The sequence below is a fragment of the Amblyomma mixtum genome, chromosome 1 (genome assembly GCF_055824585.1).
Source record: "Amblyomma mixtum isolate Tamu chromosome 1, ASM5582458v1, whole genome shotgun sequence".
Taxonomy (NCBI): domain Eukaryota; kingdom Metazoa; phylum Arthropoda; class Arachnida; order Ixodida; family Ixodidae; genus Amblyomma; species Amblyomma mixtum.
Window position 1 is genome coordinate 150,773,532 of NC_143012.1, and position 144,179 is coordinate 150,917,710.

Consider the following 144,179-nt stretch of genomic DNA (forward strand, 5'->3'; position numbering starts at 1 on the left):
ACCTATGCGGTGAACTCCCCCCCCCCCCCCCAACCACAACCCCACCAGAGGGGACTGGGAGGCGGCCCTGCTCGGCTGTCAGGACCTAAAGACCCAAAAGGCCTTGGTTCACCGGACGCGGGCGGCGTTGCTTGCCAATGGGGCCCCGGAATAGGGGCTCCACCTAGTATTGTTAGGGGAAAGGGCCAATAGGGCCTACCCCAACCACCTCTCTGTAAATATTTATCGCACTATAAATGTTTTTGACCACCACCATCGAGCTCCCGGTATCGCACACCACGCGCGGCCGTTCTCACGGCGGCGCAGCGGAACTGCGAATGAGGACACAACATCCAAACACACAATGAGGACACAACAGAAAACGTTTATTGGGTTCTCCTAAAATCGCTGGCTGCTGGATGCTTGATCTTCGACCCCTGCCGTCTGGCTTGGTCGTGCAGCTGACGGGACAAGATGACGAGAACAAAGAGGGAAAAATGGGAAGTATTCACCTGACGTACTCTCGCTGTCGCGGCTCGCTGTTGTCTCTCTCCGGCCGCAGGCGGTCACCGCTGATCTCGACGCATTTGCCCGTTGCCACTTTCGGCCAATCAGCGACCGCTTCGGCAGCGCCTGGCAGTGGGCGCTTGCGACCAGTTTGGAAAAGAGGGAAGTTCAGCGCTCTAGAGCGGACCATCTGGTTGCTGACCCGTGAGGACCTGGGAAAGCGTCCGTTTTCGCCCGTTTTCACGGCGCGCCTCGCCAGCCAGAGAACGATACGGCATTCCGAAATTCCCAAGAGCTTCTAAATCAAGGGCACATAACTGTCCCCCGGGACAGTGGACACCTCGGTCGCGCTTTAAGCTAGGTGGAAATAGTGAGAGGTGTGCCGTGTATGCATTGGCATTGACAACGCTCTGTCAGAACGCGGCACTGAGGCCGCCCTACCCCTATCCTTTCTTCTATCGCTTCCCCCCCCCCCCCCCTTTTTCTCGTCTCCCTGTCTTCTCCGTGTCCCTTTATCCCGCTAGCCGCAGCTCAGGTGCTTCAGGTTTCGATGGCAGATGCCGCGGCTAGTAACATCTTTTCCTTTAAGTTTTATTTTTTTATTACCAAAAGATAGCCGCTAACAACAAGTTATTGTCCGTCGGCGTTCGTTGTGTTCGTTGATGTTGACAATGTTTTGGACCAATGATTTTGAGGAAAGGAAGATATATCTGACTCCCTGCGTCAGTGGACGCCTCAATCGCTCCTTGATGTACTTGTCTTTGGGGAGAGATTTGGGCTGCATGCCTTGTGGCAGACACGCTGTGGCAGACATGTCGTGGCATGCAGCAAAAGGCCGTAGCGTGACTTCGCGCTGGTTACGCAAGCGTAACTTTCGCTTGCATAACCAGGCTTAGCTCAACTAGGCTGCAGCCATTTTTTAATGAAGTTCACTCTGCCTACATATTCTGTGATATTGATAATAATATTTGGTCCACACTTGTCGGCACTTCCATGCATTTGTTTCCCGCCTGTCAGCTAGCACCATTTTTTGTGCAATGCGCGTTTGCATCTACCCTAGCTTTCATGTTCACTCCTCCATGAGCTAAACTAGCTGCACGATGGCGCAGCAAGGCGTGCAGACCCATACAACAGTCTTTTTGCGCCGAAACTGCCATCGAATAACACTAAATTAAAGCAACAAAAGTTCTGACATGCGATAGGCTTCCTACACAAGTTTAAAAGAGGTGACGCCCTCTCTCAAACGCGCAAAGGAGCTCGCGCAATCACCGATTGGCTGCTGCCTGTCCTCGTATTCCCTCATTGTTTCCCTATACCCATGGCGAGGTCAAAATGACGTTGAAGCAGATTGCTGAGGCTCCCGGGGCCATACTCCGTTATCCGTTTTCTTTTTTACAATCCATTTCAGGGCGAATGTTTTGACAGGACGTCGTGTACAGTTAAAAAAGAAAAAGAGGCAAAGCTTGGCTCCCTATATTCTCTCGTACGGCGTGGAGTTAAAGAAATGCGTCATCCAGAAGCAGAATTGGTGGCGCGCGCTCTATTGCAACGCGCCATTTGCGCGGCCTCAATTAACTCCTTCGTCGGTTTCACACCGCTGCCCAAAGTGCGTTGCTGTTACAGCTCTGCCTTCAACAACGTGAGAATAGGCTTGAAGGGCACTTGGCGGTAGGCCTAATGCAGTTGCTTCACGGCCCCAGTTTTCACTGTGTGCACAGAGGCGTATCGGAAGACGAGATAAAATCGGCGAGACAATAACTGAAGCGGCGGAAGCAGTGCATTATGGAAGCGTGTCCGTGAACGTACCCTAGATTTCGCTTTCGTGGATTCGATTACAATGGCTACGTGCTGTACGCGCGAGTTCAATCAGGATACCAATGCATCTGCCGTTTCAATTAATGTAGTTTGTATTTCCATTCTTAACAGCAGTTCTGGTCAGGTTCTTTTTCTACATTTTTGTTTTTTGAAGACCGGTATTCTCTGGAGTTTTTTGTCATCAGCAAGCACCGTCCTTCGTCGTTCCAGGTGGCATTGAAGGTCTTCCAATTGCCATTGATATAAGAAAAAAACAGTCCCAATTAATTTAACCTTCCTTCCTTCAACGGTAACTGACATCTACTTCGTCTTTTTTTTTTTCAGCCATGAAAGGTATTTTTGAAAAACCGATGCCAGGCATTAAACTGGGCGAGTTGATACAGTCGAACCTTGTTATAACGAAACGATATAAGACGGAAGGATGAATATAAAGAAGGAATGATGATTCCCCTTGGAAGCTCGGACAACACGGGGTACAACGAAGCTACGGCTATAATGAAATAATATTCGGGTCCCTTCAATTTCGTAGTAACGAGGTTAAACTGTATTTGTTCAAGGGGAGCAAAGACAAATTTCGAACTCTAACAAAAGATATTATTTGTTGCACGGCCTTAAAGAGATGCCTTCTAGCAAGTTTCAGTTGCAGGTGTTGAGTGGAACAAAAAATAACTACGTTATGCAAGGAGCCGCTCGATATTTCCAACCGCATCTAGTGACGGTGTCACCGAACCCGGTGGCTGCTCTCAGGAAAAACGAGTGCTTGCCTGTGATGCCGACGTCATCAGGAATGTGGCAGTCTAGGTTAGGCGGTCGACCGTGACGTCATGCTGCACTCCAGCGTTGGCGCCTACCGAGACTGAAACTGCAGGCGGAGAGTCATTCGAAATTAATATTGAACGCTCAAGAATTTTACGCTCATTTTCATGATTACCTAGGCCTTAGGCCGCTTTGAAGGCAAGAAACCCAAAACTCATAATCTTTGCGGCTGTATCCTTTAAATGACTATAGACGCCTACTTTTATTGCATTTTCTCCTTTAAAACGGTGCGTAGACAGGTCACCGCGTGGTATTCGCCTACGGCCATCTAAATAATTTAAAATTGAATTTCTTCTCTTGTGCTGTTTCGGCTTCGGTTTCACCGATCGAACACTGGCTGTGACATTTAGTTGAACTTTAGGCAGCGTGAGGCACAGAAAAAAGATAGTTTTCAGGATTACTAGGTCATAGGCCTTTTCGAAGGCAAAAAAAAAAAAAAAACGAATCATCCGCCTCGGTGGCTCAGTGGTTAGCCCCAGTACGCAAAAACACAGAACGCGCACCTGTGCTGTGCGATGTCAGTGCACGTTAAAGATCCCCGGGTGGTCGAAATTATTCTAGATCTCTCCGCCACGGCACCTCTTTCTCTCTTTCTTCTTTCACTCCCACCTTCCTCCCTTCTCTTACGCGCGGTTCTGGTATCCACCGAGATTTGTGAGACATATACCGCGCCATTTTCTTTCCTCAAAAAAAACAAAAACCAATTTAAACCAATTTACACCTAAAATGGTTTAGTTTGGTTTGGTTTATGGGGTTTAACGCCCCAAAGCGACTAAGGCTATGAGAGACGCCGTAGAGGAGGGCTCCGGAAATTTCGACCACCTGCGGTTCTTTAACGTGCACTGACATCGCACAGTACACGGGCCTCTAGAATTTCTCCTCCAAAGAAATTCTAGCCGCCGCGGCCGGGATCGAACCCGCGTCTTTTGGGTCAGCAGCCGAGCACCATAACCGCTGAGCCACCGCGGCGGCTACACCTAAAATGTTTGTCTCTGTATCCCTTAAGCATATCGACGCAAGCGTTAAAGAGACCACTAGAAAAAACAACGAAGCTATGGCGTTGCGTATCGTGCTTTCTCAAGTCGTGGCCTCACTGACATTGTTTTTAAATGAAATCTTTGTTACCTTAATTCTCACATCATAGCGACCGAAGCAGGCGCATACAAACACCAGATGTTCTGACGTACCTCCCTTTATCGACTTCTGTTGTTCAAATCAATCAATTAGCATTTATATTTTTAGAGCGTTTCGCGCCGTCGTCGCCGTCCACGGCCCGCCACCTATCTCTGTTGGCAGGTAGCGAATTGGAGGGAGATCCCCCCGTCCCCTCTTAGGGGGATGAGGGAGAGGAGAGAGAGAGAGAGAGAGGGCATGAGAGGCCACTGGCAGCCTATCTGTCTGTCTCTGAAAAACTTTAATATTCTTATATAATAGGGATGAAGTTTGACGTATCCCTGAAAGGGCCGCCTCTCACAAACCACTCGGTGCGCTCCTCAGTACAGGAGCCCATTGGCGTCCACTGCGGGTAGGGCGCGCTCAACCAGGGCCTTCTGGCTCACCAGGTCGGAGCAGCCTACCAGGGCTGCCTCGCAGTCCTCCCGGGTGGGGTTGGGTTTTGGGGCGAAGTTCGGGGTTGAATGACGTGCCCACACCATGTGGAAGATGTCCGAAGACTTCTCCGCACAGTACGGACACTTTCCTGCACGTGCAGGATCAAAATGCTTTAAAAATGCTGGGCACAGCAGTGTTTTAGTGTAAAGACGGAGGAGTTGATTTATTTATTTATTTACCCTCAGGGCCGTTAGACGTTACAGAGAGGAGTGCGAATAACATGCAAGTACAAAACACAAAACAGCTGCCAGAAAAATTTAATATATTTACAGCACACACTTGTATAAAATCAATAACAGAATTAACAAAAGGCAGCATTGCAGAAAACAAAACACAAAAGAAAACAGTAGCTAATAAATTAACAAAGTAATAGACACATACTTATATAAAATTAATAACAGTGTTACGAAATGCAGCAGTATCAGTAATTACAGCAATATTGCGGGGAAGGTGATTCCAGCTGACACAAGTTCTGGGTATGAATGAATCGTGAAAACATCTTGTATGACAAGAAGGGATCCAAACTTTGTGGCGGTGATCAATACGTGCTGAAATATAGGGTGTTCTTTTTAATAACTTCTCTGAAATAAGGATTATGATAAATTTTGTGAAAAGTACATAATGAAGCTATTGACCTGCGATGGGAAAGAAGCTGTAGGGAAAGGTTAGCTTTCATGGCAATTACACTACTAGTACGATGATAGTTGGAAAGTATGAAGCGACAACCGCAGTTTTGAATTGATTCTAAGTCAGAAATGAGAGATTCGACCCCAGGGTTCCACACCGATGAAGCATATTCGAATTTAGAGCGGACCACTGTTTTGTAAAGTAATAGTTTTAATGAACTCGGTTCACATGAAAGATTTCTGCGAAGCTATCCAAGCACGCGGTTGGCGTTATTTGTAATGTAGTCAACATGAGTTTTCTAAGACAGGTTAGAAGAGACGTGAACACCCAGATATTTATATGACGACACAGTTTCAAGAGTGATGCCATTAATGCAGTAGGTAGAGGGTGCATTAGATAGACGAGAAATGGGCAAATGCTTGCATTTAGTAATGTTTAGCTTCATATTCCACAGGTTACACCAATCCAGTACCTTGTTAATATCTGACTGAAGAACACATACATCATTATCATCATTAATTTCGCGGTAAATAACACAGTGATCGGCAAAAAGACAAATGGAAGACGATATATATTAGTTGGTAAGTCGTTTATATAAATGAGAAAGAGGAGGGGCCTAAGAACGGACCCCTGAGGAACGCCAGAGCAAACAGGAGAGGAATCAGAATTGACGTTATTTGCTGTTACGAACTGACTTCGGTTTGAAAGAAAACAATGCACCCATGCAAGCAGTGTGGAATCCATGTTAAGGCTGGTTAGTTTAAGAAAAACAAGCTCATGTGAAACCTTGTCAAATGCTTTAGAAACATCCATAAATATAGAATCAGCATGGGACTCGCTATCTAGAATGCAATGCAAGTCATTTGTGAAACATATGAGTTGCGTTTCGCATGAAAACGATTTACGGAAGCCGTGTTGTGCATTAGTGAAAAAGCAATTGGATTCTAAACAGTTAGCAAGATGAGAGTAGATGACATGTTCCGTGATTTGACATGGAATGCTGGTGAGCGACACAGTGCGAAAGTTATCAGGGCAATGTTTATCGCCAGACTTGTGCAGCGCAATCACCCTCCCAAACTTCAAGTCATTGGGAATACAGCCTGTTTTCAGAGACTGGTCAAACAGTTTGGTGAGGATCACTGAACTGTACATCTTTGTGTTAACCAGAAATTTCGAATTAATGTTATCGACGCCACAGGAGGAAGAAATCTTGAGGTTTTCAATTATTCTCAGGTTGCCAGTTGTGTCAAAAAGAATTGGATTCATGGGAAAAGCATCCAAGACCGGACACTCCTGATTGGTAAGGGAAACATTGCCAGAAAAAGCAGCAACAAAAACACTGTTAAGAACACTAGCGCATTCATTAGGTGAAAATGCAACGCCGTCAGAAGATGTAAGTAGTATATACGAACTATCTTTCTTGTTCACTGTGTTCCAAAACTGTCTAGTGTTATTAATCAGCAGAGCAGGCAAAGTACTGTTAAAGAAGGAGTCCTTAGCATTTTTCAGAGCTAATTTGTACTCAGCGGCCGCAGAAAGGTAACCGTCCCATCGTTGTTGCGAATTCGATGATTTCGCCGAGCGAAACAAACGCTTTTTCTTATTGGATAGCCTTTTTAAAACGTTATTAAACCACGGTGATTGGCTATTACACCGCAAAATTCTTAGTGGCACAAATGTATTAGTGAGACGGTCAACAATGTCCCTAAACATTTCCCAGTTAATGTGGACAGAACGCTGCGGAAAATCTGGTAAATAATTGTTTAAGAAAAGAGGTAATTCACGATTAATGACATCATAGTCCGCCCGTTTGTAATCTCTAATAGACTTGAAGATGCTCCGGCGATTAGGAATATTAATTTTTATATCGAAATGAAGCAAGGTGTGATCACTAAGACCAGGTAAGTACGAGATTGAAGGGATAAGCTCCGGCGCGTTGGTTAGCAGAAGGTCTAATACATTGGAAGATGATGGCGTGACTCGAGTTGGCTTAGTAACTGGCTGCGAAAGGTTGAAGTCCAAACAGGTTCGGAAAAAATTATTGCATTCGGTAGAAAAGAGGCGAGGATACGCCGATGTATTAGCCTACACGATACTGGGATAATGGAAGTCACCAGCAAGAAGGATTGCCGCACCCGGATAACGTACTGAGATCATGTTAAGAGCATCATGCATCAGTGTGAGTTCCTTCGTCTCTGTAAAGCCCTTAAAGAGCTTAGAATAATTTGCGTGGCCGGATTGGTATAATTCAGTAATTTGTCCAAAAGTGAGGGCCGTATTATTTTTATGATTCGTTTCGCAAGGGTCTGAAGGCGTTGCCTGGAGAGTGAGCACGCGGGCGGTGGCATCTGACGTTCCTTTGCCTTTGAGGCTCATGTGAGCAGGAGCCCATACGAGACGCGGGGGCACCGAGGTAGTCGCTACTTTGAGGGATGCGATGCGCAAAGAGAGGAATTTATCCCTGTTGAATGCTTTTGCAGGCCCCTCTCGAGTCGGTAATGATGACTCGCGAGTCCTGGTCTGCGGCGGCTAGGGCAATGGCGACCTCCTCCGCGTGTGTTATGTCTTGAGCTCGGAAAGTTAGGCCGTTCACCACGACGTTTTGGTGGACGACTGCGGCCGTATACTACCCACCATGACGAGGGCCGGAGGCGTCCACGTAGAAGATTCCATGTTTGTTTCCATACTGGCGGGTCAGTGCCTCCGTCCGCGCAAGGCGCCTGCCGCTGTGGTCGTCAGGTGTCATGTTGGCCGGAAGAGGACACGTCCAGGGCTTATCTCCAGACTTCGGAGATGCGTACGCGTTATTCCGTCAGCTTCGGGTGGTGGATGTGTAGGCGCGCTAATAGGCGGCTTCCCGACGGCGTCTTTGAAAGCCTTGGGTATTGATTGGTCAAGTGTGCCTCCCGGAGTTCCGCGAAAGGGTTTACCATCCCCAGGCCCATGAGGAGCTGGTTGGACGTGTTCACCGGGAGATTGAGGGCACGCTTGTACATCTTTATGAGAATCACCTCGATGGCGTTCTCGTCAAACTTGCGCAGGTGAAGGTAAGGAGTCGAGTAGAGTACTTGACTGGTCACGACAGCATGCGCCAGCCGCAAGGAGTCTTTGCACTGTAACCCCTCGCGTTTGTTGGAAACCCGGTGTTTGGTGTCCGGCTTATCGCCGCCGTGGCTAATGCGCAGGCGCGCCAAAACGAATAAAAGGCGCGCGCCACAACCTACGCGCGGGCTTATCTCGGCCAGCCACGCACCGACGAACATGCGGAAACAAGGGCGTCCGCAGAATTTTTTGCAGGGGGGGGCCACGTTGGTGCCCCGGGGGGGGGGGGGGGGGGTATGTTCGTAGCAAAAAGGCGCTATTTGCGGAGTAAATTTATTTATTTATATATAAATAAAAATTAAACAAAATGCACACATGAAAGAAAAATTACAAACAGCAAATTAAAGCGCGGCTAGGAGAGGTACATTGGAGTTTATCAACGAAGAAACAACTAAAATTAATAAAAAATGCAAAAAGATGCTATATCACTTCGTGGAGAAGAGTGCTCAGTCTTCCTGCATACGGGTTCTCGACTCACCCGGATTGATGACCAGCACACAGCACAATATGTTCGCAAACACGCAACTACAGTCACTCAGTCAGTCTTCCTTGAACAGCAACTGTAGGCGCCTCGGATTTTTCTGGGCGAATTGCGTAATTACACGTGTGATAAATTCACTTCTGTGCTTCATTACACGCTCTCGGTGCACACTCATCATACACATTGATTGGAAAAACTGTTGAACGCGTACGTTGAAAACAAAAGATGACTATATATACAACGAAAACTTATTTACAAGATAAATGCACGCTCGCAGCTTCATACACCTCGCTCCATCTTGCTTGCGCATCCGCACAGTCGAGCAACCCCACACACACTGCTCGCCGCTCGTCGTTTTCTCGTCCGCTGTCTTGGTTGTTCTCAGCTTCGCTGACAACCGGCCACTAAAAACACCCAAGCACAAACACAGAGGCGCGCACACGTGCGAGGGCTTACTTGCCGCAGTATCCCCGAATGCGCACTTTGGGGGTGAAAGGAACGCCGCGCAACTTCCGAGGGGAAGGGACACTCGCCACTCCGGTCGGAAAATTTGTTTTTGTGTTTTTATGGGGTTCAGAGCCCCAAAACGACTCAGGCTATGAGGGATGGAGTAGTACAGAGTTCCGGGTAATGTCGACCACCTGGGTCTCTTTACCATGCACTGACACGCACAGTACATGGGCGCTGTTGTGATTTGAGGCCCAGCCAGAGGTGACAGGCGAGCCAGGCAGGCGCCATCGGGCTGCGTTGACCAAAGGCGCTGGTTTTCACAGAAGACGCAAAGAACGCTGGTGTGGGGGCGCCTCGGGAGACTGCGTCGCCGTGAACAAAAGCAGCTAATCCCCTTTGCCGGAGATTCTGAAAGCGGCGCTTCTACCGAACTGCGCTACACGTGGATCGGAGGAGACAGCGAGCGGCGGCGGCGCCAACTCATCGCCCGCTTGCCCCTGCGCAGCCCGACAAAGCGGGGGTGGACACGGCTGATTTGTCCTTCCCTCCTTAAGAATTCATCGGTGACCGGCGTAACGACATAGGCGAAAACAAGATGCCCCGTGCACTGTCTGCCTCCGTGTCGCTATCTCTCTAGAGATCAAAGAAACAGACACCCATCTCAAGGCGGCTCGAAACACATGCTCGCCGGTGCCGCTGTATGTCTGGAACAGGTCGCCCTTCAGTAGAGCTAACGATGGCGTGGTTTGAAAACGGCGGAACGACGCACGCCCGGACGCGGCATTTCGCAGATGTGACCATGCGGGGCTGCTTTTACCCTTTTGACTGAGCGCACCACCGCCCCTGGTGTGCGGCCATCACTCACGGTTCGAGTGAGTGATTTTCCAGGGGGGTGCAACCCTTGCCCCCCCTCCGGACGCCCATGTGCGGAAATAATCGCCGCTTCGCCCCCCTGGAAACTTGTCTGCTCCTTCGCATGAACCACGCAAGACAACAACTGGCAACGAGGATGGGATAAAGACGGCGTTCTTCAGATTTGGAAGGCAAGTGTTTCCAAAATTCACTCGGTGAAGAAGGCTATCGTTTTGCAGTGTGCGGAGCCGGTGACTGTCGTCATGACTGGGGGCGAGGCAGCAGTGACGCACTTCGCTGGGCGACTGGGCCAGCTGGAACCTTTCGAGGAGTCCGCCAGCGATTGGGCTTCGTACGAAGAGCGGCTTACGCCGTTCCTGATTGCCAACGGAGTACCCGACGGCGACAAGGTACACGCCTTCTTGAGCATTATCGGTCCGAAGACCTACGGGTTGTTGGAGTCATTAACTGCTCCAGACCTTCCTTCTACGAAGAGTTTCGATGACCTCAAGAAAGTTTTGAGCGACCACCTGTCCCCGAAGCCGTCCGTCATTGGAGAACGGGCCAAGTTTCACCGGAGGTGTCAATGAGAAGGCGAGTCCATATCTAGTTATGTTGCCGAGCTTCGTAAATTATCGCAAACGTGCGAGTTTGGAAGCGCCCTTGACAAGTCCCTTCGGGACCGCTTCGTGGGTGGCCTGCTATGAGAAGACATTCAGCGAGTGTTTTTCACGAAAGAGAGCTAGCTTACGTTCCAGATAGCGGTGGAGAGGGCTCTTGCAATGGAAGCGGCTAAGAAGAGTGCTCCTGAAGCACGCGGCACCGACGCCGCAGTCAGCGATGTGCACAAGGTGCAGGCTGAAGCGCAGAAAACACGCAAAAGCTGTTTTCGCGGTGGTTCGCCAAAACACGAGTGAAGCATGCCCTCACCTGGACGCCACCTGTTTCAGTTGCAACAAAAAGGGGCATATCAAGAGAGCCTGCAGAAGCAGGGGTAAGACTTTTTCTAAGAAAAAGCAAATGAAAAAGAAAGTGAACATGCTGACGGTTGTGTCGCGGAAAGCTTCGACCCTCAGTCTTAAAGGCGTGTCGGCAGCTCAGTGCGACCCTGTCACGGTACTGATGACCATCAACGGCGTCTTGGTGAACATGGAGTTGGACACGGGAGCGGCTGTTTCCGTCATGTCAAAAACGCAGTTCCGTCAGCTCTTTCCTTCGGCTGTACTGGAGCCTACTACAGTTAAACTTCGTACCGCAAAAGGAGCACTGGTACGACCCCAGGGGGTCTCTTCAGTTAACGTGCAGCACGGCAACCATTCTGCAATTCTTGAACTCTACGTCGTAGACGGGAGTGGGCCGGGAGTGGCTCCGCGCCGTCCGGCTGGAGTGGGTGAAAGTCTGGAACCTTAACAATATTACAAGGTCAGACACACCTACTCATATTAGCGTAAAAAAGAGGCTTGACGCATTGCTGGCGAAGTACCAAACCCTTTTCAATGACGACTTAGGCACGATAACGGAAGAGCGCGCCGAACTTTTTCTTAAACCTGGTATGAAGCCGAAATTCCTAAAAGCCAGCAATGTTTCGTTCGCTTTGCAAAAAGCTTTCGACGCTGAATTGGGCAAAATGGAACAACTGGGAATTATATCGCCGGTTATGACATCAGTATACGCTACGCCTACGGTACCCGTAATCAAGCAAAATGGTAGCATACGGATTTGCTGCGACTACAAGACGACCGTTAACCCGTGCCTTGATGTCGACTGCTACCCATTACCAAAGGTGGACGCCCTGTTCACAGCCTTGTCGGGGGGAAAGCATTTCTCGAAGATTGATCTCAACCGGGCCTATCAGCAAGTGGTCATGTCTGAGTCGTCAAAACAATACCTCACGTTAAATACCCAGAAAAGGTTGTTTGCTGTTTGTTAATCGACTCGCGTTTAGAATTTCGTCCGCGCCTGGGATTTTGCAAAGAGTAATTGACACCATGCTGAAGGGCTTGCACGGCGTTTGCTGCTACCTAGACGACATTCTGGTCACTGGTAAAAATGACGAAGAGCATTTCACCAATCTGGAAGCTGTGTTAAAACGACTTCTTGAAAGAGGCGTTCGTTTTTCCAACAGGACCTTCGCGACCTCGGACAGAGAATCAGCGCACAAGGCATCTCGGCAACGATTGAGAAGGTTGACGCACTTCCAGCCCCTAAAGACAGGCAACAGCTGCAGTCGTTCCTGGGAGTCGTCAGTTTCTGCGGCAAGTTCCTTCCTAACCTAGCAACGGTGGCACAACCATTTTTCAGGCTGCTATGCAAAAACTCCCCGTGCTGCTGAGATGAGCGTTGCCAGGCTCATCATCAAGATAAAGAGATTGCTAGCCTCTACGCCGATTTTGGCGTACAATGACCAGTGCAAACCGTTGCAGCTATCATGCGACGCATCGCACTATGGTTTAGGCGCGGTTCTTTCTCATGTTTCGGATGGTGGCAGCACAAAGCCAATCGCTTTCGCATCGCGTACCTAGACCGGTGCCGAGAAGAAATACAGCCAGCTTGAGAAAGAGGGCCTTGCAATAACATTTGGTGTTAAGAAGTTTAATTTCTACACTTTTCGGTCGTTCGTTCACATTAGCCCCCGACCATAAACCGCTTCATACAATCTTGGGCCCAACAACCGGCATTCCGACTATCGCAGCAGCGCGTTTGCAGTGCTGGGCTGTCACACTGTCAGCTTACCGGTATTCGCTTATCTTCAGATAATCAATAGAGAACGCTGAAGCAGATTTCTGTTCGCGCCTGCCGCTATCAGTGGTGAAAGACGAAACACAAGAAAGAGAAGAAATTTTTTATTCATTGCGGTTGCAATCAATGCCAGTTTCAAGCCAGGGCATTGCCGAGCAACAGCTCGGGACGCCTTGCTTTGTAAAGTGATAGATTTCATTAACGTCGGGTGGCCGGCGTCTGTGATTGAAAAAGATTTGAAGCCTTTTTTTGACACACGCAACGAACTCAGTTCACCAAGGCTGCTTGATGTTCTGATGCGAGTGATCGTGCCGGCAAAGTTGCGCAATTTGCTGCTGGACGAACTCCACGAAGGGCACCCAGGCATCGTGCGCAGCAAGCAACTGGCGCGCAGCTACGTGTGGTGGCCGTCCATTGAGGCGGACCTAGAGCATCGTGTCAAGGCCTGCGTAAGTTGTCAAGAACAACGTTCCGAGCCGTGCAAAGCGCCCCTGCATCCTTGGTCTTGGCCAACAGCACCATGGCAGCGTGTACATATAGATTTTGCTAGCCTCTTCTTGAACGCAATATTTCTTGTAGTCGCGGACGCGCATTCGAAGTGGCCGGAAGTGTGTGTTATGCCCTCGACTAAGTCGGACGCTACAGTTTACAAACAGAGAGCTATTTGCGTGGTTTGGTTTCCCAGAAACCATGGTCACCGATAACGGCCCGCAGTTTACTTCCTAAGAGTTCAAGCTTTTTGTGAAAAAATTTTGCTGTCGTCACGTGCTTACTGCACCGTATCATCCCAGCTCAAACGGGCTTGCAGAGCGTTTAATGAGACACTTAAAAGCGCTCTTCCTAAGTCTAGCGGAGCGGACACATTAAATCTGAGACTTCACAAGTTTTTGCTTACCTATCGCAACTCGCCCCATGCGACGACTGAGTCACCAGCAAACTTGCTACTAGGCTTTGACATTTTTCGAAGCGCTAAAACAACATGGACACAGAGAGAACAGACAGGGACGAGCGCTCGTCCCTGTCTGTTCTCTCTGCGTCCTTGTTGTTTTAGCGCTGCAAAAAATGTCAAAACTGCACTAACTAGCCCGATCCGCTACCCTTCTTGCTACTAGGACGACGGCTGCGAAATCGACTCGATGTTGTCGAGCCAGCGGTGGGAGGAAGGGTTGCATATAATCAGTTCAAGCAATCCGTGGCTCGCCTACGTCGTGATCGTGACATAGCAGCCGTTGACCAAGTGATAGCTCGCAATTTGATTTGATTTGATTTGATTATCGAGGCAGACGAAACTTGGTCCCTGGTGTTGTTGTGGGGCAGTCCGGCCATTTGTCTTTTACCGTTCGTGCTACCACGCCCAGGGGCAGTTTCACCTGGCGTCGTCACAAGGACACGCTGCTCGCGCGAACCACGGATACTGACCGCGAGGCATGTAACCAGGAGGGATACGAGTTCCTGGCGTTTCCACCAAGCGTCGACCCAATGACACCCTGCGCCCCTTACCACCAGTGGTCCTGCAGCTTCGCAAGAGTTCCAGACGGCGGGTGCAAGACGCTACCCGTCCAGAGACCGTCGACCACCGGACAGATATCAAGCTGGAGTTTAGCTTGCTAAATTAGCCAATATAAAAGGGGAGGGATGTGGTGTCCGGCTTATCGCCGCCGTCGCTAATGCGCAGGCGCGCCAAAACGAATAAAAGGCGTGCGCCGCAATCTACGCGCGGGCTTATCTCGGCCAGCGACGCACCGACGAACATGCGGTCGCTTCGTTGCTTCGCCCCCCTGGAAACTTGTCTGCTCCTTCACATGAACCACGCAACAAAACACGGTGGACCATCCGGCCAACCTGGTCCCCCACCTTGCGCAGTTTGGCTAGTGTTGTATCAACCCGTCGATGTTTGTGGATAAAGAGACCAAGTACTCTAATCTCATTGTGTTCGGGTATCGGGCCCCTAGCCAGAGAAAGTTCAATTTTGGTGATGCACTTAGGCGACGGGCAAATGTGCACAAATTTGGATTTGGACGGGGAGCATTGAAGGCCACAGCGGCGGGCGTAGGCGTCCATGATCTCCGCCGCTTTTTGCAGGTTGGCTTCAATGCCTCCAATCGATCTATGTTTGGCCCAGGTGGTTATGTCGTCAGTATACAGCGCACGCTGGGCGCCTTCGACCTGCGCCGGCTGAGCGGGGAGTTTCATCATGGTCAGATTGAAAAGTAATGGCGAGAGGACCGCGCCTTGCGGTGTTCCTCTCGGTCCCAGTTGATAAGGGGCCGTGTTCTTCATCTTGAATTGGGATGATAGATTGTCGATCCGAGAGAAATTGCTTGATTTACTAAAAGGTGTTATTGTGGTGTCTGGTTCAAACCAGACGCATGACACGGGACCACGCAAGCGCAGTATGCAAAAACACTCCCTTATTCGTCAGAGTGAAGCCACCTATACAGGAAATCATATTGAATGACGATGACGATATGTACACTGAAAGAAACGAAACTGAAACAAGAAAGAAGGATACAACATCGCCTCCCGCTTGAAAATACGACATAGTAATTTGCAACAACCAAAATAACACGAACTAAACACTTATTATTCAGGTGAAGAAAACCCAAATCTTTCTACAGGTCGGCGTACCCTAGTGCTTCGACGCAAAGGTTGCTCCACCGAATCCTCTAAAGGAGCAACCACTTCTTCATTAACTTCAGCCCTTTTTTCCGGCAATCGCAACAATTCACCCTGTTCATCGCCTGCGCCGCTTTCAGGCCCAGCGGTACCCGAGTAGTCATGAGGCAATTCCCATGCCCATTGTTCTATTGTCTGCGATTGATTGCAGGGAACCCGAACTAGTTTAGACGCGTTCCAGCAACGACCGTCGCTCATCAAAAAGCTATTTTTGCCTTTTCTGCCGACAATCTTGAAAGGTCCCATGTAATTTACCGACACTTTCCCACCGCCTGCTGGCTTGCGTACACGAACGAAGTCCCCTACTCTAAAGGCTGGTCTTTTGGCACCTCGCCTCCTGTCCATATACTGTTTTGCATACATATGCTTCGCCTTAACCCTAGCAGGAACATTTTTATTCGAACCGGCATGGACACGCTCTCTTGTCGGCAAACCCACTGTATTGAGTCTTGTCCTTGGCTGGCGCCCGTGGAGCAACTTAGCTGGCGACACACCTGTTGTCGCATGCGGCGTGGACCTATATATGCCGAGATAGTCAACCACAGCAGCCTGGAGGGGCCGTTGTTCCAATCGGGCAACCTGCATGAAATCTTTCAGCATGCGATTAAAACGTTCAATCGCGCCGTTTCCCTGTGGATAGTACAGAGGAGAACAACGATGCGCAATACCCCTCTCTCTCAAGAATGTTTCAAACATTTGCGATCTAAACTGAGGCCCATTATCTGTGACAATTTCTTCCGGATAGCCTTCTCGGCTGAACACAGCCTGCAAAAAATCGACCACACTCTGTGACGTCACTGTAGATGAAAAGGCAACCTCAGGCCACTTGGAATGAGAATCGATCAGCGATATCATGTACCTACAGTTTGAAGGGGCCCAGTCAATCGGTCCCACTATATCCATTGCTAACTTCTGCCATGGTAGGGCTGTAAACGTCACCGGCTGCAGCGGTGCAAACGACGGTTCAGCGGACTTGTCCGCGGCCTGGCAGATATGACAAAAATGAATTGCTTCTTCTACCTGTTTATTCAAACGCGGCCACCAGTAAAGATCACGTAGTCTATGCTTCGTCCTCACAATTCCTGGGTGACCTTCGTGCGCAAAACCAACCAGGAGCGAGGTTAATTCACTCGGAACAACTACCTGTTCGCCGCGCATCAAAAGGCCATCAACGAAAGAAAGCTCTTCCCGCACGTTAAAGTACGGCATTACTTCTGCTGGCAAAGCTTTTCTAGGCGCCCAACCATGTACCACGTGCACAACAACCTGTTGCAGTGTGCTGTCTGCAGCAGTGGCAACCTGCAGCCGTTCCTTTGTTAGGCACTCTGATACAACGGACACAATTTCTTCCTGCATCGTCTGCTGCGAATCACAGTCAAGAGGTAGGCGTGAAAGCGCATCGGCCACGACATTTTGCGTTCCCTTTTGGTACTCTATGTCGAAGTTATAATACTAAAGTCGAGCTGACCATCTGGATATACGCAAAGGTCGGCGTCCTGTACCGGCAGCTGAAAGTAACGTCACCAGTGCCTGGTGGTCCGTACGTATAAAAAATTTTCTACCCCATAGGTAGACGTGCCAGCGCTCGCACGCGAAGAGACAAGCAAGGGCCTTACGTTCCCCAGCGGAGTACTTCCGCTCAGCAGGACCCAAGTGAAATTGGCCGACGGCCGACCATCGGTAAGCAATTGGACAGTGCTCGGCAGCCGGTATCCTCGGCCAACCAATGGCGGCCCCTAGTCGGGCCGTGGTTGGCTGCCAATTGGGCTGGTTAATAGTTGGTCAAAAACGTTCAGCCAACTACCGGCAAATGATAGGGAATTAGTCGGCACCCAACGCTCGGGCACCACACAGGGACCATCGTAGGGCCATGGTTGGCTACCCACTGGCTTGGCCGGTGACGTATATGCCAGACGCACGAGCAGTAGGCGCGTGGAAATAGCGGACGAAACGCTCGATCGACGTACGTTTCATATTATCCCAATATTTTTTTTACGAATACACTGCGCGCATGACTGCATGCATGTTGAGCCTAACATGCATGCAGTCATTATCAATCAATATCAATCATTATTATCAATTTATCAATCGGTGAAATGTAATGTGTAAGCAGTATGCAGGTGCAATGCTGCGGCATCAATTTCGTTTTAATGCTGAGCATTTAAATAATTGTCGGACGAGTGCAGTTTCATCGAGAGATAAAAGGAGTCTCGTAATTCTGACACCAAACAAAACCGAAACTCAAAAGTTTCGGTTTCGATGTTTTATTGAAATTGGCAAGCAATTGTTTTTTTATCTAAACCTAGTGAAGCAATGTAAATTTTAACTTGTATAATTTAAGAAAAATGAATAAAACAACACATTAATTTTATTTTTTGTTCCCTGCGACCTTATTTTTGACAGCACATCTACGAAAGCGCGGCGTCAGTCACAACGACTGAATCTGCGACGCCATGCAGCCATGCTCTTCCCGCGCTTTTCACACTCATGCTCTCGTAGCGGCGTAAGCGTAGCTGCCAAAGTGCTTCGTTTGGATTTGAAGCATTGGTTGTTCCTGCAGTGCCGCGTCTTGGCCTTTCACCATGACAACACCACCTGACCTAAACGTTGGAAGGTAAGACCTCATCATAGAGCGGTTCTTGAGGGCGAAACGTCGCCGAGAGCTTTATCTGGCGAAGGCGGGCAGCGTTCGGTGTTTGCAGCAAGTCGCAGAAGACGCAGAGGCGGCAGCATGCTCTGAGACATTCCCCCATTTGCAATCCGACAATCCATCACGTTTAGCAATTGTTGGAAACGATAGATTTGCACCATTCGGGGACAGCTTAGGGCAAGCATATGCAGCAGTGAATATTTTTGAATCCTCTGTCGTGGCAGCTGAGACACAGTGTTCAAGTGCAGATCAAGCTGAGTCAGTTGGAAGTGACTTGCACGGTCAAAACACTGGTCCCGTGGAGCCTTATGAACATGACTTAGTTGATGTTCCCGACAATGCCGAGTGTCCAGAGGGGATAAGGAGCCAGTTGGGGGCTTGGGCTGTGAAGTATCATATCAGGAGAGCGGCAGTTAATTCACTGCTTGACATTCTTAGGCCGCACTTCACTGATCTTCCTAAGACAGTATGCTCTAGTGTCCACTCGACAAAGCGCACCACTTGAACAACTCGGCAGTGGTGAGTACGTTCATTTTGGCCTTCATAGAGGCTTATTGTGTGCATTGGACATGTGGCATTCGGCTCCAAGTAATGGAGCCGGAAATTCTTCAGCACAATGGTGAAGAATTGTCATGTGCTAAACATGCTGGTCATTTTATCAGCCATATATTCTTCAGTACAATACATTTGTCCCAGGTGGTGGAAATTCCTGGAGCCCTCCACTAAGGTGTCCCTCATAGTCCATCTGTTGCTTCTGGGACATGAAACCCCGCAATGTTTTCCCCGGAAAAAAAATTTTGAGTGCTTCGAGAATCTATTCTATTTAGTCTACTTTGTCATGAAAAAATTTCGTATTCATTCTTAATTTTGGCACTGCTGTGACGTGGACGTAATGAAATGCAGGTTTTAAATGATTTGCCTGTATTTAAGGGTAAATATGCATGCTGGCGGTAATGTAGCTGTTTTATTGTTGACTTAGATTGCCTCATTAAAGCAACTTGTTAAAACAATTGCTACTGTATACTACATCAGGTTTCATGCAATTGCAAAATATTGAATTTCTAATACTGCTTGCAATTGTTTAGTGCTATTTATAATGGTACACACAATGCCAAATTTTTCAGTATATCATGCCCTGATTTTAGCTAAAACATTTATAATACTGATGTGAAGACATTGAAGACTGCCGACAAATATATCATAATGGATGCTATGTACAAAGGACAGATATTCTAGTTTATTGCATTTTGCCCTCATTGCCGCATGTTATTTTGGGTTCAAAGTGAATATTGCAATGGTTATAGAATATAGTGCTGACTAGTGTTATATCCGAGTCTGGACTACAAAGCACTGGATTATTTGGTTGGAATATCACTGCTGAGCTGGTTTCAGCCTTTTTGAAGTGGTGGCATTTGTTTTTGCTCTCTTCTTTTATCGTAGCCTGCCTGAAAACACACTGCCCTGAACAAGCAACCCTGAAGAATAGCAGCGCTGTTATAAAACGCTGGCTGATTGGCGCGCAGGATCGGGAGGGTGGCCGCAGCCAGAGGCGCCAGCCGACTCGAGCAAGGGAGGCAGTGGGCACAGAAGAATAAGGGCCGAATTCTAAAACGCTCCTTACCTAAGACCATTTCCTTACCTTACCAAAGGAGGCCTTCATGCCCCCTAAACGTAAGGCGCCCTTCGAGGGCCACCCCGAATTCTGAAAGCTCCCTTCCCGCCACTTCACCCTCCCTCACGTAAGGAGCCCTAAGGGGCACCCGGACCCTTCTGTTGTCGAGAGTATATGCTATAAATATGAAGAATATGCTAACATTTGACAAAAATAACTAATTGCGTTTAAGAACCTACATTTATATTGATATATCCGGGCACAATGCAAATTCTATTGCTCACGTTCTCGCTGAAAGTTTTGAAAAATGTTGCACGCGGCGGAGAAACAGGCTCCTCTGGCAACAAGGGCAACACGTACTTGCTGTGTGCGCCGAGTGCGGTCGCAGGTCGTCGTGCCGTGCTCGGCCGAGCGTACTTCACCGAAGACGAGAAAGACCTCTATCGAGCTTGTAAGCAAATATAGAAATGCAGTGGAATGCAAGAAGACTGATGCCGTCTCGCTCAACGCGAAATCAAGAGCGCGGGAGCGCTTACGCTCGGACAACAACAGTATGCTCAACCGTGGCCGCCGCGATCTGCTCCGGCGGCGGCGCGCGGCTCAACGTTCGCCCACGAGAAGTCGGAGAGCTGAAGAAGTTGTGGGACTGTTTGAAACGAAAGCTTAAAAAGGAGAAGGCGAGGCAAAAAAAAGAAGTGACGCGACGGGTAAGTTTCCGTTTCTTCTTTAACATTCCGTTGTGCAATGTTGCGGTGGCCGGCGCCGACCTCGCTGCTTGAAGTCGAGACCAAAATACTTTGAATATTTTGGAAGCTACTTTGAAAGCAAGGAGCGTTTGGTGCAATTTTTCAGTGCTGCTATCACCGTACCACGCATTTTACTTGTAGTAGAACCTGTGTAATGAACGCAAAAGCTGAAATGATTACGAACAAGTTAACCACTGTACTACAGTCGCGATCATGATTACCTGCGACGCTCTGTCGGTCACCTTCTCCGGGTGTGCGTTCGATAGAAAATACAGAACCAGGCATGCGGGCACGCTGCTCGACAGCTATATTTAGAACTTTACAGCAGCACCCGACTCGCATCTATTCGTGACGTGAGCTCGTACCACCTGAAGCGTGTTGCGAGTGATACCGAGAGCGACAGTACATCGTATTGATGCTAAATCAAAATCGTTTTGCCGCTTTCTGTAACTTGCGGATACTCCAAATGCCTTACTGCTCTGTTGTCCTGGAATGCAGGCAGCTGTTCTGGAATGTGCATCTGCATGTGCTAGATTCCTCAGCCCATTTGTAAAGTGACAGTATTCTGAAAAAGCTCATGTGTCTGAAAAGGTAGTTGTAATGTTTTTTGTGGCTTATTTACTGTCCTGATTCTTTACATTAGATCACAGCAGCAAATATTTGCTGTGCACAATGATGTGCTGTCAGTCTTTGTGCTTAAGACGCCAAGGAAGGAGGGCTACTTTCGTTCAGTGACATTTATTTGCTTGATTTGAGCGAGAACGTATTGAAATGCTTTATCACAATTTCTTGCAGAATACACACAAGACAGCCAAGCTAATGGCAGCCAAACGGTGGATGATGTGCTCCACAGCTCGCCAGCACCTGCTGTCCGCAATGCCAGGCTGGCAGCTGAAGAAGAGGAGGCAACTCCCCGGCCTACACGCAGCGACAACACAGGAACCGAGCCAGTGGTTCACCATCGGCAAAGTGGCCGTGTTGCTGCAGTGGAGGAAGCTCTGTCGACAGTACCTGAAAGCACGGCTTCAAGCTACAGAGGATGAGTGGACACAAAGGAGCATTGAACATCAGTCAAGGCTGAAAATGATTGTAGACGAGCATGTGCTAAAAGAGCAGCAAAACACTGATGAAAGGCACAAAAGAAATGCAATTCATTAGATGAACATGCGTGTCTTGCGAGAAAAAGAAAAAATGCAGAAGCTTAAGCAAGCTGCACTTGCCAAGCAACTCGAGGCTTTCTCTGCAAAGCAGCACTGAATAAAATCATTGTACCTAGTATTGTGCCACTGTCATTCAACCCTTTATCAACTCTTTAGGTCATTTTAGCATTCCTGCAGTATTGTCAGTTCATGCTGATATTCACTTGCAATTGCAAAGCATTTAACACACAACTTTACCTCTAAGCAAAATCCGTCTCACTGCCAGCTCTACTCTGGCTGTTTGTGATGCATCGCTGAATAAGTCGTGGTCACAGCTGGGTGCCCAGAAGGTTGTCAGGGGGGCATGGTCTTGCGTCAACCTCTTCGGGCTCATCGCCATTTGGAACTGGGTCCTTCAGGGAACACGCAATGTTATCAGTGCTGCGCATGCCCTGATGATGGTAGCTGACTGCTCAGTCTTCGTTTTGAGCTTCTTTCCCAGGCACAAGAACCTCCTCTTCCACACTCCAAATGCTCGCTGTACCGAGTTCCACGTCTTAATATGGCTCCTGTTGTACCAACTGGGAGCATGAAAAATAATTAACACATGCATATCACACACTGGTGTTGCAAAATTGTTTCTCTTGCCTATTTTGTGTGCAAGTTTGCGGGTTCCTGACTGGTGTCATCAGAAAGGGCAAACATGAATATCCTTGATCTCCAAGAAGGACACCACGTACTGCCTTTTGTTGGTAGCTCACCATCACTCGGCTGTTGCAGAAGATGTGGTTACCGTGAACAGAACTGGGCCAACTTGACACAACGTCGTAAAACTGAAGTTCAGGGCCTGCGACAGCCTGTAAAGGAAACAAGGAAAGGAAGTTCAGACCACTGTGGCATGTGAGAGAGAGAAACACTTTACTTAGTGACAAATTAAGCGCTCAGCAGCTCCTCGGCCAGTCGTGCCAAGGCTAAATGGGCAGCCAGCTATGCCAACCCGAGCCCCACGCACGCTAGGTTGACGGTAAAGGGCTGTGGGAAGTAGGGGCATTGCAAGGCTTGTGGCATGTGTGGATAATGCCAGGTATGCATGAAACTGTAGTGTGCCCTTTTGCCTTGTAAACTACTCTGCAAAAGTGCGCCTACACCAGGCTCACAACATTTTTGTGTATGATGTTCTGTGCGTGCACCTGTATGCTGTGTGTGATCTCTCACGTGAAAAGGAATAGGCTGTCAAAGCCAGACAGCTAAACGCCTTTCCATAGGTTCCCATATGAATACTGCTTGGCACTTCTGCCTGCTGTGGAATGGCAAGACACGCTACCGCGCATAGCATGACATGCACATCCTTGAGGGATGTGTACCGTTGACCACTGCCGCAACCCTTCACACACCAAGAGGCACTTTTCTGGAGACACATTTCTTGCCAACGACAAAAATTGTACTAGATGTGAAATATCAGTTGATATTGGTATAAATCAATATTGGCTGAGTGTTTTCTTTAAACTAGAAACCGAAAATAACGCAAGCCATATTCGACATCTGGCAAATCTGAAAGAAAAAGAAGCGATTTACCCTTTTAGAGAGCCTAAACCTAGTTGGTGCCTATACTGCGCATAAATACTGGTAAACAGCGCCTGCAATATACACTTCCTTCACTTCTAAATGCATACAAATTTGCCAATTTCATCTTGTTTACCTGCACTCACCGTGAACTGCATTGCTTATACATAGACTGTTGCAAAATGATTTTTTTCTTTAAGGTGGCGGTCCCACTCTGACGGTGAGCGGGAACCATTTTTGGTGATATTTGTACGTCGACTGTACCTCGCTCGTTCGCTTCATAAATATGGTTCAGATATCTCCGAAAAGCTACTTTTCTCTGCTTTCAAAAGATGCATTTTGTTTAACGGTAGCTGCAAATTTGTTTCAACTGTAAAAGAAAACGCAAAGATGAAAACTGGCAGTTGAGCTCAACTTGTCTCAGGAAATGCAAAATTGTGAAAAACCTCTTGCACCTAGAGAAATATCTTTCGAGATACTTTGAGATCGAATGCTAATCAACATATTTAAGCATTTAGAAGTACGTGTATAGATTAGTTTATTAGCCACACATGTTTGAAAAGCATAGAAAACAGAACAATGTAATCTGCAATAACTTTTGGGATATGCATTGCATTGCGGCGCCTTTTTGTACACTTTGAGATCGTCTAATCGCCCTTCCATTCTGAAAATTTCATCCGTCTGCCTTGTTTAGTTTAAAAGGTATTCCTGATCAAAATTAGCGTTTTTTCGAAATAGTTAAAAACGGAATGCAAAATTGTTCAGGTAACCAGCGCGTGGCAGTTTTGAGATTTTGCGTGAAGAAACTTAATACTTCGCTCTACGCGGCTAAGCATCGCCTTTACTCTACGGCTTTTAGGGAATGCGCAATGTCTAGTTGATTTTAGCTACCTTTTTTGTTCTCCTCATGAAGGACACAAGCTCTTGAAACGTTCCGCGGCTTCTTTTTTTCTGGCAAATATACTCTTAAAATGTCGGTCTCTCATTCCTTTAATCAACTTGTAACAATTGCCAAGAACAAAGTCCACAGAATACAAACAATAATAGCAATAACGCAGCGACATGCGATAAATGTAGATAAATTTAGTAAGTAGCGCCATCTACACACATGCACGTGTACTAAATAATCACAGTTCAAAAAAATAACGAGTGTGGCGCTGCTAAACATTTACAATCAGGAGGTGTTCACGAGAGGGAACGATATCTCTACGATGTTCGCACGTTTCCCTCGATTTTGCCCTATGTAGTGTGTGTCGAACTTCCAAGCAGATTTCCGCCATATTGCTTTGCTGGATTGTTTTGTAGCGTAAAGCTAGTAAAGCCACACTACGCGGGTCAGAGCCAAGTTTTGCGCGAGTGTGCGCCGCCTGTTATGCGCAGCGCGAGAACCGCGTGACGTCACGAGAGGCGCAGGTCCGCCGGTGCGAGCTCCTCGCTGCCGGCGCCGCCGGCGTGCGCTCCTCTCCGACGCGTGACCTCGTGTTTACGACAGTTGCGCCGCGCGCTACTGCGCATGCGCGAGGAGGGTGCGCGGAGAAATGACGGTCGCGCTCAACATGTAAGCTCTGGTAAGCTAAGGAGAGTCGAGCCGCTGCCAAACGGCGCAGAAGACTGGAAAATGTAAATTCTTCTGATCCCGAGGTTGTCGCCTGGCAGTTTGCCGTCGAGCAGCCAAGGCGAAACGTGCGGCCGAAACACCGGATCACTTGACGCTACGTATATCCAGGCATAGCAGAGCTAAGCCACTGCCAATTTTTTCCACCTGACGCTACGAAACGCATTCTGGGCGTCGTATTATTTTTCGAGGACAGGCATTGCTAAAGCGACAGGAAAGGGAAGAGACAGGCTTTCGCTTCGTGCTGCCGGTTGTTCGTTGTTCCGGCTAGCGCTGTGGAGGGGAAGTTGGAGAGCGCTCGATTCGCCTGCACTCAATGCACCAGTTCGGCAAAGTTCTGCGGCAGCGGCGGTGCGGCGGGTGTGTACCGCTAGTTCCGGCACTTTGAGCGCAGTTTGGCACTGTCTGCTTCCAAAACGGATGGTCGAGTGCAGGCCTGGTCGTCGCTAGCCTTTGCGATGCCAATGAATTGGAGCCAGCTGTTTACAGCCTACATCAGCGGCAGCCAACCTCTCGTATCTCATGAAGAAATGTGCAAACCGCACATCACAATAACATGTTGCCATGAACCAGCCTCGATCCGTTTCTTTGGAGAACTCGAGCAGCGTTCTAGCTTGTCGACGAGTGAAAGTTACTTGAGTCTCCGCCGTTTATCACAACCCGCAAACCATCATCTGCTTCCATGGCGGCTGCAGCTGCACTATTTCAGCACTAACCATGGAGCAGGTGCAGTTTTCCTGAACTAGACTCGCACTTCTTTCAAACGAATGCCGTGGTTCAGAGGGCGCCATGTTCCACCGCTGAAATGAATCCATGTGGTATATAAGTCGGGTACAACTCAAGAACGAAGCAGCACATGCCCATCAAAGGAGACCACCCAGCCAAGCGCGTCGACCGAACAGTTTTCTGTTCGGTCTCCACAGGTGCGCCGCGACAGCAGTGGAGACTGAAGCTGCCACGACCGTCTGTTGCCGAATATGACCCCACCTGTAGCATTCAGCGCTTTTGCGAAAAAGACGCTCTCGCGCGGATCTATGCGAAAGGTGAGCAGCCCAGCCCTCTCCCCCCCTTCCCCCTTTAGTGGCCAGTGCAGCTGAGACAATTAACGGGGGCACCACACCTACTAGTACCTTCGCCTTTCTCCCTGTCTTTTCCCCTGCTCCTGCTCAGGTGCTCCTAGAGACGATGGCGGATGCCGGGGCAGCAAAATCTCTTCCTTTCTTTTTGCGTTATTATTCTTTTAGCCTTATCCCGAACAAAGGACATCCACCGTCGGCGACACGGGGACAAAGCGCCGACTCCTTCGTTCTCTTTCGCAGACTTGGCTGCATGCACAGCCACACAAATCGACGTGATTGGCTGGAGAGCTCTGTCTGAGTTGCGTGTGCCGCTTCGTTCTTTTGTTGTAACCGACTATAGTGCTGAGAAGTCCCCTTTTCGGGAACTGGCACAAAGGACCGCCCCCTCCCCTTGCTGCGCGCCCCTCCTGCAGGCGGGGTAGACTAGCGCCGCAGGAAAAGGAATTCTCGGAAAATGATCACAAGCACGTTATAAGCGGTGTTTACATGACGGGTTGAGTGGAGGATTTGAGCTGAAAACCGGTTACTGGGTTCATGTAAACGAGTCGAGGGAGCGAGTCCAGTCAACTCCGCTGCAGGGGGTGGGTTGACTCACTCGACCCCAACAGCAGACAGCACGTAAACCGGTCTGAGTAGGGTTAGTGGAAGGAGGGGTGATAAATGCGAACCTGTTATTCGCTTGCGCCGTAGCGCCTGCGAGGCAGCCGTGCATGCCGCAATCTTCCCGGCTGCCACTGCCCTTTCCCGCTGCGCCGTTCGACGCTTGGTGCCGCTGCTGTTGAACCGGTCGCGACTCGCTAAAATCGAGTTCATGTAAACATGCAGTCAAGTTGGGCTGACCTTGCTCAACTCGATCTCCTGGCTCGACCCGCCGAAGTCGGGTTCATGTAAACGAGGCTATAGTTTCCTGACAATAGACGGTGTGAAAATAGCAGCTGTTCCTACAGTTTCCAGGTACGCGCGCGTGGACACGCACGCATACACACACATACGCGGGCGCACTTTTTCAATCTTTGACCCAACCAAATCGAGGCAAATCGACGCAAGGTTAGAAGATATACATTTCAACACGCGATGGAAAATTCTGGAGGGAATAAACAACCCAATGATGCAAACTGGATACAAGGAAGACGTACATCTAAAATGAATAAGAGCACGCAGTTGAGGGTCCAAACGAGAGAGGGGAGGGGGTCGCCCTAAGTGCCTACAGAACTATCGCTTTGTAGCCGACCCCTTTTTTTGGCAGCATTCCTGCACACCTCGCCCCCCCCCCCCCCCCCGTTCTTCTTCGTACAATGTCTATAAAAAAGTCTCGAGTCCGCCTCGTGAATGGTATGCATCTGTATACTGCATTTTTGTGAGCCTTGGCAAAATTCCGTCGAAGTTGATCGGAATTGGTTGCAAGGTGCCGCCGCATGTACGACGAATATTTGCTTCTGAGGTAAACACATTCCGACACCCTGCGGTGCTAACCCTCTCAATAGCAATTTCACGTCTCTTGCGCAATGTCGATTCATCTCAAGGGTAAACAGAAATTGACAATTGCCGACTTCTCTCTGCCTTTTTCTTTACCAACCATAGTTTATAAGGTTGGACAGGCATACGCTGAGCGTTGACTAAATTGTATAGCTGTCTTTGTTATAGTTTTCTTATCATAGATGCAATATCATTTGATAAAAAAATATATTTTTTTTCAGCGCTATAGTTAGCAGGTTACACTCTAGACCAGGAGTGTTCCGACTACTACTAATATTACTATGCATCAACAGTGACGAAGTGATTGAACGCGCAAAAGACGAGGGCAGAAGGAAGGACACAAGAAAGGCACCGATTTCAACTATAAGGTTCATTGAAAAAAAAAACGCTAGAAATATATACATGGGACATAAACATAATTAATTTTCTTTATTTCACACCTTCCTTATTTTTGGCGTCCGCTTCCTCTTTTCGCTTACTGACTAATTTGCTCTGTGCAATTATGTCGACAGTTATCACTAACTCTCCCAAGTTTCCACTGTGTCGACGTTGTGCCTTTTGCGATGCGGGCTGGGCAGCATTATTTTTTTCTTTTTCTTTGCTCCCACTAATATATGTCACGACATTGAAAACAGGAAAGTCTGTAGTCGCGTAAAACTCAAGAACGAAACGGCACATTCCCTCAAAGGAGGCCCTCCAGATAGTAACATCGACGGTACAGCTTTCTGCGGCTATTTAGCCAAGGCTAAACAAGAGAGAGAAGGAAACGGTCCTCTGTTCCCGTGCTGGCATCCTTATCCCGAACAAGGATCACCTCACCTCTGACGCCGCCGTTTGGACAAAGACGGTACCGTCTTTGCCCCGGCTCGCCCCACTCTCTTTGGCTTTGGCAAGGGACAGGCAGAGAAAGAAGCATGCGGAACCACCCCAGCCAACACCTCCCCCCACGCACGACGAGGACTAGCAGCCGGGCTTGCCATGGTTCGTTTGTAATCCTCTGAAGGCAGGCGCAGCAACAAAAGAACCCTCACGCAGCACAGGTGCACGGGTCAAGAAAGGACCGGACACGTATCTCAACATCTCAACCAAAACCAGTCTCGGGTCGCTGGGGGCAAGACGGGTAGACACTTTCTCAGTGATGGATCAGTGTCGTAGCCTGGTGGCAGAATATGAACTACTCGCAAGATGGCGGCAGTGGAACCGCCACCTTAAACTGCACTAAGTGGTGTTTTTGCTTTCTCTAATTTGTACTGTTTTTTCATTGTGCTTGTTGTTGTACTGCTAAAAGGTACCAAACTTATGTAATGATGTTTGGATGACCACGTAAATTGCACATATGTACAAACGACAGGTAAGATTGTTCTGGGTGTTAATAATGTGTTTTACTGTGACTTGTTTTCTTTTTCGTCGTCTCTCACAGCTGCCCGGCATAAGGGGGCTGCGGCTCAGTCAAGCTGTCTATGACAGCTTTATCTGAAACTCCTCTGTCACTTTTTAGAGTCAGAAATACAAATGATTGATTGATTGATTGATTGATTGATTGATTGATTGATTGATTGATTGATTGATTGATTGAAATGTTACTTACCTGCACATTTGTCGAGAAGAAATCTTTCCTGCTCCTGTACACTTTAGCGTTGTCTCTATCGGGGCTTTTTGTGGGCATATGCGTACAGCCAATGCACACACTAACGCCGGGGAAACCTCCGATGCCGTAAAATCTTGTCATCGTCGGCTTTGCATCAGAAACACTCGGAAGGCGGACGTACTTCGGAAAGAGACGCACACAGATCATTTACGTCACTACCCAAATGCTACTGCTGACAGCAGCTGGCTGAGAAATATGCACCAAATCTCCCACCAGAGTCTGCATCGCGCCACTTCCGTAAAACCGGTGCGTGATGAGGAGCTTCAAGTGCGGTCGGTAGCGGAGATCCTCTGTTGTCTGCACTCGCATGTATCTGTAGCTCTTGAAGAATAGCCAGCACACAGCTTGTTTGGAAAAGCGATATCGGGCCAAGAATTCCTGGTCGTTGTAGAGCTCGAGAGGGTACAGCCCATCGGCCAGACGCCGTTGTCGCGAAACCGCGGCAGCTCGTACACACGGCAGCGCAAAAGTTAACGCGCGCGGCGCAATTCAAAGCTGCCGTTCTGGGTGACGAACAGAATTGCCTGAATTACACCCTGTTTCCAGCGGCACAGGGATGTAGCACCTGGACGAACTCGGGAACACCGTGTTCGGGAAAGCCGAAGAGCAACGGCCCGACGCGCACACATACGCAGCAATCAGAAAAAAAAAAAAAACACGGCGCTCATACGGCGCTCGCCCGTGCGCGGGCGAGCAGCACGGGCGAACGCCGCAAAAGAGCGTGCGCAAACGGCCGTCCCGCGTGCAGAGTTTTGCAGAGAAGCTTGCCTTCAGTTAGAGGAGCGGGGTTAGGAAGCATGAAGGTAGCATGCCGGCTACCTTAGCGTAGGGAAGCACCAAGGAGCCCTTAACTTAGGGCCCCTTAGTAAGGGACGTTTTAGAATTGACATAAGGTCGCCTTACGGTGTTTGAGGCGCCCTTAGTAAGGTAAGGAGCGTTTTAGAATTCGGGCCTAAGACTTCACTTCACTTTACAGACCCCCTTCAGGGAGTATTACATAAGGGGTGGCTTAATATATTCAACAATCATAAACAATCATATTCAGCAATCTTTGAAGTATGATACAAATGATTACAGCGGATAAGAATGAAGGTGGGCACATGATGGCAGCAACATCGGCGGGGAGGGCATTCTAGTCAACAATGGTGCGGGGAAAAAAGAACTGAAAAAGTAGCAGTACGCGATAGAGGCCGGGCGATCTGAAATGGGTGTGCGGTGCGGTGAGATATGCGGGTCGGATGAGAAATGTAAGGTGTTTGATTCTGAGTGCTATGGAAAAACTTGTGGAGCAAACACATGCAGGCGACGGACGGCGAGCTTCAAGGCTTTCGAGACCGGAAGTATTCTTTAGAGATGAAACGCTGATCGCATATGAATATGCAGAATAAACGTAGCGAATGGCGCGGTTTTGAACTGATTCCAGTGCATTTGTTAGGTATATTTGGTGTGGATTCCAGATGGGACTGGCGTACTCGAGTTCAGGTCTAATAAGGGTTTTGTAAGCTAGAAGTTTCACTTGCTGCGGTGCATGACGAAGATAATGGTTTAGGAATCCTAGAGATCTATTGGCAGATGATATGATTGTGGTATGTGTATTCGCCAAGAAAAATCGGTACAGAGTGTTACACCGAGGTACTTCAATGATTGGACGCTTTCTATAGATGAGTTGGCAACTGTATAGGAAAAAACAAGGGGGTTGCGTTGACGCTGAAATGAGACGAGTTTGCATTTTTTAGCGTTTAGTGTCATTAGCCAGAGGTCACACCATTCATGGATGCGGTTGAGCTCATTTTGAAGAGCCACTTGTTCAGAAATGTTAGTAACGGTACAATAAAGTACATAGTCATCGGCGAATATGCAAATTTTACACGATGCTTGTGGCACCAGATCGTTAATATATATTAATCACACGAATCCCACCTTCATCGCGGTACACTTTAGATTTGTTGTTCGTTAGTCCTGCTATTTCCTGTACTCATGTTGATGTTATGAGTGGTGTGTCTGACCATGAACTAGTATCGGCAACTTTTCATCTCCAAAGTAGGTCTGAAAGCAATAATTCACCTGTTATTTTTAAAGACTTTAATAGAGCAGATGATGTGAGTATTCTTGACTACTTAGAGACACATTACCAGGGCTTTGAGACCCACGAGGACGTGAATATGTTATGGTCCAGGTTTAAAACAATATGCTTCGAATGTCTGGAACGGTTTGTTCCGAACAAGCTCAAAAAGAAAAGGCACAATCCATGGATTACAAGAGATATTATACATATGAAGCGGAAGCTAAAACGACTCAGGCGAATGCCTTCTCGGCCCCTAGCTGTCATTAGAAGCTTACGAAATGAGCTCAGGAATAGGATAAAGCAAGCTAAAGACAACTTCTTTTCCGTTACCCTCGGAAACTTTCTCCAACAGGCACCGGCAAAATTTTGGAGATTTATAAATGACAACAGGTCAAATGAAATTTCTTTATGTGTTAATGGCATACACGTTACAGATTCTACATATGTAGCCAATAAATTTAACAAGTATTTCCACTCAGTGTTCGCGCCTAAAGACCAGAGCATTGGTTTTGCGCCCGAGGAGTTCCACTCGACAATGCGCGACGTAGTTGTGACTCGAGAAGGTATTTTTAATTTACTCCTAAATTTGGACGTGAAAAAAGCAGTGGGGCCAGATAATATTCTTACAGCATTTCTGCACCGTTACGCAGAGTGGATATCGCACTACTTGCACGCAATCTTTACTGCTTCGTTGTCAAGCTCAGCACTGCCTGCCGACTGGAAAAACGCGCGTGTTGTCCCTAATTTCAAATCCAGTGATCGTACAACGGTATCCAATTACCGCCCCATTTCCTCAACCTCAGTTAGTTCGAAGCTATTGGAACACATAATTTGCAGAGAACTAGTTCAATATTTAGAAGAAAACCGCTTATTGTCAGATGCCCAGCATGGGTTTCGCCGCGGGCTCTCCACCATCACACAGTTAATTACTACCTGCCATGACTTTTTTCTTGCAATTAATGACAGAGGCCAAATCGATGCAGTGTTCCTGGACTTTGCCAAGGCGTTTGATAAGGTGCCACACAATAAACTGATACAAAAGCTTTATAACATTGGAATAAACAGAATACTTATTGGCTTTATAAAAGCCTATCTTGACAACCGTGCACATTATGTTAACGTAAATAATAGTTCTTCAGATAGCCTTCCAGTGACATCAGGTGTACCCCAGGGGTCTGTCCTGGGCCCGGTTTTGTTCCTTATTTATATCAATGATATTGTTACCGAGATAGACCCTGGAATAGTAGTTAAACTTTTTGCGGACGATTGTGTTGTGTACACAACGGTCAGGTCACCACACGATCAAGAACTCCTGAACGCGAATCTTGGCAATATTTACACCTGGCGCGAAAAGTGGGAAATGGCTCTGAACATAAAAAAATGCTCTGTTCTTCATGTCTCAAACAAGAAGCAAACATTAGCTCACACATACAATATTGGCGGGGATGTAATTAACGAAGTATCAGCTGTAAAATATCTAGGAGTCACAATAACATCAACTTTAACCTAGAACAAACATATTCACAACATATGTTGTAGCGCACGTAAGGCCTTATGGGGGATTCGAAGAAAATTGGCGACAGCCCCAACACAGGTGAAGCTCACTGCATACAAATCCCTGGTTAGACCGATTTTGGAGTATGCGTCATGCATATGCATGAGACCCCTACACCAAAACAAATATAGACAAGTTGGAAAAGGTACAGAGAATGGCCGTCCGTTTTATTTGCAACCGCTACAGACAAACAGATAGCGTAAAACAGATGATTAATCTCTTGGATCTTCAGACCCTCAAATCCAGACGCACAGAATACAGGCTTAAGTTCTTGTACCTCGTGTACAATAATAAGACAAAAATAAACAAGACTCTCTACCTTACCCCTGCACCTCGAGCTAACACACGGTTTAACCACGGGAAAATCTTAAAAGAATACCAGGCTTGCATCAATTCATTTAAATATTCCTATTTTCCTACGACTGTGTCCGACTGGAATAAGCTGCCGCAGAATGTTGTCGATTCTCCTGACGAAGTGGAATTCATTGCTGCTTTGAAAAGTTTGAATGTATGACTTTTTTCTTTGACTTCATTTTGTATTTTTGGTATTATTCATGTGTTTTTCTGGTATTATTCATGTATTTTTGGTATTATTCATGTGTTTCCCACTCCTGCTTGGACTCCAGAAGGAGTCTGCAGTATTCGTAAATAAAAATAAAAAAAGCGGGCCGAGCATAGATCATTTCGGAACACCGGATGTTATGGGGAAAGTGCCTGAGTTGTGATTGTTAATAGAAACAAACTGAGAACGGTTATCTAGGAATTCTTTAATTCAGTCTAGAATATTAGGGTGCAAATTTAAAAAGGCTAGTTTCAGTAATAGGCATTGGTGTGGTACCTTGTCAAAAGCCTTCGCGAAATCTAAAAATAATGCATCGGTCTGTATGTTACGCGGTCGAGGTTTACAAGCAGGTCGAAAGTGAAGATTGCCAACTGGGTATCGCAGGAAACTCCCCTACGAAACCCGTGCTGAGCCGGATGAAGAAAGTTGTTAGAATCTAGGAGGTTTACGACATGGGAAGGGATGTATGACATGCTCCATGATTTTGCAAGGCACACTGGTTAAGGAGATGGGGCGATAATTCAATGGAGTGTCCTTTACACCTTATTTGTGGACCGGAATGACCCTCCCCACCTTCCAGTCATCCGGTAGCATTCCTGTTGAAAGTGATTGTGAATAGAATATTAATAAAAGATATATGGCTGAAATGTGTTTGGTGTTTTTCAGTATTTTGTAAGATTGCACAGTACGCGTGCGTTTACAGCAAGTGGAACTGCTTGTATACTGATGTCTGCATAAAGGAACCCATTAATATGTGCTGCAAGTTCGTCTTCATTGTTTGTGTCTCCTCAAGATGCCTGTGCATACAGGTCGGCATCCTCATGACCAAAATTTACTTTTCAAACGTCATATATAGGTAAGGTAACCACGATTTGTCATTGATTCACAATCTAGCAGGGCGCTGGCTGGTGACGGCAAGGTCGGCATACGGCCTCTGCCCTATGTTGGCAGCCAAAGGTCGGCCGGTGTGAGGCTAATCACCAATCCTGACCTCGGCCCAACCTAGTTTGCCAAGCTAGGGCCAAGGTCGGCCAGGCCGGCTACGACTTTGGCCCAACATAGGGCTGAGGTCGTTTTTTCAGTTGGGGAGTCAGGGCACGTGATGCGAAGGCCACCGTGCGTGCGCTGTCACCATCGCGTTGCTGAAGAACGGCTCCCAGACCCTTATCAGAAGCATCTGTCGTAACAATTACATCAAGGTCTGGGTTAAACATTTGTATGACTGGGCTTGAAGACAAAGCTGTCTTAACAAGCTGGAAGCTACGCTCAGCCTCATCATCCCACGTGAACTGTTGACCAGACGGCAGGAGCCTTCTAAGCGGCTCGACAAGATCAGCAAATCGCGGCACAAACCGAGCATAGTAACCAGCGAGACCCAAAAATGACCTCAAAGTGCCAAAATCGTGAGGAGCAGGCACTTTGACAATAGCGTAAACCTTAGACTGCAATGGTGTGAGCCCTTTTGAGCTCACCGTATGCCCTAAAAATGATAGTTCTGAAACAGCAAATGTGCATTTCTGGTTGAGCTCCAAACCTGAATCACCAATGCGTTTAGCACCTGGTGTAGATTCTTGTGGTGCACCTCACGTGTCTTGCCCCACACAATCACATCATCAATGTAACAAAGTACGCCTTTACAATCTTTCAAAATATGCTGCATCATTCTCTGAAAGGCTGAAGGGGCAGATGCAAGGCCAAAACACTCTCTTAAAACGAAACAATCCTTCGTGTGTGATAAAGGTGGTTAGTCCCCGACTTTCCGGAGTCAGTTCTAGCTGGCGGTATGCCGACGCTAAGTCGAGCTTTGAGAAGCACGTTCCTCCAGCTAGCTCATGAAGTAATTCCTCAGTATGCGGAAGAGGAAAAGCATCGGCAATTACTGCCTTGTTCACTTCACGTAGGTCCACACACAACCTAATTGAACCGTCCTTCTTCCTCACGACGACGATCGGTGAAATCCACTCCGATGCGTCGACAGGTTCAATTATATCTTCGGCCAGCAGGCGTTGTATCTCTACCGATACCTGTTGCCGTAGCGTGAGCGGCAGGCATCGGAGTTTCGCAACGACTGGTTTCACAGATGAACGGCAGTTAACATGCTGAACAAAGCCTTTCACATGCCCTAACTGTTCCGTGAACAAGTGCGCAAACTGGTGCGTAAATTTTGAAGGCAGTGAATGTCACCTGGCAGCAATTCAAGGTTGAGCCGTTGATAGTGATTCCCAGGCTCCGAACGGCATCAAGACCCAGCAGCGAAGTGCCCTTGGTTGTGACATGAAAAAGCACACTGGCTCTGTTTCCCTTGTAAGATACGTCAGCAAGAAAGCAACCGCTTAACTTGATTTGTTCTCCGGAAGAGTTACACAAATTGGCAGTCGGCGGTCGTAATGAGTACGTGTCGGCTAGATATTTGTGGTAGTGCTCTTCACTGAGCAAAGAAACCGTAGCGCCTGTGTCGACAATCAACGACAATCTTATCTTCCCGATAGAAATGTTGGCTCGAATATCTTTCGCCGACGCATTACGGTCACCGATTTGAAGTACCGTGACGGCGTTGGCCTTCTCAGGCTTTCGAACGGCATATTTCTTTTTCTTCGATTTGCACATGCTTGAAAAGTGACCAATTTTTCCACAAGAGTGGCAACGGTTGTTCCTCGCCGGACATGCAGTCGAGTTAGCCATATGCGATGACGAGCCGCACCTGTAGCAACTTCCTTGCTCACAGTCTGACATTTTCGCACATCTTGAATCTTGTTCACAGTGCTATGCGCGAATTCCCCGAGCTCTTGTTGTATTTGCTCAATTTGCTTCCCGATGTCAACAGCACGCTGCAATGTAAGCGAAGACCCTTCATAAAGCATGCGTTCACGTGTTGTTCGTGACGAAGTGCCTTCCAGTAATTGGTCTCGAATCATGCTATCGGTAGCACTGCCAAAATTGCAAGTAGACGCAAGATCCCGAAGACTGTTTGTAAATGCTTGAAATGTCTCACCAGGCAGTTGTCGTCTTCATTTCATTTCATTTCATTTATTTTACCCTCAGGTCTTTCGCATTACAGAGGGGGTCTTTGGCGAAACCGGCGCCGCTCCACCAAATCATTCGTAGCGCTCGCGAAATGCGTATCCAGTGCAGCAAGCGCGCCCTTGCACTGGTCCACCTCTTCCTCCTTGTCCACCTTGTCCTCGGCCTTGGCGTCCGCAGTCACGTCTGTTCCTTGTGCAAGGATGCTGTAGAATATTCGCTGGCCTTCAACCCCGAGCGAGTTTAGCAGAATTGCCTTGCAACGCTTCGGCTTCAGTTCATCGCCGCCAATGGCCTCCAGGAAATTCAGGAATACGCGTTTCCACTGCTGCCAAGGCACAGCCGGGTCACCGGGTGCAGGCAAGAAAGGGGGCGGTGCTGGGAAATACCCGAGTGACATGGCTCCGATACTGATCCTCGTCGCCAATATGTGGTGTCTGGTTCAGACCAGACGCATGACACGGGACCACGCAAGCGCAGTATGCAAAAACACTCCCTTATTCGTCACAGTGAAGCCACTTATATAGGAAATCATATTGAATGACGATGACGATATGTACACTGAAAGAAACGAAACTGAAACAAGAAAGAAGGATACAACAGTTATGTCCACAGTTTGTCTGGGAGAGTTGTTGCAGGATAATTTTGTGTGTGACGTTGTCGAAAGGCCCCTTCAAGTCTAGGGCGAGTACTGCCTTATCGTTGAAGGGGTATTCGACAGGGTTCAGTATTTCTTGATCGAGTTGAAGCAGAACATCCTGCGCAGACCGGCGCGGGCGGAAACCGAGCATGGTGTCTGCGAATGCACAGTGGTTTTCCAGAAACCCAGACAACCTGTCCCGCCCCATGGTCTCCATCAGCTTTCCAGCACAAGACGTGAGGGAGATGGGGCGGATGCTGTCTGTGTTTATGGCTTTACCTGCTTTAGAAATGAAAGTTAGCAGGACGGCCTTCCATTCTATTATGAGGGGTGCCTCACGAAGACAGATTGAGTTGATGAAAGCGAGGATGGTTTCGTAGACGGGGTCGGGAAGATTGGCAAGCTGTTTCACAGATATATTGTCCCGCCCCGGTGCCGTTCCTCGCTTCATTTTAGCCACGGCTGACTTCAGGTCGTGCAGCTGGAACGGCTGGTCCAGCTCCGCGTTCTCTGGACCTGCATACGAGTACGCGTTCGCTCGGGGGTCCTGTCGAGTGCAGATACTGGTCGCGAAGTTTGCATGCTTTTGCTAATTTTGAGGTATTTCCATCGAAGCTACGCGACGTGTCTCGGCGCGAGTTTGAGTCGGGTCAATAGTCCGTATTCAAAACTGCTTGGTCATCTGCCAACATTGGGCACCGGAAGTCCGGTCTCCATCTTGGTTGCGGCGAGTGTTGAGCTGCCAGCCTGTACGCCGTATTGAGAGTTGTTTGCATTTGAGCGAAAGTTTTTACGATGGCAAGTCCTCTCGTCACATACCAGCCGCTATGCATTCCGAGTCGGAGCAGCTCAGGTTGGACGACGGATTTGACCGTCGTTCCGCATATTTCGGAGCGCACATTAGGATGGCTGTGCGACCAGAAAAGCCCCTCTGCTCGACAACGCAAGAAAGCGTACAGCTTTGCCATCGAGGCCTACTGTTCGCCGTCATTGCTTCGCACGAACGCGTGACATGGGGTAAGCAACTTTTTGCTGTACTGTTGCTGTAGCGCTCTAGGCTTACTCTGCGAACGGCGTCTGACGGCAGCCTTGCCCCGGCGCTCTGTACTCTTCCAATACACGCACACCCACATTCGTACCTCGCCCAGTCAAAACGCACTACAGGAATTTACGACAGAAAACTTCTGTAGTCTGTCGTATTTTGGGCATGTAGTATTTATGTAGTCTGTCTTCTGTAGTGTCGTATTTCTGTAGTCTGTCTTCTGTAGTGTAGTATTTCTGTAGTCTGTCTTCTGTAGTGTAGTATTTGTGTAGTCTTTCTGTAGTGTAGTATTTCTGTAGTCTGTCTTCTGTAGTGTCGTATCTCTGTAGTCTGCCTTCTGTAGTGCATTTGTGTAGTGTGTTGTATTCCTGTAGTCATTACCAAGTACGCTTTATTTGTCAATTAATATGCGGCTACAGAGCAGCAGTCTGACTCTGAACATTTGATGCATTCCTGCAGTACAGCCAGGCATAAAAACACCTCACTTGAAGCAAATCGACTATTTATTTACATATATACAGAATTTTTCTTCAGCAGGTCTCTCTTGTTCAGACTGTCCTAGGTGAAGAAAAAGAACAGTGATGTATATAGTATGCATACACAACAAATGCATGCAAATGTTACAAAAGTCATACAGTGGAATCTTGATCATGTATTCCCCTTTCATGCAACGATCCACATTTAACATCAAATTGGCACGGGCCCGACGTAAACCCATAGGAATAATGCATTAAAGCCTCAATTATACAACTGAAGAATATGCACACGCCGCTTCATACGATGGCTGGTGGGAACCGTCCGGAATGGGAGAGACATTGGCATGCAGAGCACTTTATTGACAGAAGTGACGTCAACCAAGCTGTTTCCAGATAGAAATCAAGATGCAGACGTGCATGCAACGTGTGACCAAGTGCATCATGGCCTGTAATGACGGTTCTGCCAACGGCTCAGAATGAGTCCGTGCATGCAACCCGCATCTATCTGTGCGAGGCGGTCCGCTTGGCCCGTTTTTCCGCGCGCTTCACTTACGAAGACGTTGCGGAATAAACTGCACGTTCATACCGACATAAAGTTATTGTAGAGGCGGTAAAAAGAGTAGACATTTCTGTGATTGCTGGTGGCTAGTTCAAAAGTGCTTCTCGCTACACCTTGAGTAAAGCACAGGTTAGGCCTACAACACCAAGCAAGCGGCGTATTGTCAGCCGGCAGAACGCACATCACTGCAGAAATCGTGCCAAAGGTGGACATTGCGCTTTCTTTTTTCCTTTAAGATACGAATTCTTAGTACAGATACTGCTACCTGCTTCTGCGTAGTGACAGCGGTTTTAGAGAAAGTTTGAACAGAAAGACATGTCGCTGGCATGGCCGTATACTGTGCGCTGCACATCTCAGAAGGGTTGGAGTAGTCATATTCCTGGTGCGTCGTTCATATTTTTTCGAGATTCATCCGACATCTACTTAACGTGCAGGAACAGAGCGCTCGCCTGCCTTGTCTAAAGCCGCCTCTTCCACGCTGAAAAGCCTGGCTGCGTGCGGTCTCAGAACAGTCGCTAATGTGGTCCATAAGTGCTGTTAACAGTCTGGTTCATAAATATAATCTTCTGTGCGTCATCTGAGTAGTCGACTATCCTTCAGCAGAACTTGGGTAAAGCAGTATCTCACTATAGTAGGCAAATTCCAGTGAGATTTGCAGGTTATTCCAGTGCCTAAGTGTACCATACAGAGAGTTAGGAAATACAGTCAAGTTACGAGTTTTGTAAGCACATGAGCTTACCCAATCTATTCATGCATATAACAAGAGAATATTGGCTTGAACAGATATTTACCGCCGCAGGCCACAGCACTTCTGTGCCAGGTAGCGCGTCACCTTCTTGTGGCGCTTTTGGAGATCCTCAGCCGAGCAACCCTTCAGCTTCAAATAGTGCCAGAAGGAATCTGCACAGATGGGGTAATAAGTAATGTTAGTGTGGTTGAATATAAAAAATGAGCAGATCGAATAACGAGCATTAATACACCTAACATAGGTTGTCAGTTCGAGTCCGTGCTGCAAGAAAGGCTCTAACTTAACTATCAAGTTTATGCTGCACGACAGGCTGAATCGTATGACACCATCTGGTACATTCATGCCAAACGGTTCACCCACAAATTTTACACGAATGTCGAGACTAAGCAGCCAGACTTTAATGCCTGCCAGACAGATATACATATTGTTACGTGCTTAGCACGCACGGGGGTTTATTCACAGAGGGGATCGGTCGGAGCAGGAAGCCTACCAGCGTCCTTCAGCTCTTTCTCTTCCTTTCTCTCTGCTGGTCAGTCCTTCATCTTCTGCTTCTTCCGTCGAGGTTCTGTGGAAGCACGTGACAATATACTGATCGATACAGTTTAGTTTCGAGCTGTGGTGCTCGAGCATCACACTGCCACCTGCTATTATTTTATTCCATTATCTAACCACCTCGGCTCCCATGGCAACTACTGGGATACACTGCTGCATTGGAGGCTGCCATCTTGGGTTCTATCCGTGGAATCAGAACAACTCTGAGGCTCAAAACGCAACCAGGCTCAGAACGCAACGGAATGCTCTAAAATTACTACCTCGGGCAATAGCTCTGGGAGCAAAGCTTCACACACTGGTGCATAATATTATACTTCAGATACACCCAGCAAAGCAGTAGAGAGAAAAACCCTTTGATGAATAGCAAAATTTAGCTGGAGTTCAAAAACCCACTTGCACTCTGCATAGGTTTGGGACTTGGGGAAAAAAGAGAGGTGCAGGAAATTCCAAAGGTTTTCAAGCAATTTCAACAAAATTTCAAAAATTATACAGCCCCTGAATTTGGGATGGCATACATCAAAGTGGTGACAAATGGAGTGACAAAGTTCCTTACACAGTGTGTGCACTGATGAGGAATGAGGAGGATTTAGTGTTTATCTAGAAGATTAACAGCAAATAAAGTTTATTGCGTCTCTCTGCTGCCTATGAAAGGCTAACCGCCGAATTCAGAAGTGCGCCTCAACTCGATACTCCGTCTCCACTCTGTGGAGTGGAGAAAACAACTGCTCTTCCATTTGATGGGCAGTTAGGATTGAAGAATGCCACTCGGCATTTCTTCAGACAAGGAGCTGCTCTAGAGACCTTCTTCCAACTGCCGTCCCTCGAGGAAGCATGAACGGCAAATGAAGATGAGAATAAGGCGAAAAATTGCCTTTGGCTACAAAAAAGCATGGCATGGCTATTAAAGGGACACTGAGGAGAAATTGAAGTTGACTTGCATCGACAGAATACCAGCTCCTGATTACAAAAACGCCACTCATACAGACAACAAAGCTCTTGTAACGTAGAAAAGAGCCAGAACCAAAGTACAGGTATCGCCACCACAGGCCAAACACACAAGTACAAGCTTCATGGCGTCATAGAACAAAACAGTGTTGCTAGAACCAATAGTTCTAGCAACACTAGGACACGAGAAGCCACGAATCACTGAGGCGCAGCAAATGCATGCGCAAATCTCCTTGACGTCGCCAGATGGCGCCACGTACCCGATAGCTACGCGCGCTCCTGCAGCGCCGGGACCAATCAGCGCTTGCTCTCAGCGGTATGGGGGCTCCCGGTATTCCGCTAACGGTAACAAGGTACACGGTATGCTAAAGGCGTCTATTTGCGAGAACTTCGTTGACGACTTCGAGAACGGGATCCATTGTAACGCTGGCAAAACGCCGGTTCAAATGTAAACGTAGCGACGGCCGCAATAGCCGATAGATGCCTTCAACGTGCGGCCGGCGGTAGCTTTCTTTTCGGCTGCTGCTGGGCCGCACTGCTAGCCGCCAGAAATCACGGAGTCTGCGTTACGTCATGTGAATGTCATGTTTCACGTCACTTAGTTCTGTGTCGTCATAGCAGAATCCCAAGTTTGAATCAGAGCGGCGGGAAAAACTATTTCAACTTCGAATCCAAATTTCTTAGAAATAAATGCATCTTTCGCTGCCGGTCAAGTGGCAACAAAGCCATGAAATGCCGAACTATCGGATTTTGCTATAAAAAAATATTAATAGAGCTCTCCTCAGTGTCCCTTTAGGCGTCTGTTTTATCACGCTGCACCACCTTAAGAACACAAAGAACCTCACTGTTTATTAGCCTAGTAAAACATCTTTTGCAAGCTGCCTGACGAAAGCAACAGAGAAAAACTACCGGAAACGCTTGCACATCTGGCAACCTTTGCCACCAATGATGTAGCGTCTATGTAGGCATTTACGAATGGTGTAAAAACTGCCGTTCGTCAACTTGTGGGAGGTTTCGCTGGCCTGCAGAGGCCAGCGGCGAAGCTGAGAAGTACCAAAATGGATTTGGATTTATGGGGTTTAATGTCCCAAGTGACTCAGGCTATGAGGGATGCCATAGTGAAGGGCTCTGATAATTTCATCCACATGGGGTTCTTTCACGTGCACTGACATCGCACAGTACACAGGCTTCCAGCATTTTGTCTCCATCAGAATGCGACTGCCGCGGCCAGGATCGATCCTGTGTCTGAAGTCAACAGCTGAGCACCGCAACCCCTGAGACTGCTTCATCATCAAAATATGCATTACATAAATGACACTGCATCACAGAAAAGGACTAACAGTCATGGCCAAACTGTAGTTACAGCCAAAATTTGGCACCGTGAACCTGCTCCCCACATCCAAAAGCTTGCACTTCAGGCCAACACACAGGAATCAGATTGTCTCCCAAACCCCATGACACTGCCTGCCAAAGAAGGTGGCAGCCAATAAGTGGGCAACAAAAAAGTAAACTGTGGGTAAAAACTTGAATGTCTTGCATCACGCTACAAGGTGATGTGAAATTTCAGGAAAGGCCCCAAGAAGCACATAATTTTTTAGGTTTTCAGAGCACTATTAGCCCTTTAAATGCCAAATGTTTTCCTAAAAAACATACCAGAAATTTTAAGCAATCAATTTTTTTTGTGTACTTCATTCTTGAAGCCACTTCATTGCATACACATGGGTAGCTGCAGAGCAGTCAGCTCAATGCACCGATTGTGGTTGACAGCACTCAGACATACAGACAAGGGACACAAACAAAAAAGACGATGGCACAGGCACTGAACTTAAAACTTTTTCCAGAACTGCTGACATACTGCATAAATACCCACACCACAGGCACGAACACGCAGCGATTTATGCACTCGTGGTAACAAGAAGTGGTATGAGAAGTAGTGGAAAAACAACAAAAGCTAGAAGCAAAAACCAGAGGACACAGCACAGGATAAAACCAGAACAAGGTGAGAGAAAAATTTATAAGCAAGTCATTTTTGAAAGACTGCCAACAGTGGATAGGTTTGACCAAAAGAATATTTAAGAACTGGTCTGATAATATGGAACTAAAAAACCTTATGCACAAACACAGACCAAGCGCAGTGAAAAAAAAATGAAGGAGAAATGGCAAGAAAAACACGCCATAGAAGCAAAATGGTGATTGGGTAAGCAAACGAGAATTGAGCAACAAGCGAATGTGAAGTGTGCTAAAAATTAAAAGGATAAAAAGGGAATAAAAACGCGCATGAGCCACAAAGGTGAAGCCAACAGTTAAGATGGTTAAAAGTGGAAGATGACGTACAGTGAAGCCGAGAGATAAAATATAAAGAAGTGAAATTCAATAACCAGTATGAAGGCAAAAATCAAGGAAAAACACCAAAAGAGGGAAGTTGGCGGAAGAGGCAAGGCATGTAACACAAATGTAGAACCATGGCTAGATCAAGTACGTCCACAAAGAAAGGCAATCCTCCGAGTGAAACCAAGCGTGTTCTTTACATTCACCCCGGAACCTGAAAATATCTGCGGCTTCCACCATTGCATTGGGTCAGCTTATTACGGGGCTCTATTAACACAGTGGCTTTCTCGAACTTTGGGCAGCATGGCTTTTTTGCGTCCCATTATCAGCAGTGGACTTGCAGTTACCTAAGAGATGTATCCGATAAATCAGTGTAATGCTCTCTTAGCCTTCCATTGATGCCAATGTATACCTTGCAGCAAGAAAAAGGGATTGAGAAAGCACTTCTTGTGCATGCCACTAAGGGTTTCTGTGCAATGCGGTGCAGCCTGTTTCTTTTTTTCTTTTTCATTGACGATCCTAGAGAGGTGTTATAGGTGATTGGGGGGGGGGGGAGCAAAAAAGCATCTACTCTATCTCTCGAATTTTCTAAAGGTAAATTTCACAGAACCTTAAGAAAATCGGAGAGAAAGCAGGAGTAGACATTCCGTTTTCTGACCCCCTAGCACCTATTGCAGTTGCGGAATCCTAAATGAAAAAAAAAGACGCTGCACCACGCAGCACAGAAAACCTTTAGCGCCATGCGCGGAGGGCGTTTAATCAATCCCTTTGTCTTGCGGCAAGGTATACATTGGCATCAATGAAAGGATAAGGGAGCATAAGATTGATTTACCGGGTACATCTCTCGGTTTGGTTTGGTTTATGGGGTTTAACGTCCCAAAGCGACTAAGGCTATGAGAGACGCCGTAGTGAAGGGCTCCGGAAATTTCGACCACCTGGGGTTCTTTAACGTGCACAGACATCGCACAGTACACGGGCCTCTAGAATTTCTCCCCCAAAGAAATTCCAGCCGCCGCGGCCGGGATCGAACCCGCGTCTTTCGCGGCCAGCAGCCGAGCACCATAACCGCTGAGCCACCGCGGCGGCCATCTCTCGGGAATCTGCCAGTCGGAAAGAGCAAAAACGCAAAACTATCGCACAGAGGCAGGTGACAACACAAGGCCGTACTGACAACTGAAAATTTATTGAAGAACAGCAGTGCTTATATAGACAAGTCACGTGTGTAATCTGCAAACAATCGTAAAGGGGCAAAAAAATTCAATGGCAACCATAGAGCTGAGCAAATATGACAATCACCTGCTCAAAAACGAAACAAAACAACCGGGGGAAACACTGACAGAAACGCTAATTTTCCTGAAAAATGAACACAGTAGGCGTGCTGACACACTTATCTGGCTCCGACCTCAAGATGGCAACAGCCTCGACAATTTCTCTTTCCAACTGCTCCTTTCTTCATCCAATAATCTGTGTGCAGTTCAGTTTGGGATAGCAGTCTACAATGAGACAGTGAGTGGGACGGCAAACGCCTCCGGGTCTACTCAAGGAACACGCATACTCGTGCAAACAAATGTGTAAACATCTACCACTTTGGACGATATAAAACTGGCCACAGCTGAGGGGAATCTTGTACAACATGCCCGTTGGCGGTACTTTTTGAATGCCTCATGCCATGTGCAACGGGGGTGGTGTACACGATTCCTCTCAGCTGTGGTCGATTTTATACCGGCCAAATTGGTAGATGGTGAAACACTCCCTTGCAAGAGCATTAGCATTCCTTGGGTCGGCCCGGACGACCTTGCCTGCCTGTCCACTGTCCCAGTTGTAAAGACTGTTAACCTAAACTGAACTGCACATTATTATTGGCTGAATAAAGGCCCAGTTGGAAAGAAATTCTCAAGGCTGTTGCCATCCTGAGGTCGAAGCCAGATAGGTGGGTTAGCATGCCTTCTGTGTCCATTTTTCAGAAAGAATTAGAATTTGTTTCCCTCCCTAGGTTGTTTTTGCAACGATTGTTTGCAGATTACATGCGCAACTGATCCATATGAGCACTCATTTCTTCAATAAATGTTCAGTTGTCGTACCACCTTGTGTTTCGCCTGCCTTTGTCCCATCCTGTTTTGCGGTTTTTCTAACGATTACCAACCAACTGGCCTACAAGCACGTCCTTCTAAATCTGCAAGTCCATTGCCAAAACTGTGACCGAAAAATGCCATGCTACCCATGTTCAAAAAAGTGCCATTGTGTTAAAAAAGCACCAGAATAAGCCGAAATGACAAACTGGTGGGAGCCGCCGGGATTTTGAGGCTCGAGGATCAATGGGCAAGAACACCCTCGGAAAAAAAGATTGCCTTTCTTCAGGATCTGTTTGACCTAGCCCTGGTTTTATAAACATCTTGCATGCCTTGACTTTTCTGCCAACTCCTCTATTTTCGTGTTTTTGTTTGCTTTTATCTTTAATACTCATTGAATTTCATCTTTTGATATTTTATCTCTCTCTTGTTTTTACAGTAGCTCATCTTCCTCCTTTAGCGATGTTAATTCTTGGCTTCACCTTTGTTGCTCATGTGCATTTATTCCCCTTTTATTCTTTCAGTTTTTTAGCTCACTTCACCTTTGTAGACCAATTCTTGTTTGCTTGCCCAATCACCATTTTCTTTCCACCGCATGTTTTTTCTTGCCATTTTACTTTTATTTCACTGCCCTTGATCTGTGTTTGCATGTAGTCTTTTAGTTCCGTGTTATCAGACCAGTACTTAAAAATTTTGGTCAAACCCTTCCACTGTTTCACGTGCTGGTGGTCTTAAAAATGACTTGCTTAAGACTATTCCTTTAACCTTGTTATGGTTTCATCCTTCCCTGCTCTATAGTCTTGGTTTCTGTTTCTAGTTTGTGTTGTTTTCCCACTATTGGCCATATCACTTGTTGTTACCAAGAGTGCATAAAATTGCCACCTGTTAGCGCCTGTGTTTTGGTTATATATGCAGTGTTTCGGTGATTCTGGAATAAATCTGTAGTCAGCACCTGTGCCCTCATATTCTTTCTTTCTGACCCCAGTCTGTGTTTCTAAGCTCTGTCAAGCACAAAAGATCAGCACCAACTAGACCGACAGCTTGTCCTATTCAAGCTCAATGTGTACTTTTCAAAGAAATGCTATGGTGAAAACACTGTACTTACAGTAAAGCCTGCTTGAATGAGCGAATACCACTGGCAATTCGCAAATTCCCAGCCTGCTCCTGGTTGCTGGCTCAAGCCGCACGCAACTTTGTGGCTTGCCCGACTTCCACGCAACTCTTGGTCCCTTGAAACTGAAACATAGAGGGATGAGTGAGAGATATCAGATTTGATATTCTTGCATTGCTGCAATGACTAAGAAAAAACGATATTTTCCATAAGAACAATTATTATTTCACACTAGCTTCGCAGAGTAAACCTCGTTTATCACGACCTCGTTAACACTGACATACTGCACAGTCCCAGCCTGACTGCATCTAGTTCTATGGTGTCATATGCTTGTTAGCTATGAGCCCTTGGCCTTGCACCGGTTAATACAGACAACCTCGGAACGGGCAATCAGCTCCGAGCTTTTGAGTCATAGATACTCACAAGCTCAGTGGTCCCAGGGGTTCTAGAAATATTGGCAGGGCGACACAGTAACAAGCATTCCGCACCAGTTGCTCTCGCTTCATTGCAAAAAAACTCGCACAGCAGACCTGTCCTCCATTATGCAGTGTGAAAATAATCAAATTCAAAGCATGCACACAAAATGTGGACCTCTCTTCGAACAGAGCTTCATAAATACGGGTATAATTATTGTAATTAAACCTACCTGCAGTTTTCAATTATCCTAAAATTTTATGCAACTCAACGAGCAATAAAAAGGAATTAAAATAGCCAGCACTGTTTAAACAATATAGCTACGAAGAAATACGAGACGTATCCACTACACTCCAGTGGTTCTTTAGCTTCATGCATTATCAATCTACACTTTCTTACAGGCACATTTGCACGCGAAAATGGGTTTAACCCAATCTTGATGAATCTTTCTGGAATGCAACAATCAGAAGAAACCAGTTTTACTCAAAAACAAAGGGCCCTATACACTGCATCACAAGGCGAGCTAGGTGCACTTAAGTCTACAGCCCCTTCCAGAAGTCTCCAATTTGCCTGTCCTCTACAAGTTGCAGGATCCCTGTCCGCTGCTTGTCGAATTTTGCTATCCCGCCTTGCTAGTTCTCCCACTGCCCTTCTCAAACTCTTGGAATTCTGTTGCTCTAGCAGATCATAAGCTATTGTATTATTTTTTGTTTTAGCACTACACACTCCATGGCAACAATGCTGGATAATGTACTTTAAATAGGTTTGTAGAGCGTGCAAGTGGCTTGCAGCTTGACAAATAAGTGAGAAAAAAACGCGGAGCCTGACAAATAGGTGCGAAAAAAACGTGGGTTATTTGGAAGAAATGGGCTTGGGCAGGAGATGTAATGCAAAGGCAAGATAACCAATGGTCCTTAAGAGTGATGGAGTGGATTCCAAGAGAAGGCAAACGTAGCAGGGGGCAGCAGAAAGTTAGGCGGGCGGATGAGATTAAGAAGTTTGTGGGAATACGGTGGCCACGACTGGCAAAGGACAGTGTTAATTGGAGAGACATGGGAGAGGCCTCTGCCCTGCAGTGGGTGTTAGGCTGATGATGTGACAACCTAGTGAATTTGCCTCGCAACAACCGCTGCAGCCTGATATTTTGTAGAGCAGCACAATGGCCTTCATTTTTTGAGTGGTGAAGTATTCAGCATTTTGTTTCAACCATGAGTGTAAAGGGAAGACGTTTTATGTTGCACAAAAAGAAAGGAATTACATGCATACTGGGCTTTGGAAGAATGCCCTGTGGACATTACAAAACACTGCCATCCTTGCTTTATCTCTGCCAGGTAACAAAATTCATTATTCTCCAAATACTTTGGACAAAGACAAGCTGCCGTGCACTCATTCGAGCTCAGTGGACTTTCCCTCAAATCAATCTTCAGTAAATAATATCAGGATTAGGCAAAAGTAACTGTAGTGTATTTCAGTGAGTCAGTGCCTTTTACAGAAAGTTTTGGAAACAGAAAAGTTTATGAGCTTTGTGAGCACATGATGATTGCCCAATCTATTTGCATAGACAAATGGGAAATTTGCCTTCCTATTCAATTTATGCACATTCAAACGATATTTACCGCTGTAGGCCACATCAGTTCTGTACCAGGTAGCACATGCCAAAAAAAAGCCTCGATAGCGTAATAAGTAATGTGTGGTTTACTATAGAACTTAAAATCTAGGCCATATCTCTTGGATCTAAGCTTGACATATTTCTGCATAATACTATACTGCAGATACAAAAAGCAAAGCAATAGAGAGAGACAGAGAAAGTTTACTAATGAAATGAACAAAATACTTAGCTGGCACTTAAAATCACTGACCTGTTACTCAGCATGAGGAAGGAAATAAGAGGGAAAGACGAAGGAAAACAGGTGCAGAAAATTGTTAACGTTTAGAAAATAATAAATTTAAACAATTTTTGGAAATGATGTATCCATTACTTTACTTGGTTTTAAAGGGTTTAATGCCACAAAGCGGCGCAGGCTAAACAGGGCGCTATTGTAGAGGACTGGAAAATTCTTTAGGTGTGCTGACATCACACGGTACCTAGGCCTCTAGCATTTCGTCTCCATTGAAATGAGAATAGTACAGCTGGAATCAAAACTGGCTGGAATCGAACCTGCCTCTTCCTGGTCAGCAGCCAAGTACAATAACCACTCAGCCACCATGACGGCTCCCATTTGGGGTGACATGCATCAATGTGGTGACTGACGGGGCTGACAAAGTTCACTTCAGAGAGGGTGTGCATTGATGAGGTTATATAATTCAATTCTCCCTATGCCACATAATTAGACAGGTAAAAATTTATTATGAGCATATGCTGCCTATGGCAGGCCAAGAGATGTAAGACACAAAGCATATCTCCATAAAATGAAGGCAAGAAGAGCACAATTTCCTGCTGTGACTAACCACTCCACTATCCAAAAGGATAGCCAGCTTCTTTAAAAAATGTATGTCCTGCCTATGTCCATTTATGATTCCCGCTCAGATTTTAATTCGCATTTATTTCCAACCAACTCAGTTCTCTCCCAATCTCTTATCATTAACCCTACGATTTTCCTGAGTGGTTCAGCGCACTGTTCTCAATTTTAAGCCTTTTATAGTGTACCCCACTTTTCCCGACAGCTTAGCAAAGGCAAAGCAGTTTAAAATTTCTTTTTGAGCATACTGCAAGGTGCTGCTCGTAACTTCTGAGTGCATGCCTAAGGCAATAAACCCCTTTCTTATTCTCCCAACCATTTCTTTCAAATGCTCTATATCTGTGCATGACCTGGCCGAGGTGTATTATGTTAAGACTTCCAGTACCTTACTGCATTTCATAAAATGGCCTCTTTCCTGATTATTAAGTATTGATTTAGCTCTCATTTTCACACTGAGTACTGATGTCCTCAATCATTTGCAAGAATTCATCACTTATACTATAACTCACCACTAATACTACAATAACATGAAATCAAATATAACTGAGCGGTTCTCCATGAGTCTTCGCATTTCCTGAACCAACCCGCTGCTATGCAGAGAGGGTCACCTCATCTAGCATCATCACATCTTGTTCAGGGTATGTGGGTTGTGCAAAGTAAACAACCGTTGATTTCAGGTCACTGCAGTCAAAACTACAAAGTAGCTGGTGCAATGAAATGTTAGTTCTAAGAAGGTCTGCTCGTTTTTTTTTATGCGGGCCCAAGTGAACACAGGCTAAACTGCATGCTGTTTGATGTCAGTGCAGGATAAAGATCCCCAGGTGGCCAAAATTATTCTGCAGCCCTCTGCTACGGCACCTCTTTTCTTCTTTAACTCCCTCCTTTATCCCTTCCCTTGCATCATGGTTCAGGTGCTTATCAAGATGTGAGACAGTTACTCTGTCACTTACTTGCCTCAAAAACCAATTTTAAATTTTTCAAGGATACTTTCAAGAACGTAGAGGTACAAACTGTACAGTAAAACCACATGCTACAGCAATAAACTAGCAATACATCTGCGCTGACAGGAGCTTGCCAAGTACACTGCAAGGATGTTATGCCACGCAAGATTTGGTGTCATCATACAATGTTACTTTACTGACTGACATTTCAGTGTAAAAGCAAGAAATACCATTAAAGTATTATTGTACAGCACAACGTTTTTAAAAGATAAACGAACATTTTGGCCCTTTTAGAGGACACACATGCATAAAAGGCAACAGGTGTGGAATAGTCACTGCACCTGAAGCAGGCTCAGCTTTATAATAACAGCGCAGTGTCAAGAGCTACATGTGCGGCCATATTTCGTACAAATTTGCAGTTCATGTAATAAGCTGAGGTACTGCTGTAAAGTGCATGTAGAGTTCTGCATGCATTTTTAAACACAGCAGTGAGCCTATGTTGAAAATATTTTTCAAAACAGGCAGGTAAGGTATGCGTAACTGAAAAAGAAAATTACCATGAATGGCTTGGAGGGATGGCACAGCTGAAGGCAGGAAGCACGCATGGCCCAGCAGATGCTGGCAGCTGGCAACTGCAGATAAATACGTCCCGACCAACAGCTGTCAGTGCCAGTGACAATGTCATGAATGACAACAAAACAAACTGTCGACTGCTTCAGAAACTAAAATAAGGTATTAATATAGGAACACAAAAAGCAATGAGGTGGCCCATGACAAAATAAATAAGGAGATTGTATGTGAAACACCCATACACATTCTTTGAGTACATTTACATGACTCATAATCACAATGAAAGATGAGCTGGCTGGAATACCGCTTTATTTTTATGCATGATGAAAAGAGCCCAACTATTCGAATATAGCATGCGCAGGCTTTAGTTAATTACTATTAGGGTGCCTTGCACCAGCATCTAATGTATTCTTAAATTGAACGTAGCAACCAGTCGACCAGTTTACCTTGCATAAATGAGAAGAGAATGGAAAAGGCATGAATTCAATAGCAAGGAGCCCAATATCTCACGTCACAACTGAGCATGATACGAAAATTAGCAGTGCATTTAACAAATCTGCACACAAATAAAAACAGCAAAACATTTGTCGAGTGGCAATGGAAGCAGGGGCAAGAGAAAAAAAAGATACCGAAGAACACTGGTGAGTGTGGTGCAGGGAGGTCTGTGGGTAGGGTTCCGTGCCTGGGAACAGTTCCGAGCGCCGAGAACTGCTGCCGGCAGTCAACCAAGAATAAATAAGAGAAAGTGAAAATGAATAACAAACCATCACCAATTGCGAACGACCTGAAAGCGGGCCGCATAAGCGAGGCATACAGCAAAAAGCTTGAAATTCCAAATAAGTGTGCAGTTGCATCCCCGAGAGTTCAGTGCCCTGAAGGAGAGGAAGCATGGACGCCTACAGTTCAGGGAAGACACAAGGACGACCTAACTGACATAATATTGCCAAATTCTGTTCCAATGGGGAAGCACAGATAAAAAGTTTACAAATGACTAGTAAATCTGCGCCAGCCTTCCACATGCGATCACTGTCTTCGAAAAAATTTGCATGACGAATATTAAGAAGCACTGATCCGATTAGCACCAACACCGAGCAAAATCATCCGGCGTCTATTCGCAGTTCGCCTAGCGCGAGTGCTTCATCGCGCAGCACTGCCGCTCATAATAATCTTCTAAATAGCACAAATCCACCCGATGGGTACCAGCCGCGAGCAAAATCGCCCGTTGTCAGTTCCCTTGCCTGTTCTCAGCTGTCCAAGCAAAAGCGCTCTCGATGATGATGATGATGATGATGTCCTCGGGCTGAATGGCACATACCCGCGGCACTGATCGTCGTCTTCTACGCTGTACAAATCCATGCCAGTTGAATGTAGTAAACATTGTAGTTTTTCGCAGCGCTGCCAAGCGACCGCATAACTCTGCTGTGATCTCTGGTGGCATTTTTATTTACCACGGCACCTGAGTACTAAACGCAGACATAGACTATGAAGCAACACTTGTCACGCAGGCTATAGGCACCCTGCACCCGCCAGGCCCCGCCACCGTCGAGGCTGCGTTCAGCTCCCCCGCGCGGCCAGTTCCTCGTCCCTGTCAGGAAGGCTCGCCCCGCGACTGCGAAGGGATGGCGTCTGCTAGCGGCTGCCGCTGTTCGTAGAGGCGGGATTTTGACCTATTCATTCTTGGGGCTGAAAAATTCTTTCGAGGAGCGAACGTCAGGAAAGGAACGAAGCTTTTTGAAGCAGGCCATGTACACAATGTGAAAGAGGTGGTGTCGTGCGACGAGAGCGAAGTAGCAGCTCGGTGCATTGCGCAGACAAGCATCACTGCGCCACGGAAAACGATCAAATTAACGCTAAGAAATATTTCTATATAATGCCTGTCAGCGCTGCACTCTCACTGAGTTTTTTTTATGTAGCTATCTACCAGTAGATAGCTTGTTGCCGCGAGCTGCAGTTGCAAGGCAGGCAAATGTAAACCCGCTGCTGCCGTTGCTGTGTTTTTGGAGCGGTGTGAAACGCTCTCCAAAACGAGCCGCCCGCAAGCCTGGGGTGTTCCTGCATTTAAAAAGGCTTACCCTAAGCTTTCAAAGACGGCCAGGCGGCATAACATTGAAGGCAATTAGAAAACTCCGGTTACTGAGCGAACGACGCAAACCTGACTTCATAACATTCTCTTTTGCCGCACCTTCGGTGTGCGCACTGAAAGTCATGCGGATAACGTCAAACTGTTTGATTTGGATTCTGCAAAAAAGTAGTATCCCAGCTAATTCATGCAGGATTCTTGCCGAAAGCTTGTGCTCAAGAAGCGGAATTTCATTTCAAGCTTTGTTTAATTTGAAGTGTCCTGAATATTCGACATTTAGATATATGTTTATTGTAGAAAAGTATCACCCAGTCCTTCAGATGTGGAGCAAATATTTATCAGGAACATGTTGCCATTGCCCTTTAAAACGTGCCTTTAACTGTCGAAAAAGACGCTGGACGACAAGGCGCAGTGGAAGCGAGCAAGGATTCCGCGCATAACTGGAACTAAGGTAAACGATTCTTTACTGCGCAAAATTTGGGCTCCTTCAGGTGCGACTGCGGGCGAGTTTCGGCGTGGCTTTTTAAGCTTACATATTGTTGACAGCCAAGTCAGTGACCGGAAATCGTGGGTGCAAGAAGAGGGAAGGGTTCCCAGAGAGCCATTAGCATTCCTCCGAGTCTGCTGAATTTGCCATGACTCAAAAACCTGTCTAGGAGGTAATGCACGAGTCAAGCAAACGTATTCCGCACGGGTTTGACCGTTGTTTGACCAGAAACCGCGCGCGCGTGTTACCCGTCGCGAAGGGTGGGCCGTCTCCCAATGTCGCGCTGGAAATCCATAAAATCTTGTCCGAGGCGAATTTATATATGTATTATTGCATCCTACAACACAGCAATGTGTCCTGCTGTTGTTATGTGCCATTTTGTGCTCGAGAAGGAGGCGTACAACTGCTTCGCGACAGCGCGCGCAACACAGCGGGAGCTGTCGGACTGCTCCCGCCTTTCTGACAGGGACGCGCGCGCCGCCGCTAGTGGCGCGCGCGTCGCGCTTGAGTTAGATGCGCAGGGTGCCTATACGCCCGTTCTTTTGTGGCAACGCATTATAGCTGAGGCAACCGCACGTAGAGTTCCTCCACTGCCATCCCTACATAGCCGCACACTAATAACGCGTGTGAATACAGATCAGAATACAGAAGCGTTGACGGGACTCACCGATCATGCAGCTCATCCAGGCTTAGTAAAACAGCGCCGTCGTCTTCATTGCCTTTCCAGATGACAAGACGTCGTAGCGCTGCCTTTCTTCATGGCTTTGCCCGTCCAAACTCACCGATGTTGACTGGGCGTAATACTCGTCGTTGGCTTCCAAAACACACTTCTGTTCTTCACACATGTCCGCCGCACAAGCACTCAAACAATGCCATGAAAAGCCAAATAACACAAAACGTGGAGCAACGCACCCACTGCCATGGCGCCGGCGGAAGCGGCTTTGCCCTTGTTTTTGCGTCGTTGAAAAACTGCAACTCAAAAATGCGCTTTTTTACTACTAATATTTAAATTATGTTGAGAACAAAAATATCTTATTTTTTAATTTATTTTTTTATTAAGTGCGAACACTAAAGCGCTTTTAAATACTTTTGTTGACATGACGTTTGTGGAAGCTGCGATCCTGTGATCACATCACCCAGGGTGCCCCGGTTGTCCTAGCAGACGACGGAGCAGACGACGGCGCAGACGACGCTGTTGACGGAACGAAATTTCGTTTGCTGCCAGCTAAAATCTCTTAATTGCGGTAAAAAGGGCAAAGAAATGCACCGTATCTCAAGCTGGTGCATATCAAGGATATGTTGGACGTGAGCGGTAGGACTGAGAGCAGCTGCGATGCATTACTTTGACTGACGCGGGCATGCTCGACGGAGATTTACATGAAACTGAGAGCTTAACTGTGACCCGTACAAGCGGATTTCTTTGATATCAACTGCTTTACGAAACTACGCCGATAGTTGCTTCACACTTTAGCTGATACGCAACAGCGGCTCGCACTCGCCGCATCTTGTTCGCGTGTACTTTCACAATTGAGCAAGAGCCCACATGGAAGCCGATAGAAGCAACTGTGTTTTCGAGATCAGATTGTTCCGAGAAATACGAGCAGCTTGTTTTAGCACGCACTCGAATTGTAGTTCTCAGCCAGTGCGTCACGAGCGGTGACGATGGCGTCGATGACGAGCGTAAGAATCACCTTAAGGCGGCCGCAACGAAGCCGGTATCCCAAGCGTATGTGCGCTAAAAGTTGTTTACCTGTGCTGCAAACGTGGGCTCAGTCGCAGTCCAGCCGCTAGCTGCTCAGTTTTCCAGCCTTGCGAGCCCAAGTCGCAAGCTGCTGAGCATTGAGGGAGCCGAGCTTTCAGCAATGACACTGCCCGCGAGCGTGCCGAGCGACGAAGTTTGCGCTGCTCTCTGGATGTCGTATTCGTCGCTAAGCCTAGCAGGTTTCATATCTGTTGTGTGGCGCCCTCTTGGGTCGACACACAATTCACTTAGCTGATTTGTAAATCTGGTCTAACAACAATGACTTTGTTTGCTGTGTGAATAAAACCGTGGGGAACGGGCGCAAGCCCGCTTTTGTTCCGCTCGGAACCGAGTCGTGTCCTTCAGCGGCCCGTTGCGGGCCTTGCCGGGGTGTTCATGCAACACCACATTTTGGCGACGAGGATGGGATCACAGTAAGTGACGTTTGTACGCTTGCCCCGACTGACGTACCATTTGCTTCGACTGGCCCTGTGTTTTGCTGCCCCGCTCCACCTTCTCCTGCAACTTTAGAGACTTTGCGTCAGCATGGCGTCAGGCCTCGCTCCCGCGCCGTTTTTGTCTGCGCCCGGTTCGCCTGCAGTGCCGTGGAAGCGTTGGTTCAAACTTTTTGAGGCGTACCTCCTGTCGGCCGGTGGTAGCGACTGGGCACCGGAGCGGAAAGCGGCACTCCTTCTCACGCTGCTCGGAGCAGAGGGACAGCGCCAGCATTTCAACAATGAAGAAACTAGGCAAGCGTCCGCAGTCGCCGGCATAACGTCTGAAGCACTTCCGCAGACGCCGCTTGAGCCTGCCATGGAAGCGACGACCACAGACGAATACACACAGTTAGTCGGGAGCTTGGACCTGCTGTTTGCAGACACAACGAATTTCATCGTTGAGAGACACCGTTTTTTCCGGAGACTTCAACTGCCCGGTGAGCCATTTACCCAGTATGTAGCGGCAGTTAAACAACTTGCGTTGACGTGCGAATTTGGCTCGGCGTTCGACGAGTGCGTCCGAGATCAGATCATCGAAGGCGTCTCAAACCCAACGTTGCGCGAACGTTTTCTGAACGCTGGCCGAACGCTTACGCTGGCCAAGGCAGAAGAAATTGGCAAAGCTTTAGAAGCCGTACAGCAAGCAAATGCAGCTTATGAGGGAACGCCGGTTTATCGCGTCGACGAACCTGTAACGGAAAATCCGACGATCGAACAGGGATGCATTCGTCAAGCAACTTCAGGTTTTCGAACGCCCGCTCGTGCTCGTGAGCAAGAAGGCGGATGGCGCAGTTATACAGCGTCGGGTTTCCACCGTGGCGTCCCCGGAACCGACGAAGGAGGTAGAAGCAGCCAAGATGGAAGAAGGCGCCCGGAGTTCGAGCGAGAAAGCCAGGAAGGGGGTCGTCAACTGTATTGCTATCGTTGTGGCTCTCCGAAACATAATGCAAACGCAAGAAACTGTCCAGCCCGCAATCGTCGTTGCAACAATTGTAGGAAAATTGGACACTTCGCTCTAGTCTGTCGCTCGCAGCATCAGTCCGCGACACTTCGCGCGTCGCAGGCGCCGGCCTCTACCGTGGAGGAAGTACACATCCTGAATTCTCCGCATATTCTGGGCATAGAATTGCCACAAAATAAGAAAGAGATAATAGCTACCGTAACGTTTAAAGGAAACCCAGTTCCTCTACTTGTCGACACTGGGGCTGCCGTTTCTCTTGTCAACAATGCTGATTTTCGGAAATATTTTGCACGCTTCTACACTCTGTCGTCGTCAACCCTGGCTCTCCGGGACTACTCCGGCAAGTTGATTCCCACACTGGGCACCTTCGAAGCTGACATACAGTACAACGATACTCAAGCATCGGTAACTTTTCATGTCACTCGACAAGGATCTTCGTTGCTGGGCCTTGACGCCATTCAGAAACTGCACATCAACGTGATGGGGTCAACCCTCACTTGTCTCCAAGCCACTTGTCATTCGTGCGAGGTTCCGGAGAACACACCACCAGGATTTGAAGCCTTGTTTTCGAGTGAGCTCGGTTTTGTCAAGGACTACGTCCATCAAATCAACCGCCGACCAGATGTTCCTCCCGTCAGTGCGAAGCTGAGACGCCTTCCGCTAGCACTGCGACAACAAGTCTCCGACGAGCTCGCGCGCCTGGAGCGCGAGGACATCATCGAACGCGTCGACGCATCGGAGTGGGTGTCTCCGCTGGTCGTCGTGAAAAAGAAGGATGGCTCCCTTCGCCTGTGTGTGGACTTGCGGCAGCCCAACAAAGCTATTGTCGTCGACGGCGACCCACTTCCGCACACGGAGGAACTCTTGCAGTTGCTCGCAGGAGCTACGTGGTTCTCAAAGCTGGACTTGGCTTCAGCATACCATCAAGTGGGACTCACGGAAACAAGTCGTGAGTTGACAACGTTCATATCCCATGAAGGACTATTTAGGTTTAAAAGAGTCTGTTTTGGTTTAGCTTCTGCTCCGGCTACATTTCAAAAGCTTATGTCACACGTGTTGAAAGGCTGTACGGGCGTAGTGTGCTATTTGGATGACATTTTGGTGTGGGGACGGACCAAGGCGGAGCACGATCGCAACTTGAAGGAAGTGCTGTCTCGCATTCCCACAACAGGAATGAAATTGAATCAGAAATGTGTTTTTGCAGTAAGGGAACTCACATTCTTGGGGCACAACCTGTCGGCCCAGGGTATTTCTCCCATGGAATCGAAAATCAAAGCTATAGTTAATGCACCTTCCCCTACGAACGTCAAGTCGCTGCAATCATTCCTAGGTCTAGCTGGCTACTACGCCAAGTTCCTGCATCATTATGCAGATTTAGTGGAACCGTTGCGGAAAATGCTCCGACAAGGTCAATCATTTGAATGGACGGTGGAAGCTCAGAATAGTTTTGATCAAGTTAAGGCACGTTTGGCATGCAAACCTGTTGTGCAAATGTTCAACCCGGAATTACCTGTCGTAGTCACCACTGACGCCTCAGACGTTGGCTTAGGAGCTGTACTACAGCAGAAAGAAGGGTCGCACCTTCATACAATTGCTTTTGCGTCACGCGCTCTGTCGCCGGCTGAGAGAAAATACTCAGTTGGTGAACGTGAGGCACTAGCCTGTTTGTTTGCTTGCGAAAAGTGGCATGTATATCTGTGGGGTAGACGTTTTACACTCAGAACCGACCATCAGGCATTGGTTGCTTTGCTTTCCGCCGGCGATTCGGGTCGCCGACCACTACGCATCTCTCGTTGGACAGCTCGGTTGCTGAATTACAATTTCCAAATAGAGTACTGCAAGGGCACACAAAATTATGTGGCAGACGCCTTGTCCAGGCTGCCCGTCGCAGAAAATTCTGACAATCAGGAGGAAGAAATCGTTTCTCTGGTAACACCAGTAGTCGACAAGGCAACTGTACAAAATGCAGCAGCTTCTGACGTTACCCTGCAAAAGGTCATCAGTCAGCTCAGCAAGGGCTGGTTGCACAAGAAGGCTCTGTCAGTTGATCTTGTGCCATTCTTTCACATCCAAGAGGAATTATCCTTTGTAGATGGTCTACTAATGCGAGCAGATCGCGTGGTAATTCCTGAAGTACTTCGTCCCACTTTCCTACAGTTGGCCCATGAATCACATCCGGGCATAGTCCGCACAAAAGAACTGCTAAGAGAACGCTACTGGTGGCCACAGCTTGATAGACAGGTAGAGGAATGCATCAAACACTGTCTCATATGTCAAGCAGCTGACAAGTCAGCTAAGCCATCCTTCACACCCCTCCAGCCAGTTCCCTGGCCGGACCGCCCCTGGCAGAAGCTAGCCATGGACATTGTGGGGCCTTTGAACATTCCGCCGAGTCCAACGTATGCCATAACGTTAATGGATTATTATTCCAGATGGCCTGAAGTCTACTTCACTCCTTCAGTAACATCCCAGGATGTCATTGACTTTCTGATCTCTGTTTTTAGCAGGGAGGGTTTTCCAGACTCGATAGTTACAGATAATGGGCCACAATTTGTTTCGAGACAATTCAAAGACTTTCTAAAAGAGAGAGGCATACAACATTTGCGGTCATCAAATTACTACCCTCAAGCAAATGGTCTTATTGAAAGATTCAACAGAGTTTTGAAGGAGACCATTCAAATAGCTCAACTCCAAGGAGAACCCGTTAAACAAGCTGTCCTGCAACATCTGGGATGGTACCGGCTCACACCCCACTCAATTACGGGCGTGTCACCTGCAGTCCTACTGCACGGCCGGCAACCGCGCTCGAAACTCGACATGAGCTGTACTTCCTTTCATAATTCGCAGCAAAGCACCTGGAACTTGCCTCAAACTTCCGCTACAGCAACGTCTCCAGAACACACATCTTCGGAGCAAACACAGGTGCGACAAAGGGTTGAAAATAAGCAACAGCAAATGAAATACTACGTTGATAGACGTAGGGCGCAAAGCCAACGGCCGTGCAAATCGGTGACACAGTGAAGGTGCGGTCATTCAGAACAGGTCCATCCAAATACATTGGACCTTTCAAAGTCCAGCGACAGGTTGGTCCAAGCACTTTCTTACTGAGTGATGGTAAGGTCTGGAATGCTTCTAAACTGGTCCGGGTACTGCCGGCCCCAGAAAATATTCCAAGCCCGCCAAGCATAGATTATTCCTATGCAGGCTTAGCACACGCTGCTGATAATGCAATGGCAGCAACTCGAAACAAGCTTCTAGCTGAAACAAGTGCCGAAATGTCCGAAAATGTGTCGCCTCCTGTTGCAGATACCCTGGATAACACTTCGCGCAACGAGGGGGGGAAGGAATATAGGCCGTCAAAGTCAGCCGAAAGTGGCCGCACCACTGCGCACGAATCCACAGAGGACAGCAGTTGTAGTTTTCCGGAGCAAAGCGACCCAGGGACTTCCAGTTCGCACAGCCGCGGGCGCCCAGTGCGTCAGCGGAAACCACCTTTCTGGGCCGTAGACTACCAGATGTAGTTCTGGAGCGAAGGGTAGCACACCTGTTTTTCTTGGCCTGTAGTCGCGACTGAGCTGTCCGTGGCCAGTGGGCCAGTCATGGAGACTTTATAAAGCGGGTAATGAATGAATACTCCTGTATCGCTGTGATCTTTACTAACTTTGCTTTCTTTGCAAGTTCCTCATGTTTTCGCATTCAGCGCACAATGATGTTGTGATAGGTTGTGTATAATGATGAATCTACTTGTGTGTTCTCTGTTACGGTGGATGTACAAATCTAGTGTTGTTTCTGGGTGAGATTGATCGTATGTCGTGCCCATAGTCACTGTATAATGTGTGTGCTTTCTTTTGCCATGTGTAATGACTGCTGAAATGAGACATTTTTGTGCCTTGAACACGTCATAACAGAAATAGCACAGCCATAAAATCGGATAGTTTCTGTTTGATGACCATTGTATAATGTTTGCTGTCTCGTGGCACATGTTAAGAGAGCAGTATTTTTCGCAATAGCTTAACATTATTTCCTAGGGGGAGACGATGTTGTGTGGCGCCCTCTTGGGTCGACACACAATTCACTTAGCTGATTTGTAAATCTGGTCTAACAACAATGACTTTGTTTGCTGTGTGAATAAAACCGTGGGGAACGGGCGCAAGCCCGCTTTTGTTCCGCTCGGAACCGAGTCGTGTCCTTCAGCGGCCCGTTGCGGGCCTTGCCGGGGTGTTCATGCAACACCACAATATCGATGCCAGAGCTGAGAGTGCTTTCGAACTGGCTAGCGCTGAGGTGCTACTCTCTTCACTGTACGTTGTACTGTGAACCACGTCTCGTAGTGAAATAAAGATATGCGCGGTTTCCGCGCTAACGGTGACGTCGAGGACGAGTTTAATAAACGCCGTAAGGCAGCAGATATTCGATGCATATATGTGTGCTAAATTTGTTCACCTATGCTGCAAACGTGAGAATAAAGTCTCGCTCAGTCGCAGGACAGAAGCTCGCTGCTCGATTTTCCAGCCTTGCCTGCTCAGTTCGCGAGCTCCTGAGCCAATCATTGAGCGAGCCGAGCTTTCGGCAACGACGCCGCCCGCGCGCGCGCCGGCCGACGAACTGCGCGCTGCTCTCTAGCTACCCTTGTCGTCGCTAACCTTAGCCGATTGCACATCGACGCCTAAGCTGAGTGCGATTCGGAACTGGCTAGCACTGAGGTGCTACCCTCGACACCGTTTTACTGTGAGCCCCGCGTCATAGTGAAATAAGCTCGGTTTCCGCGACCCCTTCAGGAGCGGAGCTAGCAGAGGCCAGGCGAGCTGCAATGGGCAGCAGAAGCGGCTGTGGGAGAAAATTTGTTTTGCTGTTATCGCTTCTACCAACATCTCGATATTGGCTAACGATACTCTATCCCAGAGCTTAGTATATGGACGTGAACAAACAATACCAGTGAATTTTTCTGACGCCGGCATCCAGGAGGGCAGGCCGCGGTCCGGAGAAGAGCGCCCTTACGCTTGCATGGCAGTGGCGCACGTCAAAACCACCCCGACATTCTACTCTTCGCTCAGGTTGTTGTAGCACACTGTTAATAGCGAGGGACAAGAACACTTTAGTGTACCGAGCGTGAGGGACCAGAACACTCTAGAGGACGAAGCGCGAGGGCGCAGGAGACTGAACCAAAGCGCGCGATCGACTGACGTCTGTCCCAAGACTTCTCATTTCACGTGAGAATCAAACGAGCAGGCGAGCTGCAGGTCACTCTTGTAGGAGTGAGGAAGTGTCGTGGAGCTGCTGTCCGATCGCAAGCGGCTGCTGGTCGCATGCCCTTTGCTATTGCAAGTCTGAAGGGGCATTAAACGCACGTTTTCAGTAGGGAGTCACAGAGTTCGCGCGAGTTAATTAAGCCCCTTGGTCACGGAGGGGGAGCCCGGAACAAATACATCCTCATGGGGAAGTCACTCACTGACCGAATTCTTGCGGCGCGACTTCATGTCGCAGAACTCGCCACCCAATCCTTGGCGCCGCGGGGTAGCGCCACGTCGACTGACAAATATTCGGGTTCTTGCTCCTCCGGGAAATTACAGTGAAGGCGCGACGCAACGGTCCACGCGCGCGCCCTTTCTAGGCGTAGAAAGAGGTTTTTTTTTTTCTAATGCCAACAAAAATACAAAGCAAAACTGCTGAACTCAATGCTCTGATCAGTCAAGCACATGCGCAGTGACGCAGCACTGAGCACGTCAATAAGGCAGTAAGAAAGCCGACACTCGACCGCCGCGCAGGACGATGAAATATGTCGACCATTTGCGCAAGAACTCAGCCTCACTCATTGACAGTGCGTTCACGCATGCTTGCTCAAAGAGGCGCGTGCGGAGGCGCTGCAACATTGGAAACATTGCTCTTTGCGGACGCCCATTTAAGGAAGCCGCTCCACGCTGCCGCCAAAAAACGAACATGCCGACACACAAGAGCATATTTGTGAACAGTTCGCGTGAACTAGTGCGCGCTTCGAGGCGGGTTAAAAACATCCGTGACACTAGTACCCAAAAGGTGCGCGCCACTACACAGTCGAACATTGCGTGCCACGTTTCTAAAAGACCGCATGGCGGGCATAGGGCGGGCATCGCCCTTTCTAGGCGTCCGTGTTCAAACACGCTCAAGGCTGTACTGGCTGCGTATGCTGTTCTCTATATTTAGCGAGATGGTTGTGTCACTGTCATGAAATTTTCAGTGGAAGCAATGAACGAAGTCGTAAAAAAATATATATTTTCTTTCATATTTTATGATGATCTAGCAGCATGCGCGGCTAAAAACTGAAACGTGGAAACTTGAAATGGGAGTCGCCTTGATCATTTATACAGGCAACAGGTCATGCATGCGTAACATACATGCTGCCTTTGTGATAGCAGGACGATTACTGCGAGTAATCTTCCAGCTTCTTCGCCATCAGGTTACTCTCATTACGTGTCGTTAAGCGACGCGTATATGTGACCTTAGCCTTTTCTACGCATGTGGTAGTGGGTACAGTATGTTACACTGCTAGACGCACAGGTCACAGCAGCCACGAGGACACTGACCTTCGGTAGCGCCATTCGTCATGCTCGCGCCGACTGGAATGAAGACGCTCGCGTCGCTCGCAGCATGCCACTACTGCAAGCACTGCCTTATTCAAAGGCACCGCTAGCATTCTCGCTGGGCCGCCGCGGTGGCTCAGTGGCTATGGTGCTCGGCTGCTGTCCCGAAAGACGCGGGTTCGATACCGGCCGCGGCGGTTGAATTTCTTTGGAGAAGAAATTCGAGGCCCGTGTACTGTGCGATGTCAGTGCACGTTAAAGAACCCCAGGCGGTCGAAATTTGCGGAGCCCTCCACTACGGCGTCTCTCATAGCCTGAGTCGCTTTGGGACGTTAAACCCCATAAACCAAACCAAAACCATTCTCGCTGGTGCATATGCTTTCTCTTGAGCATGGTCTTCTTTCGCTCACACTGTCATGTGCGAACTGAAGGGAAGATAGACTGCGAGCGGCGCCTCTCCTCCCCGCCAATTTTCGTGCGGCCGGTAGCTAGGTCTAGGGAAGCGAGTTGCAAACTCGAGTCGCGTTTGTGAATTAACACTTCATTTAATTCCCTCGAAGATCGTCGCCAATCGAACAAAGCAACTCGCATCATCTTCGTGGCTCGCCAAAGTGGAAGCGATTTAAAACGAAATTGGTGAATGTCCGTCTATCACTATCACACGATGGCGCTACAGAATTTCGAGATTTCTGTAGAAAACCACGATTACCATCAACTGCAATCTGTAACACGACACTTGCCTCCACAGATATTTGTCCCAAGACAGAACCCACGACAGGTATCTGTCGCAAGACAGACCCACGACAGGTATCTGTCGCAAGACAGATACCTGGACAGGCTGTAGTGTCGCGCGACTGAACCCGCGACAGGCAACTCTGTCGAGGCACGCAGGCCCTGTCGCGCGGCACGCCTCTCTCTGTCGCACGACAGCACCTGCGACAGAAACCTGTCGCGCGACAAATCCTGTGACAGGCACCTTCTGCGCACTACAAAATACAGAAATGATTACTGTCGTGCGACAGAATCCACTACAAACACCTTTGTCGCGCGAAAGAGCCCACGACACGAGTCCCTGTCGCACGACACAATGCACTAAAAGAGAGCTTGTCGCGCGACACAAAATTTTGTCGCGCGACAGATACGCGACAGAAATTTCTGTCGTGCGTTTTGATCGGGCGCTCATTTGATATGGAAGTTTCGTCGCAACCGAATAGTGGGTGCTTCTCTTTCTTAGCTTCAAGGAGCGTTGCAGTCTCTAGTTATCGATGGCAGTCTGTCGTCCTTTAAAGAAATACCATGCGGCGTCCCTCAAGGCAGCGTTTTGGGACCGTTTTTGTTTAATATCTGTGTGAACGATGTGGTTCGTATTGATAGCCTGTCAAGTTTGTTTTGTACGCTGATACCAGCTTGTTTTTCACATCAGATAATAGTTCTCGCCTACTGCATACCACTAATGAAACTCTCTGCAAATTGCTTGATTGGTCGAGCAAAAACTGTTTAAGAATAAATCCTAAAAAATCAAAAGCCATTCTGTTTGCTTCAAAAACAAACCAGTAAGTTTGATTGGCGGGCTCCGCTTGGGCAGCTCTAAAATCGATATTGTAAAAGATCACAAGGTTTTAGGAGTGGTACTATCGCACCGTATGACTTGGGATGCGCATATACAGCAACTGGTGAAAAAACTTTCTTCCGCTGTTGGCTTAATACGTCGATCTCGAGATATTTTTCCAACTAACATTAAACTTCAAGTTTTTCACTCCGTCTTTCGGTCCCACATTAACTACTGCACGTTAATTTGGGCCACGACTACTAAAAAAACATAACTATACTGCATAGGCTCGAGAAGAAAGCTGTTCGTTGCATTGATAATGGTTCATACTTTCACCACACTCATGACCTCTTTACTCAGTTCAAGTTGGTCAGTATACAACAGATTTACGATTACCGTTTAATATACCTGCTGTACTTCTGAAGTGTATCTTACCAGCAGTTCCTGAAGGAGCTGTGTACTCTTACTATGCAAACTCGCACATACCGAACCAGGTCGTCTGAGGAATGGTTTGTACCGCGGCCACGCACTAATTATCTTCTGCAAGCATTAACGTACAACGTACCATTTCTATTAAACAAGATTAAAACACAATTTTCTGGTTCCATTGCCCTAACGCGCACCGCATTGCGCAGCATGTTTGTTTCTCGGCAATTTTGTAAGACTGCGTTATGATTTTGAGTGGTAATTGTGAAATTGGGCATACAGAGTGAGTGCGTGTGTTTGCCTTCTCTTCGGGATCTCACTGTGTAAAACGCTTTATGGTACTAATTTTATTCGTTTGTTGCGTAGTTTTATTGTAGTGCACATTGTTCTTTTATGGCGTAGTTAAGTTGATGAATGATGTCCGTGTATTCCATTACAATATTCACTTGCATTTTAACTATTGTACTCAGTAAGTAGGACACTGTATATATTCTGTTGCACATTTCATTTGTATTTGAATTATTGAAGTGTATATGAAGTTGCTGCTGCCAAAATGGTTCCCTGACCTAGTCAAGCTGTCCTCAAAGCTTTTTGTCACGGAAGCCATCAACATTGTATCAATGTTGAAAATAAATTTGATTTGATTTGATTTGATTTGTGGGCGAAAGCAACAAGCTCGAGTAACGTTGTCTTGATAAGATGAGAGCGGTTTCTATATGTTGAAGGGGCGGACGCCGAATCGCCGCAGAAACATTTTGCGAAACAGACGCACCGATACACAATCGAACGGCCGCGTGCCCAGAGCGGTGAATATAGCCTAGCAAATGGGTTCTCGCAGTTTTCTCTCACCCGCCGCGGTGGGTTAGTCAGCTAAGGCTCTCTGTTGCTATGTGCGAGATTGAGGGATTGAGTCTCGCTCGCGGCGGCTTCGTTTCGATAGAGGCGAAATGCAAAAACGCCCTTGTACATTTACTTCCCTTACAAAAATGACTTTTGAGCTTCAGTTGACGCCTTGTTGAGCTCCTGTTGAATCAACTGGAAACCAACATGAATTCAATGTATGTTCAGCCTACTCAACACCTGCTGCACGGAGTTTTTGTTGAGCGTAGTCAAGAGATTTACTGTTGAGCAATGTCTGTTGAATTTAAGTTGAATCATCTCAAGGCAGCCACTTCTAAGCCTAACTAAATGAAGTCATATCGACATACATTGTGTAAACAAAACGTGATCACATTACACATATTTAGAACGCATGCAGCACCCGTTAAAACTCTCATAAACCGCTCAGTCATTTTCTTGCGTAGAAAAAAGTGCAATATGCTCATTCAGGCATACCTACTTTGGAGGATTCGTATGTGCTCTCATAAAAAAGGGGGCATAATTAATGCTTTATTTAAGTTGTTTATGAATGAATCAAGGTCGTCAAATAATAGACCGTTGCATATGAACTTGATTACTTCTACTACACATAAAATAAATCAATATTAATAGTAATAACTGACATAACTTTGCTGATCGGCAGGCCACAACCTGCGCAGGTCCGGACACCCCTGAGTCGGATTATATAAGGGCGAAGCCGAGGTTGCACTTAAGATCGTAAGATGAACTGTCAGTTCTTTCTATAGCCTCGTGTGCAGTACTGTCCCGTGCTCTTTATCTGATGGATGTGTATGGCTAGGGTGTGGCTGTATATATATTTATATACATACGTGTTTGTGCGTATGTGTGGAGCACTACGTCACAGGGGATGACGGCTTCACGTTAACGAGAAATTGCAGCAATAAATATGAATATACCGCCGAAAATTGCATTGGTAGTCGGTCCATCTGGCGCTATACGAATGTATTCCCAAAATGTTTTTGCTTTTTTACTCCAGCCAAGATTCAGAATGGCGTATTGATTCCCTCCCGTAGTTTCAACATGAATTCAACATGAACGCAAAGCAGAAATTTCATTGAGAATGCTCAACTCTAGCACAGTGGCCACTTTTCCAATGAGTTTCATCTCGGCCTCAATAATTCACCAACACTAGCCAATCCTGGTCACAACAAAAATTCAACATGGCGTGTTGAGCCTGCTCATGAGAACTTCAACACTGTCTCATGAAGCATTTTTGTAAGGGTTGCGTTCTAGGGCACGTTAAACAACCCCAGGTAGTCTAAATTAATCCGGAGCACTCCACTGCGGCGTGCCTTGGTGTTTGCGGTTAGTGCACTGCACGGGCTCGGGCCGGCCCGAAAGCCCGGGGCCGGGCCGGGCCGGGACATGATCTGTTTTGCCGGGCCTGGGCCGGGCCCGGGCCTGAAGTTGCGGGCCCGGGCCGGGCTCGGGCTTAAAGCTGCGGACCCGAGCCGGGCTGGGGTCCGTACAGAAATGGCTGGTGTCCGACTATTCATTCACTATTGCATAGTGAAGTACACAACTGCGGTACTGGAGCTGCGACACGGATGAGATATGGGTTATAGTACGCGCAGAGAAAAATGTAACCTTTAGTCATTGACTTATTTATTTCGTTATTTCCACGCAGCGGTGGCTTAGTGGTCAAGGCGCTTGATTATTGAGCCGGGGAACCAGGGTTTGCTCCTAGCCTCGGCGGCCGCACTTCTAATTAGGCGGCAAGCATGACACGCATGTACTTTGTAGTATCATTGCTTGTTGAAGAAACCCAGGTGGTCGAAATGATCCGGCGCCCACTGCTTCGGTGTCTCTCTCAGCCCGACTCCCCTTGGGCCCTTAAGCCCCAAAAACATAGCTTTTATTTTATAGCTATATTTTTCCCATGTGAGAAAATTCACAAACTAAAGCGCGTTTGGTTTTCTTTTCGATCAGCTGACCGGAACGTCTCGTAAATGAAATAGCCGCATAAAGCTCCCGAGAGTTTGTAAATTTCATGTCATAACCACATCTATTCTATCCTTCCTCGCTTCTTCAGCCTGGTTGTCATGACAAGTGTTTTTCCCTGTAAGTTATGACAAGCGTTTTTCCCCCATAAAGCTCCCGAGAGTTTGTAAATTTCATGTCATAACCACATCTATTCTATCCTTCCTCGCTTCTTCAGCCTGGTTGTCATGACAAATGTTTTTCCCTGTAAGTTATCACGTGGTTCGCGTTTTATCTTCTGTTTCATCAGTAAGAGTAAAATTCAGCTGGTCTTAATTGGCCATTGATCATTCGTCATCTCAAAACATACCTATACACTATTAGAATGCAATCGGGAATAACATATTACTTTAGGACGGTTATAGTTTTCAAATACACACCATGAAATACTCAAGCCTTTTAGCTTTTTGTTTCTGCTGAAAGGCTACCACTTCGGCTATGAGTTCAACCTTTGAGATCGCGTTCACTAAAAAAAATGTCATCCCACTGCTCGCTAGGCACCTTTAATATTTGTAATTCGCGGGCCCCTTACAAAAATGCTTCTTGAGACTGTGTTGAAGTTCTCATGAGCAGACTCAACACGCCATGTTGAATTTTTGTTGTGACCAGGATGGGCTCGTGTTGAATTATTGAGGCCGAGTTGAAACTGATTGGAAAAGTGGCCACTGTGCTAGAGTTGAGCATTCTCAATGAAATTTCTGCTTTGCGTTCATGTTGAATTCATGAACGCAAATCTGAATCTTGACTGGGGTAAAAAAGCAAAAAAATCCTGAGTACATTCGCATTGCGCCAGATGGACCGACTACCAATGCACTTTTCGGTGGTATATTGGTATTTATTGCTGCAATTTCTCGTTAACGTGAAGCCGCCATCCCCTGTGAGTAGTGCTCCACATATACGCACAAACACGTATGTTATAAATATATATATACTGTAAAGACGAAGACGAACATTCTGTGCAGCGGCGGCAGTGCCATCGCAGCGCGTGCTTTGGGCTCGCTTTGGCTGACCACAGACTGTTGCCGCCCTGCTCCTTTAATAAGGTCCCAGTGCCTTTAATAAACCCCCGTCTTACATTTGGTGGAGGTGCTGGGTATCGATCCCCGTACCTGGAGCTCCGCAATCGCACTTTTCCAACACCTGCTATGCCTGTGGACACTCTAAATCAAGCCGTGCAAGCAGGCCCACCGACTGTCATCAACAAATGGGACGACGAGACTAAGCTAAACAATGTCATTTTTTATCTTACCGGTGTCGCCAATTTATGGTACCGCAACCATGAAGGGGACGTTGGAACTTGGTCGGCCTTCAAGACAAAGTTCCCCGAAGCGTTTGGTCGCCCAGCCGTCAGACAGCTCCGCGCCGAACAGCGCTTGCGTGAACGGTCGCAGCAGGTCGGCGAAAGCTTCACTAGCTACATAGAAGATGTAATCGCCCTCTGCAACCGGGTGAACGTCAGCATGCCGGAAGCTGAGAAGATAAAGCAGATCCTGAAAGGTATTGATGATGACGCCTTTCAAATGCTGCTAGCGCGGGACTTGCGCACCGTTTCAGAAGTCATCACGCTGTGCCAGAGCTTCGAGGAGCTGCGGAAGCAGCGGGTCCTGACTCGTCAGCATTCAGCTCATGTAGAGTCACTTGCTGGACTGACACCCGCAGCTGATAATTCCTCTATACTTCAGCAAGTCAAAGACTTTGTGCGTGAGGAGGTGGCCCGTCAGCTTTCTCTTTTGCCTAGCCCTCAGGGGTCGCCACCATATTTGGCCCCAGCTCTCCAACATGCTATTCGCGAGCAGGTTGCTGAGGCGCTTCCGTCCGCCCATTCACCATCACATGTCGCTGCTCCACTGACGTACGCTGACGCCGCTCCCAGACCTGTCGCCACGCCTCTGAGTTATGCCAACGTCGTCCCAAGACCTGCCGCCCGTCCACTGACTTACGCTGAGGTCGTTGCTCAAACTCAGCCGCCTACGTACCCTACAGTGTCAGTTCCCGTACCAGCGCCGGCGCCTTATATGCGACCCTCTCCACGAGGCCGAGATCCCTGGCGCACGACGGATAACCGGCCTATTTGCTACACCTGCGGATTGCCTGGGCACGTAGCCCGCTATTGTCGTCGCCGTCTCCCAGTCTCGACGCCGCCGGCCGGGTACTGGCCTCCAGCGCGTCAGTACTCTGCGTCTGCTGAGCTCCGTCCGTCGACTCGTGCGTTCTCCCCCGACCGCTCACCACTTGCCGATCGCCGTTCCTCTTCGCCGCGACGCCGCTCCATCTCTCCGATGCGTCGTCGACCTAATAATTCTCAAGAGGAAAACTAGATGCCGCAGTTCCTGAGGCAAGAACTGCGTCCCCGTCGAACTACCAAAGACCTCAGCTGTCACCTGTGAATCTTATTGACGTTTCGGTCGAGGGAATTTCTGTCATGGCCCTTGTCGACACTGGCGCCGCAATTTCAGTAATAGACGCACAACTTTGTCGCCGCTTGAATAAAGTTAAGACGCCAATTGCCGGTCTCTCGCTGCGCACGGCCAGCGCTCAGTACATCAAGCCGTCAGCAGCTTGCACAGCACGAGTTTTGATTCAGGACGTCCTATACACAATCGAGTTCGTCGTCCTGCCGTTTTGTTCCCACGATGTAATTTTGGGCTGGGATTTCCTGTCTCGTCATGCTGCGGTCATAGATTGCGCTCGCGCTGAAGTCGGATTCTCTGCCTTGCCCCAATCGCTGCCGGACGCTGCTCTCTCGTCGCCATGTATTAAAGCCCTCGTCGCCGACGACATCGACCTGCCTCTGTGCTCTTCCGTCCTTGTGCGCCTCTGTTGTGACCCTCTCCGTGATGACACTGTACTTTTCACGCCCGCTCATACTTTTCTCCGCCGGAAGTGTCTTCCCCTGCCTTACGCCGTTCTGACTATTTCTGCTGGCCTATCCGTACTGTGGGTCTGTAACCCGTTCTCCTGCCCTAGTGCTTTGCGCCGTGGCGAATGTGTCGGCAGTGTCCAACCCATCGCGTCTATTATAACCCGTGAAGAGACTGACGAAACATCGCACCTCAATCTCACAGCGCTCAGCCCACCATCTTCTACGCCCACTCCATCCTCTACAAAACTGTTTCTTCGCTCCATCGACGCAGATCTTCCTCCGCCGCAGCGCAAGCAGCTTCTCCACTTGCTTCACCAGTTCAGCGCCTCCTTCGACTGCCATCACAGCTCCCTTGGCCAAACCTCGACTGTCACACATCGCATCGACACAGGTGCCCACGCTCCTCTACGGCAGCGCCCCTATCGTGTGTCGACAACCGAGCGCCAAGTCATTGAAGATCAAGTCGACCAAATGCTCAAGAGCGGCGTCATTCAGCCCTCAAGCAGTCTTTGGGCTTCGCCAGTTGTGCTTGTCAAAAAGAAAGACGGCTCCATCCGTTTCTGTGTAGACTACCGCCGCCTTAACAAGATCACGCGCAAGGACGTATATCCCCTGCCACGCATCGATGATGCGCTAGACTGCTTGCAAGGTGCCGAAATATTTTCTTCTTTAGATTTAGGCTCCGGGTACTGGCAGGTACCCATGGAAGAGGCCGATCGCCCCAAAACAGCCTTTGTAACCCCTGACGGCCTATATGAATTTACTGTGATGCCTTTCGGCCTTTGTAACGCTCCTGCCACCTTTGAGCGGATGATGGATACCATTCTGCGCGGGCTGAAGTGGAAGACCTGCCTCTGTTACCTCGACGACATCGTCGTGTTTTCGCCTGACTTTGACACTCACCTCTCCCGACTGAAGCACGTTTTGACCTGCCTCTCTGACGCCGGCCTTCAGCTCAACTTAAAGAAGTGCCATTTTGCCGCCCGCCAACTTACCATTTTAGGCCATGTTGTCTCTAGGGACGGTGTCCGTCCGGACCCGGCTAAACTTCATGCTGTGGCTGCGTTTCCTCGACCTACTTCTATCAAAGATCTGCGCAGCTTCCTGGGTCTGTGCTCCTACTTCCGTAGGTTTATACGCAACTTTGCCTCAATTGCTGCACCTTTGACACAACTTCTGTCCGGCAGTTCCGATCTTTCTCAGTGGTCCCAAGTTTGTGACGACGCCTTCGATTCTTTGCGCCGCATCCTCACCGCACCGCCGATACTGCGCCATTTCGACCCAAACGCACCTACCGAGGTACATACTGACGCCAGTGGGGTAGGCATCGGCGCCGTACTCGCACAACGCAAATCTGGCTACATCGAATACGTCGTTGCCTATGCCAGCCGCACAATAACAAAGGCTGAATCTAACTACTCGGTCACTGAAAAAGAGTGTCTGGCGATAGTTTGGGCCCTTACCAAGTTCCGCCCTTACCTCTACGGCCGCCCGTTTGAAGTCGTGACCGACCACCATGCGCTATGCTGGCTTTCCTCTCTGAAAGATCCATCCGGTCGCCTCGCGAGGTGGGCCCTTCGCCTCCAGGAGTACGATATCCGCGTACATACATACATACACTCTAGCTCTACACATCCATCAGATAAAGAGCATGGGACAGTACTGCACACGAGGCTATAGAATGAACTGACTAAGTGTTCATCTTACGATCGTAAGTGCCACCTCGGCTTCGCCCTTATGTAGTCCTACTCAGGGGTGTCCGGACCTGCGCAAGTTGTGGCCTGCTGATCAGCAAAGTTATGTCAGTTATTACTATTAATATATATTTATTTTATGTGTAGTAGAAGTAATCAAGTTCATATGTAACGGTCTATTATTTGACGACCTTGATTCATTCATAAACAACATAAATAAAGCGTTAATTAAGCGCCATTTTTTATGAGAGCACATACGAATCCTCCAAAGTAGGTATGCCTGAATGAGCATATTGCACTACTAGCACTTTTTTCTATGCAAGACAATGACTTTGAGCGGTTTATGAGAGTTTTAACGGGTGCTGCATGTGTTCTTAATATGTGTAATGGGATCAGGTTCTGTTTACACGATGCATGTCGAAATTATTTCATTTAGTTAGGCTTAGAAACGGCTGCCTTGAGATGATTCAACTTAAATTCAACAGACATTGCTCAACAGTAAATCTCTTGACTACGCTCAACAAAAATTCCGTGTAGCAGGTGTTGAGTAGGCTCAACATACATTCAGTTCATGTTGGTTTCCAGTTGATTCAGCAGGAGCTCAACAAGGCGTCAACTGAAGCCGCGCGGCAAAATATAACTGATTCAAATCATGGGGGGATGCAAAGGAGTCAATTACGAGCGTATGCAGCCCATTTTATTTGGCTCTCGGAACTTCCTACTTTATCCGCGCGCTTACACGAGATCACTGTCCAAAAGACGGGCCTGGAGAGCACTGCTCTTAATCGCTTCCTTCTGGGTTAAAAAGAACAAACTTTCGACAAGCCAAACTGTGGTTTCAGAATCTTTGTCAGCCAGTTTCTTATCGGTCTAGTAGCAGCCTACTTGTTCAGAGTGAGCAGTATACCTCAAGCCTTACTGTGAAACGGGCCGCGCCGGGCCCGGGCTGGGCTTCACTCCGGGATTCATGGGCCGGGCCGGGCTCGCTAGAATGATAATTTAGCGGGCCTGTGCCGGGCCCGGGCTTGAAGCCGCGGGCCTGGGCCGGGCTCGGGCTTCAGGTCTCGGGCCCGGGCCGGCTTGGGCCTCAGATTGAGGCCCGTGCAGTGCTCTAGTTGCGGTACCCAAAGCCCCAGGATTTGTTTCTTTATGCGTAGCATATTGCAATCACTCAGTTCAGCCCTTCGGCGCGGCCGGGCAGCCACCAAACCATGTGACGTGATGTCACGACAGCCGGAGGAAAAACCGTAGGTAAAGATGATGGCGATTCTTGGTAACAATTTCAAACGCAGTAAACAAGAAAAAAAAACAAAAGAAAAAATGCTGAGCATGGTGGCGGTTGCCACCGCCCCGTTTCAAAGGGGGCGCTCCTATCCATCCATCCATCCATCCATACATCCATACGTCACTGAGGAGAAGCTGCTGAGAAAATCGAGTGCCCGCCAAGCAATACCTCGCGCAAAAAGACCGCGCAATATGCAACGCATTCTTGGCTTAACCAAGATAAACCTGGGCATCTCTTTTTAGTTTCATCTCGTGATTTTTCGTGTGGTTACGTTACCTATATAGAAACACCCAGAAAAGCGTTTATTGATTGCTAGCACCAGTTTTAATTGCAACTTTAAACATGAACCAAACACTGGCCGTAAGGTCTTTATGCAAGAGTTGTATCTTACATGCATTGAGATGTCTTGTTCTTGGGCACTCTCCCATCAGTGCGCATACCAGTGTTATAGGATAAGCTTTGAACTTCATGAGTACCACAGCACTGTTCTGGATTTTCTTTTCAGACTTGGTATCATCCACGTGCATTGCACATGTTTCCGAAGTCAAAAGAAAAGTGGCCGTCTCTACAATGTGCAGCTGTCTTTTCACACTGCCACTGGCGTGCCTCGTACCACTACCTGCGAATGCCCAGCAGGAAAGAGTGGAGCCTGCAGTCATGTCCTTGCAGCAGTGCGCCTGCTAGCCCTGTTGAAGCAGCAGGGATTTGCAGAGCCGCCACCAGAGCTTGCCTGCACAGAGCTGCCTCAGCAGTGGAGACGCCCAAGACAGAAAGGCATCAAGCCTGCCAGTGTTCTTGACGTGAACTGGCGAGCCCCACGGGAAGGCGGTGTGCAGTTGCCAGTGACTGCTCGCCTTTTGGATGCAGGCTTGGACTACCAAGACGAAGCTAGCCAAGTAGCCGCAATCCAGTCACTTGGTACAGAACTGGCGGCACTGGGCGACCTTCCTTTTGCCGCTGTCTTGCGGGACGTACAGGTTCCACTGGTGAAGACAAAGGCAGGTATTGCTCCAGTAGACTCGCCATTGACCTACCAGCAGTCGGACAGTCCGCATGATTTGAAGACTTGGTTGTCATCAACCATAGCTCCTGGTGCAGGCACCAGTAGTGCTGTCCCACGACTGCAGCTTTTCTCTGGTGCAGTGCCGCACACATTTCCTGTTGTCTTCACAGCTGACGAACAACAAATCCTGATGGTTAGCACATTAGTTGTTGCTTTCGTTCACTGCATTTACCGGGCGCTTTTGCAGGTTTGCCATGTGTTTATGGTAGCAAAAGTGTTATTTGTTTGTCCAGCATATAGCGAGTGCTTTTTACATGACAGTAAGCATGCTTGTTGAAATGCTTCTGCTGTCCTAACTGTGCATTAGTGCTTACTGTCTATTTGCATTCAGGTCTAAGTGATTAAGAGCACATATTGAGCACCATGTCTGGTAAATATTTAACATTCGTTGACGAGGCCTTGCTGGCACTGACACACCATCTACATGCCAGGTCATGGAAATTGTTGCTACTGATCTTGTTAAAAGGTTTAAAATGTAACCTCCAAAAGTTCACTGGCTGTGATATCACCATCCAGTCTGCAAGGCCATTTAGTCTGGCGATGGGCATCTGCTGTGGTAGTGTTCAAAGCATGCATGTCTGACCATACTATGCATTTAGACCTGCTGCTCTTAATCGCTGGGCATAAAGTGCTCTTTATCTCATGAACTGGCTCACGGGAACGACTACTGTTTAAAATATTCTTGCCTCCTATGTGCACAGCTAAAACTGCTCACTTTATTGACTGATTCACAGCCAGCTGCATGCTCTTGCTCTTTTTTTCTGTTGTAGTTTCCGGTTTTTTACTGGTGCAATTTGTCATAATGTGCATTGAAAGTAATGATCATCGGTCAGAGCTCACCTAGCTGCCATATTACTTTCGACGAGTGCCAGGGGCAGTCGTACAGGGTAAAGAACCAGCATGGGGACCGGAATTTTAATATGCTTATTTACCAACCATAGTAGTAGCCATGTTAAGCCATGCAATCAGCCCTTTGCTAAATGCACTGCAGCTTCATAATTCACCAAAACCACCAGTTGGTGGTGAAAGTGAACCTACATTTCGTAATGAAGCAGCACTTCTCTTTGACTGGTTGTGGGTGTATACTTTCCCTTTACAGCCAAGATTGACCATCAGTTCATGGCTCGTGTTTTCTCTCAGAATGAAGTGCTTGAGAATACTAAGCCGTGAAGCATGCCGCATGTTTACACAGCCAACAGTTCGAACTTTCTGTTGCCATGGTCGTGGCCAAATACTGTACAGAGATAATTGCGATGCCCGAGACACAGGATGTTTTATTTCTCCTGTCCCACCCCTTGTAGATGGTCTAGTGTAAGGTGGTGTCTTGTTAACACTTCATAGAATAGGCCAAAAATTAAAATAGCTCTGCAGCATGACATAACAACACAAAAAGCTGTGCGGCGGCTCACAGAAGGCATGAAAGATGTCTGGCTTGCAGCGAATTGTGAAAATTTCAGTTTGGCCATTGAATCGATCAACATTTTGCATGCTCACATTAGCGTCATCTGATACACTTTTACGAGTAAAAGTCGAAATAGGCTGGATGTGCACCAAGCAGGATTATTGAGAACTGCGGAAAATCAATAAAATGCAGACTTGCGGGAAATACATAATACTGTTTTTCTTTCCTAGCACCTTCGGCTTGCTCTTGAAGAAGCCCAAGACCTAGAAGCAAATACCAGGCAGCAGGCCCTGAGCGACAAGTGGCATTCAGGACGACGACACCGCCTCACAGCATCTACCTTTGGCAAGGTCATGAAGCGAAAAGAATGGACAGAAAAAGGTTTAAGGAATCTCTTGGACCCAAAAGATCTGTCCCGGGTACGGGCTATACAGTATGGAAAAAAAACGAGTCTGCTGCAGCGGAGCGGTATGCCACTACAATGAGAGCTGCAGGACACAACGTGACCCTGCAATATTGTGGCCTTGCTGTGCACCCTTGCTCTCCATAGCTGGGTGCAAGACCGCATAGGTTGGCCTTTGACCCCGAAGAAGGCACCTATGGTGTCATAGAGATTAAATGCCCTTATTCTTTGAAAGACAGTGAAGCTGACACTGTTTCTCCAAAAAACTTTTGTCTTGAATTTGTTAATGGTACACCTCAGCTCAAGAGAGATGATGAATATTTTTATCAAGTTTTAGGACAGATGGCTGTCACAGAATGCAAATGGGCAGACTTTGTTGTGTTCTCAGAAAAGAGGATAGCTGTGCAGCGCATTTAGTTCGATCAAGGGAAGTTGGACAATGTTATGTCACAGTTGGATGAGTTCTTTTTCAGTACTGCTCTGCGTTACCTTGCTGCTTGCGACACTGCTGTGTGAGAATTCTGAGAATGTGTTGTACTGCAATTGCATTCATCTATGCTTTGACCATTCGTTTTTATTCAATGTAGTGATCTACACATATTGCAACTAGTGATTTTTTGTATGTATGGCTTCCTTTGTATAACTGTCCATTCATTATCTTGTCTTTTGATCACCCATTGTATATTTTTGCATTTCCTGAATAAATAAAATAAAGTCACACGAAATCTAGTTTTAAGAAGTAACTCTTGTTGAAAGCAGGTTTTGTGGTATAGAATAAAACGGTTGGTTTTTGGGCTAGTTGGTGAAACATATTGTAGTGCATAATAGGGGCAAGAAAAAAATTGGACAGAAGCTCACTTATTGATTCCTTGAAATTTCATCAAACTAACAGAGGCATGCCTGCATAGTCTGCAAGCCTACATTTTGTGGCCACTTCCCAAACAGAACGAGCCGAAATTCCTAACGCCATGATGGCACCAGCCCTTTTTAAGAAGCAAAATTTTGGTCATTCTTCTCGGTGCTAAGTGATCGCTTTCATGAGTGTGACCCATCAGTAAAGCACGGTAAATTTAGTGCATCACTGTAGTTTCTCTTTATTACACTTGTTTTTCGTACAGGATTCCACAGAAACTGTTGTCGTAATACTCTAGTCCTTGTGCCCTCTCCTGATTGCTGGGGTGAGGGAAGTTTCTGCACCTGTGCTATCTTGCTGCATGGTTTGAGGCAGCATTTATAGAGGTCATCCTCTAAGTTATTCACACATTAGCTATGGTGGAAGTGCCAGCTGTTGCGTGCTTGGTTGTGAAGGTTTGCTCAAAGGGCTTTGAAAGTTTGTGAGAATAGCAGCCACAGTCCAGATTTGATTGAATATGGGAGCCAGTGTGAGTGGGATCGGCCGGTCAAATATATGGAATGATTTGACCCTGCTTATTCTCCTTTCTACGTGGATCCTCAATGAAGCAATCTCCTTAGTTTCCCTGACTTGTTGTTCAGAGAGGGCATTCCTGTGCAGAAATGGTGGAATGTTCAGCTTCACATTTTTGCTTGCCAAAAGGTCCTCAATCAAGAAACCCTTGCCTGCCATGACGGAATCATTTCTGTCAAACTTGAGGTTCAGAAATACACTTTTCAGTACGGCCTCCCTGTCTGAGATAGAACCTGTGTAGAGCTCTGACACAAAGCTCACTAAGCCGTTTGGTGAAACACCAATGAGGCCTCTTAAAGTATTTGAAGACTTGTAAGTAGAATAGGAGCTTGATTGGAGAGAAAGTGAGGAGGGCACCTCACACTTTATCTCTGTTGCATCTAAAATAACTCTTGTTGTTGGATACGTGCTGAATGCTGCAGGCATTGTTGCATCTATAACAGCTCTTGACACCCAGAGTGGTAGTTTGCAGAGTCTTATGTACATGAAGTTAATCCATGACACACATATGCTTGACACTGTTGACTGAGTGATCCCAAATCTGTGTGCCAGGTCATTCTCGAAGAGGCCGAGACGAAGCCTGACAAGTACGAGGAACAGCTCATTCTCTGCTGTCAGCTTCCGCGGTCGGCCTCCGCTGGCTTTGATGCCAGCATTTCTCAAATCATTAGTCCCATTCTTTCCGGGGTTGATGTAAGTCATCAATGCCAGGAAGTGCTGGTATGATGGTATTCCTGTGTAAGCAAGAAAGTCTTCATTTGAGTGTTTAAAACGGTCAATGCAAAAGATTGTTCTAATTTCTTTTTCTTCAAGACGTGCAGTGAGGCGGCGATTTTCTTGCAGACATAGGTGCATATCCGTCTTCGTCTGGAGCAGCTGCTCCTGGAGGACTTCACATTTATACTTCAGACTGTCTATTTCATTGGGCAGGGCACTTTTTTCTTATTTATTTTTAAGCCCACACTAATATCTGTCTATTTCATTGCCCTGTGTGGCAACCACACCTTTGAGACGTTCCACTTCATTGAAAGGCTCACCACTACTTAATAAACAGGTTGTACCAGAAGCAGGTGGACAGCTGGCAGTGCCTCCCTCTTTTTCATATGCTTCAAACTCTAAAGCTGCTGCAAATGATCGATCAGTAGACTTGTCACCAAAAAATCTTGCTTCACTGCCTTCTACAGCCGGTGCTTCAGCAACAGATAGATCTGAAATCTCACGTGCCTGTGGAGAGGCACTCAGTGTCCGCTTCTTGGGTGACTTGCGAAGCTCTTTCTTTCTGCCAAAGCTGAACACACTGGGGCAGGCTGTTTCTCGCAGTAAGTTGTTGCCGCTGAATACACCGGGAATAAAGTCTGATGGCAGGAAATGCCTTGAACACACTCTTGTGCATTTTGAAACTTTGAAGTGTTTCCCTTCGTCGCGCTTGATGGCGATGATCCACTTTTTGTACAATGTGGCATCCCTTGGGAAGCGATGATATGAAACCTGCAAGTTTCAAAAGATTTACATGTAAGTAAAACCTACATCAACAAATAATTCATCAGTAACCCATATGTGCAATACATGACTACTGTGACCTGCGCGAGACATTTAAAAATACTTCGGACAACATAGTTTTACTGCAACGGTGCAAGTGTTTGTTACCAGGCTGCATATCCGTCAAGCGGGCACTTTCGATCGCGATTTTTCGCGATACGGATATTGCGATCGGCCGCAATCGTAGGCGATCGTGTTGTGCGCTAGAGCTCGGCAAACTCAGTGCGGTTCGGTTACTTGGACCACAGTGATCACAATCGGAAGTCCCCGTGTGCCACCGGGGCGAGAATGTGCGCCCATCGCTTTATCCGCACTATCCGGCATCTCAACCGCGGCGCGGTTAATGCCGAGCGAAGCATTTATGCAGTCCTTGTGACCACGGGCTTACAAGAGCGAGCGCCATGTCCCTAATATTCACAGCCTCTGCACGTTCACAACATCTGAATTTACTCCAACGACAAGGCTGCTGCCACGGCTGAGGGTAAACAAAAAATGTCGGCAGACAAACACCGCGGGGTTGATGTGAGAAAGAAAGGAAGCCTTTAAGAACTTTCACTAACATCAGTTAAGGTACAACACGTTACTTCTCTAACAGGTAAAGTCATTTGTAGTTAACTCGAGGTTATCGTTTTTCAATGAGGCGACTATTAATAAGGGTACGTCCGATGTTTCCCTACCTCTCGGGCACGGATTACGAGTGTTTGAAAGCAAATACCACGCACCTTGTTACCGCCTGGATCCTTGGGTCCTCGCTGTTTACACCAGGGGACACAGCAGTGCGTCGGCATTTTCGCTATATGATGTGGGTCGATCAGCGGATGACCAGCGGATTGTGAATCCGCGCGGGCCTTGCGCAGTCTCCGCTTCCCATAGAGTAATGCCAGTTATGCCACTTCCTCGCCGCAACCAAGATGCCGGACCTAACTCTCAGCTTGTAAACGAGATGGCGCTGCGCATTTCGCATATGGTCTGTTAGGGCACGGAAGAGGCGCCATGTGCCCCTGCTAGACATTTGTCTGGCCGCCGTGTTACAGTGGTTCACCCAGTTCGTGTCGGTGAGTTGGGCCGCGTACACTTGGGCCGCGTACTCTGCCGCTCATTGGGTGAGCTCGACGATACGAATTTTAAGCTTTATATTATGTTTTTGGTGGCGCCATCTGCGGACGAGGCTGTGCCAAGCCTCCCAGAGGTGCAGAAGGTGGTTGTCCACCCCTGGCGTTGCCTCCGAGAGTTGAAGTTTAGTTTCCGTCGAACGAAGGTGTGTAACCAATACTTGTGTCCACGCATGGTATCCTTGTTCGTGGATAGAGTCCGAATTGATGTAGCTTTGCCGGCATTTACTGCAGTCATGGAGCCGAGCTAGTGCATTGGGTCTTTCCAATGGTTTAATCCTTGCGGTGGTATCGAAAACGCAGTGGTCACTACCGAGGGTTTCCTCCGTGTTGGCCCACTCTGCGTGTGTAATGTTTTTGGTAAAAGTAAGGTCCGGACACATACCCCAGGTCGTTACCCACCCGCTTTGGATATGCACGGTCGGTGTAGAGCGTCAGGCCCAGCATGGACGCAAGTTCCTCTAGCTTGCGTCCCCGCTTTTCCTCACGCACGTAACCGCAAACCGTACTGTGGGCGTTGAAAACGCCTACAATTATAAGAGGGTCGCTGCCCGCAGCCTTTAGAGCGCGGCTAAAGAGTGCTGCAAACTTTGAATTTCTGGGTCTTGGGAACAGCAGGTGTGGCGTATGTGGAGTGCTGCATCGCGTTTCTTGAGCGGAAGGAGTGTCACCATCACGTACGAGTATACAGCGCGAAGTTCCAAGTTGACTAGATTAGCCGTATAATTTTATGCACACCGACGCAAGAAGAGGGGTCCTGCTGGAAGGTGATGTAATTTGTAAGGGTTGCGCCGCTCCCTCGCTCCTAGAGGGCAACCACTGCCGGAAGCGAGCCGAGGTTTAAAAGTAAAAGTCGGAGATCCGCCCGCTTTGCGCGGGAGCGGAAGCCCCGACAGTTCCAGTGGACAGTTTGGACGGGGGTGGCCGAATTGGTTCTTGGGGAGCCCCTGATGCTCGCCACAGTCATTTAGGTTAAGGACGGGTTGTAGTGACGCAGCTCCGAAGCCAGCACTCGCGGGGAGGGAGCCGTTCTCCATACCGGAAAGCGAGCAGCTGTCGTCGTCGTCTACCTCAGGGGTGTGCATCCAAGGTTTGAGAGGGCGTCTGTATACGTCCTTGTAGGGACCGCCGGGCCTGCGCGAGGAGAATGCGTTGGGGATGGCGTTGACCACCATTGAGATTTGGTTTTCTATGGCGGTGAATCGGTCGTCTATTGCCCCGAAGGGGGCCTCGAAATGGGCCTCCAATGCGGTCTCCGCGCTTCTTGCCGCCATCGGCGCCACGAGCTCCCTCTCAATCTCAGCCACAGGAGGAGAGGGAGGAGAAGGTGCCTGGTGCATTTTAGATTCTAATTCGTTAATTTTCTTTATCAGTATCTCGTTTTGGGCCCTGGGTGCTGCTATTTGATTTTGCTCCGCGCTGGCGGCCCTGGAAGGGGAGTGAGAAGGTGGAAGGAAGAAGCAGCCCCGCCTGAACCATTCACCAGGTGTCCCTTTTTGACGATGTCTGTCCAGGTTGCGGTCGCCTTGCAGCACCTTCGGGAGGTGGCGTGAGCTTCTCGGTGTTGGAGGTTGGAGGCCCAAGATAGCGGCTTTTCTTCTTGGCCGCCGATTTATTTTTCTTTCCCATTTGGGCGGCCATTTTGGGTGTCCAAAGTTTTGCCACAAAGTCGCGTGAGTTGGTGGCATGGCGGCACCGCACACAGAAAACCGGGGTACACAGTTGTCAGGCGCCGGCAACCCTCCACTAGCGGAATTTTTATTCTTAAGAGTCCACACGTGTCCTGCTGCAGGTTCGGACATGCATCTGCGCGATGCCCGACGGCCCCACATGGCCTTTGCCGGGATAGTTTTGTAATAATTTTGCACTCACACGACCATGTTGTCATAATGGGCGTAACGGGGCTTCTCCTTACCCGCGAAGGTGATGCGTGCCTTGTTGGATGTTGCAAATTTCCGGATTTCCACGATGGTGCCGGCGCGCCAGCACGCGCGTTGTTGAAGAGTTTCCGCGGTGTCCGTGTTACGGGCCACGATCAATGCGTGGCACGTGTTGCCGCCGTCTTGTCTCAGGTAACCCTGAAGCTTGACCAATCCCTTTTCGTTATTAACTGCAAAGTCCGCGATGAGCCGGTCGGCCGCCTCGATGTCCGGGGTATGCACGACGGTGATGTTTTGGTCTCGCGAGGGCAGAACGTAGATGGCGCGGGCCCGTTCCGGCCCGAGGTACGCCGAAATAGTGGTCCCGTAGCCGGTTTCCGTGAACGCCTCGTCAATGGAAACACGCTCCCGGGCCTTTATGGCTGTAACGTAGACTTCAGGAGCGGGTTTGGGCACTGGACGTGGCTTCTACTTCGTGAACGCCTTGTCCTTGCTGCCCGTGGCGCGCATTGCCGGAGCTTTCACGTTTCCGACCGGCGCGACAGCGGCCGAGGCGGCGCCGAACGCCGCCATCCGCGCTTTGTCCTGCACTCTAAGAAAAAAAGGTGTGATCTTAGTCCTTTAAGGGGGTAAATCCACTGACGCTGTGGCGAGCCCCTTTTGGTGCAAATTTGCACCCTCGTCGGGGGCTAAGTGCGTACGGTGTAATGTTTAGGCTGCAATAGGACTAATGTTATTCCGTTTGGACAAGTGTAAGTATAAGCCCTTGATGACTAACGTTACCCTTCCTAAGAAAGACTAACGCTTAGGCCATGAAAGTGCAAACATATGCTTTACTTTCTGGTGCATGTTTGCATCCACTCGGAATAAGCTTATGCTCTATCCCAAAGCGTAAACTTATCCTCGCAAGGGCTACAATTAAGCCTATCAAATGAGCTTACTACAACGCTCCTGAAGTGCAACTTTACACCTTATCAATGGGCGTAACATTGCTCTGCAAGAGCATATGGTTTTGATCTTTTCAGGTGCACATTTACACCATGTTAGAAAGGGTAAAAAAAGGACTAACAGGGGGCAAAGGGTGTAACTGTTGGTCCCCTGGAAACGGTGCTACAGTTAGTCCCCGGGAGCAGACGTTTAATGAAGGCAAACTACACGTGATTTCCAGCGTAATTAAGAGGGGGAGAGTTTCCGACAGAGCTTAACACACATAACAACGATAAAGGAAACAGAAATAAACATACATGAAAACACCAGGATTCGAACCGACAACCTTTGGATTACGAGCCGAGCGCGGATACGACTACACCACCACAACAGACGGTCTGAGGCAGAAAATAAAAGCCTTATATGCGAAACACACACATTGTCTGTCTTTACCGCTCAAGCTGTTATCAAACATATTGCTGTTTAGAGCACAGTATGGTAATTTTTGTGTCATATGCTTTTGGAACAACCTGCGGTAAGCTTTAATGCGCACACACAACTGTCTAAATCGTGTTTTGGCCAAAGAAGAGGTGCTGAACTGTGTGTACATTACGGCCGGTACTTCACAACCACAACAGTTGATTTCTTTTGGTTTCTTTTTTTGCTTATAAGGTGGTCTTACTTCTAGCAATTGCCAGCTGCACATTACAGCCTGTTGAAAACAAATATAGAAGGCGATGGTTCACCTCATTTTTTGTTACTGGCGGACAGCGGTAACAGGGAATTGACTGCTTGCCACTCTCCGGTTCGCTAAGTGTCGCCGATACTTGCACAGTATCACATAAGCTCGTAAACAAACGGCAACGATATGAAACTACGTGTACTTGCCCAACCCTAACCTTTACTACTCACATTCGACACGTATTGAAGCTCGTAGTATTTGTTTATGCACTTGCACAGCTGCCAGCCGTTTCGGTTGCACGAAGCCTTTTTCTCACGCGAAAGGCTATCCGCTTCGTCACGGGCAACGGCGGTGCTCTCACTGGCCTTAGACCACGCCCTGCGCTTCAAAAATCGAGTACTATTGCAGTCGGAGTCTTCTCGCGCGATTTTCGCGTGTTGCTATGCTGCGGTTCGCCCCCCGTTAGTCTCTTTCTCGGCAGTTAGTCTGTTAAGTTTGCGCACAGCGCGCATTTGTGGCAAGAAGAGTGTCGTGTGCAAATTTAGGGACTAGCGGGCCCTTTTGAGGACTCAAATTGTCTTTACTCCCCTCTGGGCTGGTTTTTTTAGAGTGTAAACTTACCCTCACAAGGGTTATAGTTAAACCTACCTAATGAGTTCATAACGACGCTCCCGAAGCGCAACTTTGCACCGTATCAGTGGGCATATCATTGCCCTGCAAGTGTGTATGTTATCATACACCTACAGAGCAAAGCTGCTTGCTGAAAAGACATGATAACTACCTCATTTACGTGCAGTTCACAGAGGTTTTTCTCTTCCACAATCCTGGTTATGTTTGTGTTCGTGCGATAAATTTGTGGCGTGCCGTGCAGCACATCACAGGGCAGTTTTGCACTCCAGTGACAGTACACCAGTACGCACGACAGGGTTTATTTCGTATTGAGTTTAAAATAACAAAATAATTCTCAGCAGTCTTCTGTCAACGTCGTGATGGCATCCATTCTCCAAGCGAACCTGTGTGAGAAAAAAAAAAGATCGTTGAAATATGCCGGTAAGTACACATATTTGAAGTTGCAGTGAAGAGGAATCTGAACTCGTCTTTTTGCCACGGGAACTCAATCTACACGTTCCGAGCATTCTAAGAAACTTCGATTTATTGCCCTTTGTGGCCGATTTCCATAATTAAATCGAATTCTCCCCCGTACGGTGGGCGCAGTCGACCAACGCGTGGAGTGCCTTTCACCCAGTCCCGTGGCGGCTTGCCGCTCTGCCATCGGCGGAGTAATACTTAGTAATCCGTAGAAGCAAACAGTCCGCCCGTATTTTTATTTCGGCGGCCTTATTTTGCGGATGTATCATCTGCGAATGAAACTATTTATTCACGGAAACCTAAAAACAAAATAAAGCGAAAGCAAAGCCTCCACAGAGCCTCCACAAAAGCGCATGCGCACTGAGATCTTGCGTTTCTTTCTGCAACAACTTGCAAAATTATATAAGTCAGCTCCTCAAGAAGGATGGTTTCTGACCAAAAGCACTCGTTCACAGAGAACAATCTCGCATTCTTTCTAGAAAAGGAAGGTGGGAGAAGCCCCTAATCTATTTCGGGATCGACTGACGCATTTCCCCTTTTGTGGGCCGAGCAGGAAGTGATAATGCAGTCTGGGGAAAAAATCTGCTGTGTTAAAAAATATCTTCTAAGTCAGCGGCAATTTTGCAAGTTGTGAACTGTTGTGAGGGTTTATTGACGTGAAATAGCGACAGAAAAATGTTTGCGGGTGAAGCTTGAGCACGGCTATAGAGACTTGGAGAAAGAACTGAAAATTGGTTTTGAGGAAAGGAAATGAATGACGCAGTAAGTGTCTCACATATCACGGTGACCACCCGAACCGCGTGCGTCTGGAACAAAGATTGTCAAATGGCTCTGAGCCGCATAATAAAAAAGTTTTGGTCTCCAGTTCAATTATTTTCTTTTTAATTTCAACCATTCAGAGAAATAATCAAGGTTCATAAATGAAAGTAGGACTCAACCTCTGAAGCTTAAATTGCCTAATAGCTTCACTCATGCTGGAAGTTGCGTGCATTTTACAACATACATCCGCCGTCAATAGCTTATGAAAGGCGACTGCGTCGAAAACATGTAAAAGCTGAGCGTCCAAAACTTATATTGCTGGAGATATAAGGTTTGCACTGTGCAATTTTCACCATTACGATTAGTCTGCATATATTTATACTAAGATGCATGGAAAAACGGTGACGAAATTGAATTATTTTAGTGAAAGTGTACATGAGCATAAGTAATTCCTCACCCTTCTACAGAATACAACGACAGTACTTACCAGGATTGATGACGTCGTCGCGAAGTAAGCCTGTTGGCAGGCTATCGAAACGCGTTATTCCTTCGGTGACTGCACACCACAGAGTTCGCATAGCAGACAACATGAGAAGCACGGTCCAGAGGCGCCAAGTCCAAACCACATCTGGCAGCAGCTGCCAGTAACACGCAGTACAATGACGGGTCGCGCTCTATTCGCGGAAGGACAAATGAGCGAACCCACGTGTCCCTTGCAACCTTTCTTCATGCCCTTCACTATTTCCTCCTCCTGCAGGCAGATTCTTGCTTCTTCTCTTCTTTTCGTTCTCTGAACCGGTTTCCGCGTGTCCCTCGTGTCTGCTTTCTTGGTATTTCACCTCTACCGTTTCCCCCCAGTACAGCCGAGGAAAGACAGATGAATACAAAAAATATTTTTTTTTTACCCTTTTCCCCCACCTCTTTCGTACATAGGAAAACTATGAACAGTGATACAAACCGCATTCCTTACTCAGAAAATGAGGACACAGCTGACACAGCTCGGTTATAAATCAGTCTTGTACACCTTACAGAAAATAGCAAACCGATTACAATTAAAATGGTTCCAACTGAAATATAATTGATTGGAGAGAACGCCAACCAAAAAATAAAAAAAAAACACGTTTCGGAACCTACTCGGTTTTTTCACCACGTGCGACTGTGGGCGAGTTGTAGCTTGCATTTTTAAGCATTCTGCTAGTCATCCGCCGGGTCACTGAACGTAAACCGTGGATGTAATAGGGGGGGAAGAGTTTCTTGGGAGTGGTTTACATTGCGCCGCGTGTGTCTGATGACTCAAGTAAGAGCTTTCTGCGGCGGCGCGATCGGCATCGTACATCGGCGAGATTACAGTCATGGCGAGACCAAAAACTTCGCTGAACAAAACGATGTCAAACAAATGAACAGGCAACGAAGCGCAGTGGCGGACACTGTGAGTGAGGCTTGTGACCACAACACTGACTTCGAGGGAACTACTGCACTGGACAGCGAGCCACGCCCATGCAGAAGGCTCTTATCATGATATATTCAGCAGACACAGAAACCAGGTTAAGTGACGAATGCGCGCCCTTCCGCGAGCTTCATCGGTTTTCGAGCGAAGCGCTCTTGCCCCCTTTGGTCGTTTATAAATGCGGAGTAGTGGACTCGCGACAAAAAACTATTCGGACTACTTGTTGCAGTCATACGTGGCCGAAGGCGCCTTCCTTTCCCTCTTTCGTACACAGCCCTTTCTACAGAAATTTGTTTGCGAGTGTGCCATGAGAAATATGGCATGTAACAAAGTTTGAGCATTCATTCATTGATCACACAATAATTAATGACAAGCAGTATTTCTGCTCTCTGTTTTTCTCCTGGCGCATAGTATTCAAAAGAACTTTTCAGATTTAGTGGAGAAATAAACAAAAAACTTGCACTGCTAGGGAGGAGGATAAAGTGGCCGAGGACTCAACTTGCTTCCCAAAAATCATGTTTTTCTTCTGTTCCTATGTAAAATATTACCGTAGGCTCACCCCCGCCCCCGTCCTCCTAACAGCAAAGTTGTCAAGTGCAAACTGCGTTTAGGTTATTTAAGCACTCGCAACATCGACTGATGCAATACGTAAACCACGAATGTCCTACAGACAAACGTGAGCTTATGATGTAAGTGTAATTATCACACTAAATCAAGACCCGCCGATCTTGTTGTTACGTGCAGCTGAGCGCGAGATGTAAATATTGCATTTTCTTGATAATGGACACAGATTAAATGCGCATAGAACGTGAACGTAGGAGTTTATCGTCGCATCATCATCAGAGTGGGCAGGCCAGCAGCAGTATCGGCAACATGCTCAGCAACCATTTTTGTCTTGCTCTACAGATTTTGGCGGCCCTTCTGTGCGGACCAGTTCCACCGCGTGGCTGCGACCCAGTGGCTACGTCGTTTGACCTGGTCAACGAGCCCTCGCATCGCGGGAATGAATGGTGGCCCAGCGCCTACGCATCAAGGGCAATCGACGTGGATGTGTTCAGTGAGCCGGCATCGGAAAATCTGGCTCGCGCCAGGTGCCCAGCGATTACATTGCTTTCCGTTCCGCAACTGACAGCGCATCGCTTCATCTCGACAACTGTGACGTCACATCACATGGCTCAGCAAGCCCCTTTAAAAGAGCGAGCAACATCGACTTTCTTCAGTGGGCAGGCCGGCAGCAGTATCGGCAACATGCTCAGCAACCATTTTTGTCTTGCTCTACAGATTTTGGCGGCCCTTCTGTGCGGACCAGTTCCACCGCGTGGCTGCGACCCAGTGGCTACGTCGTTTGACCTGGTCAACGAGCCCTCGCATCGCGGGAATGAATGGTGGCCCAGCGCCTACGCATCAAGGGCAATCGACGTGGATGTGTTCAGTGAGCCGGCATCGGAAAATCTGGCTCGCGCCAGGTGCCCGGCGATTACATTGCTTTCCGTTCCGCAACTGACAGCGCATCGCTTCATCTCGACAACTGTGACGTCACATCACATGGCTCAGCAAGCCCCTTTAAAAGAGCGAGCAACATCGACTTTCTTCAGTGGGCAGGCCAGCAGCAGTATCGGCAACATGCTCAGCAACCATTTTTGTCTTGCTCTACAGGTTAGTAAAAACGTTTCCATGTACTGTTATCGTAATGACAACCGGTTTCTGTTGCTGCTGCCCTGCCCACAGTGTTTCAAATGTATTCTGGCGCACATTGCTTTATTGCCTACTAACCTACTTCTTTCGGGCGATATTGAGACAAACCCGGGACCAACTGAGAAGCAATTGCTGTCGGAACTGCTAGACGGCCAAAAGAAAGTGCAAGGAACTATTGAAGGAATTATCGACGGTCAGAACGAAATAAAAGAGCAAATGGTTACACTAAACAACAGAATAGATAGCATTGAACAACAGTTGTCCAAACTAGGCACGCTGACAAAACAAGTAAGCGAAATAGAAAAAACAATAGCAGATTTTGACAGCCAGTTGTCCTTTCTGATGAATAAGGTGGACGACTTAGAAAACAGAAGCCGTCGCAATAATCTTATAATTTACGGTTTAGAAGAGTCAGAAAACGAGACGCTTGAAGAACTTGAGAACACAGTGAAAGACGACATAATAAAAGAGAAGATAGGTATAACACCTACAGGTATAGAAAGACTTCATAGGCTTGGGCGTAAATCCAGTGACAAATCTAGACCGGTTATCATAAAATTTCTTGACTATCGGGAAAAGGCATCCATTTTACAAGCAGCCTACAAACTAAAAGGATCGTCGTACTCTATCTCGGAAGACTTCTCAAAGCGCGTGCGTGACTTACGTAAACTTTTATGGGACAGCGCCGCGGAAGAAAAAGCAAATGGCGCTAAGGTAAAGCTGGTCTTTGATAAAATTAGCATTGATAGTGTTATGTTTGCTTGGGATGCCCAGAAAGGAGAGCGTGTCAGATTGGTCAATAAGAAAAAAAACTGACAGAAAAAGCATGATCCTACATCCTTGAAAATCTTAAACATTAACTGCAGAAGTGTAATCAATAAAGTAACCGAGCTTGAAGGGCTCCTTTTTACTAACGATTCAGACATTGCTGTGCTAACCGAAACATGGTTACATGATGCAATTTTCGACAGTGAATTCGTGCCTACTGGTTACAATGTACTCCGGAAAGACCGTACTGGAAGAGGTGGCGGCGTCTGTATGATATACAAGAAATCATTACGAGTTTTAAGGATGCCTGATGTGCCTAATGTAGAGTGCATTTTCAGTAAAACTTATTGTGGTACAATCAGGTACATTATAGGTGTGTTGTACAGGCCCCCTTCTTCTTCCATATCGGTTTTAAATGATTTGAAAACTTACATGAACACATATTTAAAACCTGGCGATCGGATAATTCTAGCTGGCGACTTTAATCTGCCTAATATTGACTGGCGCACGATGTCCCTCAACAACCATAACGACAAAACAGGTGATGCCATGTTGGACATAGCATTTGCATTTGATTTATCCCAACTTGTTGACGAGTACACCAGGGTACACGATGGCGCTAAATCTATACTGGACCTTTTCTTCGTAAGCGGATCTATTAGTACTAAAACAAAATGCGAAATAATCCCAGGAATCTCCGATCACCAGGCCGTGTTCCTTACCTTATCTGATGCCGCTATTGACAGGCATCCAAAGCAGTCATGTTTTCCTAACTTCTCACGCGCTGATGACACATCAATAATCGATACCTTATCCTTTTATTTTGATAGTTTTTCGAAGTCTACCGCAAATGTAGACGATCTGTGGATTTCTTTCAAGGATCTGGTTATGATGTGTATTAACCGTTTTGTGCCAAGCATTGTTAAAAAGACAAAACGTGACAATCCCTGGATTTCCCGCACTTCAATACAAATGCGTAGAAAATTAAAAAAGTTGAAAAAGAAAAGGCAAGCAGTTGTCCAACCTGAAGGCCTGCTGGATAAAATTTCCGCTCTGTCAAGTCAACTACGAGGACAAGTAGCACTTGATAAAGAAAATTATTTTGGCGATTTGTTGCCTAATTTTATAACTAGCTCACCTGAAAAATTTTGGCGTACAATCTCACCAGTATCTAGGGATTCTCATGCATTTGAAATCAATGGCACATTAACACATGACGGAAAAGTAATATCAACCGCCTTTAACGAATACTTCAAATCCGTTTTTACTAAGGATAATGGCATACAACCTGTGTTCGAAACATGCTTACCTCCGATGCCTGATCTTGTCATCAGTGAACAGGGTATAACTAAAATGCTTTTGAATCTTAACGTAAAAAAATCCCTTGGGCCTGATAAAATACCCAATGCATTCCTAACGAGGTATGCAGAATGGGTGTCCAAGTATTTGTTCATAATTTTTTCTAGGTCTCTAAACGAAGGACAGGTTCCGGGCGACTGGAGGACAGCCAGAGTCCAACCAATTCATAAAAATGGAAACAAACAGTACATTAATAATTACCGACCGATTTCATTAACATCGACAGTTTGCAAAATTATGGAACACATAATACACACCCACATTTCCCATTTTCTTGAACAACACAATTTTATTACAAATTTCCAACACGGATTCCGGAAAGGTTTTTCTACTTGTACCCAATTAGTTCAGACTATACACGATTTTGCGAATGCTATTAACAATAGTAGCCAAACAGATGCCATTTTTATGGATTTCGCCAAAGCATTTGATAAGGTCTCTCACAAAAAACTGCTTTCCAAAATTAATAGCACACTCAGAAATAACCAAATCATTAATTGGATTTCAGCATATTTGAATAACCGTCAGCAATATGTCTCTTTTGGGGAACATTCCTCTCAAACTGTTTTTGTTGACTCTGGCGTCCCTCAGGGCTCAGTGCTTGGTCCACTCTTGTTTATCATTTACATTAACGACATCGTGAAAGACATTCCTGTTAATATTAAACTATATGCGGATGATTGTGTGCTATACTCCGAAATTAAAAACATGTCAGATCAGGTAAAACTTAATGAGGCTTTTCAGAAAATTAATGCCTGGTGTGATGCATGGCAGATGCCTATCAACTTTCAAAAAACCGTGTATATGAGAATCACTCACAAGAAAAGTCCACTAATGTTCCAATATTCATTTGATAACAACATTCTTTCCGAAGTCTCACACTACAAATATCTAGGGCTATGGATTACTAACAATCTTGACTGGACTAAACACATTGATCAAACTGTAAATAATGCAAACCGTAAACTTTTCTTTCTTAGGCGTGCATTGAGACTTTCCACACCCCGAGTTCGGCTTTTAGCGTATAAATCGATTGTCCTTCCAATACTAGATTATGCGGCAATAATCTGGGATCCATTCACCAAAACAAACGTAAATAAAATTGAAAAAATACAAAAGAAAGCAGTACGTTTTGTTTACAATAGCTATGGACGCACATCAGTAAGTGACCTCTTAAACAGGGCTGCTTTAATATCTATAACCGAAAGGAATCGCGTTGCTCGACTAAAGTTCTTATACCAATTGGTCAAAGGTCATTTTAAAATTAACATTGATGGACTAATATCCTTCTCTTCAGGTTATTCTACAAGACAACGTCACAATCTTACAATCACCCCTTTCACCCAGCGTAATAACTGCTTTAAATATTCTTTTTTTCCGCGAACAGTAACGGAGTGGAATCAACTTACTAACGACGAAGTCCTACAGCTATCTGTAACATCATTTATCGGCAACCTCAGTACACAATAATGTCCTCTGTCATGCATTCCCGTTTCCCATTTTTTATGACCTGACTTTAATATTGTGATCGTTTTGGTGCTCTTTCTTCATTTAATTAATTCCCTGTTGACCATGTTCACTGATGACTTGATAGTAGTGTATTTATATGCCCCAAACCTTATTGTACTTTTTTGCTGTGTTACGTCGTTGAGCCTTTCATTTTTGCTGTTGTGTTTTTGTTGCTTATTATTAATTTGTGGCCTTTGTACTTTTTTTTTTCTTAATATTTGTACTTACCTATTTTCTGTATGCCCACCCTGCGAAAATCCCTTCCTGGGATTGCAGTATTAATAAATAAATAATAAATAATGTCATATTAAAGCATCGAATATTTTTTGTCGTACTAGAAATAGCCTATAAGAAAAAGAGCTCTAAGGATTTGCATTCCGTTTTCAGCATAGACTGCTCAGCTTAATCTTTTTACTTGATGTATTTGCCACACAATAAAAATCGACCATTATATACGTTCTTCGCCGTCCCTCTATGAAGTAGAACGTTCTTGTGGCCTAGTTGGTTCATTGCAGAAAAGCACGAATGGGACAAGACAGGAGAACGAGGAACACAAACGACAACTCTATGAAGACGCACTCCGCACAAAATGCTGCACGAGCGCCCCGTCGTGGCACACGAGCAAGCTATAGCCTTCCCGCTGTTTTAGGGGCATGAACGGACGCGTAGTTATCAACACTGGTAGAGAGTGTAAGTAGGGTGCAAGTTTTCTAAAAGGGGGTAAGTGATCGGGAGCGTGTTTTTAACGGGTGTAAAGTTATTCCTAGGGCCCTCTAAAGGGTGTAAAAGTCTATGCTATGCCCTTTTTACCCCTTTCTCACACCCTTTTTTCTAAGAGTGTGGGAGCGGCGTGCAGCCGTTTGAAGCAAAGCTTGACTCCGAATTTTGGGAGAAACCGTCAAATTTGTGTCGTGGACGGTGGGGACCAAGATCCACACCATCGCCTCAGGGTCGTAGGCGCGTAATTGAAGCGCGGAGTTCTCAATTTTTACTCGGAGGGCTGAGTACAACCGGCCGCGCGTTGGCGTTGTCGTTAGGCTTAACGACGGTACCGACGCGGTCGATCAAAAATCGGCCGTAAATTTGAAGAAAATGGGCCCCCCTAGGACGAATATGGTGTCCAGTTGTTCCGCTCGAGGTTCTGGGTCAATAGAAGCCAGTTTGCCGGGGTAGGATGACTTGGGTCACGGCCCCAGCCAAAAACCGGCAGAGCCGAAACACACACGTCTGCTCCCGTCGCGCGCCCAGACGTCCTCCGTAGCTAATAGTCAGATATATTTCAGGAGCGGGGCTGCGGGTGACCCTTAGGGAGGCCCTTTAGCAAGTGGAAATGATCGGTCATCGTGTTGCCTTGGTTAACCGCCTTAGACCTTCTGGCGTGAAATCACAGTGAGTGGCAGATGAAAACGGCCGAACCACAGCCATATGCATTAACCGTGGCGTCATGGGGATCGGTCGGCGCCGCTGGCTGGAGGGTCTCCTTTGAAAGGCATCTGCCGCTTCGTTCTTGAGTTGTATCCGAGTATAGTCATTTGGGAGATGCGGGACGTGGTTGGTTCGAGACTCACCTCCCATCAAGGTTTTGCATAAGCGTTCCCCGGCCGGACGTCCGGATGTTTTCTTCGTTGTCATAGTACAGCTAACGCTGAAATATTTGCGTTGGGCACTTCTAACCATCCTGTGATTCTTAGTGCGCTTGCAGTAATGTGCCACTCACTGATCTCACTGATCGTTTTGTGACGCCTTCTTGACCTTGAAAACCGAGTCTCGACCCGAAGCCGCAGTAAAAACCGAAGTGCTAGCGCACCGAATTCGCATATGGCTGGAATCGCAGGTCACTTTTATATTGTTGTATATTTCATAGCCGCGAATGAAGCGCCACTGAAAGCGCAGCGATAACGTAGAGGTAGAGCATCCGCCTCATGTACTACAAAGAGCCGGGGTTCGATATCCGATGTCGCGCCGTTAGCCACTAGGTTAAAAAAAACCCGCTTGTGGATGCAATTGCATAACGAGGCCAGGAGTGCAGCCTGATCTCGGTGACTAGAACCGACAGAGCCAACTCACTCTCGGCCGCTCAGCCCCAGCGGCTGCGGAACAAGTGACCAAGGCGGCGGAAAGACCTGTGACGCCGCGGAGGGTGCTAAGAATCTCTAGATCCTGACAAGCCACCTTTGGAAATTGACCCTGGCAGTGTTTAACTCCAGAAATTTATCCACGAGGTTAGCCTACAAGCGCTGTTCGAGGAACTAGCGGGTATTAAATGGGATGTCATAGGACTTAATGAGGTTAGGAGGACGGATGAGGAGTATACAGTACTAAGGGGTGGGCATGTGCTGTGCTATCATGGATTAGCAGATAGAAGAGAACAAGGTGTGATATTAGATAGTATTGCCGAGAGGGTTGCAGCTATCGTAATTAGGCTTAATAAGAGGTACAAGCCGAAGGTGGTGCAGATCTACGCGCCTACATCCAGCCATTATGACCATATCGTTGAATGCTTTTATGAATATGTGGAATCAGCAATTAACAAAGTAAAATCACATTTACTAATTGGCAACTTCAATGCGATGCTATACGTAAGAAGCAGGCCGGAGACCAGGCGGTAGGCGACTATTGCATAGGCCCTAAGAATAGCACGAGGGGAGTTCTTAGTAGAGTTCGCAAAGCGGAATAATTTCCGGATAATTAATACGTTCTTCCGGAAACGAAAGAAGAGGAAATGTACGTGGAACAGTCGCAATGGCGAGGCTAAAAATGATTCATGCTAAATCAGCGCAGAAAAACGAACAAAAGAGAAGCGGGAGACGACACAAGTGCTGACCAATTCCCCAGCTTCCGGTCTAGTGAACTAAAAATTAAATAAACTTCATGCTATGCGCTCACCCTGGTATCGTGCAGGATGTGAAGGTCTTCGGGAAAGTGCGTTGTAGCGACCACACAATGGCAAGGTCTCTAATTAGCTTAGACCTGAAGAGGAAATGGAAGAAATAAGTGAATCAGAAGCCAATTAAAGAGTTAGCTGTAAGTGGGAAAGAGAAGAATTGAAGATATCACTGCAAAAGAGATATTCGGCTCTAACTGAGGAAGACGACCTTAAGGTTTAAACAATTATGAATATTCTCATGGCTATCATTACGGAGTCCGCAGCAGAAGTGGGCGGTAGGGTGGTTCGACAGGATACCGCTAAACTGTCTCAGGAGATGGAAAATATGACTAAGAAAGACAGAATCGAACTACGGACAGAATTGAACTGGCAGAGTTATCAAAGTTAAGAAATAAGCTCATGGTAGCCGACATAAGGAAATTAAATGTGGAGAATATTGAGCATGCTCTATAGAACGGTGTCTAGAACAGCTGTATCTTGCCGGTACTCACCTATGGGGCAGAAACGTGAAGGCTAACAAAGAGGGTTCAGCTTAATTTAAGAACAACGCAGCGAGCTATGGAAAAAAAAATGATAGGTGTAAGGTTAAGAGATCGGAAGCGGGTGGAGTGGTTGAGGGAACAAATGCGGGGTAATGACATCCAAGTCGAAATCAAGAGGAAGAAATGGGCATGTAATGTGAAGGCAAGATAACCGGAAGGGTAACGGAGTGGATTACAAGAGAAGGCAAGCGTAGCAGGGGGCGGCAGGAAGTTAGGTGGGCTGATGAGATCAAGAAGTTTGCGGCGATACGGTGGCCGCAACTGGCGAAGGACAGGGTTAATTGGAGAGACATGGGAGAGGCCTTGGCCGTGCAGTGGGAGTACTCAGGCACATGATGATGATGAAATAACGGAGGTAAAAGCAATGTAGAGGAAACTACGCTCTTAGAGAAACGGTAGTGGTGCTTACTAACTTTGAGGTAGTAACTTGTTGTCACATATGTTAGTACCCTGTTAGTAGCTGCAGTTTGTAACGCGAATTGTAGGAACAGCAACTAATCCATTGAGTTAGTGACAGCTGCTACTAGCAGTTGGTAGCAGGAAGGTTAGCAATGGCTTCTACATAGTCACTGACTGCAGTTACTCATGCGGAGAATATACTACACTCTTAAGAAAAACATTGCAGACATCACTAAGCAACTGCTAACCAGTACTACTTCGAGAAGCTAGTGAATGGCACTACAGTTGCAAATAAATATCTAGCAATATGTAATAAGAAATGGTAAAAACTTTTTGTATATGCTGCTAGGTTCTTCGTGCGGTGTGCTGGCGTGGCTTGTTAAATTTGGGGATACTGGAAAAATAAAAAGACACTTGCTCGTCCTACGTGGCCAGTTTGACAAATTCCCCGAAACCGGTCAGAGCCACCAGAGCGTGCTGGCAGTAAATCACACACAAAGTTTTAGGCTCATTGCGTATTACATCTACAAATTATGCGAGGTTATGGCGTCAAACCAATTTACCGAGCGCACACAATGCAAGAAAAGCACAAAACAGAAAGGATCACACAGGCGCACTGCGCTTGCCTAGATATATCTTTCTCAGTCTTATATACTCCTTAAATCTGACTTCCATTTACGGGCTTGTGTCTCTTATCTGTTGAGGTAAGATACCAGCGTTAACGTCTGTGTTTCCGCTCTGTTTCATCTGTTTCGGCTGGCTGTTCAGCGCGTTTACGCTCCCTACCGATTGCTAAATCCCTAGCATGATTGTCATTGTAAACCGGATGATCAGACTCAGCCAGACGTCTGTGAGTATCCACTCGCGAGGACGTCGGTCCGGCTGACCTGACACTGGATAGGCATCGCGCAGCGGCGACGATGGAGAGAGCGGCTGCAGCTGCTGTGAGGCACGTGGTACGTCGCGCGGCTGGTTACGCAGCTTCGTCCCTACTGTTCAAGATTATTCGAGCAGACAAGGCAAAATCGACACCGCTAGGCTAGTAAAGCATTCGCTTGAAGATAAGTATTGCCGCGACTTGGTTTCGAACCAGCGGCAACGCGAACAGGCGAACTTCGTTGGCCACTCCTCGATAGCATTATGGTATCGACGGGGCTGATCACGCCACGTGTTAAACTCCCACGCTCTCGTGAGCGTCGTCGACTTAATCATTGAAAAACAAATCAGGCTGTGCTAGCTTCTTGGATGTTCCACACTTTGTGCGGCGGTGGCCACTAGGAAACCCAAACACTCGTTTATGGGCTTATATTTAGGTTTATGGGTTTTAACGTCCCAAATCAAGTCCGGCTATGCAGGACACCGTAGTGGAAGGCTCCGGATAATTTCGACCACCAGGGGTTCTTTAACGTGCACTGACATCGCATAGTACACGGGCTTCTAGAATTCCGCCCCCATCGAAATCCGACCCCCGCGGCCGCGATCGAACCCGCGTCTTTCGGGTCAGCAGCCGAGCGCCATAACCACTCAGCCACCGCAGCGGTGGCGATGTCATGCGGCTGAGGTTGTAGAATGTGGTTATTTGATGATATGTAGAAAGGACCTATGGTGCAACGTGTGGTGATGAGAGAGAGATGCGGGCTGCATGCGTTAGCGCTGACAATAGTGAGCGAACCCTCGCGTTCAACCATTAACTGCCACCTAGTAGGGTGGCAGGGTGGGTGGGGACTTTAATGTAGATATAAATACAAACAGGAATTTATTACCACTTATGCGAGAGAATCACTTACCACTTATGCGAGAGAAGGGTGCGTATCCACCCCGCCCCCCCCCCCCCCCCCCTCTCCCTTCACACTCTGGATTGCCTACAAGGGGCGTAACTGTTTCTCTCGCCGAGAGAAAATCTCGTTTCGATGAATATATTGTTGCTTGTGCCAGCCGCTCCTTCACGAATAGCTAATCCAACTACCCCGTGACGGAAAAAAAGAGTCCTTGGTCATTGCCTAGTCACTCAGAAAGTTCGGCTGTTACCTATTTCCCTGTCTTTTGACGCGCTCACGTGTCACCGTGGCCTTTGTTGGCTTTTGTCTTTTAAGGACCCATGGGATCGTTAACCCCATGGGCTCTACATCTGAAAGACTACGACATCCGCACCATCTACCTGTTCGGCCGCAAGCATCAGGACGCCAATGCTTTGGCTCGCTTCCCGCTACCAGCCAAGACTGCCAACTTCTCGAAACAGGACGTTAAACGACATATCCACCAAATGTGACAGGATGTTTGGCAACGCTGGGCTCAACGGAGAAGGGGTGGAAACAGTCCGCAGTCAACTAGGTCGGGCAGGCTCTCGCCCTCAAACATGGCAGTGCAGCTAGGGGAATGAGCATCTTCTTCTTTAGAGTGTCTATATTGACGGACACCTAAGACCCGTTTTTTTTAGGAACTGTAGCTGATAGGTAATTTTGCAGTGCTGTTATTTTAGTCGCCATTTATTTTTCTTTCAAATGACCAATGCATATTATCTTTTGATTTCTTTATTTAGCATTTGCACTGAAAAAACTGCTAGAGGAAATGCTTTTGCCCCGCCGCGGTGGCTCGCTTGTTACGGCGCTCAGCTCGTGACCCAAACACGCGGGTTCAATCCCGGCCGCGGCGACCGAATTTCGATGACGGCGAAATTCTAGAGGCCCGTGTGCTGTGCGATGTCAGTGCAGGTTAAAGAACCCCAGGTGGACGAAATTTCCGTAGCCCTTCACTACGGCGTCCCTCATAGCCTGATTTGCTTCGGGACGTTTAACCTCCATAAAAAAAAGCGAAAATGCTTGAGCAGGAACAAAAAGCTGCTGACATGGTAGCTCGTATAGGTTCCTAAGCCTACTAGGCAAACGTAACAGTCATGAGTAGGAAGTGAACTTATATATGTAAGCTTTTCTGAGTTTTTATTCTCAACTTTATTATTTAATGCTGTCTTGAATGAACAAAAGCACCTTATAAAAAACGCACCACGTTGATACCTACCATTCTAGTTCAGCCGCTTGACACCGCTCTCTAGAAAAACTAGAAAAGAGAACAACCGTACATTATTCTTGTTTTTTAATGGTGGGTAAAATGTTGCAAATAACACATTTTAAAATAAGATCAAATACAAAACCTACCGTATTTTTGCTTCAGTTCCTGCGGAGAAAAACATGCGCTATCATAACTCGAGTAGCAGCATCCCACCGCTGCGACCAGTTGTTACGACTCGGGTAGCATGACCAGTTGTTGTGATGCAAATAGCGTGGTTGGGTCGGAGAAGAGACGAGGACAGATGGAAGTTGACATTTGGGAACGAGAACACAAAGAGGTTTACTGACACTTTGAAGAAACTTAATTACATATTGTACAAAAAAGAAAATGGTCCAGAATTGAAAGTTCATAGCGTCGACCGACTGGATGAGCCTTGTCGCCAAGGCCTAGAGCTTCCTTTCACACTCAGCACCGTCCTTAAATCTCCTAAAGTTCCACCCCTCCATCAGGCGGGGGCCAATCAAACACGAGGCACATTTCCCAAACTTGGGCACCAATCAGATCTGCACAGCACTGTAGCACGTGGAGACACTCGTTGCATAGCAACCCGTGGGAACGGGAGAGGAGAATTGCAAGTCCGCTGCGAATTCCTGCAGTGCAGCAACAGGGTTGCAAGCGGCTCCGTGTCACCGAAAACACGTGTGGTCCTTGCGACAGCAAGGACCACACGTGTTTTCGGTGTACAAGGTGACACGTGTGGTCCTTGCAAGCGACAGCAAGGACCACACGTGTCACCGAAGTTAGCATTTATAGCTCTGCTGAATAATTTCTACATAATCATTAATACGACAGCTGCTGCGTTCGTTGCATGGTGATATGGCTACATACTGGTGTGTTTATGTTTGGGTAGTTTTTGGAGGTTATTTAGTTGACATAAATCTTCGTCAGAATGAGGTCCTGTTATTCGAAATACCCCTTAGTGCGAAATCTACCTTTGTGTCGACCTTTGTATTTCTTTCATACTACATTGCCAGAAGCAGAATAGACAGCAACAGACTCGAATCACTACAGTGTGAAGTGGTGAAACATGGAAGCTTGGGCTCCCGAATAACAGGTCTGTTATTGCTATGGCTTTTCTTCAACTCTGAAGGAAAAAGAAGCGCACCCGATATCCGCTAACGTATCAAACAATATGTTAAGGAAAGCTCCCGTGAGACGAAGGTTGCATTTTTTTCTTTATTTTGTGCCCACATGAGGCAAAAGCGCGTCCTGGATTCCAGTGGTACAAAGCATGTCAATACATTTGCCACTTTATGGTACCCCGTAATCCGAAGAAAACATAAGTGCTCCAAATACCTCACATTCGGCACGACACTTTATAGGGCAGCCATAGCCGCAATGCGCTCGCTGTTTACGTTCTTTCAAGCTGGTCCGAGAAATTTTCCCTCCTTCCGGCGCTGCATTTTGCGTCCGTTAGAGCCAGCCGTCATCATCCACGCTTGGACGAGAATGACCTACGGCGGCGGCGAAGCGTGCAGAGGCGTTTCCACGGCTTCCGTGTGTGCGCTCATGCGTTGCAGTGTTTTCCTTGTAGGCGTGCCCCTACGGCATACAATGTGTCAATAAACGGCGCCAAATTAACCGTCTGCAGCCACGCTGTGGTCTTTCGGTGTTTATCACCGCCGTACGCGTGGCGTCCTTACTTTGTTTTCGAGGCTTCCTACCGTTTCCGTTCTATCAGTAGCATGCGATCGGGGTAATAGCCAACTGGCTTCCTGGAAACAGAAAGATTGTAGCTGAACGTGGCAATTTATAGAGAAAGCACTGGATCATTTCTGACGGCGACGTAAATCAGGAAAAGGCAAGATCTCAATGAAGGCGGGGAAACACTGAGTTCTATGCGTTTTCCTGCACTTTTCGCCGAGCAGTTTGTCGCGGCTAGCGAGGTAGTTTCCGCCATTACATGCGGAGCGTGATTCACGGTTTTTTAATTTGCTCTTAGAATCATGGAAACATTGCTTACGCTAATGCGGCGCCGTCTGTAGATTTGCACCTTCATTGTAAGTGTCTCCCCCTCTGTTACGCTAAAATTATATATCCCTGGAAATTCCTACTGATAGTGAAACTGAACAGCGATTTATTCGAAAGAAGTGAACAGTTCCTGAAATCAGAATAGAAAGAGAAGATTGCTTTTTTAGGTTTTTTTCTTGTCGTCAACGAAAATAATTTCAGCACTCATGTCTGTAGGGGAAATTATTTTTTGGAAAGTAGCAGAAGACAACTGCATGCTGTTGATGCGGGATGAAGAGGCGATTGAAATTGAAAGTCTATATCTCTAACGCATATTAGAGTGAGAACAGGGGACACTGCGAAAAAAAGCTGCCTAAGACAGCTTGAAGTAGCACCCAGTGCCCCATGAATACATCGACAGCAGCATGTTCGCGCACAACAGGCTTGGGTACAATATAATATGCCGCTATAAAAAAAGAAAAAAAGCAGTGTAACACACACCATGTGCACAACAAAATAAAGTGGAAATACATAAAAATAAAAAACAACCAACGTTATAATACACTACACTTATCTACAATGATACCACAAAAGATTCAAACATTCAAATGGACAGTAACTGATATCGATGAATATCTTCATTTATATTGTTACGCTGATTACGCTGCGTTGCGTGGCGCTGCGCTCAAGGAAGAAGAGAACGAGGTTAAAGCGCGAGAACTCTTGCTTTGGTTAGCCTGACGCTGGCTGTTCCCTGTTCTCACCCATTTTCCCGCTCATCTTGTAAACAAATCCACCTCCATAACAACTTGGTGGCGGTGCGGGGTGGTCCTGGACCCCGCAGAACCTCGACGGACCACACGCTTGCCTGGGCTCCCGCCTGACGGAACGACCGAGGCGACCCACGACGGAGGCGGACACTGTTCGGAAATGAGCGGAACGGCTTCCAACCCAGGCCATGAACGTCAGGCATCCGGCAGTTCGTGGCCGCACCAGTGTTATCCCAAAACGTTCTCCGGTCTGATCGATAAGGATGTCGTAGATTGGCTGATACACTACCAACATGTCAGCAAGTATAATCGCTGGGACTTAGCGAGGCAGCTCACCAACGTGCTCTTCTTTTTGGCCTGCACAGCGCTGCTGTGGGTTGAATACTACGAAGAAACACTACCCACGTGGGACAAGTTAGTGGACGACTTTACTAAATGCTACGGAGACTCCACATCTAAAAAAAGCACATAAATGCCACGATACACTTCGTTGTCATACGTGATCACTTAGGGGCTTCGCGCATCGAAGCAAAGCCGCGCAGGCGCACAGGGGCCCGGGGGAGAAGCGCAGCGTTCAAAGGGCAAGGCATCGCGCCGAACGGGTGGTGGCGTTCCTCCCTTCCATTACGGTGTGGTTCGCGTGTCCACCGAGATGGCAGAGAATTACTGCGCCATTTCCTTTCCTCAAAATCTCTGCCTCTCCCGTAACCGAGAGTAGAGTAAGCATGAAATGTTTACGGGCCTAATGTCATCTCGGTGGACACCCGAGCCGCACGGTACAGGAAGGGAGGAACGCCACCACCCGATCAGCGCGATGCCTTGCCATTTGAACGCAAGGTTTTTTGAGGAAAGGAAATGGCGCAGTAATTCTCTGCCATCTCGGTGGGCACCCGAAACACACCGTAATGGAAGGGAGGAACGCCACCACCCGTTCGGCGCGATGCCTTGCCCTTTGAACGCAGCGCTTCTCCCCCGGGCCCCTGTGCGCCTGCGCGGCTTTGCTTCGATGCGCGAAGCCCCTAAGAGATCACGTATGACAACGAAGTGTATCGTGGCATTTATTGCTTTTTGCATGAGTTATTAGAAATTGGAAATTATAATTCCGTGCTTTATGAAACGCACAGCGACTGATATCTTGATAAACATTGAGAAGGCACTGGCAGCAGTTATTTTTTGTGACTCCTTTGGAGACCAACCGGCGCTTGCATGCCGGTCGCGTAGGATGGCTTAGAGAGTCTCGTTAAATCTCGTTAAGTCTCGTACGGTGCCCGGATGTTCTCGTTTCAGAGCTCGGATGACGGCTCTCGGTCTCGGCGTGACGTCACCACACTGCCGACAACGGGGGCTAAAAGCATTTCATGCTTAAAACGCAAGGTATAACAGACCCTTTCTCAACGAGCGCAGTTGCCACGAGAAACGTGCACGACTTGCAGCCAGGATGTCCTGAGGCTCTGCTGCATTGTGAACAGGCGTAAATGCGAGGAAGACCCGGCTGACAATTTTTTAAAGGGGATCGCTGAAGATTTTCAACATTTTCTGATCACAAAGGACCCCCTCGCCAGTAATACGGACGTTATTCAGCACTGGTGCACGTCTGAGGCGTTGAAAATGCAAGACATTTCACCCAAATTTGGAAGCCTTGCTAACGTCAGAACGGTCGCCAGCGTTGACTATACGGTTCATGACTACCTTGCCTCACTTGTTTGCAGAGTTGTCAGTGAGGAGCTAACGAAGCACTTGCAAGGTGTCAGCGTACCATCTGTCTACTACGCATGCGCTGTTCAGCCATCCTACGATCAGCCGCAGCCTGGTGGTCCTGGCAGCCAGAACATTCGCGCTCCTCCTATAGTCAAGGTCAAACCTTTGAGCCTACGAGCACCCGGTTTTCACCATACAAGGACGAGCACCGTGCTGCTCCTCCCGTCTATCAACCACTGTCCACTCCCGCTGGCACCTGCCCTCTTCGTGACTCGCCGGTTTGTTACAACTTCGGCTGCCACGGACACATCGCGCGGTTTTGTCAGCGCAGGCGACAGCAGGTAGCACACTCTTGCACCCGATCTTTGCCGTGTTTCAGGGACAACACTGCTTGAAATCAATCTCGTCAACAACCATCTTGCTCTGGAGCTTTTCGGAGTGACTCTACTGCTTCTGATCGCAGCTTCACACCACCACCCCCACACAGAGGCCGATCCCCGTCCCCGCGCCACCACTTGCCTTTGCCACTGCCGAGAACCTAGAAGAAGCGGCCGATGGAGGTGAGGTCGGGGAACACTCATCTTTGCCTATTCGTCTGCCTGCTGCGATGTTGAATAACAAAGTGCATCTTAGTGTAAATGGTGTAACTACTTTCGCTTTAGTGGACACCGGTGCCGTAGTCACCGTAATGAGTGTTTCAAAAATTGCCTTCTACCGATGGTAATGTTTGCTTTCGACCGCAGGGACAGCTTTCGCGGTGTTGGGAGAGAACATTTGCACCCTGTGGGTCTCTGCTGTGTATCACTCCCCATCGTTGGGAAAAGGTTGCGGGTTGAGTTCGTAGTTTTAGCACGAACTACGCATGTAGTCATTGTCGGCAATGACTTTCTGCATGACTTTGGAGCAATGGTTCATAGCGCAGCCTGCAAAATTTCTCTCCAGCGCAATATTCTGTCAGTCTTTGTGCAAGAATCACCTAACCTTAGTGACGGAGGAGGAGGAGGAAAACATTTATAGCGTGAAAAGCACATGTAGATGATTCCGTGTAAGACGGCCGGGTCTGAGTTGGCGACACGGCCTTCCACAGCTCAAGAGAAGGATCTTGTAGCAGAGCCACAGGTGGCGGCTCCTTCTTGCATTCCCCTCAGGATATAACCATATGTCGCCGGGTACTTACATTATTCACACACCGGCTTGACCTCTTGCGGATATATTTTGCTGAGTATATAAGGACCTAGAAAATATTTCTTTTGGAGTCTTCTCCAAACACACTCCTGATCCTTACCAAAGTCTTAAACCCTCCGGCTGAACATGTAGCCGTTTCTACACATGCAAGGACACCAGCCCATCTCTCGTGAACCCTCCCGGAACAGGCGACTCACCTGCTCGGTTGACGGATCCTCGAGCTTGTCCGCGAGCAGCCTCGTTCCCCGGATTTCCGGAGTGCGCCACTAGCCATACCACCTATACCTGTTTCATACCTCTACGTCTGACTCGGCTCAAAAGCCGAGATGCCGTAGCCGATGTCCTGCCCCTCGCGAAATTGCAGATGGCCGTTTTCGAGTCACTGAAAATCAGATCAGCCTTTGTTCTAGTTATTGCTAGAGAGATTGCCGTCTCCTCCACCGCCTCGGAGGACCTGGTTCAGACCATCTTGGAAGCGATCGAGCGTCCCGGCGTGTCCACTACCGTTATCGCAAATGCTTGCTGTCTCCATACTCAGCAGCGTCCACGTAGGCCGCTCCTTCGTATTTCCCATACTTTGCGGAACATTTTTTGTCAATGACGATGTGTTATTACCAGCTCTGGCGACAATGTTCGTGCCTGTCCACTGCTGTGGCGCCCGAGCAGGCATCCACCCTGCATTCATTGAAGCCGACTTGAGCAACACCGCTAAGAAAAATTTCCTCTGCACCGTGCCGTCGTTGAAGCCGCAGATGGTTGCGCCCACGTGTGGACGGTGAATAATTCGTCGGAACCTGTTTGTTTATCCTCCGGCCTCATGTTGGCTGCATTTGACCATTACAAATTTCTTACCATTCGCTCTGTGTCTCCTCATTCGTGCCCTACCGTAGATCTTGACTACAGCACAAATATTAACCGGATGATAAACAAATCCCTTTCCGCATCCGACCAGTGTGACTTACGTGAAGCTCTGGCACATTTTGAATGCTTCACGGCAGCTTCACTTACGTCACATCAGTTCAACACCGGCGAATCGAGACCGATCATACAGAAGCCCTATCGAGTGTCCTCAGCTGAACGGTGGGTAATCAATGAACAGGGCCTGGACGTGTTGCAGAAAGGGATTATACGGGAGTCCTCCAGTTCTTGGGCTGCCCCCGACATCTTGGTGAGGAAGGAGAACTCATGGAGATTTTGTGTCGATTTTCGTCGGTTAAACACCGTTAGGCAGAAGGACGTGTACCCTCTTCCGCGTATCGATGACGCCGTGGACTGCCTTCAATCCGCTTCCTATTTCTCATCTGTCGGCCTGCGGTCTGGCTATTGGCGGATCCAGATGCATCCGTCGGACCGAGAAATGACAGCGTTTCTGACCCCTGATGGACTTTTAGGAATTTAATGTAATGCCCTTCGGGCTGTGCACTGCCCCAGCGACATTATAACGAATTATGGACACAATTCTATGTGTCTAAGTGAGAGGTATGAATGTGCTACCTTGTTGATGTAATCATTTATGGGAGAAATTTCTTGAGCGTAATGTGAGGGTACGTCTTCTGTATGCCTGCATTCAACAGGCCGGTCTAATTTTAAACCCTAACAAGTGTCACCTAGGCGAGCGACAGACCCTGGTGCTGGGATTCCTAGTGGATCAGGATGATATTCGGCGCGACCCACAATAGATCGCTGCAGTTCGCGACTTTCCCGAACCTGAAAATGTCAAGCACTTAAGAAGCATTTTGGTTGTAAGTTCACATTTCGCCGTTGTATTCAAGGATTCGCCAAAATTGCTCATCCTCTCGCTTCCTTGCTGCAAAAAGACGTTCGGTTTGTGTGGTCCTCGGCAGCTCAGTCATCCTTTCGACAATTGCAGTTTCTGCTAACCTCTGGTCCTGTTTCACGCCATTTCGATCCGGCTGCTACCACCGAGGTTCATACCGACGCCAGCGGCTTGGTCATCTTCGCAGTGTTCGCTCGGCGTTCGCTCTGTGATGAAAGCCGAGCGAAACTGCACGGTGACAGCAGTGGAGCGTCTCGCCGTCGTCTTCGCTCTTACCAAGTTTAGAGCCTATCTCTACGGCCGCTACTTCAACGTAATCGTCGACCATCACTCCCTGTGTTGGCTTGTTGGCCTGCTCGACCCTTCCGGTCGCCTGGCTCGTTGGGCATCATGTCTCCAGTACTACGACCTTTCTGTGTCCTCTAAGAGCGGCCTCCGCCGCGCTAACGCTAAATGTTTGTCTCGATATCACCTTCCTTGCACAGCAGCAGGTGAAGATGATCTAAACGGCTGCCTCGCACCTGTGACTGAGACATTGCTACACCACGTAGCGTTCCAGCACGAACAATGTCGAGATCCCGCTTTGACTGCATTGTTTGGTAAAGCCCTAACGTCTGTGCCTACAACACACTTCGTTATTTTGGATGCTCAGCTCTTCAGAAAGAACAACACAGCTGATGTTGCTCGTCTTCTGCTTGTCCCGGCTTCTATCCGCGGTGCCGTCCAACATGCCATGCATTACGTCGTCACCTGCCTTATAAAAATTTATTTAGAGAGTCCATAGACTGTCTATAGACTCTAGTCTACGAAGTCTATAGACAAATGTCTACTGAAAGTCTATAGGTCTATAGGAAGTCTATAGACAAAGGTCTATAGACAGCCTATAGACGATCTTATGGCCATACATTTCCTATAGAGTTGTCTATAGACGGACTATAGACTACCTATATACTTATGGCCATAGTCTTACAATCGACGGGCAAATTGTTCCATACGTAACACATCACAAATTCTTAGGTGTTACGATAGACCGTGACCTGTCCTGGACGAAGCACATTTCTGTGCTCAAGAAAAAGCTCGACAGCTTTGCAAGCATTGTGCGGTGTATGGCAGGAAAATGTTGGGGTCCCTCTGAGCGATCTTTACTTCATGTGTACCAGGCGCTGGTAGTCGGTCTTCTCAGATACAGTGCACCCGTTCTCTCGGTAGTCAGACTATTAGGCCTGCATGTGCTTGAAAGCGCGCAGGCTCGTGCTTTAAGAGTATGCTTGGGTTTGCCATGTAAAACTTCTACATGGGGCACATTTTATGAGGCCCGCGCCTGCCCAGCACGAATTTATTTTGAACAGGAGCCACTTCGTGTGCATTTGCGGCATCTGACCAGGCATCGTCATCACCCCCTGACCAACATTAGTGCGGCGCGTCCAGATGCAGCCTTTTCCAGAGCCCTTAGGATGCAGCGCAATGCGGTGCCTTCGAACTACGCGCCACACCAGATTGCGGAGGTGCCACTTTGGGCAGTACCACAACCATCTATACGGACAACAATCCCAGGGATAACAAAGAAGACGCACATTCCAACAGTCGGACTGAAACAGCTGGCGCTGTCATACATTACATCTATGTATACTAACACCCAGGATGTTTTCGTGGACGGATCCGTGACGACCACTTCTTCAGCTGCAGCGGTGATAGTGCCAGGAAATGCCTCATGTCACCGTTTCAGGCTCATGCACAAAACGTCCTCTACGGCAACCGAATTGGAAGCTATACGAGAAGCCGTCCTTTATATTGGTCACCAGCCAGCACAGCAATGGACTATATTCTGCGACTCGAGATCGGCATTGCAGGTCGTACAAACTTATCTAAAATCAAGGGCATGCGAGCAGCTGGTTCAACAAATTGAGGTTTTGTTAGCCGAAGCTTTCCACCGCGGCCATATCATAAAGTTTCAATGGATACCGAGCCATTGCGGCATAGCGGGAAACGAGCGTGCTGACGCCGAGGCTCGGATGGCACATAGTGATGGTGCTTTCATTGAGATAGCCTTTTCTAGATCAGACATTGGAGCCTTGTTGGCGCATTTAATGCAAGCGGCAATGCAGTCGCACTGGCATGATTCGAGTCATCAACAGGACCGCGTCTGTAAGCTTGACGCTGGCTCACGATTACATTTGCCATCTATGGTGGTGCGACGTCATGGGACTTTACTCCACCGGCTACGGCTTGGCGTTGCCTACACCAAACACTATCTTCACAAGATCGGCATCGAAAGTAACCCAAATTGCGCACAGTGCCACACTCCAGAGACTATTGGACACCTTCTTTGCGAGTGCCCGAACTATACTGGTGAAAGAACAACATTGGAGGCGACCGTGAAACGACTGGACTCTCGCCCTCTCTCTGAGGAAACTCTTCTGGGCGCCAGGACGAGACGTTCTGATTGGTGCCGCGTGACAAAGGCCCTGCTCAACTTTTTGTGTGAAACAGGCCTGGATACTCGTCTGTGACCGCCTGTGCACAACCTACATGGTTAATGACATGTGTGTGACTAACCGCGATGCGAGTGCCAGCCAGTGTGGTGTGTGTGTGTGTAGACATCACCCGAGAAACTCATTGTATTATGCCATCATCAGCCTTCATTCGCACTTTCCTTTTCCTCCTCTTCCCTTTCCCCTGTGTGGAGTAGCAGGCCAGGGCCATGTTACCACCGGCCGACCTCTCCACCTTTCCCTCATTAAAATTCCTTTCTCTCTCTCTCTCTCTTTCAATAGACAGTCTACAGACAAAAGTCGACTGGTCCAGTACACATATGTCTATAGACTGTCTATAGACATTCCATAGGTGTGTGGCCTGGCAGTGCTATAGACCTTTGTCTATAGGCAGTCTGTAGACCTGTGTCTACTAAACTATTAGTAGACCATTATCTATAGACTGCCTACAGACAGACAGTCTACAACGGTTGAAAAATGTCACCAGACAGCGTTCACAAATGACTAAATCAATATACTTACAAATTTAGTCTATTTCCAAGCTATCCAGGCTGGGAATATGCATTACGTGCACCATAAGAATGCGCCACAGTAATATAAGTGTTGAAAGTAACAGTCCGGCTAGTTTCCTCAGAAGCATTCTTGCAGCCTGTTTGCAGTCAATCATCCGGGCATGTTCACCTGTACAGCATAACGGAAAAAAATAATATAACAGTAACTGAAAAAAAAAATTCCCATTCCACATCTACACAGGTGCTTTACAATGCAAAGATATCATGGCTATGCCATTCTAAAAAGGAAATCTTGATCTTTTGGTTTGGTTTTATGGGGCTCAAAGACCGAAGGCGACACAGGCTACGAGATGCTGAAGTAAAAGGCTGCGGAATAATTTCGGCCACCTGTGCAGGGTACACAGGCCTTTGGCATTTATTAAAATGCGACCGCCTAGGCCTGAATCGACCCTGCATCTTTCAGGTCGCCAGACGAACATGATAGCCACTGAGCTATCACGCCGTCTGAATCATTTCGTAAATACACGACAGATAAGTGTCTTCATAAAACATTGTAACAAAGACCCATAATCCCTGGAGCACTCTGCACTGAATCCAGTACTGATACTGATTTCTGCATGACAATACTGATACAGCCAATACTGATCTCTGTATGGCAATCCTTTTACATTATTTGTAACAGAAGACTTCTAACAATTGTGCCACATATCTGCATTGACTCGCAAAGAGCTGTTGAGAATGCCACCTCCATAAAATACAGATTCAGTGCACCTTACCCAGGGATCCAAAAAGGAGAATATTGTAGCATTTATTCTTAAAACCTCTATAGAAGAAGCGCTTCAAAATACCTTGCGCGAAGCCTGGTACACCCGGCCAGATTTTTTACTGGCTCGGGTGTTGCATCGCTAAATGCAACTTGTAAAAAAGGTGCCTTTCGGCTACACTGCCGGCATATTCATGGTGTTGTAATTTGAAGAGTGAAATGTAATTTCGTGGTTCCTTTTTGTTCATATATTTCAGTGGAGTACTAGCGTGTTTAGATCAACGTTATCAGAAATATTCGTCTGCCACTACGAACAGCTGAAACAAGCGGCATACGCAGCAATGAATCTGGTCCATATGGCCTCATCCTCTGGGTAAACTACCACTCCTTTCACGGCGGACAAATCGTTTACCCAGAGTAAGTGTAAATACGCCACCAGAAGCATTGCTGCGTATTCCGCTTGTTTCGGCTGTTGGTAGTGGGAGACGATGAACATTTCTGATAACTTTAATCTAAACACGCAAGTACTCCACTCAAACATATTAACAAAAAGAAACCATGAAATGCCATCGCACGCGTCAAATTACAGCATGAATATGCCAGAAGTGTAGCCGAAAGGCACCTTTTTACAAGGTGCATTTAGCGATGCAACACCAGAGCCAGTTAAAGATTTGGCCGGGTGTACGTAAGCCCATACCCAAACGGGCACAAGCTATACAAAACCAGCAGGCAAAAGCAACCACTTCACCACAGATTTGCGCCTATAACTTGAAGCACAAAAACGGAACAGCATACTCATACATCAGCGCGCGCTCTTAGAAACAAGCATGCTGTGCTCATTATTAAGAAAACTAATAAACCACACAGAGGCTGCAGCTGCGCCGTTTCAAAAGCAGTCGGGAGGTTGAGACAACATATTACTGTCAAGATAAAATACCGTCTGAAATTCACTTAGTTTTTTTCTGCAAGTGCAGCCACAACAGCGCAGTAAAGAGGTGTGTTTCTTGCATGGAGGCAGCCTAACCTAAAGCTGCTAGAAAAAATCAGCGAAAGCATTGAACGCGCTCAAAGTAGGAAGTACTTCAATGAACCAATTATCGCCTTGCCCCGCCGCGGTGGCTCAGTGGTTACGGCGCTCGGCTGCTGGCCCGAAGGACGCGGGTTCGATACCGGCCGCTGTGGCTGAATTTCGACGGAGGCGAAATTCTAGAGGGCCGTGTGCTGTGCGATGTCAGTGCACGCTAAAGCACCCCAGGTGGTCGAAATTTCCCTAAGCCCTTCACTACGGCGTCCCCCGTAGCCTTAGTCGCTTTGGGACGTTAAACCCCAATGAACCAAACCAACCAATTCACGCCTTCAACAGGCGAAGCCATAATAACACGAGAGCTGAATTGCATTTTAGGCGCAAAAGCGGCGAGTTACATCGGCGTTTTCGTAACGTAGCAGTCTGAAATCAGAAACACATACTTTGCCTCTCGCGCAAATGGAATTCGGGAAATCTGTGCACGCGTGAGTGGGATTCATGAAGGAACCACTCGGAACAAAATGTGAGCCACCTCTTGTCGAGCCGACCTTTACCCAGCTTTCAAAATGAAGTGCCCTTTATCGCTCGCACTCTTGCCGTGTGCAGCTTGATCTGATATCCAAGACCACAGAAGGCAATTGGTTTATTAGATTAAATGCTTCGCTTACCCTCTAAAAACCTTATTGTTTTCTTGAAAACAACCGAAATCTAACTGATTGTCCTTATACGCGCCGCATCTCCCACCGAATAGTATGTGGTAAAATTCTCAAATAATAATTATAATGTTGCATAGCACAACGTCTTTTTTGCGTGTGTTCGTGTTTAGAAAACTGGTATGCGCGACATCAGCGTGTCATCGGCTCCGAAGCAACAGGTGCAAGGGTAGGAACGAAAAAATACTGGCTCTGTGATTGTTGCGTCGCAGCACTTATTCACGTGAATACAAACTGCAAAGGTATGAATGGCAGATGTTAATCGCACAAAGGATCAGGCTCTCTGAGGCTATTCTAAGGTGTTTCTAAGGGATGGGCGCTTCCTTGAACTCTCACACCTGTCTTACCCCCTTTATTTTCAGGACGTTTTAAAGAGAAATGTAGAACCGTTGATGAAACGTTTCTGATTTCAGCGCGTTGGACAGTAACGATCGAAAGATGGAATGGAATTGTGTCGAATGATTCCTTTAAGGGACAGCGTATTCGTTCGATGTAGTACAGTTTGCGGGCGCCCTTACTTCAAGAACGGCTGCCTTTCCTCGGCTTACTTGTTAGCATCAAATTTTTAATTGTATTGACAATATACGTCACGGTATAGCGAAAAGGAGCTTATCAAGGCTCCTTAAAAAATATACGGGAGGGTGTTGTAATGTCTTCACGCAATACTTTTTAATTTCCGTAATAGCGAAGGAAGTGGAGGACTCCCGACATAGTTGCGATCACCAGATGCAGGTCCCCTCAGCATGCAGTGCAAAAAGAAATTGACATGGTTCTGGACTTAGTCGAAAGTGAGTGTATAGAACATTCTTAGATAAAATTAGGATGGTTATAGACTGGTCTATAGACAGTAAACTATCTATAGTGTACAGTCTATAGACGAAAGGAAATTGAGGAAGTTGTAGACTGTGGTCTATAGAGAGTCTATAGACGAAAGAAAATTGAAGCAACTATAGACCGTAGTCTATGGAGAGTCTATAGACCGTCTATAGACAAAAGCAAATTGAGGCAGCTATAGACCTTAGTCAATAGTCTATAGATCATCTATAGACGAAAGAAAATTGAGCCAGCTATAGACTGTAGTCTATAGAACGTCGATAGACGGAAAGAAATTGAGGCAGCTATAGTCGTTTCTATAGAGAGTCTATAGACCGTCTATAGACGAAAGGAAATTGTGGCAGCTATAGACCTCAGTCTATAAAGAGTCTATAGACCATGTATAGACGAAAGGAAATTTAAGCAGTTACAGACAACAGTTGAAGCAGTTAGCAGTTATAGATAGTCGTTTTTTAATACTTTAATTATCTCTCGAAAAGAAATAGAGAGTCTATAGATAAAAGGAAATTGAGGCAGCTATAGACTTTAGTCTATAGAGTGTCTATAGACCGTCTATAGACGAAAGGAAATTGAAGCAGCTATACACTTTTGTCTATAGATTTTCTGTAGACTCTCTATAGACAAAACGAAAAGTCTAAATGATGGCTACAGAGACTAGAAATTGTCTATAGAAAGTCTATAGACCATTTTTATAAGGGCTCAGGGCATCTCGGCTTTGCCTGCACTCTCTCGAGAGTCCGACAATGACTGACCCTGCTTGTAGACGACCACAAAGCGCTACCTGGCAAGTTGTGCCCCTCGCGCACGCCTGAAGCGATCCGCCACGCCACCGTCTGATCATCTTCAAGCGGTCAAAACCCCTGCGTCACCTTTCGAGAGAATTGGAATTGACTTGATTTGTCCTTTCCCGAAGTCGTCTGACGGCCGCCGCTGGTTATCGTCGCTGTGACTACTTGATTCGATATGTGGAAACGCTCGAGGGCGAGCTTCGCCTGCCCGGGCACAATTATTACACCGATTACGCTGCGTAGCGCGGCGCTGCTCTCAGGGTAGAAGAGAACGAGGTTCAAGAGCGAGAACTCGGGCTGTGGTTAGCCTGATGCTGGCCGTTTCCTGTTCGCACACATTTTCCCGCTCATCTTGTAAATAAACCCATCCCTGTAAAAATATGTTATTTTCTGCCAGCAAATTAGAGGAGCCGTGAGACAGATTTCCAGTGTATTGTTTTGCCTGTTGGTTGCATAAAGTTAGATATATTGATGCTATTAGCAATGGTCGAACCACGTATATTCCGTTTTTTAATACTTTAATTATCTTTCGAAAAGAAATTCATGGCGCTGATGCTGTCACCACACAGCGCCGGTTTTTAGCAGTGGATATGACTTTTTCAGGTGGGAGATGCATGACCGAACAAACAGCACATATAGTGAAAATTGTGTTAATGAATGAAACTACGTTTTGTCACGTCTTTGGGTATTATGTTAGACAAAAATAACACGTTTGCCTTGCGTAAAAGGACTGCAAAGGAAACAAAACAAATGAGTCTCTACCAGATGTTGTGGCGATATCCTTTTGGATTGAAGGACTGCACCTCCCTGTACACACCTATGACCTCGCACACAGTACTTGCGGCTACTGTCTATGTATCTGAAAACGGCTTGGCGGAGTCGGTCTGAGAAAGCCATTCCATTCACTAGCGTTCGTTTCGGTCCCAAGGAAAGAAACAAACAAAAAAAGGTATTCGTTTCTTATTTACCGGTGCGCATCGTAGGCTAGTGCAGGATCACCGTGCGGCAGCGCCGGATGGCGCCACGTTCCCGTCAACAGCGCGCATTGGCAGGGGCCGGTACGCGGTGGCGGTAGCGGTACGTGCCATGCTAAAAGGTATCGCGCGTAGGTCCTCCCTCCGTCGCAATATCTCGCTCTCGATTTCGGATAAGTAGGCAAGGCCATTGATTAATGCTCTTTCTGCGCTATCGATGCAATGATGAAGCATGGCTTGGCCAGCTGGGCGTTCATGTGTTTGTTGTAACCACAAAACGACGCTGCAAGCCTTGAGAAGAATCAGTTACACCGAACAGGCAACCATGGTGTGCAAACTTCCGCGACGTGCTCAGATAGGCTGTTTTGATTTATCCAACCCAATCTCGTCATTAGGAAAGTGAAATAGGAATGGGGAGCACCTCGGAAATCGAATTGAGGGCAGCATTTTGTTGGCTTGTATTTTGAAATTTCTTCACTGAATCACACCTTTCCCTATGCGCCGAATCCTCTAATTCTTATTTAGTCAGCGTCTGTGTGACATAAAGGAAAGAATTCACCTGAAGTACAGCCGACATCCCTTCAAGCAGTGTTTTACAGCCCATTGAGGTAATGTGCTATGTTATAGAATAAATACTAACATATCAGGTGCTGCAAGAACGTAGAAGCCAGGGCAAGTGACATCTTGTATTGTACACTGGTGTGTACTGATGGAGAATAAAGGCTGTCAGAATTAGTTATTTGCTTTGACTGCGTTTTGTACGTACACGATAATTTGAACAGGTGAAAAATATCAGTACATAAGATACCACATTACTTCAAATACAGAAACACAAGGGGATGTCATGTTAAGTTTGCAATCAACCTCACTGCACATTTCTGCTTAACTAGTAACATCTGTTTGTTGTGCTTTGGGTGTTTAACGTCCCAAAGCTACTCAGGCTAGAAGGGACGCCGTAGTGAAGGGCTCTAGATATTTGGAGCACTTGGGATTCTTTAGCGCGCACTGACATCGCACAGTACACCGGCCTATAGAATTTTGCCTACATCGAAATTCGACCGCCGTGGCCGGGATCGAATCCAAGTCTTTCGTGTCAGCAGCCGAGCCCCATACTCACTGAGCCACTGCGGCGGCAGTTTTGCTCTTGTACCCCCCAGCTATGCAGTAGGTAAGAATAAGGAGCAAATATGCATTATAAATAAGAATCTATCTTTGTTAGAAGCATATATCTATGTCAACCCAGGACAGCATTGATTAGGTTTATTCTCTTGTGGATAGTGCCGATAGGTATGTCCCAACTGAGGGTTTCCCATACCTTTCCCATACCATACCTTAGCATTTTATAGTCGATACTCTTTTAGTTGTAGTGCTTCCCAGCCTGAGATCAAATTTAATACAGACAGGTTTCTTTTTTGGACGGAATACGATTGCGCCCCGCCGCGGTGGCTCAGTGGTTACGGTGTCGGCTGCTGGCCCGGAAGACGCGGGTTCGATCCCGGCCGCAGTGGCATAATTTCGATGGAGGCGAAATTCTAGAGGCCCATGTACTGTGCGATGTCAGTGCACGTTAAAGAACCCCAGGTGGTCAATTTCCGGAGCCCTTCACTACGGCGTCCCTCGTAGCCTGGGTCGCTTTGGGACGTTAAACCCCAATAAACCAAACCAATGCAAATGCATTAGTTTTCTTAGCATGTACTTTTAGGCAATTTTTTTTTTCATTCGTGCAAATAGTTGCAAAATTGGTTTATATGCATTACTACATCCCTTTCATTATCACCAGGGAATAGCTTTGTGATGTTTTAGGCGTAAGATATTTAGGTCACAGACGAGGGTATGTGAAATAAATCATTAATATTGATATTAGAGAGTAAAGGGCGCAGAATGCTGCCCTGTGGTACTCCACAAAAAAGTTTTGATGCTGATGAACTGTGTTCCTTAACCACCATTTGCTTACGGTTTTCCAGATAGATAGAATTAAGGATTGACCTGTTCCTCTAATTGCATGACGGTTTAGCTGATGCAGCAGCAGACAATGGTGGATTAAATCATTGCCTTCGTAAAGTGAATATCAATTCCGAGAACAAATCTGTGGTTCTCAAAGGAATCGATAATCAACTCTTTCTGTTTGTCAAGCGCCATTTCTGTTCACCTTCCCTGCCTGAACCGTACTGGCAGTCAGAAAACACCGAACGTTTCGCTAAAATTGTGGTTATTGTTGTATATATAGGTTTTTCTCAGCCCTTGGACAGCACAGAAAAATCTGAATTTGTCTGTAATTGGATATTCTGCTTTGTGCGCCGCCCTGAAATCGAACGTCAATTTTTGCCGTATTCATTCAATCTTAAAATGTTTCAATGGAATGAGCAAGGTTGTAAATATCTACCAGAATCGGTTCTAGTGCTATATTCAGAAACTGGAAAGGTCTGATTTGAAATCAACTTTGTCCTCTGGTTTTTAAGTTTTTAGTTTTGTAAAGACAGTTATTATTTCCTTCTTTGTTACTAGCTCTAAGACACCGACTCTGGAACGCTTGGCTTTTGATACTCATACCCTATGACACCAGTGAAATCACCGCAAAGGGCTTTTGGAACATTAACAAAAAAGCTATTTAGTGTATTAGGAAGCTCTTTGCCCTTGATAAGTTAGTCATCCCTTATGGCCCTATGAATGAAGGGGCCTTTGTTGCTATCTGTGGGTGACCTTGGATGAGGGTAGGAATCCGCGCTTCACTGCCGCCAACGTTGAAACTGTTACAAAGGAAAAACGGGGGCTCAGTTCTGGGACGCCGACAGCGCTGCTTACACCACAGGTGCCGAGTGTACGATCTACGCATCTCTTGCGCCAATCAGCTTTGGGTGGCAGAGCCTTCTTATTTGCAGGAGTTTATGTTACGTGTAGTACAAAACCGTGTACCTGTGTTCTTATATGAGTGATTACAAATTCTCCATTACATATTTTGAAATATATATGGCTTTCCCTCAATACGACATCTTCCGCAATGACCGCACGGACAGGCGAGGTGGCGGTGTCCTGAATGCTACTCAAAAGATTGCTATGTCACCCCGTTAACGCTTCGACAAATTTGGGAGTTGCATTTGCACGTTCCTAAGCTTTTAACCCCCTGTTATTATCTGTGTCTGTTACCAGCTCCCAAACGCCGATGCATTGTTTGTAGCACAGTTTCACAACGCCTTCCAGACCATTGTCAGATCTTATCAACGAACGCTTTTACTCGTACTTGGTGACTTAAATACCCTTCGATAACTTGGAATGATCCGACAACGAGATTATTAGCAAGCTTACTATCAAGAGCGACTTCCTTCACGCATGCCTTACGTTTGGTCTGTCGAGTCTCGTCTCCTCCACAACAACACAAGATGGGCATTCATCTAATATCCTAGACCTCATGTTCACAACACATCCTGAAAATGTCTTACCACCTTACCACTTACACACCTTCCCGGCTGAGCCATCACTCCATAATTCATGGCACTTATCACAGCCGCGTATAACGCCTCGAAGGAACAAAATATTAACGCTGTATGACAAGTGCGGCTATGAGGGTATACACAGCCACATCACCGAATCCTCTTTTTTCTTCAAAATTTTCCGCAAAGTTGCGTTGAAGCAAACTGGTCCCCGTTCAAAGATAAAATGCGTGAACTTATCTGCAACTACACCCCCACCCACACTGTCACCACATGGTTATCATCACCTTGGCCCACTAAAAACGTCTCAACAAAAAAAAACTTTCCAAACGCCAAACCCACTAATGATCTCCAGGCACTGCTCAAATACCAAACCGCAAAAAAAAATTTTCTGCCTCAAGCAGCCAAGGCTAAACAATATTTTTTTTTCATTCACGCTACGAGCTATGCTTCAAAATAACCATACACATTTCTGCTCAATGATTAACCCGAAACTAATGTGACCAATATCGCTGTGTGGTGAAGATGGTTCACAAGATATTCAACAGAATGTGGCTGATACACTTAATTCCGTATTTTTCCAGTGTTTACTAAAGAGCCCGAATGTTAAATTCATGAATGTCCTCCTTTCAACCATCCGCTCCTGCCTGACATAATATTTGTCCCGAACGGATTAATCGCACTTATCGATCCTCTTAAACTATCACCAGCAGGCATCGATGGCATTATTAAGTCAGAAACTATGCTGATTCTCGATAAGCTTTCTAGGATCAAATGGTTCCTGTTGGGCTAAACAAAAAGATATACTGTAGTAGTCTTTGCAGCAGCTACAAGTAAGTGAGATAGGCCTGCAGTTGTTGGGATCGGTTAAATACCTGATTTATGTATAGGGGTAATGTGTGCATGTTTCAGTCGTCCATAAGGAGTCCTGTAACCAGAGATTGTTGAAATATCACTTAGAGCAAAACCGATGATTCGTGACATGTTACATTTAGCATTCTGGTGCTTATCCCATCGGTTCCCGGGGATTTTTTTGTTCCAGCCTTTCCGCTGCGCGTGCAACGCCGTTTATTGTGTTAGTAATAAGCGAGAATTTAAACCGCAGGATTGGTGGAGAAAGGCGGTAAATTATCAAAAAGGAGTTCATTTGTTAATATGTCACAGAAAGACTTTTTGAAGATTTCTGCGCACACATCTAATGGTAAGGGCGCGCTGTGTTCTGCAGTTAATGCCTGCGAAATGTTGTTGATCTTAGCATCTACAGAACGCCGAAACATTATGGGATCACTTTTTAAGAGATTGAGAGTATGGCTTTGCAATATTTTTGTTTCGCTTATTCGAATTTGCTTGCAGCACGCGCAGTAAGTTTGTGGTATTTATTGCAGCCGAGTGGTTCATTAGTTTTCTAACTCTCTCTGAATGCCCTCTTTTTCTATTTAAATGCCTTTTGCATTCCTTAGTGGACCAGAGATGATTTATTGTGTTTGAGATTGTGAGTCTTAGAACGCATGTGTCCTCAAGTTCTTTCGTTTATCATGAAAGAAACACTGATTTTGATTTGTAGTGTGATTCGTGAAGTCACGGCGGAAATCAGCTTCAAAGATTTTTGAACCCTATTTATATCAGGCACGTGCATAGTCCAGTATCTGTTGGCTGACTTTAGCATAGGGAGGTCAAGGCAAGCTGAAACAACAGTGAATAAATAACCGTGCGGTCGCTAATTTTCCCCAACTTGCGAATGGACGCGTGGTGGGGATAGGTTAGTGAAAAAAAGATCTAAGGTATCGCCACGTGTGGGTTCATGAATAGTTTGAGTTAGTTGGTAAAGTTGCGATGGGCGAAGAAAGCGAATGAGGCTCGGTTATTATGAGGGATGACCGAACAATTCAACAAGTTGATAGGAGGATAATTGCAATCCCAGCAGAGGACAAGAATTGATGTGGGAAATTTAAGAGACATTTGTTCTAACGCTTCAGTCCGGCAATCAGTAAAATCTGCCGCAGAGTCAGGCGGTCCGTAACGTACTCCTATGGTAATAGTTTTCTATTTCCGAGATGCGCCGATACCAAAATCATTTTCAGTGCTGTGCCAAAGGATACGACGGTCGGGGGACATTCTTTATTTATAATTATGATTGCTCGGCCAGCACGGGAACCAAAACTATCTTCAAGAAAAAAAGTGAAACGATGGTTGAAAGGATCATTCACGGTCAGGCATGCTGTCCGAAAGCCAGGTTTCGGTGCCGACAACTACATCTGCGAAATGTATGCACACGAAAGTTTTGAGAACATTAAATTTGGCTGGTATGCTGCGAAAGTTTGGCAAGACAACCAACACTTTACTTTTATCCAAATACTTTGCTGTGGCTGCTGGCGAAAGTCACTCTGAACCTTGTTCAGCTTGATCTTTGTTTGGCTCAGTGCTGTTTTCGCTGGTTCAGGCCGAATCTTATTCAGTTGGAGCTTTCAGCGTGTGGTCAACATAAGCTTTGGCTGATGTAGACTACACTGCTAGTAGTTGCATCATACGTAAAGATACGTCCTGCCAAATGCAATTTGTAACGTATGCTGAAATGTTTCTCTTCGTTCCGGTTAATCTTGGCAAAAGCACGGAACTTCTTGTGTGCTAGCTGAATTTTTGGGAAGCAATCCTCCTCTAGCCATGCTATCATTGATTTGGAGTCCTTCAGTTTGTGAGTATTGCGCAAAGGATTTGATATTTTTTTATGTTGAGAAATTTGAAAATAATGTCCGATCAACGCCCGAGCGGCGCTGTCCTATGCAATGTGCACGGTCAATGTCAACGACGTTTATTTCGAGATGGGCTAAGAAATTCTTCAGGATGCGTTCCGATTCAATAAAATCCTTCTGTTCATTAGGGAGGCCTTTGATGAGAAATTTTTTTTCGTCTCATGAGATTATTCATATCATGTGAGGTTATTCATACCGGCAGACCTTATTCATTCATAACGTCTGCAAGGTCCCCACTTGCTTTGAAATGCCCAACTTCACTGCTTTGTTATTGTTATCTATTTCGGAGACACTTCCGATGCACTGTTCAATGTTATTAACCCAATTTTGTGCACTCATTTTGTCTTCTTTAATGGCAACGAGGGCGACTGTGGTGTCACTATGGTATTGTCCGACAGGTGTAAAATATCGCCCATGTTGTCTTGAGAGTTTGCTTCTACATCCCGCGAACAAAAGAGAACAGTGAAAAGAGCGACAAGAGCGGCGCCTACTGCCTTGGGCAAAGAAACCGGATAGGCCCGGACGCCCCACTCAGGCCAAAATCATGAGTGTGTTCACGGCGCTGACGAGCGGAAAATGTGCCAATGCGCGCTTGGTATGTTTGAAGTTTGAAGTTTGAAAAGTTTGAAAAGTATTTATTCGAAGTGTGTCTCATACACTTCAGGAAGGAGGCCAAAAGGCGTGGTGCCTGACGAGGGCCTTCCTCCCTGGGGGTAAGCAAACTGCAGTCGGCAAATACACACACAAAATAAACAAATACAATAAATGTAGCGGTCGCCATGACACTTGCTGGCATGTTAAAAGGAAAGCAAAAAACTGTGCAACAATGTTAAGGTATCTTCGAAGTTGTTAAGATGCGTGCTGTTGGGTTACAGGGAATTATAAAAGGGAAAAATATATACAATCATGTTAACTGTTATCAATTTACAATATGTCCCAGGATGTACCGGTTAGTTATGTAGTCAACAGTGCAATCACTTTTCTCTTGTATATTTTTTGAGTTCTGCATTGATGAAGGAGGTCATGAAAATTTCTGTTTTCATTCAAAAAGGTAGTCATTTGATATCTAATCGTTTGGAATACATAATTTGTTCTTGCTTTTGGTGCTCTTATTGTCTTGTGTCGAAGGGGATATGGGTTTTGTGGTAGTTCTGGTGCTGCAAAAAAAATAGTTTCAAGATGAAATCTGTTATATGTTTCAAGCGCTAGCCGAAGAGTTTTTAATTGAAAAATTGTCAGTAACCCCAAGCTGTTCCACCACGGATTCGTGCTATCCAAGTAGCCTAGATTAGCAATTGCTCGTATGGCCTTTTTCTGTAGTAAAAACAAAGCATTTAAATTAGTCTGTGTTCAGTCTCCCCATATCAGTAAACAATAGTGAAGATGTGAATGAATTAAACTGAAATAAAGTTGCTTTTTGAGCCATTTATTTATTTATTTATTTATTAGGTACTGCCAACCTTATGCAAGGTCTTGGGCAGGAGTGGGTGGCCGTGACCGTACAGAATATATGCACATGACAAGAAAACGCACTTCAAGATAACAGATGGTCAACAGCGACAGATTCGCACGGTTCTTTGTACAGAGTTTGATTGTGGCCGGGGAAAAAAAAGAGAAAAAAAAGAAAAAAGAAAAAGAGAAAAAACAAAGAAAATGTGTCGAGAGCGTAAGAGGTGAACACAGGGCACAAGAACAGGTTCAGAGCAGGTTACCATACATTTCGTTGTTTACTGAGGAGTGCGTCTGTGAACGCATCAAGAGTGGGGCATTCAACAGTTTGGGCATCCAGCACATTCCAGATACGTGTCGTCCTTGGGGAAAAAAAGAGTTCTTGAACACATTGGTTTTGGACGTGAAATCCTTAATCTTTCTGTTGTGGAATGATCGGGTCGCACGCGCATTAGCGGGTTGAATATATCGGTTTTTGTCTATTCGAGTTTTTTCGTTGTACAGTAAATAATAAAACATTAATCTTTCACGATACCGGCGTGATTCCAGTGCTTCTAAGTTAGCAGTCCATAAGAGACAGGTGGGGGACATGCGCCGACTATAGCAGTTGTAAATGAACCTCGCTGATTTACGCTGAAAGTTTTCTAGTTTCGTTATGTTTGTTGTTGTGAAAGGGTCCCATACGATGGCTGCGTATTCCAAAGTCGGTCTAATGTAAGTCTTGTAGGCTAGTAGTTTTATTTCAGGTGCGGATTTTCCGAGGGTTCTTCTTAGATATCCCAGTCGCTGCATTGCTTTATTTTTAATGTAGTCTATGTGCTGGTTCCAACTAAGGTCAGGCGTGATTATGATTCCCAGGTACTTAAAACTTGACACTCTTGTTAGATAATGATCTCCGATTTGGTATTTAAAAGTTGGCGGTTCTTTCTTTCGCGTTACAGTCATTGCAACTGTTTTTTTTTGGTGTTGATAGCCATTTGCCACGTGGAACACCAGGTTTGTAATTTAGCGAGGGATGAGTTTAAGGTTACCTTGTCATGTGAAGTAGATATTGCGTGGTAGATTATGCAGTCATCTGCAAAAAGCCTTATTTTTACTGGTATATCAGCAGTGATATCATTAATGAAAACCAAGAACAGGAGCGGTTCCAAAACTGAGCCCTGCGGGACGCCCGACTCAACTGGTGAAAAATTGGATAGCACATCGTCGATGCTGACGGCTTGGTATCTATAAGAAAGGTATGCTTCAATCCAGGCAAGTAACTTGTCATGCTTAAGAATTGACTTTAATTAACGGAGAAGTTTTTTGTGGGAGACGCGATCAAAGGCTTTTTCAAAGTAAAAAAAAAATGATGTCAATTTGACCCTGCATGTCAAGGACAGATGCAAGGTCATGAACTGTTTCTAGCAGTTGTGTTACAGTTGATAGTCCTTTGCGGAAACCATGTTGAGCTTCAGTAATAATATGATTTCCTTCGACGAAAACTGAAACGTGTTTGAATATGTGCTCAAGCATTTTAGCGCATGTACAAAGTAGTGAAATGGGCCTGTATGACGCGAGAAGTGAGCTACTACCTGTCTTTGGTACGGGAATGATTTTACTGTATTTCCAGTCCTGTGGCAGTTGTGCGTACTGCAGGGACTTGTTAAAAATTGGGGTAAGGTATTTTGCACACCATTCGGCATAGCGTACGAGAAAAGCGCTTGGTATCATATCGATTCCTGGCGATTTCTTAATGTCTAAGCTTAGTAGCAAAGATAGGACGCCTTCCTCGCTGACGGTCAAGTCTGGGATAGCCGGGATTTCTTCGAAACAAGTAACGTTGGGCGCTGAGCTATTGGCTTGGGTGAATACAGAACAGAAATAGTTATTCAGCGCTTCAGAGATTTCCACTTTGTCCGTTACAGCGACCTCATTTACGCAGATGCTAGGAGCAGTTTTTAGCTGGGGACGATAGAAGAAAGTTTTTTAGCGAGACGCTTTGGTAATAATTTTTCGCTGTATTAATTTTTTCGTTCAGTATTGCCCTCATGTTACAAAGTTTCACTGCGGTAGATGGGAAGGGGCGCTGCTTGTGTTGTTTCCTAGTTTTCTTTAGTTTCCTCTTCAAACATATGACTTCTTTTGTCATCCACGGATTGCTGTTTCCCTGTTTTTTGTGTTTACAAGGAACGTACTTCTTAATGCATGTCAGAACCAGGTCCTTAAAGAAGCACCATACACTGTCAATGGCCTGTTCATTTGAAGCGCAAAGGGAGGCAAAGACAGAATATGAGCTCTCAAGTGTGTCTAAGATGTCAACATCGCTGGCACGCGTGAACACTGGAACTAGCCGCTCTTTTAGAGGGGGTTTGTGAATGGACTTGATGTACAGTGATAAACACACAATTTTATGGTCTGAAATTCCTTCAACTACTTCAATGCACGGGTTACGGCGAACGATTCCATTATTAGCGAGAAAAAGGTCAAGGGTGGAACCCTGACCTGTTTGAATGCGGGTAGGTTATTTTACCAGCTGGCTCATGCCGTGGAGTAGAATAAGATCAACGAATGGTTCAGAGGAGCTAGAAAGAGCAACTGGAAAATCGCCGCTCCAGTCTATAGATGGAACGTTAAAATCACCAGCCAAAAGCAAACTGCACGAGTGGTTCCTGTATGCGCACAAGAACTCGTTTACTTTATCACAAAATGCACTGTCACAATAAATAAATAAAATAAATTGTAGCAGGATTTCCGGGGAAAGTAACTTAGCGACAGCTAGCCAAAATGCCGGTCCGAGCTTCGGTCATCCAGCCAACGATCTCGCGCCGCGCGCTAGCGGAGCGGCGGCCGCCGCTGCTCATCTTCCTCTTTACAATTACCCCCGGGCTGAAGGCGAAGCCATCCTGGCGAGTCAGGGAGACGACAACACACACGGGTCATAGTACGGCTTCAGGCGTGACACATGAACAGTCTCGCGGCTGCGTCGGCGTTGATCGGTGGAGGGTGTCACCGGGTCGACAATGTAGTTGACCGGGGAAGTGCGCTCTACGATGCGGTAAGGTCCGTGGTACTTGGGGAGAAGTTTGGAGGAAAGGCCAGGGGAGGTAGACGGCACGTGAAGCCAGACGAGAGAGCCGGGTAGAAAACTGTCATCAGTGTGGCTTGTGTCGAAACGGAATTTTTGACGCCCCTGCTCGCCGGATGTTAACGACCGAGCGAGCTGACGGCACTCCTCGGCATGCTTGGACGCCTCCGAAATAGTGGTGCACTCAGACACGTCGGGCCGGTAAAGAAGTACTGTGTCGAGTGGCGAGGAAGGTTCTCGCCCGTAGAGGAGAAAAAACGGCGAGAAGCCGGTGGTGGTCTGCGTGGCGGTGTTGTAGGCGTAGGTGATGAACGGCAGGATCCGGTCCCAGTCGGAGTGGTCGGAAGACACGTACATCGACAGCATATCGCCCAAGGTGCGGTTAAACCGTTCCGTCAAACCGTTAGTCTGAGGATGGTAGGCCGTCGCGGTATGGTGAGTGATCTTACACTGTTTGAGAAGAGATTCCACGACCTCGGACAGAAAGACGCGCCCACGGTCGCTCAGCAGTTCCCGGGGCGCTCCATGGCGAAGAATGAAGTGATGCAAGATGAAAGAGGCAACGTGTGGTGCCGTAGCAGCAGGAAGAGCCGCGGTTTCGGCGTAACGCGTGAGGTGGTCGACGGCTACAATAACCCAGCGGTTGCCAGCAGCAGTGTAAGGAAAGGGGCCGTTGAGGTCAATCCCAACTCTGTCAAAAGGACGGGAAGGGCAAGGGAGAGGCTGCATCTGGCCGACTGAGTGGTGAGGAGCCGGCTTGCGACGTTGACAGTCAGGGCACGAGCGGACGTATTTGCGGACGTAGGTGGACATACCGCGCCAATAATAGCGGAGACGGAGTCGCCTGTATGTTTTAAAGGCGCCGGCATGAGCAGACTGCGGGTCGTTGTGAAACAGGGCGCAGAATGTCGACCGCAGATGGGCAGGGACGACAAGCAACCACTTCCTGCCGGTAGGGACGTAGTTGCGGCGGTACAATAGACCATCACGAATGGCGAAGTGAGCAGCCTGGCGGCGTAGGGCACGAGGCACGGGTGCCGCCGAGGAATTTGAGAGGAAACTTACAAGCGAAGATATCCAGGGGTCCTTATTTTGCTCGCTGCCCATGGTATCTGTTGAAAACGACAGCGAAGCGCAACCGGTTGGCGAGTGGCAGACAACGTCTGGCGGCAGTGGAGAGCGGGACAAAGCGTCGGCGTCGTTATGTTTGCGGCCGGAGCGATTGATGACACGGATATCATACTCCTGTAGGCGTAGGGCCCAGCGAGCGAGGCGGCCTGTAGGGTCTTTCAAGGAGGCCAGCCAGCACAGGGAATGATGGTCCGTGACGATATCGAAAGGGCGGCCATAAACGTAAGGGCGAAACTTTCCGATCGCCCAAATAATCGCCAAGCATTCCTTCTCGGTTACTGAGTAGTTGGATTCCGGTTTTGTCAGTGCACGGCTCGCGTAGGCAACGACATACTCGGGAAATCCGGGTTTACGTTGCGTAAGGACAGCGCCGAGGCCAACGCCACTGGCATCGGTGTGAATTTCAGTGGGAGCAGTGGGGTCGAAGTGGCGTAAAATAGGAGGCGCTGTGAGCAGCCGACGTAAGGTGATGAAGGCGTCGTCGCAGTCAGGCGACCAATCGGACAGGTTGTTGGCGCCTCGAAGAAGGTTCGTAAGTGGTGCGATGATAGAGGCGAAATTTCGGACGAACCGTCGGAAATAAGAACACAGGCCGAGAAAGCTGCGAAGTTCCTGCTGAGTCGACGGCTTGGGGAACTCAGCGACGGCACGAAGTTTGGCTGGGTCAGGAAGCACGCCATCCTTAGAGACGACGTGACCTAATATTTTCAGTTGGCGGGCGCCAAAGCGACACTTTTTGAGATTAAGTTGGAGCCCCGCGGCAGTTAAACATGTCAACACGTGCTCCAAGCGGTGAAGGTGCGTCTCAAAATCAGGCGCGAAGACGACAATGTCGTCTAAGTAGCACAGGCACGTGGTCCACTTCAGGCCGCGTAAAATGGAGTCCATCATTCGCTCGAAAGTCGCTGGGGCATTACAAAGGCCGAAAGGCATGACGGTAAATTCGTACAGGCCATCTGGTGTAACAAAAGCCGTCTTGGCACGGTCAGCCTCCGCCACAGGGACCTGCCAATACCCCGAACGCAGGTCTAAAGAAGAGAAGAACTCCGCGCCTTGGAGGCAGTCAAGGGCGTCATAGATTCGCGGCAGCGGGTAAACGTCTTTGCGGGTGATCTTGTTAAGCCGCCGATAATCGACGCAAACTCATATTGTGCCATCTTTTTTCTTCACCAGAACCACAGGAGAGGCCCATGGACTACTGGATGGTTGAATGACGCCTCGCTGAAGCATGTCGTCCACCTGAGTGTTGATAATCTGGCGTTCGGCAGCCGAAACTCGGTACGAGCGTTGACGAAGCGGCAAGTGGGCTCCGGTGTCGATCTCATGGGTCACGGTAGACGTGCGGCTGAGTCGGTTTTGAGCCACGTCGAAAGAAGAGCGAAACTGGTTCAGTAGGTGAAGTAGCCGGGCGCGTTGCGGTGTGGCAAGACTGGCGTCGACGGAATCGGCAAAGGCATCGTCTGTGGCCACAACGTGAGATGCGGGCAAAGTAAGAGAATTAGTAGCAAGAGAACATGATTCGGCGCATCGTTCGGGATCGAGCAAAGAGTCGACGGGCTGAATGTGGCCAAGGCATTCGCCACGGAGAAATATGCAGGGGCTCAAAAAAGGGTTCGAGACCGGGATGAGGCTCCAGCCGTCTTGAACAGTGAGCACAGCGAATGGCAGAGGCAGACCGTGTCGAGAGATGAAGACGTCGGATGGTGTAAAGACGACGGCGCCGTCAGATGCGGTGAGGCAGGAGACAGGGGCAGGAACAGATGAGCACGGAGGAATCTCGATGTCGTCAGCCACAGACAGTTTGCCCCACGAAGATGACGTATCAGGCGAGGGAGCACTGCACGGAAGAAGTTCGAGCTCGGCACGAGCGCAGTCGATGAGGGCCTCATGCTGGGAAAGAAAGTCCCAACCTAAAATAATGTCATGCGAGCACGATGAGAGAACGACAAATTCAACAGTATATAAGGAACCGTGAATGATGACCCTGGCTGTGCAGGCGGCTAAAGGCGAAATTCGCTGCGCATTAGCTGTATGAAGCGAAAATCCGGATAACGGCGTCTCACTTTGCGAAGTTTGCGGCACAGTTTCTCATTCATCACAGAAACAGCAGCGCCAGTATCAACAAGCGCCAAGGCGGTGTGGCCCTCCACAGAAACGTCGAGCACATTCGCTGGGGACAAACGAGGCCTTGAACTTGTCGCCAAATACGCAGTTCTTGCCTCGGGAACTGCGGCAACTAGTTTTCCTGGCGCATAGGGGGATGAGGACGCAGTGGCGAAACAGAACGGCGCCGCGGGGATGGCGAACGGCGGCGAGAATACGGGCGGCGATCGGAGGCATCAAGCTGTTCGGGGCAGCCGACGGACGTGGCGGGGGCCACGTCCTTCGGCTGTCTTAAATAAATAAAAGGGTGATGAAGGGCATCGCTGGCTGGTAATACTGGTAATAGAAGCCTAAATTTATTTAGAAGGCCCACTGATCGCGAAATTTTTTTTCTTACTTGATTAATATGGTCAGTCCACAGCAGGTATTCATCAAATATAACTCCAAGGAATTTTATTGACTCTACTCGTTGTAAAACATTTGAATTGTATAATATGATTGGCTCAACATCCATGACTTTATTTTTAGCTCTGAATATTGCATACTTCGTCTTCGTGATGTTTAGTTCTATGATGAAATAACAGCGCAAGGAACGGGACGAAAACACGAAGGAGGAAGACACAGACACGGGCGCTGACTAACAACTGAAATTTTATTTCGAAGCAGGACACATATATAAAGTACAAAGACGTTGTCTTTTCAGCGCCAAACAAGCTTTCCGCCCTATGCCCGAAGGTGAACAAACCTCTGATCGCCCGTGGGTGTGGGCAGACTCATTCGGAACAACTCGTCCCCTGCAAAAGCGGCGTCGTCTACTCTCTGCCCGTATCCTGTGGGAAGAGATACATTGGCCAAACAGGCAGGTGCCTCAACATTAGGCTTCAAGAGCACAGGAATAATGTAGACAATATTGCAATTTCTGGGCACCTTGCCAAGCACTGCAAAAAGTGCAAACGTAATGATCCGGACGAAACCTGTTACCCAGATTTCAATCGCTGCACAATTCTTGCCAGAGGACGGGATAGGATATCCAGGGAAATCGTAGAAGCATTGGAAATCCACAACGCAAATGAACAATGTGTGAGTGCACCCTCCCTGTGCCTGTCGCAAAAAGAATAGGACTTTCTTAGGGGCAGGGTAAATGTTTAACCCTGTTCTGAAATGCCCCTCTCTGTCTTTTTTGTTAATCACCTTGCGCCGCGATTTTAGTCCCGTTTTTCACCGTTAGTTTAACGCTGTTTTTGTTTTGCCTTTTTTTGCCTTTTGGCTATGTGCATATCCGTTTTCATCGTTTTCATCGCTTTTACTTCCGTCCCGGCCTCTTACACCGTGGTTTTATCGCTTTTTGTCTTTCTTTCGGCTTTTTCACCTTTTTATTGTTTTTACCCTTGGATGTGACTACACTGTTTCGGTGATTGTGCAGGATCGCCTTGGACACACCCCCCTCTTTGTACTTTATATATATGTCCTGCTTCGAAATAAAATTTCAGTTGTTAGTCAGCGCCCGTGTCTGTGTCTTCTTCCTTCGTGTTTTCGTCCCGTTCCTTGCGCTGTTATTTCATCATGGATTACCAACTAGCCCGGCATCTTGCACTTCTGGTTTAGTTCTAACCTCTTGGCCCTCAACCATAATGTAAGGTTTTCTAACCAGAGATTTGCTCTAGATTCTATTGCTTCTAAACTCGCGTCATGAAAGAAAATATTTGTGTCGTCAGCGTATAAAACTGTTTCGGAGCAAGGAAGAATATTAACAATGTCATTTATGTGAACTAGGAATAAAATAGGACCCAGTATTCAGCCCTGTGGCACACCAGTGCGTATAAGGCCGTAGCTTGAAGGTATGTCATTAATCATTGTGAATTGTACTCTCGATGATACGTAGCTCTGAATAAGATTAAGTGCAGAGCCTCGTATCGCATAGAATTATAATTTGCGCAGTAAAATTTTGTGACAGACCGAGTCGAAGGCTTTTCTAAAGTCTAAGAATAGCCCAAGTGTAAAAATTCTAGTTGAGGAGTGCAAACTGCAGGGCTAGTTGGTTCATATTGCCTATAAAGGGAACCAGCGAAAATAGACGCAAGACAAGAACAAAGAAGGCACACACCACAACGCTGGACATACAACTGATTTATTGCGATGAAGAATTGCTGATTTTAAAAGAATTTCCTGCCTGTGCACACACCCTAGAAACAATACACTTCGCGCACCAGATGGTGACATGGCTACTATAATGATAAAAACTTGCACTCTTTTTCGGTGATAATCACAGACGGCTCACTGATGCATTTCTGCTTATTCTTTCTGATCAGGAATGCTTCCAATAGCTCACGCTCACGTTTAGATTTCCCCCGCCCGATAATGCTGGTAGTGTGAAAACTAGGAGAACATTTGCAGTCCTTTACATGCAAGGCTAGATTGCTGCCTGTGCCAGTGCCCAAAGTTGTCCGATGTTGCCTCAGGCGCTCATTCAAGCATGCTCCGGTTTGGCCTATGTAGATCTTCCCGCATGACAATGTGATTGAATACACCACGCCCACTGCGCATGTGGTGAACATAGTCTGGTGTTTGGTCTTGCAAACACCAGTTCTGCGCAGGTCTTCAAAGGTTTGGGCGCACAAACCGGACAGTTTGCAAGGGGCAGAAAATGCCATAGTGACATCAAACTTCTGAGCCACTTGCACTCCTGAACTACTATTCTTCTACACCGGGCTCTTTTATGTGTCTTCGTACATCTACTGATGGTTTATCTTCCTGCGTTAGCGCTATTGTTCTCACTACTTGCAAGGCACGAGGCTGTCACATGGCCTTAAGTGCGGAATCCCGCCATTAGAAGTGTACCAGCTTTTCGGACCTCTGCAACCTTCAACAGGACACTGGAAGCGTGTATGCAAAATCTTGAAGTCGGAGCTCTACCGGCAGGTCCGACACTTGCGGGAATGGATGGGACTTATGTGCTTTCAAGCCGGACATCCTTGGGCGGCTGAAAGTAGGCTTCGAGAGCATCTTCGTCTCGCTTCACTACTCACTGAAGCCTACTGGAATGACTTTCGGTGATTTCTGCCCAGGAAAAGGATACAGAAAGCAACTGGTACCGCTGTCACGTACCTGGGCGAAGCCTCTCTTCCCTCAGAATTCGACGACATCCTGAAGCTCGGAGCTAAGTTCTCCCTTGAACCAAGGTCCCGCAAGCACGAGCTTCTGGCAGTGGTTCACAGAGTGGCTGACAAGGCCCCTTTTGAGGAGAAAGCTCGTCGCGTCTCAGAGGGAGTTGACTGTCCCATGAGAACCTGGACGGGCCGACGTCAACCAAGCAGGGATCTGCGCCCTTTCGTCACCCACTTCCAACAAGAAGGCCTCAGTCTCCTTCAAGCTGACAAGGAAGGTGAGTTCATGGTGCTTCCCTCTTCCCTTTTTAAGACGAAAGCGGCCGAAGCTATAGAGAACTTCAAGAAGGCAGAAGTAAAACCGCGTAAGGCCAAGGCGTTGGCCTTGAGGCTTCTCAACAGGTTGAATTTGGGCAGCATTGAGAATCAAGTTCGTAAATGCCAACAAGACGCCCTGCGTGTGTTCTTCACAGCAAAGACACATAAGCCTGATAACCCTTTCAGTGCGATCGTCACGGAAGAAGGTTCGTGGCAAAAAGTGGTTTCAAACTACCTACAGCATTCCTTCGAGGACCTGGTGCCTGCGGATCCTTTTGTTGTGCAGGGTTCAATGAGCCTGGTGGAGTGCCTCAATCGCGGTTTCCCCGGCGCTAATGCAGCCTTCTCGGTGGACATTGTGGACTTGTTTTATTCTGTGCCCCATGACGAACTTTTTATTGCTGTGCGCGAATTAATTGAAAGATCTGGGACAATTTCCTTCCAGAATAAGTGTGGCATCACTTTAGAATCATTCCTTAACTTTTAAAAGTGTACTTGAATTCTACGATTGCACAGCATGAAGATGATTATGTTGCGCAAAAACATGGAATCTGTATTGGCTCCTGTGTTGCGCCTGTGCTGTGCAACGTTTTTTTAGCAAAATTTGACTCGATGCTACAAGGCTCTCTGAACGACACACGTGTTGTAAGGGTTTTTAGATATGTTGACGATTTTTTTTTAATTTTGAGTTTACCCGAAACTTACCAGCTTACCCTTGTGGCAGACCAGATGTTAAATATTTTTAGCACATGTTCTAAGAACTTGGTTTTTACGCATGAGATTCCTTCTGAGAAGACCATTAGGTTCCTGGATTTAGAATTGACTTTTTTACCCAATCAACACGTGTGCTGGAAATATGCGCGCAGGTCTAAGAAAGCACTGTTGCCGTATGATTCGGCCCATTCTAAGTTAGTGAAGCGCCGCACTGCAAACTTGTGTTTTTTGAATGCCTTAAACAAGAGTTGCCCTCCTCATGTGATGCAGCAAAGTCTGGCGGAGCAGGTTGAACGGCTACAATGTTCTGGGTTTCCTCCCTCGGTTTTGCTGGCGCTGGCGGAATCCTTGAGGAAAAAACTGAAGTTATCTTCAAAGGCTGCCAGGCCAGTAGAAGTGAAAACAAGAAAGTTGGAAGTCATGCCTTACTTCCACAAGACTTCACATGGTCTGAAAAAAGTGGCTCAGAAGTTTGATGTCACTATGGCATTTTCTGCCCCTTGCAAACTGTCCGGTTTGTGCGCCCAAACCTCTGCAGACCTGCGCAGAACTGGTGTTTGCAAGACCAAACACCAGACTATGTTCACCACATGCGCAGTGGGCGTGGTGTATTCAATCCCATCGTCATGCGAGAAAATCTACATAGGCGAAACCGGAGCATGCTTGAATGAGCGCCTGAGGCAACATCGCAGAACTTTGGGCACTGGCACAGGCAGCAATCTAGCCTTGCATGTAAAGGACTGCAAATGTTCTCCTAGTTTTCACACTACCAGCATTATCGGGCGGGGGAAATCTAAACGTGAGCGTGAGCTATTGGAGGCATTCCTGATCAGAAAGAATAAGCAGAAATGCATCAATGAGCCGTCTGTGGTTATCACCGAAAAAGAGTGCAAGTTTTTATCATTATAGTAGCCATGTCACCATCTTGTGCGCGAAGTGTATTGTCTGTAGGTTGTGTGCGCAGGTAGGAAATTCTTTTAAATTGAACAATTCTTCATCGCAATAAATCAGTTGTAAGTCCAGCGTTGTGGTGTGTGCCTTCTTTGTTCTTGTCTTGCGTCTATTTTCGCTGGTTCCCTTTATATGTAAAAATTCTGTTTTCTATATTTTTAATTATTTTGTCCTTTATGTGAAGTAGACCTTTTCCGTAGATTTCCCTTTCTGAAAGCCATATGGTTCTTTCGCAATAGCTCCGGTCTTAATGGAGTACGAAGTAAGGCGGGTATTGATGACTTGTTCAGCAATTTTTGAGAAGACCGCCAAGCGGATATTGGGCGATAATTGTTAGGATCATTATAGCTTCCTGTCTTATGTATCACACAAACTCTTGCTATATTTAATTTATCTGGAAACCTACCTTCTTTGAGCATTTGGTTACATATATGGGACAACAAAGGTGCGATAATATCAGATACGGCTTTCACTACCTCACCCTTGATGTTATCAGCTCCAACGGAACAGTTATTTTTTAGACGCATTATATACGAGGAGATTTCGGCTGTAGTTGTTGGGGAAAGAAATATCGATGGTTTTGGTCTGCCTTTAAGATATGACATGGGATCAGTGCATGTTGTTTGCGCACACTGATTTTCACCAACCGTCAGGAAGTGTTCGTTAAACATGTCTGACAAGGGACGACCTCTGAGTGGAACGCCATCTACCACAAACTCTACTGGAGTTGGCTCGGTTCGTTTTGATACTAAATTGTTGTATGACCTCCATATCTGATTATAGGCAAGTTTATTAGCGAGCGCTTTTGCGTAATATTCCTGTTTTGAGGTTTTTAGATCATTTTGAGCTTATCCCTTACAGCTTTATACAAGTTTAGTATATTCATGTCCTTGTGCTTCAAAAAATCAAAGAGATTGTGTTTTTGCCTTATTCTTTTGTACAGCTCTTTCGTAACCCACGGTTTCTTAGACTTTTTGTACCTAGAGCGGCGGACTAGAGAAAAGGCTTCATAATAGGCATCTTGAAATTTTTTTCAAGGACATCGTAACAGCGACTAGGATCTTCTTCATTAAAAACGAGTGACCAGTCCACCTCTGAAATCATGCGTCGAAAGCAATTTATAGTTTCGTCATTAATTTTTCGATAGAAAGTGTTAGCTGCGCTATTAGAAGAAGTTTTCCTCGAATGGGGCAAAAAGACAAAAAATGGAAGATGGTGGCTAACATCGCAGGCCATCACACCCGACTGGACATCATTTGGTAAGAAATCAGTGAAACATAAATCGAGAGCAGTTCTCGATCCCCAATAAATCACACTCAAGGAAGAGAAAAAGCAAATCACGAAAACATGGGTCGATTGGTGATAGACGGCGACCGGTTTGTAGTGCAAAAAGACAGGATAAAATAAAAATGCCTATTTTAACAGCAAAAATGCGTCTCAGTCGATGAAATACGTGGCCGTGAATTTCGGCTTGTCGTTGGCGAGCACCCGCTTTTGCTGTAGCCGGTGGCGCTGGTTTCGTTGTTACGTCACAGCCTTTGTCTTGCACACGCTGATCGCAGCCTGATGTGATGAGGGCCACGCAGATGCTCTTTCAACGACCAGGTTCAATCATCAGAGGGCCAGCACGACACGAGGCGACCCTCTGTGATCAAAGATAGTAAAGAGCACGTCTTGGTTGTTGAATTACGTTGTTCTTAATTCCCTGGTGAGGGCGAGGTATTAGATAGAGTCCCAAATCCTGTAATGATGAGGGGTGCGTATGCCATGCCCTTCACCGAAGAATTAATAGAACCTTATTGATTTGTTGGTAGAGTTGTTTATTAAAGATGGAAACGGTTGGCTGTCAGGTAGACATAATTCGCCCTGTTCTTGGCCGGTGTGCTCGCCTCGCTCTACCGCGTGACTTCCTTGGGCATTTCGTTACCGAAACTGTCGCTTGCCCGCGTGGCATAATTATCTGCATGCGGCGGGTGTCTCCATAAGCAAGGGTAAACCAATATCCTGTACGATGTAATCGCATTTCACTAAGCATTTAAACCTCCACCGGTTAAAATAGCGGTAAGTTCACTGAAGCGCTCTAATGAGGAGGAAATGCACAACCGAAAGTAAATTAATTCATGATAACCGCGAGTTCATTGCATTGTTGAAGGACTAGCGGACGATGGAAGGCTTCAAGAGCCCTAAGCTACCTCTCCGAACACGAACCAAAACAGCGCCACCACTCGTGCAGCGGCGATAGTTGGGCATACATATACGCATACGCTTTGTCATAAGGGAGCATGACAAGCCGAAATGAGTGCGCTTCTACCGACCCCAAAACTGTTCCGCGTCACCATCAAGCCTACATTGCGGTTTGACATTACTGCCATCCCTCCCCGTTATGTTCAGGCCACTATTGATCACGTTCTCGGCTCGTCTAACTATTGTGGATTTGTTGTGCATCGTTCTTCCAACACTATCACAGTGAACTTACCAACCTTAGCGGCCGCTGAGAAAATGTGCATTGTGACGCAGGTCCCCCTGGACTCAAGCAAACATGTCCCCGTACAAGTCTATTATGCATCCGGGCCTGACACCCTCCGATGCATCGTCTACCACCTCGACAGCACTAGCCCTCCCCAGGAAGTGAGAACAAATATCCGTTGTTCTACACACACAGTACTCCATGCCCGGCCTATGGGGCGCCGGGGCACGTACCTCCTCACCCTTCAAGGCCCGTCCAATCTACCAGACTACATGACCTATTACGGCGCCATTGTCAAGCCGCAGCCCTTCCGTCCACGCCGTATCTTTTGCTACCACTGTCATAAAGAAGGGCATATGCAGACTACCTGCCCCAATCCTGCAGCAGTGGCCGATATGGACCAGACAGCAGGCCTTTGTGCCCTGTGCAAATTACCAGGCCACGACATTCGTTCTCCTAATTGTCCAAAGAAGAAGGCAAAGAAGTCGAACAAGCCGTCCGAGAGCACTGGCATCAGCACAAGCAATCGCTTCGCTGCTCTTGCGTGTGCTGAAGACGACTTCCCTGCACTTCCTACACCTGACTCCCCGACTATCAACGTGCCTGCTCAGCCACTTTCCTACGCACAAGCTGTTCACCGTCGAGGAAGGAAGCCCACATCAACACGTAAAGCCACGGACACCACAGATGAAGACACCGCTCTCGACAATGCCATCGCAGAGGCTCGTCGCCACTTAGAGGATCTCACTAAGCGTCGAGAACAGCGGCGCTCACAGCCATCTCGAAGAAACATAGCGAACGAGCTACCTCCTCACGACTCATCTCCAAACAGCACTGAGCCACATAACGGCGCTGAGGTCCCATCTAATGTGCACTCCCCGGCAGTGGAGAAAATAATGGCACTCATGCAGCAGTTGACCACCCTGATCGTTGAAGCTCTTCGGCCTCGCCATGGCTAGTGCATCATCTCTGGTGGTGCAATGGAACTGCCGTGGCTTTGCCAATAAGTCATCTGAAGTGAACATCCGCCTGCGTGACGGCAAACTCAAGGCCTGGGCCTTCCTTCTTCAAGAGCACGATTCCCTTCCTCGCCTCTCTGGTTTCTGCGCGTACCATTCTCCTTCCATCCCTGATCGCCGCTGCATCGCTTCCTCCCTCCATCCCGGTAAATCTGCAATTTATGTTCATCGTTCGGTTCCCCATACACCGATCGATCTTTCACGGTGGTGCAACACTCGCCAGGAGGTCGTTGGCCTTCTCGTAAAACCTGCACATACACCACTGATGGCCGCAGCCCATGGACGTAGGATGAGGGGAGAGTCCCCGGGGACTCTCCCCTCATCCTACGTCCATGGGCTGCGGCCATTGACCCGCAGGTCCTCAACACAGGGGCTTAAAAAGCCAAGCTGCGCTCGCCCGTAGTCACACCGTGAAGAAGGGGCCGAGCCGGTCCCGAAACGTCGTGTTTTTCCTGTATTTTACTTGGTTGGCGTCACTTACCTTCTCCTAACATTAAAATTCGTATGATATTCTATGACATCTCTATGATGACTGTATGATTTTACAGAAATGTATGACATTTGTATGATAATTTTCTATGATTTGTATGATAAGTCTATGATATTTATATGATAAACTGTATGAGTTTATTGCATCATAGAACTTTTTCAGCAGGGTAGTACGACTGTAAAATTCAAGGAAGCTGCGAAGTTCTTTCTGGTAGTGGGGCTGAGGAAAATTACAGCTGCAATTTTGTCGTGATCGGGTTGGATTCCCACCTTGCTAACGAGATCACCGAGGACATTGGAGATTTTGCTGGCAAAGTGATACTTCGTGGTACTGTGTTGAAGACCGGCTTGTGCAAGGCACGTGAGAACTTCGGTGAAAGGGTGTAAGTGCTGGCCCTGCTGAGTGAAGTCCGACGAAAAGATGATGATGTCGACGAGAAAACAAATACAAGTCTTCCATTTCCTTTCCCGAAACAGAGTCGATCATGCGCTCAAAGGTGGCAGGAACATTGCCGAGTCGGAAAGGCACCCCATTAAATTCGTAGAGACCGGCGGGGATAGCAAAGGCGGTCTTCTCGTTGTCGGATTCATGCAAGAGAATTTTCCAGTTTCCCAAGGCTAGGCCGAGAGTGAAAAAAAATTCAGCTCCTTGGAGGCAGTCTCATGCGTAGACTATGCGAAGCAGCGGGTAGACATCTTCGCAGATTATCTTCTTTAGGGTCTGATAATCAGCGCAGAAACAAACTGACACATCTTTTCTTTTTTTACGGCAACAACATTAGAGGCCCAGAAGCTCGTTGACGGCCTTATGATGGTTGCAGTGACTGCTTTCTCATGAGGAAAAGCGATACGGGCGTGGACGAACGACTGCAGACCCGTCCGTGTCTATGCGATGGGACGTGACAGAACTGTAGCTTAAATCTCAGGTGTAAACATCAAAAGAGTCTTTGTACTTCAAAAGGATGCAAGCAAGGCCGCCGACCATTGAGATCTTAGGTCAGCGCTGATGGCGGCCGCGAGCGCAGATGACGGACGCTTAGCTGTAGTTTCAGCTCTTGGTGCCGCACAAGAAAGTATGTTGAGAAGAAAGCGTGTTGGCCCCAGGTTTGAGACGCGGGACGAAGCAGAGACGGGCGGCGTAAAGGCAAAGGGGAGCGGCGTTAAATAGAGCAAGAAGCCCGAGAAGCATACCTCACCCACTCCGCCCGCTTCGGTACTTGTAACGTTACACCTATCATTTTTTTTCCGTAGCTCGCTGCGTCGTCCTTAACTTAAGCTGGACCCTTTTCGTTAGCCTCCATGTTTCTGCCCCATAGATGAGTAGTGGTAAGATGCAAGTGTTGTACGCTTCTCTCTTGAGGGATATTGGTAAACTGCCGTTCATGATCTGAGAGAAGCTGCCATATGCGCTCCACCCCATTCTTATAAATGCAAAAGTATTATGTGGCTGGGACGGCAAGCTTATGGTAGGGCGAGAGCGAATTGATCAGTAACTCGAAGTGGGAAGAGTGTTGGTCAAATGTTTTAGGGGAATCCCCCAAAGTGGAGTAGATTTGTAATAAGGGAGTAATTACTCATTGGCATCCACCCAAGCGCAGCCATACGGCTACAAAGGAAAGCTATACAGCTTTCTCAGAAACTTCGTAGTTAAAGAAAAATTCGTCCTGGTCCGGGGTTCGAACCCGGAACCACCGCCACACCGGAGCAGTCGCTCTACCAATTGAGCTAACCGGGACGGCAAGCTTATGGTAGGGCGAGAGCGAATTGATCAGTAACTCGAAGTGGGAAGAGTGTTGGTCAAATGTTTTAGGGGAATCCCCCAAAGTGGAGTAGATTTGTAATAAGGGAGTAATTACTCATTGGCATCCACCCAAGCGCAGCCATACGGCTACAAAGGAAAGCTATACAGCTTTCTCAGAAACTTCGTAGTTAAAGAAAAATTCGTCCTGGTCCGGGGTTCGAACCCGGAACCACCGCCACACCGGAGCAGTCGCTCTACCAATTGAGCTAACCGGGACGGCAAGCTTTGTAGCCGTATGGCTGCGCTTGGGTGGATGCCAATGAGTAATTACTCCCTTATTACAAATCTACTCCACTTTGGGGGATTCCCCTAAAACATTTGACCAACACTCTTCCCACTTCGAGTTACTGATCAATTCGCTCTCGCCCTACCATAAGCTTGCCGTCCCGGTTAGCTCAATTGGTAGAGCGACTGCTCCGGTGTGGCGGTGGTTCCGGGTTCGAACCCCGGACCAGGACGAATTTTTTCTTTAACTACGAAGTTTCTGAGAAAGCTGTATAGCTTTCCTTTGTAGCCGTATGGCTGCGCTTGGGTGGATGCCAATGAGTAATTACTCCCTTATTACAAATCTACTCCACTTTGGGGGATTCCCCTAAAACATTTGACCAACACTCTTCCCACTTCGAGTTACTGATCAATTCGCTCTCGCCCTACCATAAGCTTGCCGTCCCGGTTAGCTCAATTGGTAGAGCGACTGCTCCGGTGTGGCGGTGGTTCCGGGTTCGAACCCCGGACCAGGACGAATTTTTCTTTAACTACGAAGTTTCTGAGAAAGCTGTATAGCTTTCCTTTGTAGCCGTATGGCTGCGCTTGGGTGGATGCCAATGAGTAATTACTCCCTTATTACAAATCTACTCCACTTTGGGGGATTCCCCTAAAACATTTGACCAACACTCTTCCCACTTCGAGTTACTGATCAATTCGCTCTCGCCCTACCATAAGCTTGCCGTCCCGGTTAGCTCAATTGGTAGAGCGACTGCTCCGGTGTGGCGGTGGTTCCGGGTTCGAACCCCGGACCAGGACGAATTTTTCTTTAACTACGAAGTTTCTGAGAAAGCTGTATAGCTTTCCTTTGTAGCCGTATGGCTGCGCTTGGGTGGATGCCAATGAGTAATTACTCCCTTATTACAAATCTACTCCACTTTGGGGGATTCCCCTAAAACATTTGACCAACACTCTTCCCACTTCGAGTTACTGATCAATTCGCTCTCGCCCTACCATAAGCTTGCCGTCCCGGTTAGCTCAATTGGTAGAGCGACTGCTCCGGTGTGGCGGTGGTTCCGGGTTCGAACCCCGGACCAGGACGAATTTTTCTTTAACTACGAAGTTTCTGAGAAAGCTGTATAGCTTTCCTTTGTAGCCGTATGGCTGCGCTTGGGTGGATGCCAATGAGTAATTACTCCCTTATTACAAATCTACTCCACTTTGGGGGATTCCCCTAAAACATTTGACCAACACTCTTCCCACTTCGAGTTACTGATCAATTCGCTCTCGCCCTACCATAAGCTTGCCGTCCCGGTTAGCTCAATTGGTAGAGCGACTGCTCCGGTGTGGCGGTGGTTCCGGGTTCGAACCCCGGACCAGGACGAATTTTTCTTTAACTACGAAGTTTCTGAGAAAGCTGTATAGCTTTCCTTTGTAGCCGTATGGCTGCGCTTGGGTGGATGCCAATGAGTAATTACTCCCTTATTACAAATCTACTCCACTTTGGGGGATTCCCCTAAAACATTTGACCAACACTCTTCCCACTTCGAGTTACTGATCAATTCGCTCTCGCCCTACCATAAGCTTGCCGTCCCGGTTAGCTCAATTGGTAGAGCGACTGCTCCGGTGTGGCGGTGGTTCCGGGTTCGAACCCCGGACCAGGACGAATTTTTCTTTAACTACGAAGTTTCTGAGAAAGCTGTATAGCTTTCCTTTGTAGCCGTATGGCTGCGCTTGGGTGGATGCCAATGAGTAATTACTCCCTTATTACAAATCTACTCCACTTTGGGGGATTCCCCTAAAACATTTGACCAACACTCTTCCCACTTCGAGTTACTGATCAATTCGCTCTCGCCCTACCATAAGCTTGCCGTCCCGGTTAGCTCAATTGGTAGAGCGACTGCTCCGGTGTGGCGGTGGTTCCGGGTTCGAACCCCGGACCAGGACGAATTTTTCTTTAACTACGAAGTTTCTGAGAAAGCTGTATAGCTTTCCTTTGTAGCCGTATGGCTGCGCTTGGGTGGATGCCAATGAGTAATTACTCCCTTATTACAAATCTACTCCACTTTGGGGGATTCCCCTAAAACATTTGACCAACACTCTTCCCACTTCGAGTTACTGATCAATTCGCTCTCGCCCTACCATAAGCTTGCCGTCCCGGTTAGCTCAATTGGTAGAGCGACTGCTCCGGTGTGGCGGTGGTTCCGGGTTCGAACCCCGGACCAGGACGAATTTTTCTTTAACTACGAAGTTTCTGAGAAAGCTGTATAGCTTTCCTTTGTAGCCGTATGGCTGCGCTTGGGTGGATGCCAATGAGTAATTACTCCCTTATTACAAATCTACTCCACTTTGGGGGATTCCCCTAAAACATTTGACCAACACTCTTCCCACTTCGAGTTACTGATCAATTCGCTCTCGCCCTACCATAAGCTTGCCGTCCCGGTTAGCTCAATTGGTAGAGCGACTGCTCCGGTGTGGCGGTGGTTCCGGGTTCGAACCCCGGACCAGGACGAATTTTTCTTTAACTACGAAGTTTCTGAGAAAGCTGTATAGCTTTCCTTTGTAGCCGTATGGCTGCGCTTGGGTGGATGCCAATGAGTAATTACTCCCTTATTACAAATCTACTCCACTTTGGGGGATTCCCCTAAAACATTTGACCAACACTCTTCCCACTTCGAGTTACTGATCAATTCGCTCTCGCCCTACCATAAGCTTGCCGTCCCGGTTAGCTCAATTGGTAGAGCGACTGCTCCGGTGTGGCGGTGGTTCCGGGTTCGAACCCCGGACCAGGACGAATTTTTCTTTAACTACGAAGTTTCTGAGAAAGCTGTATAGCTTTCCTTTGTAGCCGTATGGCTGCGCTTGGGTGGATGCCAATGAGTAATTACTCCCTTATTACAAATCTACTCCACTTTGGGGGATTCCCCTAAAACATTTGACCAACACTCTTCCCACTTCGAGTTACTGATCAATTCGCTCTCGCCCTACCATAAGCTTGCCGTCCCGGTTAGCTCAATTGGTAGAGCGACTGCTCCGGTGTGGCGGTGGTTCCGGGTTCGAACCCCGGACCAGGACGAATTTTTCTTTAACTACGAAGTTTCTGAGAAAGCTGTATAGCTTTCCTTTGTAGCCGTATGGCTGCGCTTGGGTGGATGCCAATGAGTAATTACTCCCTTATTACAAATCTACTCCACTTTGGGGGATTCCCCTAAAACATTTGACCAACACTCTTCCCACTTCGAGTTACTGATCAATTCGCTCTCGCCCTACCATAAGCTTGCCGTCCCGGTTAGCTCAATTGGTAGAGCGACTGCTCCGGTGTGGCGGTGGTTCCGGGTTCGAACCCCGGACCAGGACGAATTTTTCTTTAACTACGAAGTTTCTGAGAAAGCTGTATAGCTTTCCTTTGTAGCCGTATGGCTGCGCTTGGGTGGATGCCAATGAGTAATTACTCCCTTATTACAAATCTACTCCACTTTGGGGGATTCCC

General features: G+C 47.3%; 1 protein-coding gene and 6 pseudogenes across 3 annotated transcripts; 3 read left to right on the forward strand and 4 right to left on the reverse strand.

The window, feature by feature from the left end:
* Nucleotides 1–4,610: 4,610 nt before the first annotated feature.
* Nucleotides 4,611–37,177, reverse strand: LOC149367970 (uncharacterized; annotated as a pseudogene).
* Nucleotides 37,178–37,853: 676 nt separating this feature from the next.
* LOC149367971 (uncharacterized) lies at nucleotides 37,854–76,493 on the forward strand (annotated as a pseudogene).
* Nucleotides 38,559–54,722, reverse strand: LOC149367972 (uncharacterized). 3 transcript variants are annotated; one of them, XM_089568654.1, is made up of 6 exons: nucleotides 54,475–54,722; nucleotides 51,870–51,948; nucleotides 51,228–51,302; nucleotides 46,851–46,981; nucleotides 39,895–40,003; nucleotides 38,559–38,621 (listed from the first exon to the last, which is right to left on the reverse strand). In XM_089568654.1, exons 1-6 carry the CDS (start codon nucleotides 54,488–54,490, stop codon nucleotides 38,576–38,578), a joined length of 456 nt encoding a protein of 151 aa, XP_089424780.1. In that variant the 5' UTR covers nucleotides 54,491–54,722; the 3' UTR covers nucleotides 38,559–38,575. The 3 variants fall into 3 exon arrangements, with proteins under 3 accessions (XP_089424780.1, XP_089424773.1, XP_089424787.1); XM_089568647.1 differs by having other exon boundaries at nucleotides 51,870–51,951; XM_089568661.1 differs by having other exon boundaries at nucleotides 38,559–38,626; nucleotides 51,870–51,951.
* On the forward strand, nucleotides 52,860–54,042 carry LOC149367973 (uncharacterized; annotated as a pseudogene).
* A 1,949-nt stretch (nucleotides 76,494–78,442) lies between the features above and the next one.
* On the reverse strand, nucleotides 78,443–79,040 carry LOC149367974 (uncharacterized; annotated as a pseudogene).
* A 3,644-nt stretch (nucleotides 79,041–82,684) lies between these two features.
* LOC149367975 (uncharacterized) lies at nucleotides 82,685–94,895 on the reverse strand (annotated as a pseudogene).
* On the forward strand, nucleotides 85,739–89,650 carry LOC149367976 (uncharacterized; annotated as a pseudogene).
* Nucleotides 94,896–144,179: the final 49,284 nt, after the last annotated feature.

Bases quoted from the DNA above. Each gene is read 5' to 3' on its own strand.
- LOC149367972 (XM_089568647.1), bottom strand. The intron at 46,982-51,227 runs GTAATTTTCTTT...TCTATGTTTCAG, and splicing joins ATCCCTCCAAGCCATTCATG to TTTCAAGGGACCAAGAGTTG. The intron at 38,622-39,894 runs GTAAATATCTGT...CACCTAGGACAG, and splicing joins AAGTGCTGTGGCCTGCGGCG to TCTGAACAAGAGAGACCTGC.